General features: G+C 38.1%; 1 protein-coding gene and 4 pseudogenes across 7 annotated transcripts, besides 1 other annotated feature; 2 read left to right on the forward strand and 3 right to left on the reverse strand.

Moving 5' to 3' along the window:
* Positions 309 to 509: a silencer, noted in NCBI's record as "peak4439 fragment used in MPRA reporter construct". NCBI's record gives its function as "represses an SCP1 promoter by STARR-seq MPRAs in K562 erythroleukemia cells {active_cell/tissue: K562}" and the evidence as "EXISTENCE:reporter gene assay evidence [ECO:0000049][PMID:32103011]".
* On the reverse strand, positions 32,484 to 74,415 carry XKR3 (XK related 3). 6 transcript variants are annotated; one of them, NM_001386957.1, is made up of 6 exons: positions 74,357 to 74,415; positions 72,840 to 72,919; positions 58,673 to 59,049; positions 56,743 to 57,087; positions 48,775 to 49,028; positions 32,484 to 33,413 (listed from the first exon to the last, which is right to left on the reverse strand). In NM_001386957.1, the coding sequence occupies exons 4-6, from the start codon at positions 57,075 to 57,077 to the stop codon at positions 32,623 to 32,625; spliced, it is 1,380 nt and encodes a 459-aa protein (NP_001373886.1). In that variant the 5' UTR covers positions 57,078 to 57,087; positions 58,673 to 59,049; positions 72,840 to 72,919; positions 74,357 to 74,415; the 3' UTR covers positions 32,484 to 32,622. The 6 variants fall into 6 exon arrangements, with proteins under 6 accessions (NP_001373886.1, NP_001373885.1, NP_001373884.1 ...); NM_001386956.1 differs by lacking the exons at positions 58,673 to 59,049; positions 72,840 to 72,919 and having other exon boundaries at positions 56,743 to 57,090; NM_001386955.1 differs by lacking the exons at positions 58,673 to 59,049; positions 72,840 to 72,919 and having other exon boundaries at positions 74,295 to 74,415.
* A 2,062-nt stretch (positions 74,416 to 76,477) lies between these two features.
* On the forward strand, positions 76,478 to 78,339 carry HSFY1P1 (HSFY1 pseudogene 1; annotated as a pseudogene). The gene is made up of 2 exons (NR_003607.1): positions 76,478 to 77,064; positions 77,546 to 78,339. The product of NR_003607.1 is annotated as an HSFY1 pseudogene 1 (transcript).
* Positions 78,340 to 86,317: 7,978 nt separating this feature from the next.
* GPM6BP3 (glycoprotein M6B pseudogene 3) lies at positions 86,318 to 86,869 on the forward strand (annotated as a pseudogene).
* Positions 86,870 to 105,941: 19,072 nt separating this feature from the next.
* ZNF402P (zinc finger protein 402, pseudogene) lies at positions 105,942 to 109,735 on the reverse strand (annotated as a pseudogene).
* Positions 125,222 to 125,377, reverse strand: MTND1P17 (MT-ND1 pseudogene 17; annotated as a pseudogene).

The following is a 144,179-nucleotide window of genomic DNA, read 5'->3' on the forward strand; positions in this document are numbered from 1 at the left end:
GCCTTTAAAAAAACATTGTTTTATTGCATATATATGATTGCCCTAAATGGCATATTATTTAGTTTTTTAAGGGTATAATTTATTTACCCATTCTCCTATTAATTTACCCATTCTCCTATCAATGAACATCTGGCTTGTTTCCATATATTTGCTATTATGAATGGCATTACATGAGCATTTTTTTTAATACTTCTGGTACATATGGGCAAGAGTTTCTCCAGGGCCTATAGTAGAGAAATTACTTTGCCGTAACATATGAGAATGCTCAACTTTATAAGATAATCCAAATTGTTTTCTAAAGTGGTTGTTCTCATTTAAACACTCACGTCCTGTATTAGTTTGAGATGATCTTGTTGATCCACAGTCTCTCCCTATTTGGTGATATGGTTTGGCTGTGTCCACACCCAAATCCCAGCTTGAATTCTATCTCCCAGAATACCCACATGTTGTGGGAGGGACCCAGGGTGAGGTAATTGAATGATGGAGGCCAGTCTTTCCTGTGCTATTCTCGTGACAGTGAATAAGTCTCATGAGATCTGATGGGTTTATCAGGGGTTTCTGCTTTGGCTTCCTCCTCATTTTCTCTTGCTGCTGCCATTTAAGAAGTGCCTTTCACCTCCTGCCATGACTCTGAGGCCTCCCCCACCATGTGGGACTGCAAATCCAGTTGCAGTTCTTTTTCTTTACATCTCTTTTTCTTCTCAGACTTGGGTATGTCTTTATCAGCAGTGTGAAAATGGACTAATACAGTAAATGGATACCAGTGGTGTGGGGTGCTGCTGAAAAGATACCCAAAAATGTAGAAGTGACTTTGAAACTTGGTAACAGGCAGAAGTTGGAACAGTTTGGAGGGCTCAGAAAAACACTGGAAAAGGTGGGAAATTTTGGAACTTCCTAGAGACTTGTTGAATGGCTTTGACAAAAATGCTGATAGTGTTTTGAACAATAAGGTCCAGGCTGAGGTGGTCTCAGATGGAGATGAGGAACTTGTTGGGAACTGGGGCAAAGGTGGCTCTCATTATGTTTTAGCAAAGAGAATGGCAGCATTTTGCCCCTGCCCTAGAGATTTGTGGAACTTTGAACTTGAGAGAGATGATTTAGGTTATCTGCTGGAAGAAAATTCTAAGCAGTAAAGCATTCAAGAGGTGACTTGGGTGATGCTAAATGCCTTCAGTTTTGTAAAGGAAGCAGAGCATACAAGTTTGGAAAATTTGCAGCCTGACAATGTGATAGAAAAGAAAATCCCATTTTCTGAGGATAAATTCAAGCAGTCTGCAGAAATTTGCGTAAGTAACGAGAAGCTGAATGTTAATCCCCAAAACAATGGGGAAAATTTCTACAGGACATGTCACAGGTCATCACAGCAGCCCCTCCCATCACACGCCCAGAGGCCTAGGAGGAAAAAATGGCTTTCTGGGCTGGGCCCAGGTTGACTGTGCTGTGTGTAGCCTAGGGCCTTGGTTCTCTGTGTTTCAGCCCCTCCAGCCATGGCTGAAAGGGGCCAATATAGAACTCAGGCCATGGCCTTGAGAGTGCAAGCACCAAACCTTAGCAGCTTCCACGTGGTGTTGAGCCTGCACATGCATAGAAGTCAGGAATTGAGGTTTGGAAACCCCCACCTAGATTTCAGAGGATGTATGAAAATACCTGGATGTCCAAGCAGAAGTTTGCTGCAGGGGTGGGGCTCTGATGGAGAACCTCTGCTAGGGCTGTGCAGAAGGGAAATGTGGGGTTGGAGCCCCTGCACAGAGTCCCTACTGGGGCACTTCCTAGTGGAGCTGTGAGGAGAGGGCCACTCTCCTCCAGGCCCCAGAATGGTAGATTCACTGATGGCTTGCACTGTGAGCCTGGAAAAGCTGCAGTCACTCAACATCAGCCCATGAAAACAGCCAGGAGGTGGGCTATACCCTGCAAAGCCACAGAGGCAGAACTACCCAAGGTGGTGGGAGCCCACCTCTTGCATCAGCATGATCTTGATGTGAAACATGGAGTCAACGGAGATCATTTTGGAGCTTTAAAATTTGACTACCTTGCTGGATTTCAGACTTGCATGGGGCCTGTAACCCCTTTGTTTTGGCCAATTTCTCCCATTTGGAACAGCTGCATTTACTCAATTACCTGTACCCCCACTGTATCTAGGAAGTAACTAGCTTGATTTGGATTTTACAGGGTCATAGGCAGAAGAGACTTGCCTTGTCTCAGATGAGACTTTGGACAGTGGACATTTGGGTTAATGCTGAAATGAGTTAAGACTTTGGGGGACTGTTGGGAAGGCATAATAGGTTTTGAAATGTGAGGACATGAGGTTTGGAGAGGACATGAGATTTGGAGGGGCCAGGAGTGGAAAAATATGGTTTGACTATGTCCCTACCCACATCTCAACTTGAATTGTATTGCTCAGAATTCCCACTTGTTCGGGGAGGGAACCAGGGGGAGGTAGTTGAATCTTTGGGGCTGGTCTTTCCAATGCTATTCTTGTGATAGTGGATAAATCTCACAAGATCTGATGGGATTATTAGGGGTTTCGTCTTTTGCTTCTTTTGCCTCCTTCTCATATTCTCTTGCCACTGCCATGTAAGAAGTGCTGTTCACTGACAGCCATAACTCTGAGGCCTCCTCAACCATGTGAAAACCTAAATCCAATTAAGCCTCTTTTTCTTCCCTGTCTCAGGTATGTCTTTATCAGCAGTATGAATGTGGACTAATACATTTGGTATTGTCAAACTTCTTAATAATTGTGGGGAGAATAGATGTGTAGTATCTTGTGCATTTTCCTGATTACTAATGAGGTTGAGAAATTTTTTTACATTTTGCGGGCTTTCTCTTTTGTGAAATCCCTATTGATGTCTTTTCCCAATTTTCTGTTGGGTTGCTATTTTTAAAATTAATTCATAGGAGCTCCTTATACTTAGTTGATCTGGTTGTAATCTTTCATAGGTTTTAGGTACTGCAAATATCTTCTAATTTACAGTTTATCTTTTCACTTTGTTACTTTTATTTTTTAATTTCTATTTTTTTTTTTTTTGAGACAGAGTCTAGCTCTGTTATTCAGGCTGGAGTGCCGTGGCTCACTGCAACCTCCACCTCCTGGGTTCAGATGATTCTCGTGCCTCAGCTTCCCAAGTAGCTGGGATTACAAGTGTCTGCCACTAATGTCAAGCTAATTTCTTGTATTTTTAGTAGAGATGGGGTTTCACCATGTTGGCCAGCCTGGTCTCAAACTCCTGACCTCAGGTGATGTACTATTGGGATTACAGGCTTGAGACACTGTGCCCAGCCTATCTTTCCACTTTTTGATGTAAAAAGTTCTTAATTTTGTGATAGTCAAAATGTCTAATCTTTTTTAATGGTTAAATGGCTTTTTGTGTCTCATTCACTTACATTTTCTACTAAAAGTTTTAAAGTTTTGTTTCTGACATGTAAGTCTTTGGTCCTCTGGAATTTAATGTTTGTATATAGAGTGAAGCAGGAATATAATTTCATTTTGTTTCCTATATCAATAACCATTATTTTTCTATTCTATTTATTGAAATGTCCTTTCTTTCCTTGTTGATCTGCCATGTCACCTACATCACATATCAAAGATTAAATTTGTGGAGATTTGTTTGGGAATTCTCTATTCTGTTTCATTAGTCAGTTTATCAGTGAAGACCACTATTTATTTATTTATTTGTAGAGAGAGACAGGGTCTCACTTTGTTGCCCAGGCTTGAGGACTGATGCAATTGTAGCTCACTGCAGACTTGAACTCCTGGGCTCAAGAACTCCTCCTACCTCAGCCTCCCAAGTAACTGGGACTCTAAGGCATGCACCACCTCATCCAGCTAATTTAAAAAAAAATTATTATTTTTTGTAATGATGGGGATCTTGCTATGCTGCCCAGGCTGGTCTCAAACTTTTGAGCTCAAGCAATCCTCCCACCTCAAGCTCCCAAAGTGCTGGGATCACAGGAGTGAGCCACCACACCTGGCTCCATTTTCCATATTTTAAGACCATTTTTTAAAAGCTGCTCAAGACTGCTTTTTTCTCTTGGTGCTACTTGCAACTCCCTTACTTAGCTTTGGAAATACTCTTAATGAAGAAAATCTAAAGAGTTGAAAAATAAAATATTATTTCTTTTCTTCCAATTGCAAAAGAGCAGACAGCCTCCTGAATTATAAAGTTAGTTTTGATAAATTGGTGAACTGAGAGCATACACAGTATTATTAATTCTGTTCTAATTTCTGCTTCACTGTGGAGTGTCTTCACATAGTCTCAAAAGATTATTGCTATGAAATATTCTTATACATGTAACACATAACCTCTATAATTCTGCAGTTGTACTTGGCTGTCTTACCTAATACTCAGTTGCTTTGCTTCATAATATTTAAATTGGCATCTTTATTTTCCAAAATGCATAAATACTAGTATAGATTTTTAGTTAAGCCAGAAGAAAGTAGACTTTATTTACTAACATAACTTATATGTAAAGGTTTAATAAATCTCCCTGCTTCTTTAGCATCATAACAACCACTGAAAATAATATTTCTATAGCAGTTGGGGGTAAATGGGCAATGACTTTTGTGGCCAGAGGTGAATGGCCCAGGGGCTCCTGCACTTCAGGTCCCACTGAGCCTGCCACACAGCTGAGGGCATCGGTATTTCCACACACCTACAGTGCACGCTGTCCCAGAACACAGATCAAATGCTCTCCTTTATTCAAATGGGGAGTTGAGAGTATTGTCATTGTAATTAAATTAATAAATACATATTTATACACTGTTAAAATCTGGTTGGATTTGTGTCCCTTCACAAAACAAATTGCTTAAATGAAACCACAGATTTAACATAAATGAGTACATTTGCTTCTACGAGATGCTCTTTTAAATGGAATTAGAATCTAATTTGAAATGTCAATTAAAAGTTTAAATATTCAACTCAATTACATTTAGATTTTTGTTTTGTTTTGTTTTGAGATGGAGTTTAGCTCTTGTCACCCAGGCTGGAATGCAATGGCGCAATCTCAGATCACTGCAAGCACCTTCTCCCAGGTTCAAGCAATTCTCTTGCCTCAACCTACTGAGTAGCTGGGATTACAGGTGCCTGCCACCATGCCTGGCTAATTTTTGTATTTTCAGTAGAGATGGGGTTTCACCATGTTGGCCAGGCTGGTCTTGAACTCCTGAGCTCATGTGATCCACCCATCTTGGCCTCCCAAAGTGCTGGGATTACAGGTGTGAGCCACTGCGCTCGACCTTTTTAGATTATTTTACTTTATTTTAGTTACTTATTTTTATGACTTTATTGTTATAAAAATGCTAGCTTTTTAAAAAAATCAATCAATATAACAAAGAACATAGAAGATGATCAACAAGCATTCCCACCTCCATGATCTGGAAATAACTGTCATTAATCCAAAAGCTTACACATGGTGGATCCCTTCACACCAGTTCCCAGTACAAAGTAACTCCTTGCTTGTAGAAAACATTATTATTATCATTAGTATTTTCGAGACGGAATTTGAGTCTTGTAGCCCAGGCTGGAGAGCAATGGTCCAATCTCAGCTCACTGCAACCTCTGCCTCCCAGGATCAAAGTATTCTCCTGCCTCAGCCTCCCAAGCAGCTGGGATTACAGGCATGCACCACCATGGCCTGCTAATTTTTTGTATTTTTAGTAGAGACAGGGTTTCACCATGTTGGCCAGGCTGGTCTTGAACTCCTGACCCTCAGGTGATCCACTTGCCTCAACCTTCCAAAGTGTTGGGATTACAGGCATGAACCACCACACCTGGACCAGAAAACACTATTCAATAGCAAACAGTAGCAGTATGCTTGGCGGTTTTAGGATTGATTATTTTCAAATCTCTAGAAAAGTTCAATGCATTACCTTAGGCTATAATCCCAGGGCAGAGTCTCATCTGTTAGTAGGGGGCTGGTCTAAGGGTCCTTCCAGCTCTCAGATTAATGGTTTCCCATGTTGAACTGCTCCCTGCCACCCACCCATCCTTGGTTTTGTTTGTTTGTTTGTTTTTACAGAGACAAGGTCTCACTATATTGCCCAGGCTGGTCTTCAGCTCCTGGCCTCAAGCGATCCTCCCGCCTTGGCCTCCCAAAGTGTTGGAGTTACAGACGTGAGCCTCTGTGCTCAGCCCATCCTTGGCTGTTCAAATGTGGAGGTAAATTGTAGATGCCAAGTTTACCTCCAGGTCAGAAGGGGCAGATGCCCCAGGGCAGAATCATAACCCTAACCAGGCCTCCCACTGCATGAAGCCCTTATTTTCTGAAGCTTAAACCTGGACAAAGGTCTGACCAGTAGCACTGTGTTCATGAATGTCAGCTCAAAAATTTAAAACTGGGACTATCCAGAAGAACCTGGTAGATGCAGGTGCAGTCTGCAGTCCAATGGTCAGCCATGAAAGAACAGGCTACCTGTTCTTTCTCTTTACCATGGAGGCCTTGATGTAAAAATCGATGATGCTTTCTTGCTTCTGGTGTGCTTCCCTTTCTTCTTCATTTTCCATAAGTAGTTTCCTCCATCCCACCTCCCAACAGGCCACAGTCAATTCAGGACATTTTAACCATGAAAATGAGTCTACATAACATGAATTTAGAGGCCAGGCAGGGTGGCTCATGTCTCTGGGAGGCTGAAGTGGGAGAATGGCTTGAGCTTAGGAGTTTGAGACCAGCCTGGGCAACATGGTGAAACCCTGTCTCTAACCAAAAATAAATGAATAAAAAAAAATAAGTCATGTATGGTGGTGCATGCTACTAGTCCAGCTACTCAGGAAGCTGAGGTGGGAGGATTGCTTGAGTCAAGGAGGTCAAGTCTGAAGTGGGCCAAGATCATGCCACTGCAATTCAGCCTGGGCAACAGAGTGAGACCTTACCTCAAGAAAAAAAAAAAAAAGATTTAAAGGACAGACTGACTCTCTTATTACAAGCCAATGCTCATTTGCCGTTCCATAAATCCTAGGGCACCTCTTAAGAATTATGCTAAATCTACTCTACCCGTGCTCTATAAATGGATTCACTATTGTAGACGCCACTAAGAACATTCATGATTCACCAGAGGAGGTAAAAATAGCAGCATTAATGGGAGTTTGGAAGAAGTTGATTCTAACCCTCATAAATGACTTTGAGGGGTTCAAGACTTTAGCAGAGGAAGTAACCACAGATATGGTGAAGACAGCAAGAGAACTAGTATTAAAAGTGGAGCATGAAGATGTGAGTGAATTGCTGCAATCTTTTTTTTTTTTTTTTTTTTTTTGAGATAGACTTTTGCTCTTGTTGCCCAGGCTGGAGTGCAATGGTGTGATCTCAGCTCACAGCAACCTCCACCTCCTGGGTTCAAGCGATTCTCCTGCCTCAGCCTCCCGAGTAGCTGGTATTGTAGGCATGTGCCACAACACCCAGCTAATTTTGTATTTTTAGTAGAGACGGAGTTTCACCATATTGGTCAGGCTGGTCTCGAGCTCCCAACGTCAGATGATCCACCCGCCTCAGCCTACAAAAGTGCTGGGATTACAGGCATGAGCCACCGCACCGGCCAGATTGCTGCAATCTTAACGGATGAGGAGTTGCTTATTATGAATGAGCAAAGAAAGTGGTTTCTTGGGATGGAATCTACTCCTGGTGAAGATGCCGTGAACATTGTGGAAAGAACAACAAAGGACTTAGAATATGCCACGAACTTAGTTGATAGAGGAGTGGCAGGGTTTGAGAGGATTGGTTCCAGTTTTGATATAAATTCTACTGTGGGTAAAATGCTACCAAACTGTACAGCATGCTACAGTGAAATCTTTTGTGAAAGCAAGAGTCAGTCAACGCGGCAAACTTCATTGTCATGTTACTTTAAGAAATCGCCACACCCTCTCCAGCCCTCAGCAACCATTACCCTGATCAGTCAGTAGCTATCAACACTGAGACAAGACCATCCACCAGCAAAATGATTATGACTTGCTGAAGGCCCAGATGATGGTTAGCATTTTTTGGCAATCAAGTATTTTCAAAGTAACGTACATACATTATATTTTAAACATAATGCTATTGCACACTAATTGACTACAGTAGTTTAAACACAACTTTCTTTTTTGAGATGGAGTCTCACTCTGTTGCCCAGGTTGGAGTGCAGTGGTGTGATCTTGTCTCACTGCAAACTCTGCTTCCCAGGTTCAAACAATTCTCCTGCCTCAGCCTCTTGAGTAGCTAGGAATACAGGCGCTCACCACCATTTTTGTATTTTCACAGGGTTTCCCCATGTTGGCCAGGCTGATCTCAAACTTCTGGCCTCTGGTGATCCACTCGCCTCGGCCTCCCAATGTGCTGGGATTACAGGCGTGAGCCACCATGCCCGGCAACATAACTTTTATATGCACCAGAAAGCAAAAAATTTCTTGTGACTTGCTCTATTGTGATATTCGCCTTATTGTGGTGACCTAGAACCAAACCTGCAATATCTCCAAGGTGTGCCTGTACCCCTGAAAGCAGAGCTGGAGTAAAGACTTGGGTGTGGATGGTTTATTTGGGAAGTGATTCCAAGAAGCAAGAGTGAGATGTGGGAAGAGTGAGCCAGGCAAGAAAAAAAAAGCCAAAATAATGAAATGCCATTGAGGCTGCTCCCATGGACTTTTTTTATGCGGGACCTACCGAGAGGCTCTGGAAAGTTATCCAGGACTGTCCACCTGAAACGTGAGCCTCGAGCATTTGCCCACCTGTCCCACACGGGTTGAGGTCTTCCCCTGAGGCTGTTAACCTGCAAGTGTTTCTGGGCTGTATTTGTGCTTAGGCAAAATCCTACAATAGTGGAGATGTCCCGGGGCGGAAAGTGTAGCTTGAGTTTGCTGGCAGCACAAGGGAAGCCTGTGCTTCCATGGAACTCCCCACGGTGGCTGAGACTGAATGAAAGGTGCGCTGAGAAGACCTGACGCAGTCGTCATTGCACGGAGGAATCGCAGCCATCGATCTTGGCAAGAGGACCCCCGCCCTGAATCCTGCGCTTGAGAGGGTGCCTCTCTGGCCCTCCACTGACTGTAACCCGGCCCACCCAGAGCTCTCACCCTCTGTTCTAGGGCACACGCTGGGCACTCAGGCCCCTGGCCAAATGTACCTGAGCCTGCATGGCCTCTTCCCTGGGTCCATTTCAAAGTGAAAACTGTGCTTGTTGAAATGGTGCCCAAGGCTCTGCTGTCTGAAGGGGTGAGAATTGTGGATGGAGCTTGTATGGGGCCTAGGGAGTCCCCCACACAGGGGTACGCAAGGCTTCTCAAGTAAGGACAGGGCTAGCTACGATGAAAGAAAAAAGTTTAGCCTGGGGCTGAAGATCAGCTCTCCCTTTGCTACCACATTCTCTGGCAGAGCACCAAGGAATCAGAGAATTCTACACTCGACTTCGACCTTGTGGGTTATTACGGTGGTATATTTATTGAAGTAGAAGAATAGAACATATTTAGCTATTTTTTAACTTCATTTATAATTCGTAATTATTTAGACATAATGCAAATATGGGCTGGAATTCATGTTCTGATTTTTGTGGCCTTGAGCTAAGGAAAAGGGACCCAGGGAAATGTGGCTTTATACGCTTAGATGACTTCATGGAATCCCCAACTTCATTAGCTTCTATGATGACTCAACATTGTTACTAAAATTCACTTTGTATTATCTTTAAAAACCAAGGGATATTATGTAGCTCAGCGGTTAGAAGGCACTTGACTCAGAATATCTATGAACCAAAGGATATAAATGACTAAGAGCAGGAGGATCATTACCTGAAGGGGTGGAGGGTTGATCTCAGGATATGACCTGTGAGATCCTTCCTGCTGGCTCAGTGCTGACTGAACGTGGGGCAGGAGAGTCCCAGGAGCAACACATATCTGGGATAGGAGGGAATGTGGGGAGGAAGGAAAGAGAAATAGGCCCTTTTTGTTTTTATTGATACAATTATAATTATTTCTAGGGTACATGTGATATTTTGATACATGCATACAATGTGTAGTGATCAAATCAGGATAATTTGCATATCCATCACCTCAACCATTTATCATTTATTTGTGTTGAGAACATTCCACATCTTTCCTCTAGTCATTTTGAAATATATGTTATTGTTAATGATCGTCACCCTACTGTGCTATTGAACACTAGAAATTCTTCTGTTCATTCCATCTAACTGTATTTTTGTGCCCATTAACCAACTTCTGGGATGGGTAAAAGAGTGAGTGGATGAAAAGGGCCCTTTTTAAGGAAAAGTAAATTTTACGAGAAGGGAAGACATTTTAGGAGGAAAAATAAAATGGTGGACCATGGGCTTAGTGTGGGGACTGCAGAAATCGAATGGCAAAGAGAAAAAACCAACTTAGCGATGTGAAAATACATCTCAATGTCATTCCTTTCACAGGTCCAATGTCTGATATTCTTTTGGGAAGCTGGATAGGAGGTAGGAATCTTCCTTTGAGTCATATATTTTTATGATTATGATTGTTATTGAACGATAGCTGACAATTATTGAGAGCAATTATTGAGGACAATTATTGAGCTTTGACAAGCTCTTTTCAAAGGCCTTTACATATATTTTCTCCATTTCTAACTGTTAGATATTCTTATTATTCCCATTTTGTAGATGAGGGATGCACAGGCATAAATCCTATGTGGAGGCAGAGAGCAGCTAAGTAACCTGACCATGGCCCAACAGCAAACAAATGATGGGGCCACATGCAAATCCAGGCAGAACCCTTCTATTATATGAAGCTCAATGTTTTCTTGTTTCCATCTTGTTATGAAAACACCTATTTGCAAAGGGGTTTTGAAGCTACTTTAAAGCATTTTGTGGCTGTGTGTGGTGGCTGACACCTGTAATCCCAGCATTTTGGGAGACCAAGGTGGGTAGATTGCCTGAGCTCATGAGTTTGAGACCAGCCTGGCCAACATGGTGAAACCCTGTGTCTACTAAAAATACAAAAAAATTAGCATGTTGGTGTGCACCTGTAATCCCAGCTACTCTGGAGACTGAGGCAGGAGAATCGCTTGAACCCAGGAGACAAAGGTTGCAGTAAGCTGAGATCGCACCACTGCACTCCAGCCTTGGCAACAGAGTGAGACACTGTCTCTAAATAAATAAATAAATAAATAAGATTGAATTTTGAGCTCCTGACCATGTCCCTAGATTGTACTCATACATATTTTGATGTCTAATAAGATTTATTCTTAGTGCATTTTTTAAGTTAAAGTATTTACTGAGCATCTATTGTATATCATGAGCTGAGATAGGCATCAGCGGTGCAGGGAACATATGGCACAGTCTCTGCCCTCAAGTAAATTTCACTCACCACACATATTTATTAGGACTGATACATGTGTGAATATAAGATAGTATGATAGGCATTGCAACAAATAATTATTTACTGTAAACCTATTTTATAAGATTTTAAACTTAAAGTACTTTCATGCTATTTCCAAAAAAAGTATTGCATAACTTTAAATGGATTCTCAGTTTGAAATCATCATACAAACTGCAGTAGCATCTGCTGGTGAAATACTGCTTTGTATCTATTAGAATAGTCCAAACAACTGGGAGAGAACTGCATTATTAGAGCTGTAAAAGTTATCGTCTAGAAATCTCAGTAAAGAAGAGGAAGTTCTATGGTAGATGAATAAGATGACACCTAAACTGTTGTCTTAAGCTACTGAAGTTCTGTGGATATCTCACAGCACAAAGTTCAAGTGTATGCCCACAACTCCTCATGCCACAAGATGTGACACCTTTCCAAACTCTTTTTGCAAAAGTTTCCAGTTATGTCTCTTATTAGAGTACTTTTTATACCCACGTATTCCAGATTTTGTAGTGCACGCAAAGAAAAGTTGGGAAGGGGCTTCCATTTGTTGATGCCAGCTACTCGTTCTATGGACCAGGCCCTTGCCCATGCATCAGGGTTGGTTCTTTTGTCCCCACATCAGCCATAGCCCATAGGCATTAACCTCCATTGTACAGACGAGGAAATTGAAACTCTAAGAGAATATGCAATCAACCCAGAGTCAGGCAGCTTGTGTATGTAAGGGTTGGAATGAAAATCCGTGTGAGTCCCAAGTCCCCTTCTACCATATGGTTTCCATTTCATTTTGCAATCACCTTGGCTGGGATATGTCTGCCCTAAAAGATAGTAAGTAGGAATACTTGTCTCTATACCTTAACCTAACATCCATGGGCTTGCTTTTTGTATTTGGAGGTGCCATAATATTATAATGATAATTTGATTTTATTTGAACAGTGAATATTATACTACTCAGTCTAGACATTTATGACATCCCAGTCTAAACTGGATGATAGCAATGAAGCTTCTTCAAGGAGACAAGTATGAGTAATAAGGTAGAAATAAGTTGAATTTCTATGGAGTTGCTACTTCTGAATTTAAAACTAGTTGAGGTTAAGTAGACATTCAAAAAGATCGCTATAATCTTCACTTGAATAATATAAACATTTCTTATTTTTTATATATTTATTTATGGAACATAGATGTAATTTTAAAACAGAATTTTTGCAAACTGTATTAAAATATATTAAAAACTTAATACATTATGACCCAATAGAGTTTTTCAAAGTAACTCAGTGTTAGTTTAAAATGTGAAATTCAATCAGTATAATTCACCATAGAATACAGTGTGTATGTCAGTATAATATATATCAAAATTGGAAAGAAGTAACTTTATCCTTGTTTTTTAATAAGATGAAATTACAATCTTAAGGAATTTCAACTTTCATTTTAGATTCTGGAGGGTACCTGTGCAGGTTTATTACATGGGTATATTGCGTGATGCTGAGATTTGGGGTATGAATGAAGGTGTGAGTGCCTGTCTTGAACTTGCACCCAGAGCAACCTCCGCTCATCAGCAGAGGGTAAACTAACTTGAATTACACTTGAATTTTTTAGGAGAGCAGGTCACAAAGGGCAAATTGTGGTCCAGAGACAAAAGTGCTCGAAGGTCTAAAACGAGCCTGCCATATCACTGAGGGTACAGGTCTTCACACAAATATATTTCAGAAAGGGGTCAAACCCTTGTTTAAAGATAAATGTAAGCTGGGTGTGGAGGCACACGTCTATAATTCCAGCTACTCAGGAGGCTGAGGCAGGTGGATCCCTTGAGTTCAGGAGTTTTAGACCAGTCTGGACAACATAGGAAGATCCCATTTCAATTTTTAAAAATCAGAAAAAAAATAGATAAACTTAAGCATATTAAAATTTAAAAGAGTTTATTTGAGCAAACAGAGATTCATGGATCAGGCAGCTCCAAACTGAAAGTGGCTGGAGGATCTACTGGAGGTGTTTGTAGGGAAGGCTTTCATAGGGTGAATACAGAAGTAGAGTAGAGAAATTATTTGATTGGCAAAAAATTGGGCAGTTGCATTATTTGAACTATCCTGGTGGTAGGTCTCTCATTACACAGCTAACACTCAGCAGGCCACTTTTTGATGGGCTAAGCTTTTTACAGGTTGTTGACGGGTTCCTTTTGTCTATGTAGGAACCCAGGCCATGGGAGCTATCTCAGCCTAATGCTCTCCCATTAAGTTATTTTACACCTTCTCTCTGTATCAGGGTAAGCAGGGGTCTTCCCCACGAGGGTTCTTACCACCCTGTTTCCCTCAGCAAAATGAAACTGTCCCTTTTGCCTCTGTAGGCAATCTTCTGAACAAGGCTTTCCTAATATTCTTATGTCATCTTATTTTAACTTATCCTCTTCTCTGTACCTTGTTTACATGCTTCTGGAACACTTGTGTGTCTTGTACCCATCCCCTGCATTATTTAGTCAATCCTAAAAGAAGACCTCTAGGATGGATTGGTAGAGAACTGCTGGCATATTGAGCCCTCTCTCTTTGTATCTGGAACTTTCATAATTACCTTAGTTCTCCATGCCAATTTTGCAATTATCTTTGTTCTCCACTTCAAAATACATTTATCTCTAACAGAAGCTAAGTACATAAAAGGGACCTTGTCCAGTGGTACTTATGAGGCAGGAGATGTGATATATTTAAAATTATAAACTAAAAGCTTTCTGACACCAAAAGCATAAGTAACAAAACAAAAAATAAGTAAATTGGACATCATCAAAATTTAAAACTTTTGTGCAATCAGAGGACAACCGGCAGAATGGAAGAAAATATTTTAAATAATATCTTTGATAAGGGATCAATATCCAGAATATATAAAGAACTCCTACAACTCAGCAATAAAGAAACAACCCAATTAAAAAATAGGCAAAGGACTTACATAGAAATTTTCCCAAAAAAGATATACAACTTGCCATCAAGCCCATGAAAGACGCTCAACATCACTGATTACTAAGGAAAAGCAAATCAAAACCATAATAAGATACCACTTCATACCCATTAAGATGGCAATCATCAAAAAACCAGGGAATAATAAGTGTTGGTGAGGATGTAGCCAAATTGAAACTCTTGTGAATTGCCAGTGGATTCTACAGTGGTATAGTCATGGTGGAAAAGAGTACAGCGGTTCCTAAATTAAAAAAAAAAAAATGGAACATAGGCTGGGCTCAGTGGCTCATGCTTGTAATCCCAGCACTTTAGGACACCAAGGTGGCCAGATCACGAGGTCAGGAGTTCAAGACCAGCCTGACCAACATGGTGAAACCCCATCTCAACTAAAAATACAAAAATTAGCTGGGCATGGTGCTGTGTGCCTATAATCCCAGATACTCAGGAGGCTGAGGCAGCAGAACCCCTTGAACCTGGGAGGTGGGGGTCGCAGTGAGCCAAGATCACACCACTGCACTCCAGCCTGGGTGACAGAGCCAGACTCCATCTCAAATAAATAAATAAATAAATAAATAAATAAATAAAAATGAAACATAGAATTACCATATGAGTCAGCAAGTCCACTTCTGGGTTTAAACCCACAAGACTTGAAAGCAGGGACTTCAACAGATATTTGCAAATTCATGTGCATAGTAACATTATTCATGATAGCCAAAAGGTGGAAGCATTCATTGACAGAGGAATGGATAAACAAAATGTGGTACAGATATACAGTGGAATATTACTTAGCCTTAAAAAGGGACATTCTGATGCATGTTACAACATGGATGGACTTTGACATAATGCTAAGTGAAAGAAGCTGGATACAAAAAACTAATACTGCCTGATTCCACTTATATGAGATATCTAGCATGTAATATTCATAGAAACCAAAAGTAGAATGATGCTTCCCAGTTACTGGGAGAAGAGATTAAGGAAGGGCTATTGCTTAAAGAATGCAGAGTTTCAGTCTGGGAAATCAAAAAAGAAAAACTTCTAGAGATGATGGATGGTGGTGATGGTTGTACAATCAGGTGACTGTATTTAGTGACACTGAACTATGCACTTAAAAATGGTTAAAATGGGGGGGAGGTGGTGGTGGAGCCAAGATGGCCGAATAGGAACAGCTCCGGTCTACAGCTCCCAGCGTGGGCGATGCAGAAGATGGATGATTTCTGCATTTCCATCTGAGGTACCGGGTTCATCTCACTAGGGAGTGCCAGACACTGGGTGCAGGACAGTGGGTGCAGCGCACAATGTGTAAGCTGAAGCAGGGTGAGGTATTGCCTTACTCGGGAAGCACAAGGGGTCAGGGAGTTCCCTTTCCTAGTCAAAGAAAGGGGTGACAGATGGCACCTGGAAAATTGGGTCACTCCCACCCTAATACGGCGCTTTTCCAACAGGCTTAAAAAATGGCACACCAGGAGATTATATCCCACACATGGCTCAGAGGGTCCTATGCCCACGGAGTCTCACTGATTGCTAGCACAGCAGTCTGAGATCAAACTGCAAGGTGGCAGCGAGGATGGGGGAGGGGCGCCTGCCATTGCCCAGGCTTGCGTAGGTAAACAAAGCAGCCGGGAAGCTTGCACTGGGTGGAGCCCACCACAGCTCAAGGAGGCCTGCCTGCCTCTACAGGCTCCACCTCTTGGGGCAGGGCACAGACAAACAAAAAGACAGCAGTAACCTCTGCAGACTTAAATGTCCCTCCCTGTCTGACAGCTTTGAAGAGAGTAGTGGTTCTCCCAGCATGCAGCTAGAGATCTGAGAACGGGCAGACTGACTCCTCAAGTGGGTCCCTGACCCCCGAGCAGCCTAACTGGAAGGCACCCCCCAGTAGGGGCAGACTGACACTTCACATGGCTGGGTACTCCTCTGAGACAAAACTTCCAGAGGAACGATCAGGCAGCAGCATTTGTGGTTCACGAAAATCCACTGTTCTGCAGCCACCGCTGCTGATACCCAGGCAAACAGGGTCTGGAGTGGACCTCTAGCAAACTCTAACAGACCTGCAGCTGAGGTCTGGTCCCACTTGAGGAGCCAATGCGATCAACTGGAAGAAAGGGTATCAGTGATGGAAGATGAAATGAATGAAATGAAGTGAGAAGGGAAATTTAGAGAAAAAAGAATAAAAAGAATAAAAAGAAATGAACAAAGCCTCCAAGAAATATGGGACTATGTGAAATATGGGACTATCTACATCTGATTGGTGTAACTGAAAGTGACAGGGAGAACAGAACCAAGTTGGAAAACACTCTGCAGGATATTATCCAGGAGAACTTCCCCAATCTAGCAAGACAGGCCAACATTCAGATTCAAGAAATACAGAGAATGCCAGAAAGATACTCCTCGAGAAGAGCAACTCCAAGACACATAATTGTCAGATTCACCAAAGTTGAAATGAAGGAAAAAATGTTAAGGGCAGCCAAAGAGAAAGGTCGGGTTACCCACAAAGGGAAGCCCATCAGACTAACAGCGGATCTCTTGGCAGAAACCCTACAAGCCAGAAGAGAGTGGGGGACAATATTCAACATTCTTAAAGAAAACAATTTTCAACCCAGAATTTCATATCCAGCCAAACTAAGCTTCATAAGTGAAGGAGAAATAAAATACTTTACAGACAAGCAAATGCTGAGAGATTTTGTCAACACCAGGCCTGCCCTAAAAGAGTTCCTGAAGGGAGCGCTAAACATGGAAAGGAACAAGTGGTAACAGCCACTGCAAAAACATGCCAAAATGTAAAGACCATTGAGGCTAGGAAGAAACTGCATCAACTAACGAGCAAAACAACCAGCTAACATCATAATGACAGGATCAAATTCACACATAACAATATTAACTTTAAATGTAAATGGGCTAAATGCTCCAATTAAAAGACACAGACTGGCAAATTGGATAAGGAGTCAAGACCCATCAGTGTGCTGTATTCAGGAAACCCATCTCAAGTGCAGAGACACACATAGGCTCAAAATAAAGGGATGGAGGAAGATCTACCAAGCAAATGGAAAACAAAAAAAGGCAGGGGTTGCAATCCTACTCTCTGATAGAACAGATTTTAAACCAACAAAGATCAAAAGAGACAAAGAAGGCCATTACATAATGGTAAAGGGATCAATTCAACAAGAAGAGCTAACTATCCTAAATATATATGCACCCAATACAGGAGAACCCAGATTCATAAAGCAAGTCCTGAGTGACCTACAAAGAGACTTAGACTCCCACACAATAATAATGGGAGACTTTAACACCCCACTGTCAACATTAGATAGATCAATGAGACAGAAAGTTAATAAGGATACCCAGGAATTGAACTCAGCTCTGCACCAAGCGGAACTAATAGACATCTACAGAACTCTCCACCCCAAATCAACAGAATATACATTTTTTTCAGCACCACACCACACCTATTCCAAAATTGACCACATACTTGGAAGTAAAGCTCTCCTCAGCAAATGTAAAAGAACAGAAATTATAATAAACTGTCTCTCAGACCACAGTGCAATCAAACTAGAACTCAGGATTAAGAAACTCACTCAAAACCGCTCAACTACATGGAAACTGAACAATGTGCTCCTGAATGACTACTGGGTACACAACGAAAAGAAGGCAGAAATAAAGATGTTCTTTGAAACCAATGAGAACAAAGACACAACATACCAGAATCTCTGGGACACATTCAAAGCAGTGTGTAGAGGGAAATTTAGAGCACCAAATGCTCACAAGAGAGAGCAGGAAAGATCCAAAATTGGCACCATAACATCACAATTAAAAGAACTAGAAAAGCAAGAGTAAACACATTCAAAAGCTAGCAGAAGGCAAGAAATAACTAAAATCAGAGCAGAACTGAAGGAAATAGAGACACAAAAAACCCTTCAAAAAATCAATGAATCCAGGAGCTGGTTTTTTAAAAAGATCAACAAAATTGATAGACCGCTAGCAAGACTAATAAAGAAGAAAAGAGAGAAGAATCAAATAGATGCAATAAAAAATGATAAAGGGGATATCACCACCGATCCCACAGAAATACAAAGTACCATCAGAGAATACTACAAACACCTTTACGCAAATAAACTAGAAAATCTAGAAGAAATGGATAAATTCCTCGACACATACACCCTCCCAAGACTAAACCAGGAAGAAGTTGAATCTCTGAATACACCAATAACAAGCTCTGAAATTGTGGCAATAATCAATAGGTTACCAACCAAAAAGAGTCCAGGACCAGATGGATACACAGCCGAATTCTACCAGAGGTACAAGGAGGAACTGGTACCATTCCTTCTGAAACTATTTCAATCAATAGAAATAGAGGGAATCCTCCCTAACTCATTTTATGAGGCCAGCATCATTCTGATACCAAAGCCTGGCAGAGACACAACCAAAAAAGAGAATTTTAGGCCAATATCCTTCATGAACATTGATGCAAAAATCCTCAATAAAATACTGGCAAACCGAATCCAGCAGCACATCAAAAAGCTTATCCACCATGATCAAGTGGGCTTCACCCCTGGGATGCAAGGCTGGTTCAATATACGCAAATCAATAACTATAATCCAGCATATAAACAGAACCAAAGACAAAAACCACATGATTATCTCAATACATGCAGAAAAGGCCTTTGACAAAATTCAACAACCCTTCATGCTAAAAACTCTCAATAAATTAGGTATTGATGGGATGTATCTCAAAATAATAAGAGCTATCTATGACAAACCCACAGCCAAGATCATAATGAATGGGCAAAAACTAGAAGCATTCCCTTTGAAAACTGGCACAAGACAGGGATGCCCTCTCTCACCACTCCTATTCAACGTAGTGTTGGAAGTTCTGGCCAGGGCAATTAGGCAGGAGAAGGAAATAAAGGGTATTCAATTAGAAAAAGAGGAAGTCAAATTGTCCCTGTTTGCAGATGACATGACTGTATATCTAGAAAACCCCATTGTCTCAGCCCAAAATCTCCTCAAGCTGATAAGCAACTTCAGCAAAGTCTCAGGATACAAAATCAATGTGCAAAAATTGCAAGCATTCTTGTATACCAATAACAGATAAACAGAGAGCCAAATCATGAGTGAACTCCCATTCACAATTACTTCAAAGAGAATAAAATACCTAGGAATCCAACTTACAAGGGATGTGAAGGACCTCTTCAAGGAGAACTACAAACCACTGCTCAATGAAATAAAAGAGGATACAAACAAATGGAAGAACATTCCATGCTCATGGGTTGGAAGAATCAATATCGTGAAAATGGCCATACTGCCCAAGGTAATTTATAGATTCAATGCCATCCCCATCAAGCTACCAATGACTTTCTTCACAGAATTGGAAAAAACTACCTTAAAGTTCATATGGAACCAAAAAAGAGCCCGCATCGCCATGTCAATCCTAAGCCAAAAGAACAAAGCTGGAGGCATTACGCTACCTGACTTCAAACTATACTACAAGGCTACAGTAACCAAAACAGCATGGTACTGGTACCAAAACGGAGACATAGATCAATGGAACAGAACAGAGCCCTCAGAAATAATACCACACATCTACAACTATGTGATCTTTGACAAACCTGACAAAAACAAGCAATGGGGAAAGGATTCCCTATTTAATAAATGGTGCTGGGAAAACTGGCTAGCCATATGTAGAAAGTTGAAACTGGATCCCTTCCTTACACCTTATATACAAAAATTAATTCAAGATGGATTAAAGACTTACATGTTAGACCTAAAACTATAAAAACCCTAGAAGAAAATCTAGGCAATACCATTCAGGACACAGGCATGGGCAAGGACTTCATGTCTAAAACACCAAAAGCAATGGCAACAAAAGGCAAACTTGACAAATGGGATCTAATTAAACTAAAGAGCTTCTGCACAGCAAAAGAAACTACCATCAGAGTGAACAGGCAACCTACAAAATGGGAGAAAATTTTTGCAACCTACTCATCTGACAAAGGGCTAATATCCAGAATCTACAAAGAACTCAAACAAATTTACAAGAAAAAAACAAACAATCCCATCAAAAAGTGGGCAAAGGACATGAACAGACAGACACTTCTCAAAAGAAGACATTTATGTAGCCAAAAAACACATGAAAAAATGCTCATCATCACTGGCCATCAGAGAAATGCAAATCAAAACCACAATGAGATACCATCTCACACCAGTTAGAATGGCAATCATTAAAAAGTCAGGAAACAACAGGTGCTGGAGAGGATGTGGAGAAATAGGAACATTTTTACACTGTTGGTGGGACTGTAAACTAGTTCAACCATTGTGGAAGTCAGTGTGGCGATTCCTCAGGGATCTAGAACTAGAAATACCATTTGACCCAGCCATCCCATTAGTGGGTATATACACAAAGGACTATAAATCACACTGCTATAAAGACACATGCACATGTATGTTTATTGCGGCAGTATTCACAATAGCAAAGACTTGGAAACAACCCAGATGTCCAACAACGATAGTCTGGGTTAAGAAAATGTGGCCCATATACACCATGGAATACTATGCAGCCATAAAAAATGATGAGTTCATGTCCTTTGTAGGGACATGGATGAAACTGGAAATCATCATTCTCAGCAAACTGTCGCAAGGACAAAAAACCAAACACCACATGTTCTCACTCATAGGTGGGAATTGAACAATGAGAACACAGGGACACAGGAAGGGGAACATCACACACCGGGGACTGTTGTGGGGTGGGGGGAGGGGGGAGGGATAACATTAGGAGGTATACCTAATGCTAAATGACGAGTTAATGGGTGCAGCATACCAACATGGCACATGGATACATATGTAACAAACCTGCACATTGTGCACATGTACCCTAAAACTTAAAGTATAATAATAATAAAAAAAATAAAAATAAAATGTTGATACCTAGTTATCCAGCTTCAGCTTACAAGGTTTGGGGAAAATTGGGCAGTTTTAGTTTTCAGTGATGCTAAACCATGAAAAGGGGGACACAATGTTGAAATTTTAGTTTACAGAGTTGTAGCTATATATTGAATAAAACAAGAACTGAAAAATGTAGACTAATAAAATTTGTAAAACATCTCACGTGGGTGTCCTCTAATTTTCCATTGAAACAAAATTCTCTCTGTGGTACTTCTCTTTACTCTTGTTCAGAAAATCAGTCTGGCCTTACTAGTTTTGGCATTATTTACCTGAGTGCAATAAGAATGGTCACTGACCACAAACACCTTTCTTTATTTCTTCATTTATTCATTATACACTTTTTAAATGAAAGACAGTGTCTGGCTCACTGCATTCTCAACCTCCTGGGCTCAAGTGGTCCTCCCACCTCAGCCTCCTGAGTAACTGAGACCATAGGAGCACACCATCATGGCTGGTTAATTTTGTGTTTTGTTTTGTTTGTTTGTTTGTATCTGGATATGGGGTTGCACCATGTTGTCTAGGCTAGTCGTGAATTCCTGGGCTCAAGTGCCTCTCCCACCTCAGCCTGTGAGAGTGCTGCGATTACAGGTGTGACCCACCTTCCTGGCCACAGAGGCCTTTCCAGTTTCATTTTTGAAAATTTCTGTAACTAGTCTCAGATTATATTTTTTGAAGCCTTGGGACTAGAAGCCAAGCCAGGAACTTGCCACCGACTTCCCTATCAGAACCTGTAGATTTGGTTGAATTCCACTCCTCTCAAAGTCTTCAAATATGGTGAGGTTCCAGAGCTTGCCCAGAAGTGACCTTTCTTATCTTGTAGGCTAGGAACTCTGTAACCAATTACCAGGTTGGTTTTTCCATGAAGGCTTTATAAGTATTGCCCCCACGGTCAACTTTAGTTCTTAATGCTACCTGGTTATATCTGATTCTATGGAAATCATTCTTAAACATATTTGATATTTCAGACAAGACTTGGTTATAAAACCACTTTCCACTTATGTTCTATGCAAATGCATTTTTACTAAACTGCAGAAATTTCTCTATTGTCATAAAAATCTTTATAAAATCTTAAATGTCCAGTGAGTATATCACAGCTCAATTACTACATTAGGAAATCCAATAAGTATACAAATCAAGTGTATTCCCTTTTTTCGTGTTTTTTGTTTGTTTGTTTGTTTGTTTGTTTGTTTTTTCTGACAGAGTCACCCTCTGTCATCCAGGCTGGATTGCAGTGGTGTGAGCTCAGCTCACTGCAGCCTCTGCCACCTGGGATCAAAAAATTGTCCTGCCTCAACCACCTGTGTAGCTAGGATTACAGGTGTGCACCACATTTCCTGGCTGACTTTTGTATTTCTAGTAAGGATGGCATTTCAACATCTTGGCCATGCTGGTCTGGTCTCCTGACTTCAGATGATCCACCTGCCTTGGTTTCCCAAAGTGCAGGGATTACAGGCGTTAGCCACCATGCCTGGCCCGCAAATGTATTCTTGCAGTTAATAATAACAATAACTTGTAATCTGTGGCTGTGTGCAATAAACTATTTTAAACTAATCTCATTTACTAAACATTTTCATGAGTCATGTGAACTTGATTGTCTATTTCTAGGATTTTTAGGAGTATGTAATTCACAATAATGCTCATTTATCTCTTAGCCAATTTGGATAGCACCCTTTTAAGTGATATTAAAAATTAACTTGGTACTAACATCCAGAGGTAGAAATATATCACACACAGTTCATCTATATGCTAAAAATATAGATAAAGGCAAGCAGATTTTATAGCCCTGACAAAATTTACCCATGAATAAAGCAATAGAGTAATATAAAACTCACTGGCTTATATCCATTTTATATTTTATCTAAATTGTGCTTCTAGCAAATGAGACAAGATTACCGATTCTATAGGAGACCTAATACCTAGCTGGAATTACAGGTGTGCACCACTATGCCAAGCTAAATTTTTGTATTCTTAGCAGAGACAGGGTTTCAGCATGTTGTCCAGGCTGGTCTTGAACTCCCGACTGCAAGTGATCCACCCACCTCAACCTCCCAAAGTGCTGGGATTACAGGCGTGAGCCACCATACCTAGCCCTAATAACCTGTTTTAGAGCTCACTCTAAAAATCACATTTGATTTTTTTGTTGTTTGATCTGTTTTGCTGGTGAGAGTCTCTTGAATTTTTCACTTCAGCCAATGTGTTTCTTAGTTCCAGGATTTTTTAAATTATTTCATTTTTAAAAATTTCTCTCAGAAGTTTATTAGTTCCTTTTCTGTCATTTTAGAGATCTGAATTTCCTGAAAACCGCCATTTTGAATTCTTGATTAGAGAACTCACTGATAGCCATCACATTATTTAGCACTGGTCAATGGTTTAGTGCTTTGTCCATTTGGGAAGATTATGATTCCTTGTTCGGTATTATTTCTAGTGGTTATACATCTATATCTTTTTATTGAAGGACTAGTTATTCAGTTCATTCTTTTCTCTGTATTATTTTGTGTTTTACTGAATATATTTGCGTTGAGGTTTTTTTAGACACACCTATGGTGGGTTTTTGTTTGCTTGCTTTCAGCTACGTCAGTTCCTTTGTTTTGACAGTAGATGGTGCCTTAAGCCAAGGTTTGCCTCAGCTCTAGCAAGCTTAGGATTGCTGCCAGTCCCCTATCAGAGAGATCCTGAAGGGGCTATGCTAACAGTGAGGGAAGGCTGGCTATAAGTTTGTGCCTAGGGAAATTATGAAATATACCTCCTACCTCATGGTACTGCTGCACAGGCACTCTGGTTTGGCATCTCCTATGGCTAAGATATCAAGGCTGGAGGTGGTAGTCCTGCCTTTCTGCCTTGTCCCTGGTTGTCCTCAGGAATTCTTCTTCTTTCAGGCATTCACAAGGCTTCCTGTGGGTTAAGACAGGAACAGGTTTCCTGCCAGGAAATCAAAAGTGGCTTGTGTTGTCCACTTCAACTTTATTTAATCCAGTGTAGTAAGCATGAGACAGAGGATTTTTTTTTTTTTTTACACTTCGTTGCCAGCAGACTAGGGGAAGAGTGTCATGAATATAAAAGCCAAACTTTCTTATCATCTGCCTGGTTTCTTCACTTCTCTGTCACCCTAGGAGCTGCCTCATCCTCATATTTGAGCTCTGAGTTATTGCTGGTGATAACCTATGCAATGTATATCGGTTTTTGGTTTCCTGTATGTGTTCTTGGGGGGAGGGGGAGCTAGGGTTGGTGGGGAAACATGCCAGCTTCCTTTACTATGTCATTTTTTTGTAAAAGTACTCTTCTCTAGTTTGCACTTTTTCTACTTCCTTGTGTGTGAATTGATAATTTTACATTTCTTCTTTATGTGTCTATGTTTGCAACTATATATTTCTCAGTATTGATTTTGCTGCATCCCAGAAGTTTCAATATGCTTTAATTTTCCATTTATCTGCAAGGATTCTTTAATTTCTTGCAGATTCTTCAATTAGCCATAGGTTGTTGAAGAGTGTATTGTTTAGTTTCCAAATATTATACATTTTTCAGTTTTTAGAAAATGGGGCTCAGGCGGTCACAGTGGCTCGTGCGTGTAATCCCAGCACTTTGGGAGGCTGAGGGGGATGGATCACTTGAGGTCAGGAGTTCAAGACCAGACTGATCAATATGGTGAAACTCCATCTCTACTAAAATTATAAAAATTAGCCAGGTGTGGTGGTGGGCACCTGTAGTCTCAGCTACTTGGGAGGCTGAGGCAGTAGAATCACTTGAACATGGAAGGCAGAGGTTGCAGTGAGCTGACATTGTGCCACTGCAGTCCAGCCTGCGTGACAGAGCAAAACTCCGTCTCAAAAAAAAAGAGGGGGGGCAGTCTCTAGTTTTATTCCACTGTGGTTGGAAAAAGCATTATGTGTGATTTCAATAGTTTTAAATATGAGACTTGCTTTGTGGCCTACCGTGAAGACTATTCTGGACCTATAAACCCTTTAGAAGAATATTTAATCCACTTGTGGAGTGGAGTGTTTTGTATATGTCTAATAGCCTCATTTGGTTTATAATGCTGTTTAAGACATTTGTTTTCTTATTGAACCTCTGTTTGGTTGTTTCATCCACTGTTGAAAGTGGGATGTTGAAATCACCAACTATTATTGCAGAACTGTCCACCTCTTCAAATCTGTTTGTCTTTGTTTCATATATCCTGCGGATCTTTTATTAGGTAAATATGTAAGGATAATATCTTTTTGATGAATTAAACATTCTTGATATTTGCATAGTACCTCTAGCTCTATTTTGGTTACTGTTTGAATTAATTTTCCCGTCCCTTTTAAAACATGTAAAAAGTCATTCTGTCAATCTTTGACTTTTAACTGGAGTTTAATTTATCTGCATTTAAGGTAATTACTGATAAGAAAGATTTTGCTATTTTTGTCCTTGTTTTCTACAAATTTGTTGTTGTTGTGGTTGTTATTCAATTCCTCCAAAAACTGCTCATTTTTACATTTGATTGTTTTTCTAGGGTACCATTTTGACTGTCTCATTTCTCTTTAGTATATTTTAACAGTTATTTTCTTAGTGGTCATTAAGGGTATTATAACTAATATCTTAAATTTATAATAATATAGTGTGAATTATAACAACTGTTTACATTATATAAAAATATTTTCCCATACTGCTGTCCCTCCATTCCTACGTTTTGTCAAAAATTGCTTCTTATTCAATATGTGCTAACAGCACAGATATATAATTCTTGTCTTATTATATGTCATTTCTTTATTTTATTATTTTATTTTACTTTACTGAGACATGGTTTCAATCATGCAGGCTAAACATGGTTCACTACAGCCTTGAGCTCCTGGCCTCAAGGGATCCTCCCACTTCCACCTCCCTTGTAGCTGGGGCTAGAGGTTCATGCCACCATACCTGGCTAATTTTATTTTCTGTAGAGACAGGGTCACACTTTGTTGCCCCGGCTGGTCTCAAACTCCTGGGCTCAACCAAACCTCCCACCTTGGTTGGGATTACAGATGTGAAATACTGTGCCTTACCACTTTTTAAATCTAGTAGAAAAATAAAGTCACAGAAACCCCCAAATACAATGGTATTGGCTTTTCTATTTCCTGGTGTAATTACTTTATTGATGTTATTTATTTATTTATTTGCACATGGGTTACTGTGTATTGTTCTTACATTCCTTACTTCATCATATTTTGTAAGGCCAATCTAATAGTGATGTACTCTCTTTAATTGTTTGCTTGGAAATGCCTTACTCATAAATTGAGAAATTGAGTTCGGTTTTGCCAGATATTGAGTTTATGACTGATTTATGTTTTCTTTCAGCCCTCTAAATATGTCACCCCAGTGACTTCTTTCCTCCATAAATTTTAATGAGAAATTGGCTGTTAATGTCATTGAGGATAACTTGCATGTGATCAGTTACTTCTGTCTTGCTTCTTTTAAAGTTCTCTATTAATTTATCTTTTGTCAATTTCAGTGTATGTGTTCCAGTGTAGATATCTTTGAGGTTATTCTTCTAGGAGTATTTTTTTTCTTCTGGGATTCTTGAATAAGTAAATTTGTATCTATCAGCACATTTGGGAAGTTTCAGCCATTGCTTCTTCAAATTATTTTTTTTATCTCTGTGTCTCCTTTTCCTGTGGGGCTCCCATTATGAATATGTTGATATACTTGATGTTGTTCCATGGCTACCTTAGTTTTATTCATTTTTCTTGTTTTTCTCTTCTTGTACCTTCCTTAGACTGAATAGCAAACAATCCGTCTTCAAGTTCCTTGATTATCCTTCCTGCATGCTCATGCATACTCTTCAGTCTTTCTAGTTACAGGGTATGAATTTCATTTTTAAAAATAATTTGTAGGTCTTTATTGGTATTTTCCATTTTTGAAACACTGTTGTCCTGGCTTCTCTTAGGTATTTGAGAACATTGAAGTCAAGTAAATTAAAATATTTGCCTAGTAAATACCACGGCTGGGATTCCTGAAGTACAGTTTCTTTTCATTATTTTCCCGTTGAGGGTGCCATTTTTTTGTCCTTTTGAATGCCTTGTATTTTATTGTTGAACAGTGAACACTTTAGAAATCATTCAGCATATCCAGAAAACATATTCCTGCCCTCCACAATTGCTTAGTTTTGGGGGTCATTTACTTGTTTTGCAACCCTCTAAAGCTATTTTTGTATCCTGTATTCTTTGTCATGTATGGACACTTAACCTGTGTTCTGTCACTCTGTTTGCCATCTACAGTTTTTGACAAATTTTTAGAAAACACTCCAAGCAAAGAAAAGGAAAAGGAGAAAAGAAAGAAAAGAAAAACTGCCCAGACTTTGCAGATTGACTCTTTGAGGAACTCCAGTGTTTAGCCCAAAGTCAGGGAAAAGTGAAAGCTTCAGGAGCTTCTCTGTGCATACATCCAATACTGGAAATATTTATAACCTTCTAAATATACCAGTAGGAGGCTGGGCATGGTGGTTCATACCTGTAATGCCAGCACTTTGGGAGGCTGAGGTGAACAAGTCACTTGAGCCCAGAAGTTTGAGACCAGTTTTGACAACATGGCAAGATCTCATCTCTATAAAACATACGAAAATAAGCTGTGTGTGGTGACCCATGCCTGCACTGTGGGAGGCTGAGGTGGGAGGATCACAGAATCCAGAAAGGTTGAGCTGCTGAGGAAACTGAGGTGGGAAAATCACTTGAGCCCAGGGAGGTCGAGGCTGTAGTGAGCCAGGATCATGCCTCATGACTCCAACCTGGGCCACAGGGCAAGGCTCTGTCTCTATTTAAAAACAAAACCAAAGCAAACAACAACAACAAACTGTGAGAGTTTTTCAAAGCTGATTTTCCACAGCAATTTCCTTCCCCAACCTCTTCCTTCCAGGCATTTTCTTTGTGTACTTCTTGACCTGAGTGCCAGGTGGCTCTCACTAGTATATTTCCCTTCCACAAAGGCCTCCTGGGAGTTGACTTCTTACCCCAAGAAAGCTATGAGGTGGGCTAAAGAATCTGAGCTAATAATCTTCAAGATAACTTCAGAGAGTTCAAATCATACAATCATTATTATTATTACTATTATTATTATTATTTGAGACAGAGTCTCAATCTGTTGCACAGGCTGGAGTGCAGTGACAGAATCTCGGTTCAGTGCAAACTCCACCTCCCGGGTTCAAGTGATTCTCCTGCCTCAGCCTCCCCAGTAGCTGGGACTACAGGCTTCTGCTGCCAGGCCCAGCTAATTATTGTAGTTTTAGTAGAGACAGGGTTTCGCCATGACAACCACAATTCTTTGAGATAAGCTCCATATTTTTCCCACATGCATCAAAAGCTGCACCTAGAACTTCGTCTTCTTCACTGTTGCCATGAAGTCATGGAGTGGGTGATAATGGACAGTTAAAATACCACATACTGGCTGGGCATAATGGCTCACGCCTGTCATCCCAGCACTTTGGGAGGCCGAGGCAGGTGTATCACCAGGTAAGGAGGCTGAGACTATCCTGGCTAACACGGTGAAACCCTGTCTCTACTAAAAATACAAAAAATTAGCCAGGCATTGTGGCACGCACCTGTAGTCCAGCTATTCGGGAGGCTGAGGCAGGAGAATCGCTTGAACCCAGGAGGCAGAGGTTGTAGTAAGCCGAGATTGCACCACTACACTCCAGCCTGGGTGACAGAGGGAGAGTCTGTCTCAGAAAAAAAGAAAGAAGACGACGAAGAAAAAAAAAGACACACACTGTCTTGCCTAAACTCAGGGGTAAGGTCTTCTTTAACCACTCCCGTGAGTTATGTTATTAGACTCCAGAGCTCCAAGAGTCAAGTCTGAGGTTTTTTTCTCTGCCTAATACCCCTTAACTTTTAACCCAATTAAATGTAATGACAGCATAAAATATAAACTTGCTTAAATTTACCTTGCTTTTTAATGTTTAGGCGGCGTTCAGCCTGTTTAGTAAGATTTCATACAAGGCTGCGTCCATCATTATTATGAGAGCCATTCTCTCTTTCATTTAATAACGAATAGTTGGCTGGTCACAGTGGCTCATGCTTGTAATCCCAGCCCTTTGGGAGGCTGAGGCGGGTGGATCACAAGGATGAAGACCATCCTTGCTAATACAGTGAAGCCTTGTCTCTACCAAAAATACAAAAAATCAGCCGAGCGTGGTGGCGCATGCCTGCAATCCCAGCTACTCAGGAGGCTGAGGCAGGAGAATGGCTTGAACCGGGGAAGCTGGGAGGCAGAGGTTGCGGTGAGCCTAGATCACACCATTGCATTATAGCCTGGACATCAAGAGTGAAACTCCTTCTCAAAAAAAAAAAAAAAGAAAAGAAAAGAAAAGAAAAAATAATGATACAGGGAGATAATAAATAAGTAAATAAGTGTTTTACGAAGCTGTAAAATCTAAAGTAAAGGTAAAGATGGTCATAGATAGGAGCAGGAAAAATTACACAAATCCACATGAGCTTAATTTTTGGTGGTGATTTCTCATCAGAAAAAAAAACATAAAAGAAAGTATGAATAAGAAAATTGTCCACATTGCTTTGGTAGAAAAAAGTAGGAGGAAAAACAAAAACAACAAAATAATGAGAATTATACAATATTAAGCTTTAGTGTTCTTCATTTATCATGGTGATTGTTTCCCCAAGAAATAACAGAAGCAAAATAGTCAAAATAGAAGGACACATAGGCATATATTACTGTCTACGTATATCAAGCCAAGTTTAATTTTAATTCATTCTTTCAGAAATTTTATTTTAAATTAACAATTGTAAAGATTTATGGGACACAAAGTGATTTTATAATACATGTATACAATGCAAAATAAGTTGGGCTAGTTAACATATACATCACCTCACACACTTATCATTTCGTTGTGGTGAGAATATTTAAACTCTACTTTTCCAACTTTTTTTTTCAGATGGAGTTTCGCTTTTGTCGCCCAGGCTGGAGTGCAGTGGCACAAGCTTGGCTCACTGCAACCTCCACTGTCCGGGTTCAAGTGATTCTTCTGCCTCAGCTTCCTGAGTAGCTGTGACTATAGGTGTGTGCCACCAAACCTGGCTAGTTCTTGTATTTTCCGTAGAGACGGTGTTTCACCATGCTGGCCAGGCTGGTCTTGAACCCCTGACCTCTAGTGATCTGCCTGCCATGGCCGCCCAAAGTCCTGGGATTACAGGCATGAGGCACCATGCCTGCCTTTTTCAGCAATTTTGAAGTGTACATTTTTTAACTGTGATCACCATTCTGTGCAACAGATCACCAGAACTACTTCCGGCCTCACAGAAATTTTTTACCCTTTGACAAATGTCATCCCTTCCGTATGTATTCCTATCACTACCCCACACTCCAATCTCTGACTACTTTCTGTGTATTTGTATAAAGAGTCACGATCTTGCTGTGTTGCCCAGGCTGGAGTGAAGCGGCACAACTATGGCTCACTGTGGCCTCAAACACCTGAACTCAAGTGATCCAACCGCCTCATCCTCCCAAAGTGCTGGAGATAACAGACATGAGTCACCACACTTAGCATATTCACTATTTTTATGAGTTCAACGTTTTTAGATTTTACATGTAATTGTGACCATGCTATATTTGTTTTTCTGTGCCTGTCTTATTTCACTGAGCATGTTTTCCAATTCCATTCATTTTATCATAAATAAATAACAGCACTTTCTCTTTTTTTAAGGCTGTATAGTATATTCCATTGTGTATATGTGCCACGCTTTATCTGCTGATCTGTTGATGAGCACTTGGGTTGTTTCCTTATCTTGGCTATTGTGAATAATGCTGACATGAATATAGGTATGCAAATATCTCTCTGAAATACGAATTTATATCATTTGAGTACATATTCAGAAGTAGAGTAGCTGGACCATGTTGTAATTCTATTTTTAATTTAATTTTTGAAACCTCAGTTCTATCACCCCAGAAGCACAGGCTACAAAAGCACAAGAAAAACAGCAATTGGATTGCATCACATCAAACTAGAAAGTTTCTGCACAGCAAAGGAAACAATTAGCAGAGAGGGTGAAGGGACAACCCCTACACTGGGAGAAAATGTCTGCAAATCATATATATGATAAATGGTGAATAATAAATACATACAAGAAACTCACACCACTTAACAACAACAAATCAAGTAAGCCTATTAAAAATGGGCAAAGGACCTGAATTTACATTTCTCAAAAAAAGACAAAAATGGTCAAGTCTATGTTTAACTATGTTTAATTTTATTTATTCATTTATTTTATTTATTTATTTTGAGATGGAGCCTCACTCTGTCACCCACGCTGGAGTGCAGTGGCGCGATCTCACCTCCCCACAACCTGTGCCTCCCAGGTTCCAGCGATTCTCCTGCCTCAGCCTCCTGAGTAGCTGGGACTATAGATGCATGCCAACACGCCCAGCTAATTTTTATTGTATTTTTAGTAGAGACGGGGTTTCTTCATGTTAGTGAGGATGGTCTCCATCTCCTGACCTCATGACCTGCCCATCTTGGCCTTCCAAAGTGCTGGGATTACAGGCGTGAGCCATCAAGCCCGGCCTTATTTATTTATTTATTTATTTATTTATTTATTTATTTATTTATTTTTTTGGAGACAGAGTCTCACTTTGTCACCCAGGCTGGAGTGCAGTGGTGCGATCTTGGCTCACTGAAACCTCCATCACCTAGGTTCAAGCAATTCTCCTGCCTCAGCCTCCCTAGTAGCTGGAATTACAGGTGTGTGCTACTGTGCCTGGCCAATTTTTGAACAACTGTATATTTAATGATGCTTCACCACCAATCATCAGGGAAATGGTAATTAAAACCAACAATGCACCTTCTCTCAAAATGTTAGAACAGCTATTATCATGAAGATGAAAGATGACAAGTGTTATTGAGAATGTAGAGCAAAGAGAATCCTTGTGCACTGTTGGTAGGAATGTAAATTCGTATTTCAAATTATTAACATGATTATTTATTTTTAATTGAAAAGTTTTTGTGCCTTGAGATGCATTAATATGAGTTGCTTTCTGTTAGTCAAAGTTCAATGAGAAATGCCTTAGTTACCCTAAATTAAGATAAATAGGAGCAGTCTCATAAGACTTGCCTTTCAGATTCTCCTTAAGTACAGAATAAAACCTGTGGTAAATACTCTTTCTGAAGAAAACATGTTCACTGATAATGTATACGCTACAAAAACTTGTTAAAGGCATTCCAAAAACGTACTAGGTGAAAAATGCATTACGGTTATTTTTCCTGCTCAGTTTTTGGATCCAGATGGATTTTTTATTTTGTTTTATTTAATGAATTGTATAATTATAGTTAAGAAAACAAAAATTACTAAGGCACGTTCACAGGAGAACATAAATGAATTTTATTAGAAACCACTTCCAAGATTTTGCTGTGTATATTTTTTAAATTTAAGAGCCTCTTAACAAGTCACATTCAGCATCTTTACTCATTGTTCTGTGAAAGTATATATGTATATTTTATGAACATGTCATACTTTTTCTGATTGAAAAATATCCAACCCTATTGCAGGAGTGACAGTAATTCCTCAGCTGCTTATTTTTATTCTTTTCAGTTTTCTCGATGTTTACATAATAGTACGGTGCTTCTGGCTGATTTTCAGTACGTCCTGGCAACACTTTGCCTGACTGCCATGGGTACAAATACTGATAGAAGAGGAGCATAAAGCCAGTGGCCAATAGGTAGCTTATGATGAGCTGCACGGCAATTAATGAGTCACAACAATTCAGCAAAGTTTTCCCTCCAAAGAACCTAAATACCAATATCATTATCACATTTTCTAAAAACTGAAAGCTGTAGTGTAGGATTCTATGGCCCCACCTCTGTCTCCCGTCAATTATTTTGTCATCTGACAACTGCAGTTTCACTGCTGACCAGCAGGAGAAGTTGATGGCAGCATATAGCAGTGTGATCAAGAAAAGCATCAGTACTGTACCCACCATATTGGAATTATTTTCTTTGTTGCCAGGAAGATGAGCTCCACTTTTCCAAAACTCCAGCCACGGTGCCAACAATGATACAAAATATATGATTAACAAAACGGGTAGGCTCTTCAGTTTCAGAGATGCAATGAAAAATGCCAGAGTCACTACACGTGAGATAACCTCCAAAAAACGCCACATCACGACACAGAAGAATTCTATCGGCGGTAGCTTAATGGTAGTATCATCATTGCTGATCTGGATGGCCAGTATATTGCAGCGAATGGCCCCATAAGTAACTGATAACAGGGAAAATGTCATCAGCAATGCTATTAAAGACAAACATGAAAATGTTAGAGAATATTTTTCATTAGTAATGACCACTTTCTTTTTTAAACTTGCCATTTTAAGATATATTCTTCCTCACCCACCTCCTTTAGAAAATCATTTACTTATAAAAAGAAAGGTTTGTTAATCTTCCATTTTCAGGGATACAGTAAGTATAGGCATGCAAAACATATATTACACCTTGGAAAAACAAATAATAAGCAAATACATACATATCTACATTTATACATGTATATACACATTCCCTCAAAGAGAAGACTGGCACAGATAAAATGGAAGAGACACATTCAGATCTGATGCTATAAGGTGTGACAGCACATATAAAGCAGTCTCAATTAAAAAAAAATACCTGAATTAGACACTGAAAAGACAGTTCCATTCTTTATAGAAAGTTAAGAGTGTTAACTAGGAAGTTAGCATGTGAAATAGGAGACTAATGTAATATAGACTGTGTTTTAGACTATGGTGGTAACAGAAAAGAAGAAATAAGCTGTGGAGTTAAAGTAAATCCTGGAAGTGGAGCTGACAGATTCTGCTGAGTGATGGAATACAAGGTACTAGAGAAGCAGAAAAAAATAAAAAGCTACAGAAATTAAGAAGTATGTGTGGCCGGGCGCGGTGGCTCACGCCTGTAATCCCAGCACTTTAGGAGGCCGAGGCGGGCGGATCACGAGGTCAGGAGATTGAGACCATCCTGGCTAACACGGTGAAACCCAGTCTCTACTAAAAATACAAAAAATTAGCCGGGCGTAGTGGTGGGAGCTTGTAGTCCCAGCTACTCGGGAGGCTGAGGAAGGAGAACGGCATGAACCCGGGAGGCGGAGCTTGCAGTGAGCTGAGATCGTGCCACTGCACTCCAGCCTGGGCGACAGAGCGAGACTCCATCTCAAAAAAACAAACAAAAAAAAAGAAGTGTGTGTGTGCATGTGTGTGATTGTATGTATCCATGCAACTTTATGAGAAACTTTTTCATAAGCAAAATTATTTTAATTTCAACATTGTTCTCTCAACAATTAGACAAATAAGCACATGGAAGAAAACCAAAATTATGAAGTAGTTGAATAATTGGTTTAAGCACTTTTGTACTACATTCAGTTGAAAGAGAAAAAATTCATTTTACATATACATGCAGGTTAAAAAAAAATACACTCTTCAGCTGGGCATAGTGGCTCACACCTGTAATCCCAGCACTTTGGGATGCTGAGGTGGGTGTATCAAGAGGTCAGGAGATCAAGACCATTCTGGGTGACACAGTGAAACCCCATCTCTACTGAAAATACAAAAAATTAGCCGGGCATAGACCCAGATACTCGAGAGGCTGAGGCAGGGCAATTACTTGAACCCAGGAGGCAGAGGTTGCAGTGAACCAGGATAGCGCCACTGGACTCCAGCCTGGGCGACAGAGCGAGACTCCATCTCAAAAAACAAACAAACAAATAAACACTAACAAAAAACACTCTTCATACACAATGAACTTAAGCCAGAAAACAAAAAAAGGCCAAATAGCAAAATAGTCATTCCTCGTCTAAATTTATTATTCACTTTCTAACACCATTTAGAAAATGAATATTAACACTCCATTTATTCCTTAAGGAATACTCAAAGTGAAACTCTAAAACATTAGCATTGTAACTGCATTTATGAGAAATGAGACTGAATATAATAAATGACCTAAAAATTAAATGTTCGAAAGTAAAATTTGGCCAGGTATGGTGACTCATACCTGTAATCCTACCTTTAGGAGGCTGAGGTGAATGGATCACTAGAGCCCAGGAGTTCAAGATCAACCTGGGCAACATGGTGAAAACCTGTATCTACAAAACGCGTGCACACACACACACACACAAATACACAAATTTAGCCAGGCATGGTGGCACATGCCTGTAGTCCCAGCTATTCAGGAGGCTGCAGTGGGAGGATTGCTTGAGCCCAGGAAGAAAACATAGGACTTTCACTTGGGTCTTTATTTTTCTGTGCCTTCACCCCAGCACTTTGGGAGGATGATATCAAGGGGCAAACTTCTAGACACATCCCGACAACAGATGAGAAACTGTGGGCTCAGCAGGATGGAGTCGAGTTCCAGTCAACATTCCTACTGGTTGACTGAATAAACCTCAGAGGGAAGACCATGGCAGCTGCATGCCTTGAGTGCATCCAGTGCTCTACTGTGGGCTACAGGTGCAACCTGGCACTGAGTCAGCTTTGGTGGTCAAATTACTTCAGCCATCAAAGTCTAGGCATTAGGATTCCCCCTACTTCTACCAGGGCTGAAGCTATCATAGACTTAAAGACCTTAATTTCCTTCTTCTTCTTGCCCTGAATCTCTGGACAGGCTTACTGTAGAAAGAAGCTTCCAAACAGAGCCCAGACATGAACACTGAATCAGGCACCTATATCATTGTGCAGATAACAATGCATAGTCACAAAGATCAGGATCAATGACGAGAACATCATGGCACCAAGTGGACAAAATAAGGTGCCAGTTGTGAGTGACCCGAAAGAGATGGGCATGGACACATAGCCTGACAAAAAATTCAAATACTTATTTTAAGACAATGTAGTGGACTTAAGGAAAACACAAACAATTCAGAAATTTATCAGAGAACCTTAGCAAGGAGATTGAAATAATGGGAGGAAAAAACTAATAAAAAAGTTGAAGATAAAAACACAATAAAATAAAAAAAATACAGTTGAGAGTATTGACAGAAGTGGCCAAGCAGAAAAACTCAAGGACAGATCAATTAAAAATATACAGTCAGAAGAAAAAAAAAAGAAATCTAGAAAGTTCATAGGATTTATGTGATAACATCCAAAGAACAAATGTATTAGTCACTGGTGTTCAAGGAAAAGCTGGGTGCAATGGCTCACACCTGTAATCGCAGCTATTTGGGAGGCGGAGGCGGGTGGATCACATGTGGTCAGGAGTTTCAGAGCAGAGTGCCCAACATGGTGAAACTGTGTCTCTACTAAAAATACAAAAATTAGTCAGGTGTGGTTGGTGGACGCCTGTAATCCCAGCCACTCAAGAGGCTGAGGCAGGATAATCACGGAACCCAGGACACGGAGGTTGCATTGAGCCAAGATCACGCCATTGCACTCCAGCCTAGGCAACAAGAGCAAAACTCCGTCTCAAATTAAAAAAAAAAAAAATAAGCGTATTGTAGGAAAAAAAAGTAAAAAGTCTATTTAGAGAAATAACAACAAAAAATTTTCCAAATCTAAATAAAAATATAAATATTCAGGTAAAGGAATATTGAAGTCTTCCAATAAGATTAAATCCAAATAATATCGCCATGGCTTAATATAATCAAACCAACAAATATCAAAGACAAAGACAGCATACAGAATTAAGCAGGATAAAAAAGAAAATATCATATCAGGAATATACATATATATTTATATGCATATATATAATGTAAATATTAATAGATGCAAAGGGAGAAAAAAACTACAAGGTACTAATAGAAAACTTCAGCACCTTACTTTCAGAAATGAATAGATCATGCAGACAGAAAATCAGTAAGTAAACATCAGATTAAAATGCACTGTAGGGCAAATGGACAAAACAGTTACAGAACTATCCATCCAAGAGTTATAGAATACACATTCTTTACTGCATACATGGAACATTTTCCTGGATATATCATACATTAGGCCAAAAAACACATCTTGATGAATTCGAAGAGATCAAAGTCATACAGGGTATCTCTTCTAATATCACTAATTCATAAGTACATGAAAATTAAATTACATACTCCTGAACAACCAGTGAGTCAATGAAGACATTACACAGAAAATACCATATTTCTTGAGACAAAAATAGAAACAGAACACATCAAAACCTACTGGATATGACCAAAGCAGTTTTAAAGGGAAAGTTATGGCAATAAATGTCTTCATCAAAAAGAAGATACGAAATACACCAAACCAAAGAATTAGAAAAACAAAAAGCTAAAATCAAAAGTAAAAAAAGTCACTAATAAATATAATCAGAGACAAAAAAGGAGATGTCATAACTGACACCCAGAAACAAATTAATGGTAAGAAATCAAATCAGCAATAAAAAGTTACCCATTAAAGAAAAGCCCAGGACCTGATAGATTAACTGCTGCATTCTACCTACCACTAAAAAATAACTACTATCAATTCTTTTTAACCTAGTGGAAAAAAATAAAAAAAAGAAGATATGTGAACTGTTCCAGTTCATTCTGTGGGGCCAGCAATATGCTCAATACAAAACCAGACAAGGATACAACAAAGAAGAGAAAACTACAGGCTAATATACCTGATTAACATAATGTAAAAATCCTCAACAGAATACTGGGAAACTGAGTTATAATGCACATTTAGAAAATCATTCATGATTTTCCATGATCAAGTGAGATTACAGGAATACAGGAATGGTTTAATACACAAGAATCATTAAGTGTCATACATTACATCAACAAAATAAATAACAAAATCTAGGTGGTCATTTCAATAAATAAAAAAGCCATTTGACAAAATTCAACATCTTTTTATAATAAAATCTCTCAACAAATTATGCATAGAACAATTGTAACTCAACACAACAAATGACATAAACGAGAATAACCAAATAATGCTCTACATGACAAACCCATAGCTAACATCACACTCAGTGGGAGTTCAAAGTTGAAAGCTTCTCTCTGAAGATCTGAAAGGAGACTAAGAAGTTCACTTTAACTGCTTATATTAACATAATCCTGAAAGTCTTTAGCCAGAGCAACTGGACAAGAGAAAGAAAAGGTACCCAAATTGGAAAGAAAGAAGTAAAATTTTCCATATTTCCTAATGATATTATATGGAAATCCCTAAACACACCACTAAAAAGCAGTTAGAACTATTTCAGAAAATCAGTCAAGTTTCAGTTTACAAAATCAACATATAAATTAAGTAGCATTTTCATATACTAATACGAAAATGTCTACAAAAAAAACCTCAAGAAAATAATCCCATTTACAATAGCTATGGGAAAACAAATGAATGAACAAAAAACCTTTAGAGTAAATTTTACCAAGGAGGTAGAAAATAATCTGCATTCTGAAAATTATGAAGTATTAATAAAAAATTAAAATAACATAAATCAATGGAAAGATATCTATGCTAATTGATTGGAAAAAAGTAATGTGGTTAAAATGTTTATAGGACCCAAATAGGTCCACAGATTCAATGCAATCTCTATCAAAACACCAATGGCATTTTTCACAGAAATAGAAAGAAATTCAAAATTAATATGAAACCGCAGAAAAAAAACCTGAATAGCCAAAGCAATCCTGAAGATGGCCATAGGTTTGGGGAGTGAACCCATAAAGCTGGAGGCATCACAATGCTATAAACCAATGCAACTGAGTATAGTGAGCACAAATAAATCCACACACGGATAGCCAACTGATATTCTACAGAGATGCCAAGAACACAAAATGAGGAAAGTCAGTCTCTTCAATAAGTGGTGCTGGGAAAACAAGAGAGCTACATGCAGAAAAACAAAATCAGAACCCTATCTCTTACTACATACAAAAAATAACTCAAATACACTAAAAAGCCTATAGTGCAGTGGCGTGTACCTATAGTTCCAGCTACTCTGGGGTCTGAGTCAGGAGGATCACCTGAACCTAGGAGTGCAAGGCTGTAGCATGCCACACTCATGCCACTGCACTAACCCTAGGCAATACAGTGAGACCTCATCTGTAAAAATACATTTTTAAAAACGTTTAAAAATAAATATGTAATGAAAACCCTAAACTGTCAAACCTAATAAAACACAGGGCAAACTTAATGACCTTGGTCTGGGCAAGGATTTTTTTTTTTTTTTTGGATAAGACCTCAAAACCACAAGCAACAAAACCACCAACAGACAAATGAGGTTTCATCCTACTAGAAAGCTTCCACGCAGAAAAAAAAAAAAAAAATCAGAGTGATAGAATGAGAGCAAATATTTGCAAATTATACATCAGACAAGGGGTTAATTAAAATATACAAGGAACTTAAAAATATTCAAAAGCAAAACAAACAAATACCACGTGTTCTCACTTATAACTGGGAACTAAATTATGATTACACATGGACAAATAGAGGGAAACAACACGCACTGTGGCCCATTAGAGGCTACAGAGTGGGAGGAAGGAGAACATCAGTGAAAACAACTAATGGACACTAGGCTTAATACCTGGGTGATGAAATAATTTGTACAACAAACCCCTATCATACAAGTTTACTTATATAACAAACCTGCATATGTAGCCCTAAAACTAAAATAGAAGTTAAATTTTAAAAATTAGAAAGAAAAAAATAAACAATTCTCCGTAAAGAAAATAGGTCTCTTAATAGGCCTTTCTCAAAAGGCATTTTTCAAAAGAAGACATGTAAATCAAAACCTGTATGAGACTTCACCTCATCCTGGTTGGAACAGCCATTATTTAAAGAATAAAAAGAAAAAAGAAACGTTGAAAAAAAAAAAAGAATATGGAGGAACGAAAACTCTTGCACATTATGGGTGATAATGCAAATCACTAAACCCATTTTACTCCATGAACAGTTTGGAGCTTCCTCAAAAATTAGAAATTAGTACTAATGCATTATCCAGAAATTCCACTTTTGAGAATGTATCAAAAGGAATTGAATCCAGTATGTTGAAGAGATATATACACTCTCATGTTTATTTCAGCATTATTCACAGTAGCCAAGATATAGAATCACCTCAAGTGTCCATCAGTGAATGAATACATAAAGAAAATGTGGTACATATACACAATGGAAGAGTATTCAGCTATAAAAAAGAATGAAATTCTCATCTGCAGCAACAGGGATGAACCTGGAAGACATTACGTTGAGTGAAAAAAAATGGTCTCACTTTTATGAGAAAACTTAAAAAAAAAAAGACTCTGTGGATATAGAGAGTGAAACAATGGTTACCAGAGACTAGAGTGGTTATAGGAAAAGAAAGAATGAGGAGAATTTTATCAAAAGATTTATAATTACAGTCAGATAGGAGTAATAAATTTAAAGAGATCTATTGTATAGCAGGGTCACTACAGTTAGTGAAGGTATATTGTTGAAATATGTACACAGAATGGATATTAATTGCTCTTACCAAAATAAAAAAAAAAACAGATAACTACGTGAGAAAATGCATTTGTTAATTCTCTGGATTTAACTATTCCATGTTATATATATACTTCAAACATCATCTTGTACACAATAAAAACATACAATGTAACCTGTCGATGTAAAAAAAAAATAGAGAAAGAAAGGAGGCAGGGGGGAGAGAGAGAGGGAGAGAGGGAGAAAGAGGGAGAGAGAGGGAGAGAGAGGGAGAGAGGGAGAGAGAGGGAGAGAGAGAGAGAGAGAGAGAGAGAGAGAGAGAAAGAGAGAGAGAGAGAGAGAGACTGACTCTGAGACTAAAGGGGAAAAACAGCCACACCATAAAATTGTATTACACTGACCACTGGTACCATTTTCTTTTTGTTTTTTTTTTTTGTTTGTTTTTTGCTTTTGTTGTTGTTGTTGGAGGGGATGGAGGTTTGCTCTTGTTCCCCAGGCTGGAGTGCAATGGCACTATCTCGGCTCATTGCATCCTCCGTCTGCTGGGTTCAAGCCATTCTCTTGCCTCAGCCTACCGAATAGTTGAGATTACAGGTACCCGCTACCATGTCCAGCTAATTATTGTATTTTTAGTAGAGACAGACAGGACTTCACCATGTTGGCCAAGCTAGTCTTGAAACCCTAACCTCATGTGATCCACCCACCTTGGCCTCCTAAAATGCTAGGATTACAGGTGTGAGCCACCATGCCCGGCCTACACTGACACAATTTTCATATGTTTATAAATAGGTGTCCGTCTACATTTTGTCAGTTAATAGAAAGCAAATAATTATGAACCTTGTTAAAAAAATTAGTGGTAATAGGAAAAGTGAACACACAAATACACGCAGTCTACAGATCTGTGCGTACAATGAAAACTGCATCTAATGCCATGAAGCTAGTAGAACTTATTTGTAAAAAAATTTCCAACTATAGATCCTATCCCATGGGATATGGTTGTGGTTGTATAGTTATAGGTTTATTCAGCCATCATTTGTTTTACTGCTGAAGGTCTCATATAATTCAATAATTTTGGACACATGTAAACGTGTACCTAACTGCTTCTCATTTGGTTTGAATGCCCACTTGTCAAATATCTATTGATTTGGCAAACAACTTCTTAGTCTTAGTTTGTTGTTCACATATATGCTAAAAACTTCCCTTGTTACGAAAGAATTTCAAATGACATCTGATGTCAAATGACATCTTTGTAATAAAATACTGTATATTTCATGTCTTTTAGTGATGTTTTGTTCAAGTCTATATTTATCAACTCCGAAAATAAAAAATGATTACCTTCCTTTTACATGTTGCAACCAGCACTTCCCTCTTAAACGCCAAATAAAAATGTTTTGATTTTATTTTACCTTTGCAGATAATCAACATGCGTCTGGTTCAACTAGTTATCTTCCTATTCACGTATACTTGAATGGCATATATCTAAATGTCTACATTCCTGCTGACTATTTTTTATTTTTTATTTTATTTTATTTATTTTTTGAGGCAGAGTTTTGCTCTTGTTTCCCAGGCTGGAGTGCAATGGGGCCATCTTGGCTCACCGCAACCTCTGCCTCCCGGTTTCAAGCGATTCTCCTGCCTCAGCCTCCCCAGTAGCTGGGATTACAGGCATGCTCCACCACGCCCGGTTAATTCTGTATTTTTAGTAGAGGCAAGGTTTCTCCATGTTGGCCAGGCTGGTCTCTAACTCCTGACCTCAGGTGATCTGTCCGCCTCGGCCTCCCAAAGGGCTGGGATTACAGGCGTGAGCCACTGCCCCTGGCCCTCGTGACTATTTTTTGAATTTGACATGATAGGGTAATGAAAAGGTGCAAAGACAGTGCAGACATGTTCAATGTACACTTACATATTCCCCCAAAGGCTGCATTTTAAATAATTTTGCGTAATTCCAGTACACGGGTTAAGAGAAAACTGACATTGGTTCAGTGTGTGTGTTGGGGGTTCTACTTCATGTTATTTAGGTGTAGATGCAGGTAACTGCCACTACAATCATGTTACTGAAGAGAGCAGAAATCACCTGGTGACCATAAAACAGACCACCCAGAGACAAAACTTCTTATCTGAGGAATTTAAATGGGAGCAAAGACCACCTGGTGACCATCAAATAGGCTGTCAAAGAGGCAAAACTCCTTGCCTGGGAATTTAGAATCAAATTTTCTGAATATCTAAAGTCAGCATGTCGTTTTGGGTCTCTTTCAACATTTACTGCAAGTTACTAAAATTTCAAATCAACCCAAGGAAGCCAAGCAATGCAACAAAGAAATTCAAGAGCTGAAAGATGAAATAGCCACTTAAAGAAAGACCAAAACTTGACTTCTTCAGCTGAAAACTTCACAATAAGAACATTATAATACAAATGGAAGTGTTAAGAGGGGAATAGACCAAGCTGAGGAAAGAATTTCAGAGCTCCAAGACTGGTTCTTCAAATCAACTTGGTCAAACAATAATGAAGCAAAAATAATTCAAAATGAATAAAACATCCAAGAAATATGGGGTTACGTAAAGCAACCAAATCTGTGACTTGACTCACCAGCATTCCAGAGAGAAAAGGAGGAAGAATAAGCAACTTGAAAAATAAATTTGAGGAGACAGTCATGAAAGTCTTCCTCATCACACTAGAGAGGTCAACATCCAAATCCAAATAAAATAGAGAACCCCAGCCAGATGCTATGTAAGATGACCATTCCCAAGGCACATAGTCATCAGATTCACCAAGGTCACTGCAAAAAGAAACAAACAAACAAACAAAAGAAAGGAAACAAACACGAAAATATAAATGCAGCTAGAGAGAAGTGGCAGGTCACTTATAGAGAGAACACCATCAGGATGGCAGCAGACCTCTTAGCAGAAACCAGAGACTGGTGGCCTATTTTCAACATTAAAAAAAAAAATCCAAGAATTTTATATCCCACCAAACTAAGATTCATAAGGAAAAAAGAAATACAATTATTCTCAGACAAACAAATGCTAAGGGCATACACTTTAAATAGATTAGGCTTTCAAGACATCCTCAAGGGAATGCCAAACGTGCATTTGAAAGAATGGTATCTGCTCTCACAAAAGCACACTTAAGCGCAAGCCCACATGCACTTTAAAGCAGCTACACAACGAAGTCTACCTAACAACCAGCTAACAACATAACAGGATCACAATCACATATCAATACTAACCTTGAATGACACACAGTGGTAGGCTGAATAAAAAGACAAACCCAACCATCTGTGGTCTTCAAGGCACTCATCTCACATCCAATGACACCTGTACCCTCAAAGTAAAGGAGCGGGTAAGATCCATCATGCTAATGGAAAACAAAGAGAGCAGGAAAACAGATGTGAAACCAGTGAAAATTGAGAAGGACAATGAAGGTCATTACATAATAATAATGGGTACAATCAAACACTGTCCTAAATACACATACATACAAAAATGGAGCACCGATTTGTAGAACAAGTTCTTGACTAAAAAAGAAACTCTGGACTTAAACTCAACACTTGACCAAATGGAACTAACACACATCTACAGAATGAACATGCCACCCAACAAATGAAGAATTGTCATTCTTCTCATCTGCACAGAATATAGCCTAAGATGGACTCTGAGCAATTTACTAAGGCAAGCCTCATTAAATTCAAAAGAAACAAATCACACAAAGCACACACTCTTGGTCCACGGTGCAATAAAAATAGAAATCAATACCAAGAAGATCTCTCAAAATACAAAAATACAGGGAAATCAAACAACTTACAACAGAATAACTCCCAGGTGAATATAAAAATTAAGGCAGAAATTAAAATAATTATTTGAAATAAATGAAAATAGGAAAAACTTTCCCAAATCTTTGGGATGCAGTCAAAGCAGAGTTAATTGGAAAGTTTATAGCCCTAAAATGCCTTCATCAAGAAGTTAGAAAAATCTCAAATTAACAATTTAACTTTGCACCTAAAAGAACTGGGAGGGAGGGGGAACCAACACCAAATCTAGCAGAAGAAAATAACTAAAGCTAGAGAAGTTAATGAAACTGAGATGCAAAATAAATATAAAAGATCACTTAAACCAAACCAAGAGTTGGCCTTTGAAAATAAAATAAATAAATAAATGGATAGTGTGCTACCTAAATTAACAAAGACAAAAAAAAAAGGCTGCGTATGATGACTCACCTCTGTAATCCCAGTACTTTCAGAGGTTGACATGGGAGGATTACTTGAGGTCAAGAGTTTGAGACCAGCTTGGCCAACATGGTAAAACCCTGTCTCTACTAAAAATAGAAAAATTAACCAGGCATGGTGGTACATGCCTGTAATCCCAGCTACTCAGGGGGCTGAGGCATGAGAATTGCTTGAACCTGGGAGGTGGAAGTGTCAGTGATGCAAGATCATGTCACTGAACTGCAGCCTTGGTGACAGAAAAAAACTCAGTCTCAAAAAAAAAGGGACCAGAAAATCCAAAGAAGCACAATCAAAACAATATAGGCTATATATGACTGATCCCACAGAAATACAAAAGATCCTCAGAGACAACTATGAACAACTCTATGAACACAAATTAGAAAATCCAGAGGCAACAGATAAATTCTTGGAAGCACACAATCTCCCAAGACTAAATCAAGAAGAGATTGAAACTGAATAGGCCAATATCTATGCCTTAAATTGTTTAGGTAATAAAGAACCTACCAATATTTTAAAAAAAAATCCCTGGAGCAGATGAATTCATAGCCAAATTTTTCCTGATGTACAAAGAATTCATAACAACGCTATTATAATTCAAACAAATGGTGGAGGGGCCTTTTTCCCATCTCATTCAATGAGCCCAGATTCTATGAGCCCAGCATCAGCCTGATACCAAAACCTGGCAGAGACACAAGAAAACTTCTGGCCAATATCCCTCATGAACACAGATGCAAAAATCCTTAACAAAATCTCAGCAAACTGGATCTCACAGTGCATCAAAAAGCTAGTACACCACAATCACAGTAGGCTTTCTTCCTGGAATGCAAAGCTGGCTCAACATGTCCAAATCAATAAATGTGATCACCACATAAACAGAATCAAAAGTAAAAACCAAAACAGAAAAAGGGATTGATAAAATCAAACATCTCTTCATGATAAACTCAACACATTAAGCATCAAAAGAATGTACTTGAAATAATAAGAGTCTTCTATAATGAACCCATAGCCAACATCATACTGAATGGGCAGAAGCGCAAATTATTTAATGCTATCCCTGTCAAACTGCCAACGTCATTCTTCACAAAATTAGAAAAAATTCTATTCTAAATTTCATGTGGAACAGCAACAACAAGAAGCCCAATTAGTCAAAGCAATCATAAGCAAAAATAACAAACCCAGTGATGTTACACTACCTGACTTCAAACTACACTTAAAAGCTGCAGTAGCAAAAACAGCTTAGCACTGGGGCAAAAATAGACACAGAGACCAAGAAAACAGGTCAGGGAACCCAGGTATAAAGCCACACACCTACAACCATCTGATCTTTGACAAGGCCAATGAAACAGGCAATGGGAAAAGGATTCCCTTTTAAATAAATGAATCTAGGATAACTGGCTAGCCATATGTAGAAGAATTAAACTGAACTCCTACCTTTCACCATATACAAAAATTAACTCAAAATGGATGAAATGTTTAAATGTAAGACCTCAAACTATAAAAATTGTGGAAAATAACCTAGGAAGCATTATTTTAAACACTGATAGTGGCAAAAAATTTTTAGCTAAGTCCCCAAATGCAATTTTGCATAAAACACAAAAATAGAAAATTGGGACCTAATTAAACTAAAGGTTTTCCGCACAGCAAAAGAAACTGTAAACAGAGCAAACAGACAACCTACACAATGGGAGAAGATATTTGCAAACGATGCATCCAGCAAAGGCTTAAGATCCAGAATCTATAGGGAACTTAAATCAACAAGCACAAAACAAATAACTCTGTTAAAAAATAGGTAAAAGTGGCCAGGCGCAGTGGCTCGCGCCTGTAATCCCAGCACTTTGGGAGGCTGAGGCGGGCAGATCACGAGGTCAGGAGATCAAGACCATCCTGGCTAACATGGTGAAACCCCGTCTCTACTAAAAATACAAAAAAATTAGCTGGGCATGGTGGTGGGCACCTGTGGTCCCAGCTGCTTGGGAGGGTGAGGCAGAAGAATGGTGTCAACCCAGGAGGCGGAACTTGCAGTGAGCCGAGATTGCACCACTGCACTCCAGCCTGGGCGACAGAGTGAGACTCTGTCTCAAAAAAAAAAAAAAAAATAGGTAAAAGAAAATGAACAGATACTTCTCAAAAGAAGACATACAAGTGTCCAACAAGCATATGAAAAACTGCTCAGCATAAGTCCATGTGCAGTGGCTCACCCCTATAATCCCAGCACTTTGGGAGGCTGAGGTGGGTGGATAACCTGAGGTCAGGAGTTCAAGACCAGCCTGGCCAATATAGCAAAACCTTGTCTCTACAAGGTTTTACAATGTCAAAATTAGCTGGGCATGTTGGCACATGCCTGTAATCACAGGTACCTGGGAGGCTGAGGCAGGAGAATCACTTGAATCTGGGAGGTGGAGGTTGCAGTGGGTCAAAATCATGCCAGGGCACTCCAGCCTTGGCAACAAGAGTGAAACTCCATCTCAAAAAAAAAAAAACAACAACAACAAAAACCCCCACAATTTCAGCATCAGTAATCATCAGAGAAATGCAAATCGAAACCACAATGAGATAGTATCTCACACCAGCAAAAATGGCTACTATTAAAATGTCAGAAACCAACACATGTTGGGTGAGGATGCTTTTGAGAAAGGGGAATGCTTACACACTGCTGATAGAAGTATAAGTTAGATCAGCCATTGTGGAAAGCACTCTGGAAGTTTCTCAAAGAATTTAATACAGAGCTACCATTTCAACCCAGCAATCCCATTAGTGGGTATGTACCCAAAGGAATATAAATCATTCTAGGTCCAAGACACATACAGTCATATGTTCATTGCTGCACTATTCACCATAGCAAAGACATGGGATCAACTCAGGTGCCCATCAATGGTACACTGGATAAGGAAAATAACTGATTAATTTCTTTCGTATGGTTGCATAGTATTCCATGTATGTGTATGTGGAATACTGTGCTGTCATATAAAATAAATAAATCATGTCGTTTGCATCAACATAAATGCAGGTGGAGGCCATTATCCTAAGCAAATCAATGCAGGAATAGAAAACCAAATAGATTTATTACTCATAAGCAGAAGCTGAACATTCAGCACACCTGAACTTAAATATGGAAATAACAAACATTGTCAACCACTATTGGGTGGAGGGAAGAACAGCGTGGCCTAAGAAAAACTCCCTACTGTGTACTATGCTTACTACCTGGGTGATGGGATCCATACTCCAAACCTCAGTATCTCACAATATTCCCATGTAACAAGCCTGTACGTATACTGTACATATACTCCCTGTATCTAAGGTAAAAATTTAAAATAAAATATACAGAACTATTTGCCTGGTGACTTTTATACAATTTTATAGTCTTAGGCACATTCTCACTTTCATGCAGTTTCGACTTCTATTAAAAGCAATGCTGTTTGGCTGGGCGCGGTGGCTCATGCCAGTAATCCCAGTACTTTGGGAGGCCAAGGCAGGTGGATCACGAGGTCAGGAGATCGAGACCATCCTGGCTAACACAGTGAAACCCGATCTCTACTAAAAATATGAAAAAATTAGTCGGGCATGGTGGCGGGCACCTGTAGTCCCAGCTACTCAGGAGGCTGAGTCAGAAGAATGGCGTGAACCTGGGAGGCGGAGCTTGCAGTGGGCCGAGATCGGGCCACTGAACTCCAGCCTGGGCGACAAAGTGAGACTATGTCTCAAAAAAAAAAAAAAAAAAAAAGCAATGCTGTTTATACAAGGTAGATTATAACAAAAATATGTTTTAGATAAAAACTTATTCCTCTGCTTCATCTCTAAATATTATATCAAGCTTAATTTAACTCTTCAGGGTCAATAAAATAAATTGCTGCTAACTTTTAATTATATTAAATTTCTATGGATTCCAGCAGCATCTTTTTATAATCTGCTAATCAAATAAATTCATAGAAACTCAATCTTATAAAAAATTTAGTGCAACTGTAATTTGGGATTACATATTTCAACTTCTCAATTTCTATTATATTAGTACACTTTATTGACCTTTGTGTGTCTTTCAGCATCAAGTAACTCAACTTACCTCTATTCAAAGGCCATTCTCGTATAGTGAGACTGATATACATCTGCAAAATTAATTGTGGAACAGAACCGAGAAAAGCCTGAATCACTGACATGTACTTGAAAGCCTTCTGCTGCATGAAATTATCCCGGATTGAGAATGCAATCTCCCTTTCCAGCATCGTGTTTCTCTTTGTGATGCTAACTTGAGTCTCTTCCTTCTCCTGTTTAAGATTTTTCAACCATTTGTGGTAATTTCTAATGGTGTGCAAACACCTGTTAACATGAAGTAACATCCAAGATTAACATTTATTGGTGACAGACATCTAGAAATATTTGAAAGTTTATCAGGAGAGGAACTCTTAATTTTGAAATTATACTATCAAATGGCAAATATTAACTTAATCACACTGGATAAAAAATAAGTTTCTAACAGTTTCTAATATTATTATTTATGGTAGTTCTTCCCCTCATTTTCAACTTCAAATAATACATAACTGCAGTCTGATAAACAAAAATTCAAACAGCAGATGAAAAGTAAAAATTTCCTCATTCATACACAATTCAATTCACTTTCTCAAGGTCAGTTTGATTAAATAATATCACAATGTTTTTCTAATGCGTTAATATTCTGACACATACAAAAGCTATTTCTCCAGAAACATACTATTCTGACAACTTTTTAAAGACATCAATGTTTTTAGGTGTTCTTCCCATGATACAAATGTCAACTGCCTCAAAGGAAGGACCCCAGATTTTCATTGGAACATATTTTGACTTATGATTTTTCTCTAGTGATGAAATTTAGCTCATTTAGCATTATTTTAAGACAGCAGTCTAAAAAAACTCAATGAATGCTTAAAACAGCCACAGGTAAGTGATAAAAACATACACAGATATGATCTATAGTGGAGTTTAACTTCAAAGTAGTCCTCAAAGAACTTTCACAAATAAAAATCTATGGGAAATAAGCAGATCTTTATAAAAAATCACAAAACATGAATAAAAGCAAGATACCATGAATAAGAAGCACAAGATGACCCCAACGTATTTCCTATGTAAAATTTACCAAACCAAAAAATATTTACTTTTTGAAGAAATAATGGAGTACTTCAGAAGTATGAAAAAATAATGCTTCTCAATGATGAGCAAGTATTAAAAAGAACCAACAGAATCTCTAGAAAACAAAATATAAAAAACACTGGGTAAATTAAATAGTTGAAAGCTAATTCGATAATTGAAAAATAAATAACTTTAACAAAATTACAAAAAAATGTAGCAAAGAGAGAAAGGAGCATCTAATATATGATGGAGATTATAGGGCATTTAAGAAAAGAGTGACAAAGCCTACACTTCTGATCAGAATTTTAAAAGAATACAGGAAGTGGCAGTATTTTTAAAATAATGACTAGAAAAAGAGTTTCAAATTGTTACAATCATGAATTCTCAGATTAAGGAAGTCTTATATATCCTAGGCAGAAAAGATTTATAAAGAATAAAATTAAATAAGTGTGGCCAGGTTCACTGGCTCATGCCTGGAATCCAGCACTTTGGGAGGTCAAGAAGGGGCGGATCCCTTGAGCTCAGGAGTTGGAGACCATTCTGGGCTACATGGTGAAACGCTATCTCACCTAAAAATACAAAAATTAGCCTGGTGTGGTGGTGCATGCCTGTAGGTAGTCCCAGTTATTGCTGAGGCAGGAGTATCGCTTGAGCCTGGGTGGCAGAAATTGCAGTGAGCTGAGATTACACCACTGCTCTCCAACCTGCACAACACGGCAAGATGCCATTTCAAAAAAATAAATATATAAGTAAGTGTAAGTTTTAAAATAACGCAATGCGGGCAAATAGACTAAACGTACATGTTCAGAACTACAAGTTGTCAGGTGTTAAAGAGTTATAATTAAAGCATAAGAACAAGAAATAAAAGCTATCAGCAAAAAAAAAAAAAGCAAACAACAGAAAAGGCAGAAAAGGCTGTTTGTGCTTTTATAAAATCAGAAGAAACATTTCAATGCAAAAAAAGTGTCATCAGCATAATAAAGGTCAGTGCAAAATATTATTTTGTCAGAAAACTGTATTAATTTTAAGCTTCTATACACCCAATAACTTGCAAAAATGAACAAATCCAGCACAAATCTGAAAGAAAAGTATGTGACTAAATGGTCTGGAGCCCATTTTCTCTAATACAAACTGCAATTTTCCAAAAAGGAGACATTGTTAAAATTTATAAAAAATCATTAATGTAAGTAACACCATTCTTTAAACAAACAGAATATTTTCAATATCTCCAAAGTCTCCTCTGTCATTGTCTACTATTGTACCTCTCTCTCACCACATAATCCAATGGCCATAATATATCATTTCATTAGACCCTATTAACTAGCTCTTCTTTAGCAATTATGAAATGTATGATAAATTAAATAGAAAATCATATCACTATACCCTTTAGATACTTTTGACCTTTAAGTACACACTATCATTTATTATCTCTATCTTCTGACCAAATAGAAAACAGTTTTTCTCCCATCCCTTGTCTTTCATTATCTTATATGAAGAATTTTATCAGGGTTTGGGGAAGGAAAAATTTATAGATACTTGATTGAATTGTCTTAGCTTCAAAAAGGAAAAAGAAAGAAGGTAAGGAGTAAAGGAAAGAAAGAAGATAACTGAGAACATTTAGAGGTAGAATGTCTAATATTTAATCCTAACAGATAATTCATGTAAACCATCCCAGTCTTTCTTTTTTTTTTCTTTTTTTGAGACAGAGTTTGCTCTGTTGCCAGGCTGGAGTACAGTGGCGTGATATTGGCTCACTGCAACCTCTCCTTCCCAGGTTCATGTGATTCTCCTGCCTCAGCCTCCCAAGTATCTGGAACTACAGGTGGGCGCCACCAAACCCAGCTAATTTTTGGGTTTGTAGTAGAGACAGGGTTTCACCATGTTGGCCCGGATGGTCTCGATCTCTTGACCTTGTGATCTGCCTGCCTGGGACTCCCAAAGTGCTGGGATTACAGTCATGAGCCACTGCACCCAGCAGTCATCCCAGTCTTCCTACAAACTCATTAACTGACACCAAATGTGATGCTTGTGAAAAACAAAACAAGGTTTTTCCTTCATCCTTTTCTTTTTATTTTTTTGACATTAAAATAAGACATTAAGACAGCTTTGCAGAAATAAAATAGTCACACAAGTTAAAAAGTTGGCCATGAAAGTAAGACTTTCTAAAACCTTGTGGAGATCGTGGAGAGGATGTTAAGCTGTAAAGTTATGTTAATCAGGGACTTCCATGTCAATCCATCTTAAGGTTGGTAGTGTCCTCAATTGACATATATATATATATACACACACAATTTTCCTTAGTTACAGTAGACCAGAATTTAACAATCATTATGTTTTCATAAATTACCTTTCCACTTTTGCATATACTTGTTTTGTTGTCTTAAGGCATAACTATAATAAAATCTATTAAAAATGCTATAGCCTGTCAAAAATGAGAAAAAAACTAGAAGAAACTGCAGACCAATATCCTTTATGAACCACAGACAAAAAAGTCCTCAACACCACACTAGAAAGCCACACTCAGCGACATATAAAAAATGATAATACACAACAACCAAATAGGATTTATTTCCACAACAAGAAGAGATTTGTCAGAGGCATGTGAACTAGAGCAACTCCATCTTAAACAGGAGCTAGGAAAAATGAATGTGAAACACACTGGGCTGCATTCCCAGATATTTAAAGCATTCTAAGTTACAGGATAAAAAGGAGGTTTTATAATGGCTGCCCTTAGAGAATACATGGCAAATGTGTTCTAAAATGTGTGTAATAAAAACTACAGGTCATAATGAACTTCCTAATAAAACAGGTTGCAGCAAAGGAGCCAGTCAAAATGCACGAAAACCAAAATGGCCACAAGAGTGACCTCTGGTCGTCCTCACTGCTGCGCTCCCACCAGTGCCATGACAGTTTACAAATGCCATGGCAACATCAGGAAGTTACCCTATAAGGGCTAAAAAGGGGAGGCATGAATAATCCACCCCTTGTTTAGCATACCATCAAGAAAGAACCATAAAAATGGGCAACCAGCAGCCTTTGGGCATGCTCTCTCTATGGAGTAGCCATTCTTTTATTCCTTTACATTCTTAATAAACTTGCTTTCACTTCACATTGTGGACTTGCCCTGAATTTTTTCTTGCACAAGATCCAAGAACCCTCTCTTGGGGTCTGGATCAGGACCACTTTCCCATAACAGATTCAACATATAAAAATCAGTGAAATACATCATGTTAACAGAATAATGAACAAAAATCACAGGATCATCTCAACAGGCAGAAAAAATCATTTTGCAAAATCCAACACATCTCAAAATAAAAACACTCAACAAACAGTACTTTCTCAGACTAGGAAAAGCCATCAATTAAGAAAAAAAAAGCTAGTACAATATTTCATGCCAAAAATGAGGACTAAGCTCTCATTTTGTAATCTTGCCCAAATCCCTATATAAGGGGTCTGGGTACTAATGCCCTACAAACCATAAATTCTCATCAGATGGATTCTAATTAACCCTATATAATGTGACTTACTTTCCAGTCTGACTCTGGCATAACAAAACAAAATAAAGAAGAAAGTAAAAATATTTTACCCCAAAACATGTTTTTTTTCCCCTCATGTTTTGAAATGGCCCTACAAAGCTGTCCTATGTGGGGGAAAATTTGGATCTGCATGGAATCTCTATTAATTTCCCCAGATCTTTTACTTCCAGGCCCTCCCAAATCTGAAGAGATTAACTGAAAGTCTAGCACTTTTAAAAGGTGTGAATAGAACACATTTGTCATGTATTCTCTAAGGGCAGACATTATAAGACTTCAAAAGAACCTTGGTCTCCACAATATTTTATCTTAACCTGTTTCCTTTCTATCATCCCAGCTGTTTAGATAAACTCACCCAGTTGTCAACCAGAAAATGTTTAAATTTACCTATAGCCTGGAGTCCACCCAACCACCCCACTGTTTTGAGCTGTCAAGCCTTTCTGGAACAAACCAATGTATTTATTAGTTTATTTGATTGATGTCTCATGCCTCCCTAAAATGTATAAAACCACGCTGTACCCTGACCACATTGGGCACATGTACTCAGGACTTCCTGGGAACAGTATCATAGCCCACGGTCACTCACATTTAGCTCAGAATAAATCCCTTCAAAATATTTTACAGAGTTTAACTCTTTTCATCGACCAAAGACTGAAAACTTTCTCCCTTATGTCAAAAATAAGTGAAACATGTAAACTCATTTTCAATATAGTACTAGAGGTTCTAACCAAAATAATTAGTTGTTGGGTTACCAGGTAAGATGTGAAAGGCAAACAGATTAAAAAAAGGAGATGTGAAACTACCTCTATTCAAGATGACATAATTTGTATACAGAAAATCTGGAGGAATCCACACAAAAAAACATTAAAGCTAGTAAATAGTCTCAGCATAGTTTCAGTACACAACATCTGTATGCAAAAATGATTTGTATTTCTACATACTAGCAATGAACGATTGAGAATGATGCTTTAAAAACCTTATTTATAATAACCTAAAAAAGAAAATATTCAGAAATAACTTTGACAAGTAAGTGTAAGACCTGTACATTTAAAACTACCAAACATCAACAAAAGAAGTTAAAGACCTAAGTAAATGTAAATACATCACAGGACCGTGAGTTGAAAGACTTCATATTATTAAGATGACAATACTCCCCAAACTTATCTACAGATTCAATTCATTCCATATCAAAATTCATTGCCTTTATTGTTGTTATTATTATTCACAATATTTGGCAGAAACAATCAACTGATCAGTTGGGAAATGCAAAGGACTCCACACAGCCAAACAATTTTGCAAAAATAATATTATCAACTTAATTAATTTGTTAATTAATACGTTCTACTTAAAAACTTATTACAAAACATTATTCATCAAACTGGTAATAAGAATTAATACATAGATCAATGGGATAGATAAGACACTCCAAAATATACACTCATATTTACCGTCAGCTGATTTTCAACAAGGCTGCCAGGTCCATTCAAAAATCAAATAGAAACCAAAATCACAATGAAATTTTATTCATTCGCATTAGGAGCTATGATTTAAAGAGACAGTAGGAGTGGAGAAGGATGTGCAGAAATAAGAACCCCTAATTATTGCTAGAGGGAGCTAAGGGTGAGGAAGTACAGTTACTTTGGTAAACAGCCTGAGAGTTTCTCAAATGTCAGTCTGACAGTCTGGCAATTCCTCACTAGAGGTCAGGAGTTGGAGACCAGCTTGGCCAACCTGGTGAAACACTACCTCTAATAAAAGTATAAAAGTCAGTTGAGCATGGTTGTGGGCACCTATAATTCCAGCTACTTGGAAGGCTGAGACAGGAGAATCTCTTGAGCTTTGTAGGCAGAGGTTGCAGTGAGCCAAGATTGTGTCAATGCACTCCAGCCTCGGTGAAAAAGAATGATAGTTCATCTCAAAAAAAAAAAGAAAAAAGTCAATTAATCAATACTTTCTTATTTAGCTCGTGAAAAACCTTTGTAACATTTGACATCACATCTGGTAATAATTCAAGACTCCCTTTATATATTTATATTTTTAAATTTACATGTTTATATAATTCATATATAAACATGTATTTCCATTTTATAATGCAGATCACATTTTGTGATGGAATATAGTTAAGGTTTTTTTTTTTTTTTTTTGACAGAGTTTTGCTCTGTTGCCTAGGCGCAACTTCTGCCTCCCAGTTTCAAAAGATTCTCTGGCTTCAGCCTCCCAAATAGCTGGGATTACAGGCATGCACCAACACGCCCGGCTATTTTTTTTGGTATTTAGCAGAGACGGTTTTTCACCATGTTGATCAGGCTGGACTCTACTCCTGACCTCAAATGATCCGCCTGCATTGGCCTCCCAAAGAGCTGGAATTACAGGGATGAGCCACCACACCCAACCTACAGTTAAGTTTTAAATCAATAACAAAACAGTTAACAATAATAAAAAGTAAAATGAAAATATACTTTGCATTGTATTAACCTAAAATGTAAATCCATGATGCAAGAATCCTAAAAAATATAAAAACTTCAATAAAGAAAACACACCAAAAAAAACCACTTAAGATACATCAATCTTAAATAAATATTAATTCCTATGTGGTCCATAAATATGAAGAATTGTTCTTTCAAAGCACGTTAGTCTTTCCCAAAGTTAATCTATAAGTTTAATTGGATAAAATAAAATTTATCAACATCTAGCTCTGAAATTCACACAGAAAAATAAACTTGAGTTTACCTAAAACATTCAGTGAAAAGAAAGTTATAAAAGAATTTACCTGCCAAATTTTATGTTTATTCACATATATAGTAACTAAGAATTTAGAACTATGAGTAAGACAGATTAACATAACAAAATTTACAGTACTCATGCAAATCAGTGTAGTAACAGACAGAAGTGATATGGAAATGAATTGCTAAGCTATGTTTTGATATTCCAAGTCACAGCTACAAATTCCAGGATGTCTGGAAAATTACCACTAAAAAGTTAAATTCGCTTCAGTTGACAAATAAAATTTATGAGATTATTTTCAAGTCTTTCTCTCTTCTCACTCACTCTACTCTCATTCCTTAATTTAAGGTTATAGTTCTAGGCCTCATAACTATTTAAAATGCCCATTAGGCCGAATGAGAAAAATAGTAAAGACTGGAATACAACACATACATAGAAAGAAGAAATGACTGACTCATTCCCATTTGCATTTTTAAAAAACTATCATTACCTTATAACTGATGACAATTAAATAGGAACAGTTACGAAAGTGTGAAAACTAAATAAATCTAAAGAGGGAAATATTTCAATTCCGTAAACGATAATTATGGCATCCTTAATCTTTTTAGCCATCTATTTATATTCAATTTACTTGTTGGAGGCAGTGAATGAGAAATATTTGTGTCACTTACCTCACAATAGGTCCTAAAAGAAGAATGTGCCAAAAAAGTAATGCAGCCTTATTTCTCCTCAAGTCTTTGTTGAAAAACATCAGGATAATTTGATCCAAAATTGCCCCCACAATAATAAAGCTGATGGTAAATGACATCCAGAATGTGTCATTAGCTTTTCGATAAATTTCAAACATGTATAAACCAAAGGCAACCTCACCACAGTAGAGAACAGTTGAGAAGATAATGCTAAAAGGAAAGCTTAGATGGAGTCTCTGGCCAAGGACTATTTCTTCTTTCGAAGATGAAACTCCTCCTGTGCTTTCTTCATCCATCTCTTCAAACACTGTCTCCATTCTCAGGGTGCTGCTAATTCAAAGTCGTCTTGTCAGTGAATCCAGTAGAGTTCAGTATTAAATTTAAACAGAAGTAAACAAGATTCTCTATAATTCACTATTCATAGAAAATGTTAACAGGTAGATATGGATCACTAATCAGAATAGAAAAATCCATGTCTGGTTTAGGGAATATTGAACTATGATGTCTAATTTGACATACTATTTCTTCAGAAAACATTGTTTTAAAGAAGTAGACGATCAAACTTCTATAAGGCATCAACTACCTCTTAGCACTGAGATGATAGTCCTATCTCCAAGTAGTATGAAAGAAATGTTCATTACTCATAAGTTTTCTTTTTGTGCTTTTCAGCCAATGTCTGCAGCTGACATCCACTAAAATAAAACGGCACAATCTAAGCCAAGTCTAACCATGATGACACTAAGAAAACTATCCCCAGATATTCCTGATTAGTAAAGGAATACAGAATAGTGAGGCCTTTAAGTTCCACTTATTGCTAGATGTTGGTTATTTGCATTTAAAATACTGTTTCTTGACTGAACTTAACTCTATGAAGTTATTAATCTAGTAAAGTTTCAATTTAAATAGATGTAAAATCCAGACTGCATGGCAATAGTAGGTTTAAACTCTCTTTTGTTGGGGGGAAAAACAGCTCATTTTAGGTTCTCTGTAGACAAACCGCCAGAAAAATTACTGACATACTGTGAACATCAATTAGTCACTATGTGTGGGAAGCAATATAAAACAAAATGAATAAGAAGGAAAATAAAAGGCAACAGTACTTTTAAATCAAGTAAATATTAAAATGAAATTGTTTTAGAGAAATATTTTTCTGACTAAAAATGCTGTTAATATATTGAAAGCACAAAAAATGAGTAAGCATCTAATGCAAATTTCCAGAAAGAAAGATAATATTTCCCCAGAAGACGTTGGTGGTTTTTAAAAACATATTAATGGGAAAAGTAAAAGTAGTAGTTAAAAAAAGTGGGAGGGAAGAAGCAGGAAGTTATCTATTTTATTTGACAAGTTGTTCATTTCTTGAACTGTCTTTGCATTGCTTTGTCATAATTTATCATAAATATTCCTCAAATTCTTTAAATTTTATGCTGCAGAATATTAAATTCCTCAACTTCTTTTGTTTTTCTGATCTAAATCACACCTTTATCTATATGCACTTATTTATTCAAAGACAAAACCTTCATCCCATTTTAAAATATGTCCTCCTGGACCCAATCCATCAATATGATTGATCTTTTTCTCTTTTGTGTAATTTATTTTATTCTCCTCTTCGGTGCTCTGATTTCCTTATCACACGTGTATTAAAAAAACCATATTTTACAATTCAAAACAAAAACTGTCTCTCATGGTGCTGAACTTTTTCTCTGCTTTTAATTGCCACAGAGAATTTCTATTAGTTATTTCCTTTCCATCACTTCTTATTATTTCTCAGGTTTTATCCCACAACAGTGAAGTCACAGTGGTTTCTCAAAAGTCATCAGTGACACCCTAATTGCTAAATGTAATATGTTACCTTAAACTTCAGTTGAATATTTTTGCCATTGATAATATGCTCTCATTTGAACATTCCACTTACCTTAACCAGTCAGGCTTTCATCCCCAACGGTCCACCAAAAGTACTATATTTAACTTTCTTTTTGCCAAATATAATAGTTTTTTTTTAAATTCCTATCATTGTTTATTGAGACACGGTCTGGTTCTGTTGTCCAGGCTGGAGTGTAGTGGTGCGATCAAGGACTCACTGCAGCCTCAACCTCCCAAGCTCAAGCGATCTTTCCACTTCCACCTTCCGGGTGATTGTGACTGCAGGCCACCAGGCCTAGCTAACTTTGGTATTTTTGTAGAGACAGGGTCTCTTCATATTGCCCAGGCTGGTCTCGAGCTCCTGGGCTCAAGCCTTCTGCCCGCCTCAGGCTCCCAAACTGCTGGCATTGGAGGTGCAAGCCACCACACCTGGCCAATTATAAAAGTTATTTTTTAGTCTCCCTCTTACTTGAATTATTCCTGATGCATTTACTCTCAATCTCCTGGTTATCTTTTCCTGTACAATGGATTTCTGAATGGTACTGAGTCCCATATTTATATCTCCAGCCAGTCTCTTACCAATGCCCCAAACTTATAGGAGTCTGTTGTACATATTCGAGTTTAATAGGCAATTTGAACTCAAGGCTACAGACTGAATTCTGATCCACTTTCCAAACAACTTTCCCCATATGTTTCCCATTTCACCTGATAATAATTACGTCCTGCTGCTAAGGCACATAAGGTCATCCTTAATGCTTTTCTTTTCATTGCATCATTTCTATTAATCATCAAATTCTGCATGTTTTACTTTTAAGACACATGCAGAATCTAGCCACTTTTCCCTATTCCTCCTGCTATCACCCAGATGCAGGCCATCCACATTTCTCAGGCGATTAACTCAGCCTCTTTAGTGATCCCCTACCTTCCTCGATTACCTCTTATATTATGTGAGTTATATCTCAGATACTGTAAAAGTAACCATTTTAAAGTACACATTTAGTGATTTTTAGGGTATTCCCAAAGTTACAGGAAAGATCAACACTATTTATATATAGAATGTTGCCATTACCTTAAAAAGAAACTACCCATTAGCATTCAATCCCAGCCTCCCCCTTTCCTAAGCTAAAACCATGGTCCTTATAATGTAACAAAAACACATAAGTAATTTTATTCTTATTCACTTTTACATATCTTCTACCATTCTTTTTCTTGGTCAGGGCCCCAATACATACTACAACCTCAGAGGTTCTGCTCTCCTTGCCATTTCAAAAAATTTGCTCAAATCTCCTTTGAGTTTATATTATGCACCTGCATATACATGAACCCACGAGCCTTATGCTTCTTACTTAAAAGTCACTAGTTGTTGTCACTGCTTCCTACTAAAGCCAAAATGTAAGTTCTATCAGTACATGGATATTTGTCTTTTCTCAGGTGAACTGTGGAAAACAATACGTGATATATTTTCAGTTCACTTTGATCTTTTTTTTCTTTTTCACTTTCTTCTTTTTTTTTTTTTTTTTAATAGGAAGTAACAAAGTCTTGCTCTGTTGCTCAGGCAGAAGTGGCAGGATCTCGGCTCACCACACAACCTCTGCCTCTTGGGTTCAGGCGATTTCCTGCCTCAGCCTCTCAGTAGCTGGGACCACAGGTGCCCACCACCCGACCTGACTACTTTTTTTTGGTAATTTTAGTAGAGATGGGGTTTTGCCATGTTGGCCAGGCTGGTCTCGAACTCCTGAGCTCAGGTGGTCCACCCACCTTGGCCCCACCAAAGTGTTTGGATTCACCCTGAGTCCACCGTGGCTGGCCTGATCTTTATTCTAAAAGGTTCACAGACTTAATTTCTGTAACAGGCTTACTATTCGGTCTTCTTATTAAACTAAGGAGACTAAAGCAAGAAAAGATTAAGTAATTTGACTTGATTCTTTATCCTGGTGGTTTTGTTATCAAAATAGAAAACTCTGTTTGCTTATATGTATGTATAACATGAACTAAAATGTAAGTTATATTCTTCACGTGTACGCTGAACAATTTATAATTTAATGTTGGTACTGCCAACTCCTTTCTAGATTCTGAACTTCACTTTCTTATTAAAAAAATGATTTAATATGGCCGGGCACGGTGGCTCACGCCTGAAATCCCAACACTTTAGGAGGCTGAGGCAGCAGGATCACGAGGTCAGGAGATGGAGACCATCCTGGCTAACATGGTGAAACCCTGTTTCTACTAAAAATACAAAAAAATTATCCCAGCATGGTGGCGGGCACCTGTAGTTCCAACTACTCAGGAGGCTGAGGCAGGAGAATGGTGTGAACCCGGGAGGCAGAGCTGGCAGTGAGCTGAGATCACACCACTGCACTCCAGCCTGGGCGACAGAGCAAGACTCTGTCTCAAAAAACAAAACAAACAAAAAACAACAAACAAAGACAAAACAAAAAAAGGTTTAATATTTAGGGGCATATTTACAGGCACTTGTTATAAGTGAAAAATTATCCAACTACATGGCCACTTCCTCCAGTTTTTCCTACATAGACTGGAGAAAGCATGCTTTCATACTCAATGCCAAATTTGAGTTTAGCTCTCACTGTTTTCCAGTTGTTCACTTCCCTGCCCCTTTATGTCACTGGGGCACATTCAGTACTTTTGTTTGTGTGTTTAACCCGCATATACATTCCTGTTAAGGCTGGTAGTGCACACAACTTTAACCAAGATTTAAACACTTTTTGGATTGAGAGATAACTCACATAGTATAACATTAGCCATTTTAAAGTACACACTTGCTGGGCGCGGTGGCTCACGTCTGTAGTCCCAGCACTTTGGGAGGCTGAGGCAGGCAGATCACGAGGTCTGCAGTTTGAGACCAGCCTGACCAACATGGTGAAACCCCGTCTGTACTAAAAATAAAAAAATTAGCTGGGCATGGTAATGTGCACCTGTAATCCCAGCTACTCAGGAGGCTGAGATAGGAGAATCACTTGAACCCTAAAGGCAGAGGTTGCAGTGAGCTGAGATTGCACCACTGCACTCCAGGCAGGGAGACAGAGTGTGAATCCGTCTAAAAAATAATAATAATAAAATAAAGTACACACTCGGTGATTTTCAAGGTATTCACAAAGTTGTACAAACATCACCACTACTTACATACAGAAGATTTTCATCACCTTAATGAGAAACTCTGTACCATTAGCATTCTATACCAGCTTCCCCCTTTCCTAGAGCCCTTGGTATCCAATAAGCCATTTTCTGTCTCTGTGGATTTGCCTATTACAGACACTTAATATAAACAGACTCATACAATATGAGGCTGTTCGTGACTTACAGCCTTTTGTTGTAGATTATCTTCATGGAGCTGTGTATAACAATCACTGTAGAAGATAAAGATAATGGGCCGGGCGCGGTGGCTCACGCCTGTAATCCCAGCACTTTGGGAGGCCGAGGCGGGTGGATCACGAGGTCAGGAGATAGAGATCATCCTGGTTAACACGGTGAAACCCCGTCTCTACTAAAAATACAAAAAATTAGCCTGGCGTGGTGGCAGGTGCCTGTAGTCCCAGCTACTCGGGAGGCTGAGGCAGGAGTATGGCGTGAACCTGGGAGACGGAGCTTGCAGTGAGCCAAGATTGCACCACTGCACTCCAGCCTGGGCGGCAGAGGAAGACTCTGGCTCAAAAAAAACAAAAAACAAAAAACAAACAAACAAAAAAAAACAAGAAGAAGATAAAGATAATGCCTCTTTCTAAGGCATAAGTTAAGCAGGTTTGCTGTTACCTCCCTTTAAAAGGCTGGGGGTTCCTAAACTCGAGATTTCTATAACTGGCTTGCCATTCTGTCCGATTTTTAAGCCGAGCATACTGAGGCAAGAAAGTTTAAGTAATTTGTCCAAATTCTTTATCTTGGTGGTTTTATTATAGAATATGTGGATTTGCACCAATTATATCAGATATATGGTGAGTGAATGTATGATGCAAACCCACTGCAAGGGTAACATCAACCTAGGCCCACCTCCACATCTGGAAACATTTATATTGTGAATAATGCTACTAGTAACATTCATATACAAATGTTCACAATTATATCTTAATTTTAGGAACATATGGTGAATGTATGTCCAATCTTTTGAGAAACTACCAGACTGTTTTCTAAAGAAGCAACCTCACTTTATGTTCCCACTAGCAATTGGATGAGGTTCCCAATTTTTCCATATATTCACCAACATCTGTTATTTCTTTCTGATTACACTCCATTCTATTCAATATATCTCACTGTGGTTTGAGATTCATTGTATCTCATTGTGGTTTGATTTTCATTTTTCTGATAGCTAATTATCATTTCCTATGCTTAGCTCTAGATATGATGTGACAATATTTTTCTCCCATAGTGTCATTTTACTTCATAATCTCTTTGAAGCACAGAAGTTTAATTTCAATGAAGTTCAATTTAGTTGATGTTTATTATTTGTGTTTTTGGTTACATATTGAAGAAACGTTTGCGTAATCTAAGGTCACAAAGATTAACGTCTACCTTTTTCTAGAGTTTTATTTTATTGTGTTCAGCTCCTGAATTTAGGTTTTTGATACATTTTGAGATAACTGTGGTAAAAGACAGGGTTCCAACTTCACATGAATATCTAGTTGTCTCAGCTCCATTTCTTGAGATTTTGACTATGTTTCCTCATTTACTTATCTTGGTACCTTTGTTGGAAATCAATTGCACACAGGTGGGAAGGCTTCTTTCTGAACTCTCAATTCTATTTCATTGGTGTATTGTGTCAGTACCACACTATCTTTACTGCAGCTTTGTGGTAAATTTTGAATGGAAAGTGTATTGTTTTGGCTATTCTGCATCCTATGAAAGTCCATAAGAATAGTAGAATTGCCATAGCTATTTTTATAAAGAAGCCACCTGGGATTTGGTAGAGACTTAATTGAAACTGTAGGTCAATTTTGCGGTGTTGTCACTTAATGTTATCTTCCAATCCATGAATATTGGATATCTTTCCATTTATTTCAATTTTCTTTAATGTCTTTCAACAATATTTTAGAGTTATTAGATTATAATGTTTGCACATTTGTTAAATTCATTCCTAAGTATTTTATTCTCTTATCTTTGTGAAATGTTTTTCTTAATCTCATTTTATTTTTGGATTGCTCTTTGTTACTGTGTAGGTATATAATTGACTTTTGTATACTGATCTTGTTATCTGCAATTCTGCTGGACTTAATTATTAGTTCTGATTTATCAGAATTTTTTGTATACAAGATCATGTCATCTGCAAACAGAGGTAGATTCACTTTTTTCCTTTCCAATTTAGATGGCTTTTTTTTTTTAATTTTCTTGCCCAATTGCCCCTCATCAAAATCAAACTCCCAGTAAAATGTCAAAGAGAAGTGGCAGCAGTGGACATCCTAGCCTTATTCTGGATCATGAGGAAAATGCATTCAGGTTTTTGCATTAAGTTTCATGTTAGATTTGGGGTTTGTGTAGATGCCTTTTTTCAGGCTGAGGTATTTTCTTTCTATTCCCACCTAGTTGAGTGCTTTTATCGTAGAAAGGTGTTGGATTTTATAAAATATTTTACCACATCTGTTGAGATTGTCATATGGTTTGGGTTCCTTAATTGTATCAGCATTGCATAGCTGATTCTTGAATATTAAGCTAACCTTGCATTCCTGAGATAAATCCTACTTGGTTATGAAATGCACCTCTTCTCATATATTGCTGGATTTGAATTGCTAGTATTTCCTTGGGAATTTTTGTCTGTATTCATGAAATATATTTGTCTGTAACATTCTTTTCTTCTACAATCTTTCTCTAGTTTTGTTATCAGAGTACTACTTGCCTCATAGAATGAGCTGGAAAGTCTGTTAATTTTATATTGGTTACCTTTAACCATAAAATCAGATCTATATGAAATTATCTATCTAAAACTTGTTGAGATCACATTTTTGAACCAAGTAAATCATCATTAAAAAAGAATGTTTTCTTGGTAAGTAGAAGGTATATAGTGGTTAAGACACATATTTACTTTTTAAGAGTGAAGGTAGCAACATTTATATACATATAAAAGGATTGTTAATTGTTAATTGCAAAGTATTCCTATTAACAACTAAATGTCTGTATACTCATCAGTCTAGATGATTGATATATTAATCACCTCTCACTACAATTGTGATTTGTCAATATAAATAAATATCCATCAAATTTAATTCTGGCGTATATTGTGACAATGCTACTGAGGCATTTAAATTTGTGACTGTTATATATCTTTAAAATTTTTTCACATTTTGATATTTCATATTTTGCCTGTCACCTCTTCTGTTATCTATTATTGTCCCTCCTTATTGCTTGCATTTTTTCTAAAATTCTCTTCTGTCTTATACAATTGTAGTGGCCTATCTTTTTAAATAAATATTTGTTAATTTTCTCTACACCTTTGTTTTAATATTTCAGTGTGATTATTCCCAAGTAAAAGCATATTTTCTCAATCCAGTGTTAGAGTATTTAATATTTTAACACATAATTTGGAAGCATTTACATCTAATATGATTACTCTCTTATCTACATAATATCTGATTAGATATCTTTTTATTTACCCAAGATTTTCTGTCTCTGCCTTTGCCGCCTCTCTTTCAGCCTGTTGTTCAATCCCTCTCCCTACCCTGAACCTTTTTTTCTAATTGTATTATTTTTCTTGCAGAAATTTATTTTTTCCTGCTTTTGACATTAATTACCATATTTTTACACTTTCTGTAGTTATTCATTTTTTTGAAAAAATATTCATTTTTCCTGGTTTTGACATTAACTACCATATTTCTACACTTTCTGTAGCTAATCAAAAGGGCCCAGTTAGTTGATATTTTTTTCCTAAAAATGTAAAATGTATTTCTAGCCCCCACAAAAAAAAACCCACACAAATTCCTACGTACCATTTTAATTTTGATATTTGTTTTTGTCCCTGCTAAAAAATAAAAATAATAGGTTTTATACTTCTTTTCCTTTGGCTTTCACTAAGTCTTTAATATTTGCTTAATCTTTGTGAGTTGAAAAATGTATTTTTATTAAATGACAACTTATGTGGAATAATATCCAGTGTAGAATTTATTTTCATATTCTGCCTTTTGGCCCTTCTATACATGTTTTCCTTCTGGTGTATCTTGTAATTTAATATGAAAGTTGTCTACTCTGAGCTCAATTTTTATTAACTTATCTTTCATGTATGGTCATCAGATATAACATGGAATTCCCAGTTGCATTTTCATTTTAAATAAACAATAAATAGCATTTTAGTATAATTATATTCTCAATATTGCAAGGAAGAGACTCATACCAAAAATAAATTATATGTTGTTTGTCAGCAAACTATCAAATTTCAAAATGAAATGTGACATTTACATTTATGTATTTTCCCCCACAACTGGCAAACTTACTTTCAGATCCACTTAGAAAATTACTTATTCTTACTATATTTGTGCTGAATCTACTATACAAGAAACAAAGAAACAAAAATTTGTTTGACTTTTTACTATATGGTTCATTTTTCAATGAGATATAATTCTCTATTTAAAAAATTTATTTTTGTCCTCCTACTCACCTGTTTTGCCTTTAGATTCCATTTATTCATCTCAGAGAACACCAAAACCTACTTATTATGAAGAATCTTTAAATTCAACTTTTTATCCTTGAGTGTTCCCCTTAGTGTGTCTTTTTTGGCTGTTTCTTAGGGCATCGAACGTCCACCAATCAGTTTCTGCTTTTGAGGTAGTTATATCTTGTACGTAATATAAAAAATCTGACCTCAGTCTTGAATATCACATAGGATGGAGGTTGAGATATGAACTTTCCCCTCATGGCTTTGAATAAAAACCTCATTCTGTGTTAGATCCTAGTATCTGTGGTCAATGGCTTTCTATATTGGCTCAAATATTCCAGCTAAATGTCTAAACAACACTTTCTTTAACAAATTATTTAGGCAGGAAGCCAAACCCCACTGGACTCAGAAATGGTCTCTTCCCTGGGAATATATCCACATTTACTCCTCAGTTGACTATTTCAATGAACTATCCAGTTTATCCCAAATTAGTGATATTGGAGTTCAAATCTCACAGATGTTTTCTTTCTTGACAGCCATTTTTATTTTTTTAAAAAGAATATTATATTACACTTTTAATCTTTGGTTTTCATAATATTTGGTTTTGCAACTGCTCACATTGCCCCAGAGAACTAGAAACAAGTGCTTGATTTCAATTGAATTATTTGTTACTTAACAAATAAAACCTATGAAAAGCCATTATTACTATATCCCTTCTGCAGTTGAAAAAGAACATATTTTTGATAATATTTTCTGGAAGCACTGCCAACTTTATTTTTTTTCCAAAGTGTATGGCAGGTATTTCATCTGTTCTTCATTGACCTATATTATTTATATGCTATAAATCATTGGCTTTTTCACATATATTATAAAACTTCTTCGAGATTAATTTTGGTGAAAAGTTTATTCTATAAAATCACTTTATTATAGGTAAATCATATCATTTCATTCTCTGCAATCATACCTCCCCATGTTTTGCTTTATGAGATTTGGTTTGCTTTGTACTTTAAAGCCTTCCTCAAACTTTGACTTCCTAGGACTTCCAGGTACAATGCAACACCCCAGTGTTTCCTCTGAACAACTAAAACACCACGGACATAATGACAAGAAACAAAGACAGACTCTGAAAGGTCTTGTCTAGGGATTTCAGGACTTGAAGAGTGATACTATGGTAAAGATACTGGGTTTTCTTATTGCCTTCCATGTATCCCACATAATGGACTATAGAAGTTTCCAATTCTGAATCTCCAATAGGCACAGACAAAAAGAGCTTCAAGAAAATCCTGTTCTCTCGCAGCCCAAGGACCAGGAGAGGATAACCTAACTACAAACAACTACACAAAACCGTTCTATGGAGAATAACCAAACTACTCCAGACGAACACCACAGAAAAAAAACTACTACTTCAGTTTCTCTGCAGCCATGTACAGAGACAAGCTTCTCCCAGGTCAGTGATGCTCTGATTCCCTCTAAAGTCAGAGGAGGCAGCTAATCTTCTATTTCCCAACCAGCTAAAACAGAGGACAGCATTCCAATTCCAATTCCCTAACCAGTGTCAGCAGAGTCCAATAGCAAGCTGAGCACCCAGGTCCACCCAACAACAATAGTGGTTAAAGAGCCAGATCTAAGTAGAGATGATTGCACTGTGCTTCTTGACTGCTCTTTCCACTACCCTACCCTATTCTGTCAGTGGGCTCCACTGGGGAGTTAAGCATCTACCACCACCCAACCCCCTATCCTCTGAACAGTTGAAATGAATCTAAACTAGTCAGCAATCTGCTATTTCCCTATGCTACAGGTCAGGAGGACCCCAAATTTGCAACAGAATCATCCACAACTGCTCCAAAAAATGTGATATGCTCTGATATACATTAAAAAAAAACAGGTATGGGCTGGCTCTGTATGCTGAAACATATAAAACACTGGTGAAAGAAATCAAAGTAGTAATAAAGAAGGATACATTGTGTTAATGTATTGGAAGACTCAATATGTTGTGTTAATCTTCCCCAGCTTGATCTATATATTTGATGCAATTCCTATCAAAATCTCAAAAAGGATTTTTTGAGATAAAGCAAACTTACATCCTTGGATAGCTAAGACAATTTTGAAAAAGAAGTATATAATGGGAGGAATCTGTCAACAATGTTTTAAAGACTTATTACACAGCCAAAGTAATCATGACAGTGTGGTATTTGCCTAGGGATAGATTCATAAAAAATGTAGAAAAGGAAGCCCAGAAATAGAGTCACACTGATTTGAATATGATGCAATATCTCACAAAGCTGGCAAACACAAATCAGTGGAGGAAAAATAACCTTTTAACAAATTGTGCTAGGGCAAGTGGACATCCATAGGTTAAGGAAAAATAGCCTTAACATAAAACTCACCCTACAGAAATTAATGCAAAATGGTTCATGAACTTCAATGCAATCTGAAATTCTAACACTTTTTAGGAAACTTTAAAAAATAATAAAGAAAATTCAACCCTCTTAGGCGTGGCAAAGAGTTATTGGATTTGATACCAAAAATACAAGCCATGAAAAAAATCTGATAAATTAGATCAAATCAAAACTTAAAACTTCTGCTCTGTGAAATAACTTATGAAGAGACTAGAAAGCCAATGTGCAGATGGAAGAAAGCATATATGAAATGTGTACCCAATTACTATACCTAGGTAAAAATTAATTAGCTAATGAACAAAGGGTACAAAGACATTTCATTAAGAAGGATATAAGCATGGGAAATAAATGCACAAAAAGTCACTGAACATTACTAGCTACATCACTGCATCTATTAAAACACCTACAATTTTAACAAGTAATGACAACACCAAATGCTGGTGAAGATGTAGAAATAACAAGCCACTCATGCGTTGTTTGGTGGCATGTAAAATGGTAGGGTCAGTCCAAAACTGTTTGCCATGCAGCTGTCAGACAACCTTGCAACTCAGTGCAGTTATCCTACAGAAAATAAAACTTACGCAAAAAAACTGTACATGAAGGTATAAGGCAACTCAACTAAGAACATCCCTTGTGTTCTTCAATTGTGAATGTTCAAACAAGCTGTGGTACATTTATACCATGGGTTGCTACTCAGCAATAAAAATGAAATAGACTATTAGCAGGTATAATTGGAAGAATCCCAGGGAGTTAAACTGAGTGAGGAGTCTTGGCAGGGAAGTGTTCCTCCTGTTTCTGCCACACTATGCAACACAGGGAGATGGAAACAGATCTACTGACAAGTAAAATGACATGAATGTTCATACTCCTTTTGCTGGATTCCTTCATATTTAACATGGACCTGGGTGCTGCAGCTTCTCAACTGGTCTCTGGAGCTCTCACAAAGGTATTGTGGTCCAAATATTGTTATTAATTCACTGACTCTGTGAAGGCATGAAGGCCTGACACTTCCTAGTACGCCATCTTGTTGACATACATAGTCTCCATCTCCAGTACACAATACAGAGACCATTCTTTCATTCAATCACTTACTATGCTTACTTAACAAAAAAACAGTTGCATAATATCTAAGAAATGACAGAGTAATCAGGAAATAATTGTGATGACAGGTAAATAATATATTCATTTTTTAAAAAAGATTTGATGTTACCCCTGAAATGTCATGCACAGTTATAGATGAGAAAGCAAACCTAACAGATGCTAGAAATAGGATGACTGTTTCACGATCTCTTGTAAGTTATAACTCCTTCATGAATACCCCTCTTTTGTGATAGAATACCCTTTTTCCCATTTGAAAACTAAAACACAAACTATTATCATCCATAAAACAATTATGACTAAGACAAACAAGATATATGACTGACATAGATTTCAAGTAAATGGAAATATTATACAAAGATGTTAGAGTTAAGTCTTCAACTCTGATGTTATCTGATGCTCAAATTTAAGACTAATAATATTAAGCAATATCTTCATGTTTAAGAGTCACAAATCAGACTTTCAACCCACAATTTAAAAATAAAATGTAATTTTCTATGATAGCATTGACCTTAACTGAAAAAATGTATATATCAAAGCTGTTAAGCAACTTTACTTGCTTTCCTTCTAGAAAGCTCTATTATGACAGTACAGCCAAACTTAAGAAAAATATCAATAGAAAGAATACTTAAAATAATTCTAACAGATTATCTTAAGAGTACTATAGAAGATAAACAAAGCATCTCAAAAATCAGGAGCCTAATTATAAGGAGTATTTTTATTGGTTACTGTGTTTCAAGTACCTGGAAACAGCTGCAACTTTGTACACAAAGTGAATTTGCTTTCCAGGTATATTGGCAATAAACAGGTACAACTGATGAGAATTTTTTTTTTCATTTGTTGAACAGTAATACTCAGCAAGATTTCGAAGGTAAAAAAATAAACACAGCAGAATTTTTTTTTACCTTATTTTTTCTCGCTTCCTTGATGCTAATACAAGAGACAGTGGGAGGGAGTTTCACTGATACGTTCTGCATCAGAATTTAGAATTTCAAAAGATTTTGTTACAAGAATAATCAGAAGAATTAGATTCTAACTCTGTAGGCAGCAGGTATCTAGGAAACCTCGTGCTTCAATTTCATATAAATTGAATTTACACTACATCTTTAAATTTTTTGGACTTCAATATGATTATTTTATGTGAATTTCAGTTCAAACAAACTATGCTATAGCTGTTACATGGAGTTACAGTTTAGTTTTATAACATACTCGTTCTGGGCATTTATTTTTATTATTTTTTGCCACCTAATAAGAAATTTTAAAATCACTATTAAAAACTTTAATAAATACATGACATTCTTACTGTATCTACAAATTAATTTATCAAATGGCTGTGATAGGTGCCACAAAGATATAATAGATCTTATAAAATGACAAAAACTGAAAATGGCAATTTTGTATGTTAATTTTAGACTTTTTTCTTTAATCAAATCTTTGAAAAATGCAATTGACTGTTGAAATAATAAAATATTGTGGTTATATAATTTTAAAAATGCATGTAGCACAGAGGCTGAGAGGGGATAATGGTACATGTTATTTTAGTGTTTTAACATTGTCCATAGAGAAGTGTAATACCTCTTCAAGGTAGGTTGTGGTAAATTTGAGATGTACACTACAAACCTCAAAGCAAGAACTAAAGTAACAGTAACAGCTAAGAAACCAACAAAGGCCATAATAGGAAATTAAAAAAATAAATAAATAATAGAAAAGAAGACAGATAAGAGAAAATGGAACAAGTAACACATGGAGAAAACAGAAAGCTACATCAATCAGCACATTAACTGTAAATGGCTTATATACCACAACTAAAAGGTAAAGCCTATAAGAGAAATAAAAATAGTAAAATCCAGTTATATGTTGTCTCCTGGAAACCCATACTTGACATAAAGACACAATTACTACGGAAGAGATGGAATAAAGCTGTGCACTACTAACCCTAGTGATAAGACTGCTGGAATGGCTATATTAATATCAGACAAAGTAGAGCAAAAAAAATGGAAAATATCAACTGATGCTCAAGTTGTTCTGGTTAGCAGTACAAACTCTGGAACCAGACTTTCTGAGTTACAATACTGTCACTTCTATTTTTTTCTTTTAACTATAAAATAAATGTCCACATTGCTAACAAGCATATTAACTAGCTTATTATGCTTGCTTCCTTTGCTTTTGGTTGTGGTGGGTATTTATTTGTTTATTTTTTAAGACATGATCTGCCCTTGTCACCCAGGTTGGAGTGCAGTGGCGTGACCTAGACTCACTGAAGCCTCAACCTCCAGGACTCAAATGATCCTCCTGCCTTAGCCTCCCAAGTAGCTGGGACCACAGGTGCATGCCACCATGTACACTAATTTTTGTGTTTTTTGAGGAGATGGGGTTTGACCATCTTCCTGGTCTCAAACTCATGAGCTAAAGTGATCCACCTGCCTCAGCCTTCCAGTGTTGGGATTACAAGCATGAGCTACCACACTGCCAGAATCCTGTCATTTCCTTGAATTGCAAAATTAAAACCTCATAAGCTACAGTTTCCACATCTGTACAATGATAACATCATTAGAATCTTCCTGGGGAGATAGCAGTGTAGAGAAAATAATACATCGGCAGCAGGAAGAAGAGTTCGTGGTACACAGTGAAGTTTGGAAAGGTGTTCCTATTGACATCATTATAATCATGACCACCATCATCATTTCTTAGAAACACAGAATTGACAGGACTCACTGATTAAGAGTATTTGACAGTGAAATATGAGAGAAGAGATTGCCTTGGTCAATTCTTGAGTATCCATCTGGTAGAGCTTGGAAAAGTGGTGGAAGCAGAATTTTTGGGAAAAACATTTAAAATAAACTTAAACACCTTACTTTTGATCTGCGTGATGTACAGAACTGGTGATGAACAGGGCAACCTTGTCACTTTAAAATATATCTGATTGCCAATTTGCAGCATCACAAGACTAGTAAACATTTACTGTGAAACATTCAGAAAATACAAATTACCAAAAGAATAGAGTTTACCTATTGCTTAGTTTTCTCCAGCAATGGAGAGATCAATAATAATAAATCTGACACCAATTCAAAATATGAAACTTTAGGGTACTCAAGTACTAAAAGGTTTTTTTTTTTTAATGTAAACAAACTCACAGGTAACAGTGTCCAAAGTAGAACATTAGAAATGAGAGATTCTTGATGTAACAACAGGTCCAGGTGATGATAATTCAAGGCTGCTGAAACAAGTGAATGAAATCTTGAAGGGATCTTAATGATGAGAACTAATTCTTGCTTGTTGGAGTGATGAGACAAATGGTCCAAAAATTAAAAAACAAAACAAAACAACAACAACAACAAAATAATTTGTTGCTTGCAAATAGGCCCTAGAAGCAATATGAAACAGTCTTCAAATGAATAGATGAGAAAAATCGCATCTGACCTAATTAATTCAATGTCACAAAAAGAGAGACAATGTGTTATTTAAAGGGATGAGACAGAAAAAACACTCTTGTAAATAAAGAGAGAAGAGTACAATGAAGTACCCATTTCCACCTACGAGGAACGGGCATGTAAGAAAATACGGGAATCATGTGCAGATGATATAATTACTTATCTAGAGGCACCATAAAAATGTTTTTCCCCAAATAATGTCCATTAGGGATAAAATTTTAAGAAAGAAAGGATGTTACTTTTAAAGACAATTGTTAAATACCTAGTAAATAGAGTAAGTGAGTAAGAAAAGCAGAAAGAAAATAAGTTGCAGCTACCAGATACCCACAAAAAGAAAGAAAAGGGAAAAAGAAGGAATGGAGGGAGAGAGCACAAATGGAAAGAAAAAGGGTGGGAAGGAGGAGGGAGAGTAGAGAGAGAAATTACAGAAGTAGGCGAGGGGTATAAAGGAAAGCATGGAAAGACAACTGCAGAGACATCAGAGTTTCTGGGCCTCAGGATAGGGGAAAAATACATCCAACATTATAAGAAATATATCCCACTCTCTCCCCAGCAATCCATACATCGAATATGATATTAATGCAGATTGCACCTTTCTGGCTGCCCCAACCACTTCCTTCTCCTTTGGACTCACAGAAGGACCTCTATAATTTATTTCTGGAAAACACTTATGAAAATATGCACATATGAAAAGGGCCACAGAGTTTAGAAATGGGTCTTCCAGAGTCTAAAATTCAAGGTAGAAAGTGAAAGTGAAGTCACTGAACAATGGAATTTAGGCATGTGTTTGTGATTAAGTGAACTTGTTTCTTGTACTCACATAGCCAGTGCATCACTGCATCTGAATAACAAAAAATATGGTAGATTTCTGCCCCTTTGAGATTTCACTTAAATACGAAGCACTTTCTCCTTCTGATGTTTAAAAACATGCTGAAATTTGTAATATATTAGTAACAACCACTGTCCCACCCAAATGCTAAGCAGCTGCTTCTCTTCTCTGAAAATCAGAATCAAGAGAGGGAGTTTCTAGGCTCAAGACTCGGGAAAAGCCACCCCTGATATCCAGAGATTTATGTTAAGATCCCCAGCTGAGACAGGCAGAGGTCAAGGTAGGCTGAAGAAGCTGATCTGAGATGGTCGAGGGCTGCTCCTACTTACCTTGCCTATTTGCCACCCTCACAGTTTTGAAACTCGTTCAAAAAGTAAATGCTTTTGTTCACCTCTTTAACAGCACCATTTCTGGTCTCGTTTTCAACACTACGTCCTTTGCTTTGCAGGTAAAATTGCTTATTTTCTTGCCTTTTTATGACTAAAGTAGGCTTGCAGTTTGGAGTCAGGTGACTGCACTAGCTGAGTCATCTTCCCTTGAAAACACCAAGGCATTCTTCCTCCCTACAGAGTCACACATCTTAGTTCCCCAAAACGCTCAGCCACAATTTGACTTCGATTGTCCTACATTTAAGGTGATATTTTTCTGATTCTCCCATTAACTCCCTCTTCTCTTCGCACCCATGGCCCATCTTTTGCTGCTGTCTAGTAGCCATTCATCCCCTCCCATCACAAAAGAAGTCTGTACTTCCTTCAGACAGAGCAACAAGAAAATTCCCCAGAAAGCAAACAATTAAACAAATTTTAATTTTGCCTTTTTTAAATGAAAATTCTGTCAAAATTGATGAACCACATCTGGTAGGAGCACCTGTTTTATTTTCACAAAGAGTTTTCTGATCTGGACATTTTTGTTACTTACTGCTAATATGGAAAATTTTGAACTAAACAAAATACACCCCCAAAACTTAAACTATGTTAAACCAAGACAAGCTTCTAACAATGACACCTCTTTCCAGTATGAGAGAACTGCCTCCTACAGTATAAGAAATATCAAAATCATTATTTTTTTATTCCACACATATTCAACACTTAAAGCCAAGGCATTAGAATTTTAATATACCACCTCTCAAGCATGAACATATAAAAATTCTTACTGTAAATGGGGCATGATTATTTTTCAAAGAGAAGAAATATTTTATTCAATTCTAAGATTAATTCACAAATTTGACTCCTGTTTTATAATGATAACTTTACGTTGCAGGACACAGAGATTATTCCTTAAGAAATATTTTTTAAATAGATATTTGGCTCTTGGAACCAAATAATAAAATTTTCTGCTTAGACATACATACAAATTTACTTTACTTAAAACACTTTCTTGTTATTATTACATTTTTAAATCTCCCACTCTTTGGGATCTCCTTATAAGTAGGTCACTTGCTTTTAAAATCTTACATAATTAACATGTCAGATATTTACAGACATACCAAATGAAAGTATTATTTATTCTATGATATGAATAAAAAATGTTTTGAATAGATACATACATGAATAACTTTTTATTCTGAAATCTAATCAGTTTTATTCATATTTGATTTTATTTTAATTTTTTAAGGTATGTTTCACATAATACAAAATTACATTATTCAAAATTATATTATTAAAACATTTCTATCATCAAACAGGAAACCCCATTATCTACTTAACAGTTCTTTCTATTCCCCAGCCCCTGACAACCATTAACCTACCTTTTGTCTATATGGCCATGTCTTTTTACCATATATGTTTTACACTGCATCAGTTTTCAATCCAACATGCCAAGCTGAGAGAGTTTTTAAAATATTTATTTTTATTTTTTTGCACCGTCCAATTACCAGGCCCTATGCTCCTCGCACCAATCTAGTAAGACTGTGTGTGTCAAGGAGAAAATTATGTTTATTTCAGGGATTGAGGATATTAATTAATTTATTTATTTATTTATTTATTTATTTATTTATTATTTTCTTAAGACAGAGTCTTGCTCTGTTGCCCAGGCTGGAGTGCAGTGGCACAATCTCAGCTCACTGCAGCTTCCGCCTCCTGGGTTCAAACGATTCTTCTGCCTCAGCCTCCCGAGACCTGGGACTACAGGCACATGGACCACACCTGGCTAATTTTTGTATTTTTAGTAGAGACAGGGTGTCACCATGGTGGTCAGGCTGGTCTCGAACTCATGACCTCATGATCCGCCTGTCCCGGCCTCCCAAAGCGCTGGGATTGCAGGCATGAGCCACCATGCCTGGCCCTCCTTATTAATTTAAAAGATTCTGCAGGCATGAAACTTTTGCAGAATAAACTGTGTAAGTAATCATTCTATATTTTATTTTTACCAGATACATTTCTGAGACTGGAAAGTAAACAGTCTTGGCCAAATTTTTATGTTTGTTGCTAGGTGACCAAAGTCCTCTTGTGATGCCATTGCTACTCAGGTTGGAAACCACTGTGGTGATCTCAATTACTTTACCTGAGTAGACTACTGAAGCAGCATTTGAAGCTGCAGTCTTGAAACACATGCAGGCTGGAAAAGTCGCTAAAGAATTACTTATTTGAGATGGCACATGTTTCTGCAGAAACTCAAGATGTTTCTCCTAAAGATGAATCAACTGGTTCAAAAGCCTCCTCTGGGTCTCCATTGTGTGAACACATAATCCCTGGGGATTCAGACTTAAGGTCAATGACTGAATCAATGATTTTCAGGTTTTGCCACAAGGATCCTTGATAAAAAGGCCACATTATACTTTATGTCTCTGAGCCAGATAAAGATAATGATTTTCCTTCTCTGACCTTTCCCAGTAAACTTTGGAAAATAGCTGAAAGTGACCAATTCAAGTCTAATTCATAGGATAAGAATGAAACTTGCATAGTGACTAATGAAGAACTCTTCAAGAAAGAAAATTTGGAAATAAAGGCTCCTTACAGAATATTTCAAACTGACAGTATGAAAATCTTAATTTGACAGCTCAACCTTTATGGATTTAGTAAAATTCAACAGAATTTTCACAGATCTGCTTTTCTAGCCAACTTTCTGGCAGAAGAAAAAGAAATTTCTGTTTTAAGCAAGGTATTCAAAATATTTCAGTTACCACTTTGAGTATATATGTAATTTCATTTTATATATCAGTAACTATGTTAATACATGCAGTAAGATCAGATTTTAAAAATTATATCAAATATTAAGGTAAAAATTACTTAATTTTTTTGAAATTATTGAGTGCAGGTTGAGCATTAAACTTTCAGGTTTTAAGAAATGTTGCTAACAACATTCAGTCTTACCAGTGAACTCCAAATAAAGATACCAAAGCCACTTAGTGAAATGTTACTATTAAATGTATAACATGTTTTCACCAGAGGGCTTCAAAACTTGAGTGTTTTTTTTTCTCAACAAGCATGTTCTTAAAAATAGTAAACAATGTTCATTCATTATTTGATGATATTAACTTTGTGTGATAAAACAGAAATCTGAGATTGTATGGGTTATGTTTGTTATTGTTACTTGCCTCTTGGTTTAAAATGGCACTGAATTACCTTCTCCTTGGTTTTAGTTAAAGTTGTATTATCATCCGAATTTCAAACGTGGCTGTCCCCAACTTTTAATAAGAACGAAAAGAAGAATTAAGATTAAAAACACTTCTCTTGTATCTACTTCACTGAATATTTCAAGAAACACTTTAGAGCAGGGGCTAACACAGATAAACATAATTCTGTCTTAGCTGCTGAAACTAGTGAAGAAAGTTCATTTTCAACATCTACAAATTTAAATATGACTCTAACAAGGAAATCTTCTGTCAGCCAGGGCATTGCTGGTTCACCTGACCCAATTAGAAGTGGTTTCCCTCCTCTTCCATTTCAACCTCAGTTGGACAATCAGAACAAATTACAACAAATCAACATGCTATTTTAAATCAATTGACAAATATTCATATGCACTCTCATAGCACCGACATGTAAGCAAATGGCCACGTTGTGAATTTTGTTACAACCACAGCTTCTCAATACTACATCATATCTCCCTCCTTTGGGGCTGATAGTGAAACCACCTACTTTTTCCCACCAGATATCCTGAGGTATTAGCCAATGAGGCTCCTCATTCTAACCTGCTACCAGCAGGCAACCTGTGGTTGTAAATGACTGCGACAGCTGATACATCAGTTGCCTTTCGTTACAGGCCAGCTCTTCAACCATCTTTACTGGAAAAATATCACCCTAGTTACAACTGATCTTCCACCAAAAGAGTACCAGATTATGCATGACAACAGAGACTGAAATTTATGTTGACAAGAACATTAAAAATTCCTGCAATAATCTTACTGAACAATAAAATTACATGTTGACCTTTATGGTTGCTTTTCCTTTATTTCTAAAAATACAGTTAGGAGTAAAATGGGGCTTTGTTTTAGTGGCAGGCTACTGTACCGCATTTAAAAAAAAATATGTGCTTTTTTATCATTTGATGGGAAATTTGACATGGCCCTTTGTAAGCTAGTTTATTTAATTATCTAAAGAGGAAGAAATAATAGAGTGTTTTAGTCCATTTGCTGCTGCGACAACACAATACCACTGACTGGGTAATTTGTAAGGTGACTTATTTTGCTCATTATTCTGAAGGCTGGAAAGTCCAAGGGGCTGCATCTGGTGAGATCTTCTTTCTATGTTGCAACATGGCAGGAGGCCATCCTACGGTAAAGGACATGTGATAAACAGAAAATCAGGGCCAAACTCATCCTTGGTTCCAAAGCCCACTCACACAATAACTAGCCTGTTCGCCAGATAATGCTATCAATCCCGCCATGAGGGTGCACACTCACGATTTTATGGTTTCTAAGTCCACAGTCAACGTTGGCTAATTCACATACATATGTTTATATATCAAAACCATGGCAGCAGGCAAGGGAAAAAGAAGGAATTGGAGTTAGAAAAGAGTAATAACTGACTTCTCAAGTAGTCTGGCATAAATCAAATGAGGGCCTAAATTACAATGGCACAAAAAGAATAGATATGCACACACACACGCACACACAGAAAATCTAGAGAAACATTAACACACACTATATACTTCAGTATTTTCTCACTTTTTCTCAGTTATTTTAAACTTGGATTTTAGTTGGCAAAGATTTTCTTCATTACAATTCATACCTAGCGAGCTCAGTAACCATGATCACAATTATTTGTGTCCTCACTTGCGCAATAAACTTCACATATTTTACTCATGGATTGTATCACTGTAGGCACATGGTAGAATTTTATAGCTGGCATTATCAATAGACCTTTTTGATCTTCCATCAAAGCTTGTGGCTTTAATTACTTCCTGTAAGAGTCCACCTTTCATGTTTTCTAATGCACATTTTCCTTCTTTTCTTTTGAGACAGAGTCTTGCTGTGTTGCCCAGGTTGGAGTGCAGTGGCATAATCTCAGCTCACTGCATCCTCAACCTCTGAGTTCAAGCAATTCTGTGCCTTAACCTCCTGAGTAGGTAGGATTAGATGTGCACCCACACCGTGCAAAATTTTGTATGTTTAGTAGAGATGGGGTTTCACCATGTTAGCCAGGCTGGTCTTGAACTCCTCACCTCAGGTGACCCACCCACCTCAGCCTCCAAAAGTGCTGGGATTACAGGCTTGAGCCATGACACCCGGCCTCTAAATGCACATTTTCATCACACTGGTTTCATGCTCCATCCAAAATCTGATTTAAATTCTTTTGTTGGCATTTAATACTTTCTAGATTCTGAGCCTATATCCCCAGCATAACTGAACAAATCCCTTCAAGACCTGATATTTGTCTGCCTTGCAGCTTCATGTGTTTCTGTTTCATCACCGTCCTATTTGAAGCAACATTCAGGCAACTCCACTTTCAGCCATGCCTTTTATCATCTGGTAACTTTGCCCCCATTTCTTTCCTGGAGATAAAAACTCTCTCCCTCTTTGCCTACTTAAGACTCCTATAGCACAGACATCACTTCTTCCAGGAGGTGCTTCTTATCTATCAGATTAGTTTTCTCGTCTGTCTTGGACACTCAGTACTGATGTAACACAGTACCTGATGTATGTATGTATGTGTATTAGTCAATGATGACTGTGGACTTAAAACCATAAAATCTATCTTTATTGTCAAAAACAAACATTCCTGGTGTTGCGGCATTACACTTTACTCTTCGTTCTTCACCAGAACTTTTCTTTAGAGGTTAGGTCACAGTAGTGTTCATTAGAGAGGCAATAATTTTGACTTACTAAAACTACTATCACTGTTTATCACTTCAACTATCACACTTTCTTTTTAGGTCTAGTTCTGATTTTCCCCTGCTTCTTCTAAAATTTCTTTTTCATCTTCTGCTTTGACTCGCAGTCTTTGCCTGAAATAACTAGGTGGGTGCTTACTACTCCTTCCTTTATTTGCAGCAGAGATTCCCAGCTGTTGTGCCGAAATGGATTACACTGAGAATCCCAGCTGCGCAGCTTTTCAGAAGCAGCATTCATGGTGGATTTGGTGTACTATACAACTTCTGGTGTCACAAGCTAAGGCCTGACATGATTTATCACTCAGTTTTCTGGGAAAGCTGGGGTTGGAATGGGGTTGGAATTGGGTACGAATTTGGACAGCCAGATTCCTCAGGCTGGAAACCTACTGCCGCCATCCTACCATACACATATATTTTCAAGTTATGCCTAAGTAGAAAAAGTTCAGAATCAATTATGTACACGGGGAATACTGATTCTTTATCCTGGCATACCATGACACAAGACAATGGTCATTTCACCTATGTCCACAGGGTATTAAGATATATACCACATTTTAGTTCTCAAAACTGTATTTTCAGAGGGTACTGTGATATACACGGTTAAATGCTGAACATGAAGAATGGTAAAAAGAAAAAAAACTGGGACAAACACGGTGGCTCACAACCGTAATCCCAGCACTTTATGAGGCCGAGGCGGGTAGATCGCCTGAGGTCAGGAGTTTGAGACCAGCCATGTCAACATGGTGAAACCCCATCTCTTCTAAAAATACAAAAATTAGCCAAGCATAATGGTGGGCACCTTTAATTCAAGCTAGTCAGGAGACTGAAGCCAGAGAATGGCTTGAACCCAGGAGGCAGAGGTTGCAGTAAGCCAAGACAGAAATTTCCCCTAAAAGCCCAATTTTTATAGCCAAAGGCTAGGAAAGGAACATTTTACTAAGACAAAGATAATTTTTATAATAACCATCCTACTTTAGCCAAACTACACAGCACAAAACAAAGGAAAATAAAAAACCTAGCCAGGACAACAAAGTCCAAGTCAGAACATCCATTGTACCAGGCAGTAATGAAACATCCCAATCCCCTGCTGGAGTGGAATTAGAGAAGGTAGAGTAAAGAGCTAGAGTTTTCAACCCTGCCATGTAGTAACAAGACACCCTTCCCCTCCTAGACAGGGAGGTACAAGTAAGGCCTAGGGTGAAGCTAGAATCTGGGTATTTATTTGTCAGTAATGAGGAGCCCTGCCTTTTGTGTCAAAGAGAAAAAGGGAAATTGGAATTGTGCCCCTACTTGACAAGCATACCCTTTCCTCTGTTAGGTTGGTTTCAGACAAAGCCAGCTACACTGAAAAATAGAATGTCATAATAAGATCCAGAGTCTCCTAGTAGTCTCCCAAATGTTTAACTTGGAAATAAAAATCTCTCATCTTGGCAAGAAAGAGGAAGCCCTGCACATCAATGAAATAACATGATAAATATAAACACAGAAATTTCAGTGCTATTGTTACAGGATCCCTGAGATGTTGATTTTTCTGGCAGGAAACCTCTGTGGCCATTGCGCCTTTGCCTAAGTTCTTGTCCTGCATGCAGGAAGAATGAGGTACACAGACAAGCAGAGGGTGAAGAAGAAGAGTTCTATTTAGTGTTAAAAGAGCTCAGAGGAGTGGGTAGCTCGTCTCTATAGGCAGCTCCTCCCATGGAGCATTCAGTTCTCAGCAGAGAGGAGGCCCTGGAGAGGGTGTCTTCTCCCTGCAGGCAAGTTCTTTAAATGTCTCTGCAGGTCTCTGAAGCTCTCTGCCACAGCTGCTGCTCTCAGCAGAGAAGGTACTGCTCTCTGCGGCTGGTCCTCCCATTGTCCCCAGCTATCAGCAGGAAAAGTACTCTTTTCTGTAGCAGATTGGCTTTTTAGTCTCTTCCTAAGTTCTTTCACAAAGCGAAGTTTTTAATTTAGATTTGATCCAGTTTACCAGTTTTCCTTTTATGTCTTATACCTTTGGTATAAAATGTAATAACTCTTTGCTACACCTGAGAGGCTTGAATTTTCTTTATGATTTTTTTCTAAAATGTTTCATAAAAAGTGTTATAATTTTATATTACATTCAAGTTCATAAGCATTTTGAGTTAATTTCTGTAGTGTGAGGTTTATGTTAAGGCTTTTTTTCTTTAGCCTATTGATGTTCACTTGCCCTAGCACCATTTGTTGAAAGGCTATTTTTCCTCCACTGATTTATGTTTGCCAGCTTTGTGATGTATCAATTGGTAATAGCCATACCAGTGTGGCTCTATTTCTAGGCCTTCCCTTTGGATCCATTTTTATATGAATCTATCCCTATGCCAATACCACACTGTCATGATTACTTTAGCTGTGTGTAAGTCCTTGAAATACTGATGGATTCCTCCCACTCTATATTTCTTTTTCAAAATTGTCTTAGCTATCCAAGGATGTAAGTTTGCTTTGTCTGCAAAAATTCTTGCTGAGATTTTTATAGGAATTGCATCAAATATATAGACCAAGCTAGGGAAAACTAACACAACATATTCAGTCTTCCCATCCATGAACATAGTGTATCTCCCTTTATTTCTGCTTTGATTTCTTTCACCAGTGTTTTATATGTTTCAGCATACAGATCCCATATCTGTTTTGTTTTGTTTTAATGTACAACAAAGCATTTCATGTTCTTTGGAGCAGTTGTAGATGGTACTGTTGCTAAATTGGGGTACTGCTGACCTGTGGCATGGGGAAATAGCAGATTGCTGACTAGTTTAGGTTCACTTCAACTGTTCAGTGCCTAGGAGGTTGGGTGGTGGTACATGCTTAACTCCCCCACTGGAGCCTGGTGACCGGATAACACAAGATAGTGGGGAGGGCAGGTAAGAAGCACAGTGCAATGAACCCTACTTAGATCTGGCTCTTTAAAAACTGTTGTCGTTGGGTTGACCTGGATGCTCAGCTTGCTACTGGACTCTGCTGACACTGGTTAGGGAACTGGACTGTTGCCCTCTGTTCATGCCAAGTGGGTAATAAAAGATTAGATGCCTACTCTGCCTTTAGAGGGAATCAGAGCATCACTGATCTGGGAGAAGCTTGTCTCTCTACATGGCTCCACAGAAACCGCTGTAGTAGTTTTTTCTGTGGTGTTTGTCTGGAATAGCTTGGTTGTCTGGAATAGCTTGGTTATTCCCGTAGAAGGGTTTTGAGTTGTTGTGTGTGGTTAGGTCATCCTCTCCTGTTCCTTTGGCTGGGAGAGAACAGGATTTCCTTGAAGTCTGTGCCTAATGGAGATTCTGTATTGGAAGCTTCTATAGTCCATCACCTGGGATACACTGAAGGCAATAAGAAAATCCAGCAAATTTACCATAATATCACTGTTCAATTCCTGAAGACCCTAGACAAGCTGTCTTCCTCTTTGTACCTTTCAGAGTCTGTCTTTGTTTCTTGTTGTTATGTCTGTGGTGTTTTAGCTGTTACAAGGAAACACTGGGGTACTGCATTGTAAGTGGAAGTCCTAGGAAGGCGTTTAAAGTACCATGCAAACCAAATCCCATAAAGCAAAATGTGGGAAGATATGATTACAGAGAATAAAATGATATATCTACAGTGAAGTGATTTTATAAAATAAAGTCTTCACTAAAATTAAAAAATCTCAAAGAAGTCTTTATAATATATGTGAAAAAGCCAATGATTTTTAGCACATAAATAATATAGGTCAGTGAAGACCCGATGAAATACCTGCCATACACTTGGGAGAAAAAGAGTGTCAGCACTGCTTCCAGAAAATATAACCAAAAATGTGTTCTTTTCAACTGCAGTAGAGATATAGTAATAACACCTTTCTCACAGGTTTTATTTGTTAAGTAACACATGATTTAATAGAAACCAAGCACTCATTTCTAGGTCTCTGTTGCAAAGTGAACAATTGCAAAAGCAACTCTTATGAAAGCCAGAGATTACGAAAGAAAATTCTTTTTTAAAAAATCAAACTGGGTATCAAGAAAGAAAACAGCTCTGAGGTTTGGACTCCAATACTATTAATTTGAGATTAAACTTGGCAGTTCATTGAAATAGTTAATTGAGAAGTAAATTTGGATATATTCCCAAGAAAGAGACCATTTCTGTGTCCAATGGGGCTGGGCTCCCTGCCTAAATAATTGGTGAAAGAAAGTGTTGTTCAGACATTTAGCTGAAATATTTGTGTCAATTGGAAAGTCATTGCCCATGGATACTAGGATCTAACACAGAAAGAAGTTTTCATTCAAAGCCATGAGAAGAAAGATTCATATCACAACCTCTGACCTGTGTGATATTCAAGACTGAGGTTAGATTTTTCATATTACCTGTATTATATAACTACCTGAAAAGCAGAAACTGGTATAACATACTAGATTGAACAATTAAGTTCTTAAAAACCTGGAAAGATTAACATAAAACTGCCCCCACCCAAGAATAAATTTACATTTAAGAACTTAAGATTGCTTTACCACCTCAAAGGCAACATTACTAATTCATGGATGGACATTCCATGCCCTAAGAGATAGCCAAGGAAGACACACTTAAGGGTCACACTCAAGGATAAAAAGTGGAGTCAAAAAAAGTCATCATAATTAGTAGTTTAGGGGTTCTCTGAGACCAATAAATGGGATCTAAAGGCAAAACAGGTGGGTAGGAGGACAAAAATACATTTTTTAAATAGACAATTATACGTCATTGAAAAATGAACCATATACTAAAGGAACTCAATTTTTGCTTGTTTGTTTCTTATATAGTAGATTCAGCACAAATATAGAAAGAACGAGTAATTTCCTAAGTAGATCTGAAAGTAAGTTTGCCAGGTGTAGGGGGAAAATTCAAGAATTTAAATATCACATTTCAATTTGAAATTTGATAATTTGTTGACAAAAAACAAAGAATTTATTTTGAGTATAAACCTGTCCCATGCAATATTTAGAATAGTGCTAAATTACTAGAATATTGAAAATTATATTAAAGGCTATTTGTTGCTTATTTAAAATGATAATGTCACTGGTAATCCTGTATTATATCTGGTGACCATACATAAAAGAGAAGTTAGGAAAGATGAACTCGACACTTTTATATATTCATAAGAAACAATAGAAGACAAAAATGTATAAAAAGGGTAACATGCAAATTATGAAAATAATCTCTACCCAGGATATTATTCCACATAAATTATCATTTAATAACATTTAATAACATTTTTCAACTCACGAAGATTATGCCAATATTAAAGACTTATGAAAAGGCCATGGAAAACAAGTATAAAAGTTTTTTTTTTTAGCAAACAGAAAAATAAATCTCAAAATGAAAGAGGTATGCAAGAATTTTTTCTAAGAGGGCTAGAAATATGTTTTAGCTTGTTTAAAAAAAGTCAACTAACTGGGTCCTTCTGATTAACTACAGAAAGTAGAGAAATATGGTGATTAATGTCAAAAGCAGGAAAAGAAATAAATATGAGTAAGAAAAGTAAATCAATAAAATTAGAAAAACAGGTGGCAGGTGGGGAGACAGAGAGAAAAACAAAAGCAGATAGACAGGAGGCAAAGGCAGAAACAAAAAAATCTAGGGTAAATAAAAAACTGTCTAAGCAGGTATAAGTTATGTAGATAAAAGAGTAACCATATTAGATGTAAACTGTTTAAACTTATGTTTAAACATTAGATTGGTAAAAATTTTCTTCTGCCTAGGAATAATCACACTGAAATATTGAAAATAAAGGTTTAGAGAAAACTAACAAGTATTTATCAAAAAAGTTAGGCCACTCATATTATATTAGGCAAAAGAGAATTTTAGAAAAAATGCAAGGAATAAAGAGGGACAATTATAGATAACAGGTGACAGACAAAATATGAAATATCAAAATATGAAAAAAATTTAAAGATAATATAATAGTCACAAATTTAAATGCCTCAGTATCATTGTCTCAATATATGCCTGAGGTAAATTTGATGGACATCCATTTATGTAGACAAGTCCCAATTGTAGTGAGAGGTGTTTAATGTATCAGTCATCTAGACTGACGAGTATACAGACATTATTTAGTGGTTAATTAAAATACTTTGCAATGTTTGTGTACTAACTTTTCATCAGCCATTTAATGTGAAGCTAACTAGTATAGCATGCTTTAATGATTTGACAGCTCTGCTAGGAGAGCAAGTATTAACACAGAGTAGCCCTCATCCTCTTTAAAGTCAAGTCCATCTAATATAACTAGCACCTCGCTTTGCCTTCTCATATGCTCACTAGCCATCATGCTTACCCTTCCCTTCAAGATCCACTTTCTCATGATACAGTTTTCTAACTGGGCTTACTTGGATGCTAGCAAAATGCAGGCTTACCAGGATATCAAAGCAAAGAAAGAACAGGAACTGCAAGATATCCAGTCTCAGTACAAATAATAACTTAATTTTTACACACAAATATTTGCCACAGTGTTTCAGCCAATGCATTTACAGCTCTGACACATCATCAGACAACTGCTCTGCAGTACAGATGCCTATCCCACCAAACTAACGTAGACGTTCAAACACCTCGCTTTATGTCTCAAGCTGCTGGGCTTTTTCTTTAGAGCAAATACTGGCAGTTTCATGTTAGTCATTTTAAAAGGCAACACTTTGACAAAATAATTGTTCATACCTTGGAAATTTGTGGAAGGTTCATATTTATTGCTAGAGGATTTCTACCAAGACACTCTATGGAATATGTTATACTCCTTGAATAGGTACCTGTGACATGCCAGCATCAAAAGATGAGACCATAAATTCACATATATGCCATCTATCCTAAAATAAGTATTATCTACATAGAAAATAAAATGAAATTGGTGTGAAGTTCCAATTCTGACAGCTGACATTTGTTAAACTTTGGCTCAAAGATAATGTGATTCTCATACTGACTTTACAAATTATCTTTTCTTCCCAAGTCCAGGGCCAATTAACTTCCTGAGCCAGTAAGAAAATATTTTTCAATAATGCTAATATTAGCTACAATTCTGCTGACTCGACTACTAAAGAACTTGATTATGACTCATTGACAAGCTTTCCAGAAACAATTTTATAATCTATTACTAAAGAATCTGGATTCTGACTCATTGAAAAATCTTCCAAGTGCAATTTTATAATAGGTCTTATTTCAACAAAATACTGATCCAGTTTTCATTATCCTTCGGAAATACACGTCAGCTCTGTCTTAAGGAGTATTTGTTTTAAATTTCTAAGAATTTATATTATAACCAGAGACCCAAATATCTTTCACAGAATTTTGTCCATAAATGTTTTTCTTAATTAAGAAGTGTTACCTTATTAAAATGAGCACCATTTTAAACCATTTTTCAGTGGTCTGGGTAAACAGTTTCATACCAACTCTCTAAAACCTAATTTCAAACTGACCACAGACTTCTAATCTTTTATTTTTATAGATTTGAAGACATAATTTAAATTAGGGTTGGTATTTCTTTTTGTCTTATCTAAATCTTAGTTTCCTGGAATAATAAAGTTTGATGTTCAGCAAGAAAACTGCTTGACTTCAAGCCATTTTCAAAAGAAACTTTACTTCTTCATTATTGTGTTCCAGACATTAAGTGACTATAGGTACTGGGTATTAGTGTTGATCTTTCAGAGTGTATCTAACTTAGATTTAACAACAAATTGGTAAAGGCTGTTATGGTTCATTTTTCTATATTTAGAAATAACTCTGGAATCACAACTCCAATTGAAGGGCTAAAACTTAAGCTGAATACATGCAGAGACAGTTTTTGTGATCTACATGCCTAAGCTCTTTATGAACTGTCTCCATCTCAGTCACCTTTACCAACATGGGCCTAAAGAAATTAGGATGCTATGTTTGCATTTTCTTTGAATAAAATTTCAATATCTCAGTTTCTCTAGACTTCAGCTTCTTCACTTCATGCAAAACAGAAATAACATGATATGACCAAATGTTATCGCTGGGCTATTATGAGTGGCTTAAAATTATAAAAGTTTTACAGACAGACCAATAGGATAGAGAGTTGAGAAGTAGACCCCAAGAGATGACAAACACGTGACTTATATAGCCCTGTTCCCATGCTGTTAATTGGTATCATTCATCAATCACAGCATTCTTCTTCAAAGACAAGATACAGCCTCAGAAATCCTTCTCAGCACAGCACTCCAGGAAGCCACTACCAACAGAACAAAGGTGGCATCATAGATAAATCCTATCTAGCCTTAACTGTCCTGGTACATATAAAAACTGTATAGGAGTGGCCGGGCGCGGTGGCTCACGGCTGTAATCCCAGCACTTTGGGAGGCCAAGGTGGGTGGATCACGAGGTCAGGAGATCGAGACCATCCTGGCTAACATGGTGAAACCCCGTCTCTACTAAAAATACAAAAAATTAGCCAGGCGTGGTGGCGGGCACCTGTAGTCCCAGCTACTCGGGAGGCTGACGCAGGAGAATGGCGTGAACCCGGGAGGCAGAGCTTGCAGTGAGCCGAGATTGCGCCACTGCACTCCAGCCTGGGCGACAGAGTGAGACTGTCTCAAAAAAAACAAAACAAAACAAAAAACAAAAAACACAACTGGATAGGAGAAATCAAAGGATTATTTAATGATGCTACAATAATTTGTTTAACTATTTGGGATATGTTCCTAAAATCAAGAAATACTTCTATGCTTACAGCACCTCCCACTCTAACATCTAGCAAATCTATTAGACAAACAAAAAAAGCAAGATCAGTGTGGCAGACTGGGAACAGAAAACCCGTACTGAATGTGTATTCTTTTATAAATACAAACCATATTCTAATAATCTATTCTAATTTTCCCTAGGTAGCCAGACTAAGGTAGAAAGGTGTATCTGGGCCAGGCATGGCGGCTCACGCCTGTAATCCCAGCACTTTGGGAGGCCGAGATGGGCAGATCACGAGGTCAGGAGGTGGAGACCATCCTGCCTAACATGGTAAAAACCCCGTCTCTACTAAAAATACAAAAAAAACAAAAACAAAACAAAACAAAAAAAATCAGCCAGGCGTGGTGGCGGCACCTTACCAGCTACTCGGGAGGCTGAGGCAGGAGAATGGTGTGAACCCAGGAGGCGGAGCTTGCAGTGAGCCGAGATCGCGCCACTGCGCTCCAGCCTGGGTGACAGTGCGAGACTCCAGCTCAAAAAAAAAAAAAAAAAAAAAAAAAGGTGTATCTGAAGAGTTATGCCAACAGGACACCCCAATTCTCAGAGTTCCACATATAAATATATTGCCTAATCTACCTTCTTTTACCCTAGAGGCTTAATCCCTCCATCTTCTAGACTCTGATGAGTTGCCAGCTGTAATTCAGAGGGACCATCACCAACATCTTACAGACAGAGTCCTTGTTCTCACTGCCTGACAAAAAGAGCAGGCAAAATCCATAAGAAGCATGTGGAACCTCAAATTGCAAGTATGAATGTATTTTCAACATTAAATATGGTATTAAGTAATAAAAGCAACTCTTGGGGGGAAAAACTTGTTTCTAGACTCATCGCCTCAGTATAACCTTACAAAGAATAAAGATAAATGACATTTATTACTGTCATTGCAGATTACTATTTACTAAGTATCCTACTTTAAATAAATAAACCAAAAGTCCTCTGCTTTTAATGTTTAGGTGTAGAAGAAAAATGAATTGTGTTACCACTGGAGAACAGGATTAGAATAGGAAGGGGTAGAGTTTGTAATAATAAGCATGTATTACTTTTCTTCCTGACATAGAAGGTTCCACTCCACTTCTACCTTCAATGAGCTTATAAATCAATTTAAGAAATTAATAGAAAACCAAAGAAGTTATGGGTTGCATAGGATGCCTAAGTAGATTAGAAAAATGAATAAACTGTCACTTCAAAAACCATTAGGAGGGCCACGACACAAACGGACGTGGGATTCTTTATACTGTGGCTAAAAAAATAGTTAATAGCTCTTAGTTCCATTCTTTTTCCTCCTAAAGTTCCTGAATGTGGAGACTAAATGCTGCTGCAGAAGTTAGGCTTCACACAGTTTGAAACTGATCACTTTTTACATGCATGTATAATCTCAGGGTTGTTATTACACTTAACTGGTGATGACGAGAATACTGATAATAATGATGGCAAAGAAAAATAAGGGCCAAGTGCAGTGACTCGCACCTGTAATCCCTGCACTTTGGGAGGCCAAGGCAGGCGGATCACCTGAGGTCAGGAGTTCGAGACCAGCCTGACCAACACGGAGAAACCCTGTCTCTATTAAAACTACAACATTAGCCGGGTGTGGCAGTGCATGCTTGTAATCCCAGCTACTCGGGAGGCTGAGACAGGAGAATTGCTTGAACCCGGGAGGCGGAGGTTGCAGTCAGCTGAGATTGCACCATTGCACTCCAGCCTGGGCAACAAGAGTGAAACTCTGTCTCAAAAAAAAAAAAAAAAGAAAAAAAAAGGAAAAGAAATAAAATAAAATAACATTTTTAAAACTTGTTCTACTTGACATTTTAATAGGATAACTTTCAGCTTTCCCTATAGAATGCAATAAGTTATGCTTATTCACTGCTACACAGAATTAGGTTGTTAAAGTCCTTTTCGGCATATAGCTATTTGAGTATAGCTGTGAAAATTAATGTAATATAATGTAAAAAATAAGCAAAACTGTTAAAACCAGTGATTTGCTTAGAAATATTTTTTTCCAAAAAAACTAAAAAAAAAAAAATTTTTTTTTTTTTTTTTTTTGAGAGAGAGTCTCGCTCTGTCACCCAGGCTGGAGTGCAGTGGCGCGATCTTGGCTCACTGCAAGCTCTGCCTCCTGGGTTCACGCCATTCTCCTGCCTCAGACTCCCGAGTAGCTGGGACTACAGGCACTCGCCACCAGGCTCGGCTAATTTTTTTTGGATTTTTAGTAGACACGGTGTTTCACCATGTTAGCCAGGATGGTCTCGATCTCCTGATCCATCTGTCTCAGCCTCCCAAAGTGCTGGGATTACAGGTGTGAGCCACCATGCCCAGCCAAAACTGAAAAAATTTTTGAGTGCAGTGGCATGATCATGGCTCACTGCAACATCAAATTCCTGGGCTCAAGCAATCCTCCTTCCTCAGCCTCCCATGTAGCTGGAACTACAGGTGTGTGCCATCACACATGGCTAATTAAAAAAAAAAATTTTTTTTTAGATATGGGGTCTTGCTATGTTGCCTAGGCTGGTCCCAAACTCCTGGCCTCAAGTGATCCTCCCACTTCAGCCTCCTGAGTAGCTGGGGTTACAGGCACAAGCCACTGCACGCAGCACAGAACTGCTATGATCTGCACTAATTAGAAGACAGTATATTTATTATGTTGTTTACTTAAAAAGACAACAGTCTATGGTTTAGGAATTTCTAGTAAGATCATATGTAATAGTTTTAATAATTAGTTTATAATTTAAATTGATATCACTAACAGAAACATATAGCATCATGATTCAAGGCATTATTTAATACTGAGCTATGAATAAAGTATTTTGATGGAAAAATAATATCTCAAGCCAGCATCCCACAGAAATCACAAGGGACTACACAATTTCTAGATGATCAGGACACAGAAGAAGTGTCATAGAAATTTAGGCTTTTCCTTTTACTATGGTAAATTAAGAAACATGCTATTACTACTTGTTTGGATAAGAAAAATTGGAAGTTACTACTTGAATTTCAAATAATTTCCATGGCAGGGCTTTACCAGTAGAGTACTACTGAATAGTGGTGATGGAAAACAATAATCTGGAAGTAATAATTTGAGTCTCTGATGGAGCCCAAGAAGCAGAAGGCATAAAACACACAGAGGTTACACTTAGAAAGCACTTTATAGTTAAACAGATCATTTTTGCACATAGTGTCTCTTTGTTCCTTACAAAATCCTTCATGGTTAAGATGGCTATTTATAAGGATCCTCATTTTACAAATGAAAAAACTAAGCCTGAAGCATTAAGAAACACAAATAGTGGCAGAACTGGAGCTTAAACCCAAGTCTTTTAGGTCCAATCTGCTTTATATTACTTTACTTTCCTCCTCTCTATTCATAAACTAATGTGAAAGAGAAAATGCAAACATTTTCCTAGACAAAGCGAAACATGTCCTCATATCTTACTTAAAAAAGAAGGAAAAGGAGTAGGAGGAAGAAGGAAGGAGAGAGAAGGGAGAAGGGGAAGAGGGGAGAAAAGCAAAGAGAGAGGAAAAAGGGGAAAGAGGAAAGAAGAGAAGAACATGGAGAAGGGAAGAGAAAGAAGTGGTTACTTCGAGACATTTCTCATTCCAAGAAACTGCCATGGGAAAGTCAATAAGCTTATAAACATCTGAACAAAACTTGAGAGGAACCCTAAACAATTTTGAAGAAATCTAATGGAAGAGTTCTGAAAGTTTGCCTACCAAAACAATCCTGACGAGAGAGACAAAAACTGCATATATTAGAGCTGATGCTAGTTGCCATCAGGCACCATGATGTGTCTGTCAATTCTATTCTCTTGTAACAACCAATAACCCTGCATTGTTATAACACACAATATTTACTATATTCATCTGCCCCATAGAAAACTTGTCCTGTTCAATGAATGAACAAAAAGTCAAACAGTGAGGAATTTCAAGAGAAAGCTACTATATTAAAAATATTCTCAACTTGAAATCAATATTATAAAGTCTCATAAATGTCTCCAAATTCATGAAAAAGAAAAAGCTAGAAAGTCAGCTTCAAATAAAGACCCTGCACAAAGCCTCCCATTCACAATTGTTACAAAGAGAATAAAATACCTAGGAATACAGCTAATGAGGGGTGTGAAGAACCTCTTCAAATAGAACTACAAGCCACCGCTCAAGGGAATAAGAGAGGACACAAACAAAGGAGAAGGCCAGGGCATTGACCATGATCACCACGAAAGGTGTGGTGCCTGGTGGCTCTGCTGAGAGCATGCTCTCTGTGTGCCAGTGACCTCTGTAGGCAGAGGGAGGAGGGCTTGCCCTGGCACCAAGATCATTAAATGCACCATCACAGGCATGACAGGGTGAATCGTGTCATCTCATGGGAAGCATACCTCAGTTCCCCTCACTCTTCTGAGGACAGATACTGGGTCCATCCCTGGACCTGAGTTGCTCAGCAGTGGGGCTGAGATGAGCTCTGGAACCTAGCCCAGCCCTGCATTCATCCCCCAGACCGCTCGGCCAGCCACAACCCCATGTACCAGAAGCAGCATCTGTTCAACAGCAACCTCCACTGGGACTCCAGGGCCTTCCGCAGACTCAGCCACCTGGTGCGAGAGACTCACCTCAACTTCTCAAGGTAACACAGCTGAGCTCCCTGGAGTTTGGGAGGTGGGAGGGAAAGGGGTGAGGTTCCTCCGTGCAACTCACAGCCTCTCCCTCGACGGGCCAATAGGAGAACACAGGAGACTGCAGACCATGCAGGTGACCAGGCCAGAGCCCAGGGGCAGGAGAGGCCTCCTGTTTACGGGGCAGAGGGGAGCTTGGCAGGCGGGGCCTCCTGGTGCCCAGCAGGGGTCATGGCAGCTTCCCTGGACCACGTTGTTCCATATGCGGGGAGACATTGAGAGTTGGCTTGGTGTGAGTAGCCCACTGCAGGTGAACCTTCACATTCTGACTCCTGATCTCTGCTCCTCAGGTTTGCCCACCAGTTCCTAGATCCAGGCACATACATGTTTCAAGACAATGGGCAGCCAGAGAGCCTGGCCGTGGTGCTGGTGAAGGAGGAGGGGGTGGCCTGTAGTCCTGGCCTGTGCCCTGTGCAGCCCTCATCCCCATATCAGCTGGGCAGGCAAAGCATCCTCAGGCACAGGCTGCCAAACCTGGGCCCAGACTGGGCAGTGATCACAGGTACTGATTGACAGGACATAGCAGCCAGGACTTGAGCAGGCAGGGAGGAGTGCCATGCCACAGGGCCCTGAGTGTCTGTCAGCCCTGTCCGAGTTCCTGGGCCCCTAGTGTGTGTCAGCCCTGTCCGAGGCTCTGGGCGTAGCCACCAAACTCCAGATATGATGACAGTGACAGTGGCATGGTGCAGCTTGTCCTTGACCTGGGACTTCATTTGCAGGCAAAAATTTTCTCCATTTGGGGCCTCCTTTCTCACCTCCCCTTCCCCACTTCTCATGCTCATTTTTCCTGGAAGCTGCCCCAGTGGACAGGGTCCCTGAGTGGAGTCACAGGATCACAGACATCCTAGACTAGCCCCCAGTGTGGGTTTCCCATCTTCCTTCCTTCTTTTCTCCAGAGGTCAGCAATCCGCACTGAGCTCTTCAGGCTGGGGCCTGCCCAGTGGGCAGAGAGGACACAGCCCTCTGACGGCTAAGACTCAGCCCTGGGCACAGGGCAGCAGCTCTTTCTTTCACACACACACACACACACACACACACACGCACACATGCACGCATACATGCATGCATGCACACATACATTCAGAACACAGGTCACATGTGGGGCTGTCCCAGGAGGGTCCTCACACAGAAGGGCACAGGGTAGTGGGGAGGGCCTCCCAGAGGGAGACTAATGGCCCAGAGACAGGAAAGGAGCTGTGAAGAATTCAACCGCAAGGGCAGCAGGGCAGAGGCCAGGGCCACTGAGGCAAATGCAAAACAGCGGTTCTCACGTTCCCAGGCAGCCTGGAGGGGCTCTGAGTGGCCACCATGTAGCCCCATTCCCCTCTCCCGCCCACCTTCCAGGGGTGCTGCTGGCTGTTGGCTTGGCAACTGTGCTGTTGATGGGCCTGGGCCTCCTGCTGAGTCCCTCCCTGCCCCACGCCTGCCCCATGCAGGCTTGGAAGACTCGGTGGAGAAGGCTAGGACAGCCTCAGGTGCCTGCTGAGTATGTGATCCTCAGAGACAGGTGAGTTCCCCCTGCCCTCCACACACCAGGCCCAGCCCTGGCCAGCCCGGGGACTGCTGTGGCAGGTCTGGCCACTCCCCAGGAGCCCGGGCACTGACCAAGCTCCCCCTGTCCCTGTGGACTTGGGACAGATGACCTTTAGAGTTAACCTGTGATGTGGGCTCCACGTGGGGTTCAGCACTGCCGCTCATGTCTAGGCACTGAGGTTGGTTCTTCCTTTCAGCCTCCTGTTCTATGAAGACCTTGGCCCTTGGGGATCTGGGGAAGGAGCTGACTCCAAGAAGGCCATGAGCCGGGGCACAGGTACCATGCTGGTGTGCAGCCAACCCCTCCTCAACAATACTTGTTATTTTCCCTTTACTAGATAGTAGGTATCCTACTGGGGACGTATACATTGATATCTTTTTGTAGTTTTGATTTGCATTCTTCACTAATGATTAGTCATATTGAGCATTATTGAGCATCTTTTTATGTGCTTATTGGCCATTTGTATATCTTCTTTTGAGAAATATCTATTGAAGTTCTTTGTCCAGTTTTGAATTAAGTTGTTTGGTTTTTGTGGTTGTTGTTGTTGACTTTCAAGAGTTCTCTATTTATCACATACATGATTTGACAATATTTTCCGTGGTTCTGTGGGTTGCCTTTTTACTCTGTTTATAGTGGTTTTTGATGCACGAAATGTTTTTTAAGTCATGAAATTCAGTTTGCATATTTTTTCTTTTATTGCCTGTGCCTTTGGTATTGAATTCAAAAATTCGTTGCCAAATCCAATACTGTGATGTTTTTGTCCTGTGTTTTCTTCTAAGAATGTTATTGTTTTAGGTCATACATTTAGGTCTTTGATCCATTTTAGTTAATTTTTTTGTATGGTGTTAGGAAAGAATCCAACTTCATTCTTTCGCATGTGGATATCTAGTTCTCTCAGCACAATTTATTGAAAAGACTGTCCTTCTTCCCCCTGAAGGGTCTTGGGTTCCTTGTCAAAAGTGATTTGACTGTATCTGGAACAGATTATTTCTGGACTCTCAATCCTTTTACCAGTTATAGGTCTATTCAGATTTTCTATTTCTTCATGATTTAGTCATGGTGGGTTTCGTGTTTCCAGGAACTTGTCCATTTCATCTAGGTTGTCTTAATTCGTTGGCATACAATTGTTCATAGTACTCTTATAGTCCTATTTTATTTTTGTAGACTTGTCCGCATTTTCACTTCTGATTTTAGTAATTTGAATCTCCTTCTTTTTTTCTTAGTTCATCTAGCTAAAAATATGTCAATTTTGTTCATCTCTCCCAAGAAACAACTTTTGATTTTCTCTATTTTTTTCTATTTTTTGTGTTTATCTCTGCTCTAATCTTTGTTATTTCCTTCCTTCTGCTAGCTTTGAGTTAAGTTTGTTCCTCTTTTTCTAGTTGCTTAAGTTGTAAAGTTAGGTTGTTCATAGAGAGATTTTTTTGTTTTTTGATACAAATATTTATAGGTACACATTTTACCCCTTGGGTTGGTAGGTGGTGCTTTTTTATGTTCATTCATCTCATTATTTTCTAATTTCCCCTATGATTGCTTCTTTGATCCATTGGTTGTTTAAAAATGTGTTGTTTAATTTCCAAAAGTTCTTGGATTTTTTTAGTTTTTCTTCAATTACTAATTTCTAGCTTTATCCCACTGTGGTTAAAGAAGATACTTTTTATGATATCCATCTTTTTAAATTTATTGAGACTTAATTTGTGGCCTAACATATGCTCTATCCTGGAAAACATCCCATAAGCACTTTAGAAAAATATGCATGCTGTTTTTGTTGGGTAATGTTTTCTATATGTCTGTTAGATCTAGTTGGTTTATCGTGTGTTTAAGTCCCCTATTTCCTTACTTATATGCTGTCTGGTTGTTCTATTATTAAGAAGTGGGTATATATACACCATGGAATACCATGCAGTCATAAAAAAGAATGAATTCATGTCCTTTGCAGGGACATGGATGAAGCTGGAAGCCATCATTCTCAGCAAACTAACACAGGCACAGAAGACCAAACACCACATGTTTTCACTTAAAAGTGGGAATTGAACAATGAGAACACATGGACACAGGGAGGGGAACATCACACACCAGGGCCCATTAGGGGGTGGGGGGACAAGGGGAGGAAGAGCATTAGGACAAATACCTAATGCCTGCGGGGCTTAAAACCTAGATGATGAGTTGATAGGTGAAGCAAACCACCGTGGCACATGTATACCTATGTAACAAGCCTGCACATTCTACACATGTATCCCAGAAATTAAAGTAAAATTAAATACATAAATAAATAAGTGGATATTGCAGTCTCCAACCATTATTGTAGAACTATTTCTCCCTTCAATTCTGACAGTTTTTACGTTGCATATTTTAGTGGTCTGTCATTCAGTGTGTCATGCATATCTTGACATATCAAGCATATCCTTGCTGCATTGAACCTTTTATTAGTATTAATATATAGTGTACTTCTTTGTCTCTTGTAAACTTTTTTTATTTAAAGTTTATTTTGTGTGATACTAATATAACTATCCCTGCTCTCTTTTGGTTACTCTTTTCATGGAATATCTTTGTCTGTTCACTTTCAATCTAGTTGTGTCTTTGAATGTAAAGTGAGACTTTGTAGATAGCAAATCTACAAAGCTGATCATGTGTTTCTATGATCATGTGTTGGATCATGTGTTTTTATCCATTCTGCCAATCTCTGTTTTTTTATTGGAGACTTCAATCCATTTATGTAGAATCTTCTAATTCCTCTCTCTCTCTCTCTCTCTCTCCCCTACATTGAATTTGCTGACTTTTGTGCTGCTGTTGAGATAAAATGCACTGCTGATGCATGGTATTGCTAATCCAAAACTACTTGGGTATTTTGTTTTTCTTATACAATTCAGCCAGTTCTAGCTAAAATGCAAAAATTGAAAATTTAACCCTAAACTCATTTGAAACTGAAGGTGAAAAAAATATATGAAAAGAGTTTTGTGGGTTTTTTTAAATCAAATTGCCATGGAAACTGCTTTTTTCAAAACTTTGTTTCATAGCCTTCATTACATTACCCTCTGGGGCAAATGAAATTTAGCCATCTGAACAGGTTCCAGTTTTGTCAGGAATACAATTTGAATCCAGCCATCTTTGGTAAACCAGTGAGTTTATATTACCATCTCATGACAAAATTATAGAATGAAAGCTATAAGATATTTATGTGTGTGTATGTGTTTAGATGTGTTTATGTAGGTGTACATGTATTTTTCATGTTTTGTCTATATGGTATCAAATTGACTTATAAATAAACATGCATACATTAGGAAGTACAAATATTTTCCAAGTTCACATGACTTAAATCTTTAATAAGTAAGCTGGTTTTAGAATTATTAATAAAATATACATAGAAATGTTTTCAGAAATGTCAGCACACATTTTTGCCTGCATTTACTGATCTAAAAGTCTTATAGTTGTTTCTGCTAGATATTTTAAAGTGTCAGGGGGCTGGGCGCGGTGGCTCACGCCTGTAATCCCACCACTTTGGGAGGCCGAGGCGGGCGGATCACGAGGTCAGGAGATCGAGACCATCCTGGCTAACACGGTGAAACCCCGTCTCTACTAAAAATACAAAAAAATTAGCCGGGCGTGATGGCGGGCGCCTGTAGTCCCAGCTACGCGGGAGGCTGAGGCAGGAGAATGGCGTGAACCCGGGAGGCGGAGCTTGCAGTGAGCTGAGATTGCGCCACTGCACTCCAGCCTGGGCGACAGAGCAAGACTCCGTCTCAAAAAAAAAAAAAAAAAGTGTCGGGGTTTGGTATGAAGGCTATAAAACTATAAATCAAGCCAAAAACAGAATGATCTTTGTGTGTTTTTTGATAAGTAAGGCTGATTTAATGTTGTTTTCACGAAAACAGACCTATCTTATGAGTTAGAGGCAAAATACCCATATATGTAACTTTCAGGTTCTTATTTAAATGAACATTTGATATTCATAGGCTATAAAAGTTGTTAACAACAAAATAACTTGAAATACTTATCAGCTTTGTCTAATATCTCAGTTTGCATAAGTAATCTTGTTATACTGTTAAAAGTAAGTAAATTAGGCAAATGTAAATAAAAAATGCTTATAAATAAACCTTTTATGTAATTTGAAATCTTAAACTTATGATAAATTAAATAATAGAAACTCATTAAGTGTCATTTTCAATTAAGAAAATATTGTAAGAAAACGTTTAAAAAATGATGAAATGGCTCTTTTCTATAAAATACTGATATGTGGCAGACAAGTCAAGATCTTGCTTACTAAGTTTACACCAAAATTTAAGGTTACTAAGAGTTAAAATTTCTAACTAACATATAATTTTGTATATAAAGTATGCCAAAAAATAAGTTGTATTTTTGATAAGAAAAAATACAAGAAAGGCATGAAATGTGTTCTTATTGAGAAAAGAAAATTTTGTCTAATTCAGAGGTTATTTAAAGGTTATTTATGAAATAAGACAGAAAGAAACAAGTAATTGGAAGAGAAAGTGAAAGAAGTTATGGATATGGAAATGTACTTTTTTGTAAAAAAACAAAAAGAGGTTAAAAAGAAAAGAGAATAATTTTGTATAAGAAAGAATCTTGTATAGTAAATTTTTTCCTACAGTGAAATGACTGGGTATTTAAGAAAAAGGAAATATAAGAAAGAGCAAAAAGTCCCAGGATGTCTTAAGTAGTCTGTGTAAGTCACAATAAGATATTTGAAAAGACATTTATTAAAGGAAGTTTGTATGTGATTAAGTTTGCTGTAACACAAATATTTATCTTTCTAAATATGGAGTTTTGATATTAAAAATACACTAATGCAAAACTAAAAATTGGTCCCCTATGTTAGAATAAGATTTCATGAAAGTATTTATTTGTTATTAATAAAATTACAAGAGGTTTTATCTGTTTCTTTTTGAAATTTCTCAAATTTATGTCCCAGAAGTTCAAATTCTGCTCTATCTCACTAAATGTGATTTGCAGTTTATATGTCATTGCCTTCTGTTCTTTATTCCCTTAAAAGGTAAATCTTTTTGCTTACCTGGGATGATAACTCTCTTCTTCAATCTTTTTATTAACTCCCGTAACTATTTTCTTCCACTCTACCTCTGATGTTGTGGCTGGACACTAAAATGCTTATCTTGAAGGTCTAGAATAGCAGTGTTTTCCTCTAGAATAATTTGATTCTGTACTCTTGGCTTTTCTTCAATAGAGGGGAATTCTCATGCTGTTACTGACAGCCATGTGTTTCTGTGCTCAAGGTATGAGTTTTCCTGTTTACATTCCTTTATACAATCGTGTACACATATAATCATGGACACACTGTTCTTACATCTGATTAAGGTCCACTACCCTTTTTATCAGGCTTGACTTCCAGGCTATCTAAATGGGCTTCCCATAAGGAGAATTAGTCATACTTGTGTTGCTCCATTTTGCATTGCTATAAAGAAATACCTGAGACTGGGTAAATTATAAAGACATTTATTTTGGCTCACAGTTCTGCAGACTGTACAAGAAGAACAGTGCCAGCATCTGATTCTGGTGAGGGCCTCAGGAAGATTACAATTACATTTATGGTGGAAGGTGAATGAGGAGCAGGCATGTCACATGGCAAGAGAGGGAGCAAGAGAGAGGAGGAGGTGCCAAGCTCCTTTAAACAACCAGCTCTTGCATAAACTACCAGAGCAAGAACTCACTCATTGCCATGGGGATGGCAATGAGTCATTCATAAAGTATCTGCCTCTATGGCCCAAACACCTCCCACTAGGCCATCTCCAACACTGAAGGTAACATTTCAACATGAGATTTGGAGGGGACACACATCCAAACTAAATTAACACTATAGGAGGTTTTGTGGGGATTTTTGTTTATTTGTTTGTTTACCTTTATAGTAGCTGGTCTAAAAAGCAAAGATTTTATGTTTTATTAAAACAATTTCTGCATTATTCTTATTAGGTTTCATATTACTTAGGAAAACTGAAATTTAAAAGGGTTAAGGATTTTACATTCATAAAAATTTCTGTATTTCTTTCAAAGTATTTTGATTACCACTCTACGTATATGAATAACTTTTATTTTCCAGTGACCTATGGTTTTATTTTGATCTAGTTTTTTGAAACTTTTGACGTCTTTGTCATGTTCCCCCAGGATGAAAATCGTAAATTAAGTCTTTTTGTATTAAATAATTAAACTTATTTGGTAGATTCTTTGTAAAGTATTATCAAATGATAATTGATATTAGATCTTTCTGTTACAATTATGGGTACATTATTGACATAAATGTTCCAAAACTTATATAAATTTACAAAAAGCTAATTTGTTATCAGTCATAATTTTGATTACTATGTTAAATCTTAAGTTATATTTGTATGGGTATGTTATTCATGTGAATATTCTAAAGACGATATAACATTTATGAAAGCCTGATGTCTCTAACATGACACTGTCATAATGATTCTGGTTGTTATCTTAAAATGCTGCAAATAATAGAAATAACAAAATTTCCTTGTCTATTGGGAACTTTCATCAAATCTTAGCCATAGCTACACCGAATTTTGGTCATCCAGTGTTATTATTCTCAATTCTTCTCTACAAACATTTGCAATCAGCTCTAGTCAAAAATTGCTGCCATGTGTGGTGGCTAACACCTATAATCCCAGCACTTTGCGGGGCCAAGGTGGGAGGATCACTTGAACCCAGGAGTTTGAGACCAGCCTGGGCAATATACCAAGACCCTGACTCTACAAAAATAAAATAAAATAACATAAAATTAATTGGGTCTAGTGGCACAAACTTGTAGTCCCAGCTACTTGGGAGGCTGAGGTGGGAGGATTTGCTTGAGCCTAGGAATTCAAGGCTGCAATGAGCCATAATCACACTACTGCACACCAGCCTGGGTTGCAGAACAAGATCCTGTCTCAAAAAAAAAAACAAGAAAGAAAGAAAACTGCTTTTTTATGAAAAAGATTCTAATAAGTACGGGCACAAAAGGAGGAAAAAGCTAATACAATTAATGAAAGAATATACAAATGTATGTTCTAGTTTTTTTGAATATTTATCATGGTTTTTTGCCAATGTGTCACTCCTTTGATGATATTATGTGTAAAACTTGTAGTATTCTTGTAATAGTCTTCTTGAAGTGTTGTGATAGGTGAAGAAAACTGCAATGTCAGAAAAAAAAAACTGAATCATACTAATTAGAAAAATAGATGAGTGAGGCAGAAAACTAACAAGGAAATGCTGACTTAAATTCAACACTTCACCAATTGGACCTAATAAAAATTGACAAAATGTTCCACCCAACAACCACATAAGATACATTCTTTTCATTTGCACATGGCATATACTCTAAGATCAACCACATATTTGGCCATAAAGCAAGTCTCAATAACTTTTTTTAATGAAGAAACAACACCAAGCATATTTTTGGGCCACGAAGAATAAAAATAGAAGGCAATATCAAGAAGATACTTCAAAATCACACAATAAAATGGAAAACTAAAGAACTTGTTTCTTAATAACTTTTGAGTTAACAAAATTAAAGCAGAAATCAAATAATTATTTAAAGTAAATGAAAACAGAGACACAATTTACCAAAATCTCTGGAATGTAGAAAAAGCAATATTAAGAAGAAAGTTTATAGTGCTTAAATGGTTTGCCTACCTCAAAAAGCTAGAAAGATACCAAATTATCAATCTAACATCACACCTAAAGGACCTAAAAAAACAAGAACAAACTAATACAAAGCTACCAGAATAAAATAAATAACAAAAATCACAGCAGAAATAAAATTGAGACCCAAAAAGCCATATAAAAGATTAATGAAATTGAAAGTTGGTTCTTTCAAAGAATACGTGAGATTGATAGAATGCTAGGTAAACTAACAAAGAAAGAAGATTCAAATAAATACAATCAGAACTGATACCCACGGTAATACAAAAGAGCCTCAGAGACCATTATGAACACCTCTGTGCACACAAACTAGAAATCTAGAGGAAATGAATAAATTCCTAGAAACACAAAACCTTCCAAGGAAGAATTAGGAAGAAATTGAGATCCTGAACAGACCAATAGCAAGTTTGAAAAATATAAACCAGTAATAAAAAACCTACTAACCAAGAAATGTCCTAGACCAATTAGTTCACAGCCAAATTCTGCCAGACGTGCAAAGAAGAGCTGGTGCCAATCCCACTGAAACATTCCCCAAAAAATGAGGAGAAGGAACTCCTCCCTAACTCATTCTATAAAACCAGCATCATCCTGATACCAAAATCTGACACAAGCACAACAAAAAAAGGAAACTACAGGCCAATATTCCTGATGAACAGACACAAAAATCCTCAACAAAATACTAGCAAACTGAATCCAGCGACACATCAAAAAGTTAATTCACCATGATTGAATAGGCTTTATTCATGGGAGGCAAGGTTGGTTCAACATATGCAAATAAATAAATGTGATTCAACAAATAAACAAAATTTACAAAAAACACAAACACAAGTAAAAACTTCATGATCATCAATAGATGCAGAAAAAGTTTTAAATGAAACCCAACATCTCCTCATGATAAAAAACCCTCAACAAATTAGACATCAAAGGAGTATACCTCAAAATAATGAGTTATCTATGACAAATTCACAGCCAAGCTCATACTGAACTGGCAAAAGCTGGATTCATTCCCCTTAAGAATCAGAACAAGACAAGGTTGCCCATTCTCACTATTCTGGCTCAACATAGTACTGGTAGTCATAGCATAGCAGTTATGCAAGAGAAAGAAAAAGAGGAAATTCAAATAGGAAAAGAATAAGTCAAATTATCTCTCTTCATAGATGATATTACTCAATACCTAGAAAAACTTAAAAGACTACCAAAAATTCCAACAACTAATACATAACTTCAGTAAAATTTCAGAATATATAATCAATGTACAAAAGTCAGTAGCAGTTGTATACACCAAAAACGTCCAAGCTGAGAGCCAAATCAAGAATGCTATCCCATTTATAATGACCACACAAAAAAAATACCTAGGAATATATCTAACCAAGGAGGTGAAAGAACTCCACAAGAATAACAAAAATTTCTGCTGAATAAAATCACAGATGACACAAACAAATGGAAAAACATTCCATGTTCGTGGATGGGAAGAATGAGTATCATTAAAATGGCCATACCACCCAAAGCAATCTCTAGATTTAACACTATTCCTATTAAATTACCAATGTTGTTTTTCACAGAATTAGGAAAAAAAACTACTCTAAAATCCATATGGAATGAAAAAATGAGCAGGAATCACCAAAGCAATCCTAAGCCAAAAAAAAAAAAAAGAAAAAGAAAAAAGAAGCCAGAGACATCACACTATCCAACTTTAAACTATATTGCAAGGCTACATAACCAAAACACTACAGTACTGGTACAAAAACAGATACATAGACCAGTGGGACAGAATAGAGAACCTAGAAATAAAGTCACACACCTACAACCAAGTGAACATCCATGAAGCTGACAAAAATAAGCAATAGGGAAAGAACTCTCTATTCAATAAATAGTGCTGGGATAACTGCCTATCCATAGGCAGAATGAAACTGGCTACTGTTCACTGCTCTGTGTCTTCTGTTCCTAGAAGCCCAGTCTCTATGGCCCTGTGACCAGCAGGTATTGGGAGATCCATAGCTAAGACACCAGAGCCTGCTGCAAGCCTAGAAATGGAACGGTTGACATTCAGGGATGTAGCCATAGAATTCTCTCCAGAGGGGTGGCAATGCCTGGGCACTGCACAGCAGAATTTGTATTAAAATCTGATGTTAGAGAACTACAGAAACCTGGTCTCTCTGGCTTTGTGTTCTCATTTCACCCAAGATTATTGACCAGAGCAGGGCATAAAAGATTCATTCCAAAAAGTAGTACTAAGTAGATATGGAAAATATAGACATAAGAATTTACAATTAATGAAAGGCTGTAAGAGTGTGGATGAGGGTAAGATGCAGAAAGGAGGTTATAATGAACTTAGCCAATGATTTTCAACTACATAGAACAAAAAATTTTTTCAAATGTCCCACGTTTATTTACATATGAAATGTGTTTCATACAGTTATGATGGATGGAGTGTATAACACCTGACAGCAGCAAGACCTTTCGAGGAACTGAACATTGACTACAGTATATCATGCAAGTACCTACATATATACACAAAAGAATTCCTTTTCTTAAAAAAAAAAGTACAAAACATGTTCAGGGATAAATACAAGATATAAGATGCAAAAGAAAACACAAGACGAAACCAAAAAATATAACTCTCTCAGAGAACTATAAACAGAAGGGACAGAAGAGTACCTCTACTGCATTTTAGTAAAGCAGAACTACCAACATTAAATATACCTCTTGAAATGGCTGAACTAATCCCATGTGGCTCAGTGCTTAAGGTAACGGCCAATTGCGATACACAGCCGGCTGCATTGATAAGTCGGTGGTTGACGTCGTGCATCCCAACTCTAAGCACCAGAACGTTTGGCAGTAACACCCAGAACAGGAAACGCCAACTCTTTTGAAAACAAAGGATTAAGTCAGCTGATTTTTTTTTCTATCAAGAGCCAGAGAAATACTTGATATTCTTAGTTGTGTTTCTGTAATAGTTAATAAATTACATGACAAAAACCTGACTATGTAGATCTATTGGTCTAACTACGTATTTGTAACTTTTATAGTAGTCCAGCCGTTTTGTTACTTTCCCTCCTTGTGCTCCTAAAGCCAGCCTTGCAGATCTGCCCAGAAAACCAGTCCCATTCTTTTTTTCTTTAGAATAACCTTCCCCATTCCTCAAAATGGAATTGAGGAAATCAGCATTCCTTATTAGATTCCTGGCTTCAGTTTTTATCCACGGCTGGGAAAGGAGCGACCTGCAAGGCTGCTTTAAACACCCTTCGGCGTGGCCTGAAGACAAAGGCGCGCCCACGCTGGAGTGCAGTTGTCTCAAACGTGCACTCACTCCCTCGGGGCAGGCACATCCAGAAGGTGCTAAGACATTTAGAAGTTCCTAGTGTTTTTGAGACCCACAATTACTTCCAATTTATGTAGTGAATTTTAAAAATTAAAAACACTAAAAAAGGCATTATTTTAGCCTGTAATTAGTTAAGCCATTCAAATTTGAAACATACAAAATGATTTATTTGAATTCAGGAACTGCCCCTGTTCCTAAGAACTCTGTTTTAAAGAAACAGGACAAAAAGAAAAATTCTAACCCAAAACAACTCAAAACGTTTTCCACTGAATACTGATACAAACATGTAACAAAGAGTATAAAAAGTTATTCACTTAAATATATACAAACTCTTTTAAACTCAAATTCTGTTTTAATACTTAATGAGGATATATATGACAAGATGAAGAAGGAAGGCACATTGAAAGAGAATATATAGCAACAGCCTAGACAGTACTGTTAACTCTATTATACTGCAAACTTAGTGTAACAAAAGTGTCTTTTTTATCCCAATGTGGACAGGGATTTTCCTCATGGAGCGTCTGTGACTATTTCTCGTCTGAGCTCATCCTTTTGGATTTGATGAAGGCCATACCATGTGTCTGCATGTGAGTGTTTAAGGCAGCTTTAGTTTCAAAAGTTTTTGCACACACTTTGCACTTTCTGTCTGACATGACGCCATTGGGAGATTCGTCCTCGTGGCTGGGTTTGTTCTCCTGTTGGTTATCTTCCCCAGCCCCATTTTGCTTGGGCACTGGCTGAGGTTCCTTTAACTTGTGTACAACAAAGAGGTGCCTGGACAGAGAGACGTGAGACATGTAGCAGAGGCCACACTCCCAGCACTGGTAGGAAGAACCATCCTATTTGTGCTGAGGGATGTGTTCGTGGAACTGCAGCAGGTTTTCGGTGGTGAAGCAACACAAGGCACACTTGTGAACCTTAAAAACATTGATTTTCAGCTTTTTCAGTGGTTGAGTTATTGCTCCTCTGGGAGGCCTGTACTCCAGAACCGGTTCTTTCAACTTCCACTTGGGACTGCGGACCTTGGCGTCTACTTTTATTTCTGTTTCCTCCTCATTGGTGGTGTCTGTCATTTCTTTCAGGTCAAGGTCTTTGATGCCATGCATCAGCTGGACATGCTTCTCCAGCATCAACCCTTTGGTAAAAGTACCTCTGGAGTCTGGGCAGTGTGAGCAGGCATACACTTTCCTGATGCCTTTGTGCTTGATCCGGTTGTGCCAGCACAGTCTGTGGGATGAGCTGAAAGGCTTGTCACACTGGCGGCAGGGGTGTTTCTTCATTTGCTTCCCATGCTCCTTCCTCAGGTGGGATATGTACACATCTCTCTGCATGAACAGGTGGTCACACTCCCAACACGTCCACCCAGGACTGGCCACTTTCTTGGTTTCCATTGATTTTTTTTCAAAGGAGATGGAGATTTCTTTTCCGGTTTCTCTTTCCCACTCATGGATTTGCTGTCCTCTTTTTTCTGATATGCTGAATTATAAGTTGCAGGCTTAAAGCTCAAAAGCAAGTTTACACCCAAGTTGGCCCTTCAATACTTTTCAATGTCCCATGCATAGACTTGATATGGTCCATCATAAGTTGCTTCTGTACGTATAAAAGAGAACAGTCCAGACACTTGAAAACAGATATTTTCTGGTTTTCAATATGTTAGTCAAAGTGGCGATACAGCAAGGCTTGCAGGGTGAACACAGTGTTGCACATGGAACACTTATATATTATTTTTGGTTCTCCTATCTTGATGCCAGGATGCTGTGTTAAGTGCTTGGGGCGGACTTAAACACCATTGGACAAATAGGACACTTGTAGAAGACTTCACAGTGAGAACCTTGAATGCGAGACTTCAGAGCAGCCACATCAGAGTTCACAACATTGCAATGTACACGTCAAAAACCAACTCTCCTTGTGTAGTGTAGACAGTTCTTGGTGACATGGGTCTGGAAGTGCACCAACCTGCAGATGGCCCTGCACTCAGGGCAGGTGTAGGGAGATTTGTGCTGATGGATTCTCTGCACTGGTTAGGAAGCAGCATCTGGCAGATAGTACAAGTCTTTTGTCCACTCATATCTGCAGCCTGCTGGAAATGTGTAGCCAGGGATCTCTTGTCCTGGAAGATTTCATTACACTTCAAACATTTTAGATTATGTCTACACAGTTTGGAGGGGTCTTCATCTAGGGGCATGGCTGTGGTGCTGGGAGTGCTTGAAGGAGCCGATATGACTGTCCCAGTTATGCCAGACTGAATTTTTGTGACAGTGTGTATGCCAGTTCCCACAGGGCTCTGAAGAGTGGAAGATGAAGAAGAACTATTGCTCGATGGAGAAACTATGATATGACCTGCTGAGACTGGCTTTAAAATTGAGTAGGAACATTGCATTACCACCCCCTTCTCCTTATGCCCACGGGCTTGGGAAAGGAGGTTGCATTTGTTGTAAACAATGAGGTTCTTTGTACAATGGTTGCACGTTACTTCGATGCACATGCTCCATCTGTTGTAGTGCTGGGTCAGACTCTTCAAGTGCAAAGGAGTCCCTACACTCCAAGCACTTGTACCCATGCATCAGTAATGTGATCCCTGCATTGGCAGGAGGACTGAGGTTTAGGATGTAAACAGGGACTGGATTGACACTGCTCAGCACCTTGTTGAAAGTTTCCACCACAGAATTCTGCAAGGACGACACCACCTGGACTCGAGACACCTTTTTGGGGGGTTGTGAGGCTGCTGCATTGATTAGTGCCTTCTTTATTTGTTGCTGAGTTTTGGTTAGCACTTGGTGGAGTTCAGAGGTGGCCTGGGCACCCTAAGCCAGAAGGTTAAGGTTGGCAAGGTGCACAGTCTTTGGCACAAGTTTGGCATTGGCCAGGCTGGATGCTGGCATCATGACAGCTTGCTCCTGTATAGCATTGGCAGCTTTAATGATGATGCTGCTGGCACTCTGGACAGAGGCAGCAGGTATGACCGTGGCTTTCACCGTGGTGTTGTTAGCAAGCTTCAAATTAATGACTTGGGATCCTGCTGTCTTCACAGCAGACACTGGGAGGAAAGCAGTAGCCACAGGCTTGATTGTGACCTGTTTAGGGGTGGGCTCTGCAGGGAAAACTGCATTGGTCACCACTGCAGACTGGAGAGGCACCCTGGGGGGAGAGGAAAGGGCAGCGGCTGATGCTGGAGATGACAGAAGGGATGTCACAGAGGCCATCACAGACACCATCTGCTCGGAAGGTTTCTTCCCAGAGTCAAGATCCACTTCTGGAAATACCCTGGTCTCTGTTCTCTTGATTTCCCCAGAAGATGTCTTAATGGTTTTTATGCGGACTTTGGGGATTGCTGTTGTGGATCCTGCAGGAGAGGACGGGGTTCCCTTGCTGCTGTTGTCACTTGAGATGTTTCTGGGACTGTCTGGTTGCTTTAGGGATGGTTTTTTTGTCCCATCGATGAGATTCTGGGATTCAGGAGACTTGGTGGCGGCTCTCGGACTGTCGTTTACTTCTTTTGGTGACGGGGAGGATTCCCTCGAATTGGCCACTTGTTCTTTGGAGGAGTCTGAAGCCGCCTTTTTAGTTCTGAGAGCTGCAATGGCAGCAATGCAGGATGAGAAGTTGGAGGACAACTTTGTCTTGATGGTGCAATGCCGAGGAGGCCAAGAATTTCATACACGGTCAAACAAACTTCATAAGCAAAGGAGAAGATACTTTTCAGACAAGCAAATGTTAAGGGAATTTATCACCACCAGACCTGCCTTAAAAGAGGTCTCTAAGGGAGTGTTAAATATAGAAACAAGCCAGGCGCAGTGGCTCACGCCTGTAATCCCAGCACTTCAGGAGGCTGAGGCAGGTGGATCACTTGAGCCCAGGAGTTCAAAACCAGACTGGGCAACATGGTGAAACCCCGTCTCTACAAAAAATATAAAAATTAGCTAGGAATGGTGTTATGCGCCTGTGGTCCCACCCACTCAGGAGACCAAGGCAGGAGGATGGCTTGAGTCCAGGAAGCAGAGGTTGCAATCAGCCCACATCATACCACTGTACTCTGCCTGGGCAGCAGAGTGAGATCCTGTCTCAAAATAAAATAAAATAAATATGAGAACAAAAGACCATTACCAACCACCATAAAAACACACTTAAGTACATAGACCATTAACACTATAAAGCAACTACAAAATCAAATCTAGTCTGCATAATAACCAGCTGAAAAAAATATAAGGACAGGATCAATTCTGTACATAGAATTTTTAACTTTGAAAGTAAATGGGCTAAATGCCCCAATTGAAATGCACAGAGTGGCACATTGAATAAAGAAGCAAGACCCACTTGGGTGCAGTGGCTCATGTCTGTAATCCCAGCACTTTGTGAGACCAAGGTGGGCAGATCGCTTAAGCCCAGGTGTTCGAGACCAGCCTGGGCAACATGGGAAAACCTCATCTCTATAAAAAATGTAAAATTAGTCAGACATGGTGGCATGCGCTTGTAGTCCCAGCTACTCCAGAATTTGAAGTGTAACGATCACCTGAACTCAAGAGGTTGAGGCTGCAGGAAGCCATAATTGTGCCACTGCATTCCAGCATGGGTGAAAGAGACAGATCAGTCTCAAAAAATTAAAACAAACAAACAAACAAGACCCAACTGTATGCCATCTTCAAGAGACCCATCTCACAAATGCAATGACACAGATAGGCTCAAAGTAATAGGATGGAGGAAAACTTACCAAGCAAACAGAAAATAAAAACAAAACAAACAAAAAAATAGCAGGGGCTGTTATTCTAATTTCAAACAAAACAGACTTTAAGTCAACAACAATCAAAAAACTACAAAGAAGGGCATTACATAAGGGTAAAGTGTTCAATTCAACAAGAAGACTTAACTCTTCTAAATATATATGCATCCAACACAAGAATTATGTGTGTACCCAGGGAGCACCAGGGAGCACCCAGATTCATAAAAACAAATTCTTAGAGACCTGTGAGGAGACTTAAATTCCCACACAATCATAGTGGGAGACTTCAACACTCCACTGACAGTATTAGACAGATCATCGAGGCAGAAAACTAAAAAATATATGTGGGACCTGAACTCAACACTTGACCAAATGGAACTAACAGACATCTACAAAATTCTCCACCCCAAAACAACAGAATATATATTCTTCTCATCACCACATGGTGCATACTCTAAAACCGACCACATAATCAGACAAAAAACAATTCTCAACAAATTTTTAAAAATTGAAATCATACCAATTATGCTCTCAAACCACAGCACAATAAAAATAGAAGGGAATACGAAGAAGATTGCTCAAAACCATAAAATTACATGGAAATTGAACAACCTGCTCTTGAATGACTGCTAGGTAAATAATGAAATTAAGGCAGAAATAAGCTTCAAAACCAAAGAAAAAAAGATAAGATATACCAGAATCTCTGTGACACAGCTAAAGCAGTGTTAAGGGGAAAGTTTATAGCATTAAAAGCTCACATCAAAAAGTTAGAAAGATCTCCAATTAACAACATAGCATCACACCTAGAAGAAGAACTAGGAAAACAAGATCAAACCAACCATAAAACTAGAAGAAGGCAAGAAATAACCAAAATCAGAGCTGAACTGAAATAAAGTGAGGCATGAAAAAACATACAGAAGATCAATAAACCACAAGTTTTTTAAAGACTAAATAAGATAGATAGAACACTAACTAGACAAACAGCAGAAGAAAGAGAGAATATCCAAATAAACACAATCAAAATTGACAAAGGAAACATTATCAATGACCCTACAGAAATACAAAAGACTCTGAGACCATTATGAACACCTCTAGACACACAAACTAGAAAACCTACAAAATGTGGAAAAATTCCTGAAAACACAGCTGCCCAAAATTGAACCAGGAAGAAACTGAAACCCTGAACAGACTAATAATGAGTTCTGAAATTGAATCAGTAATAAAATAGTTTCCATCTAATTTTATGATTTTGAGCAAGAAAAAGCCCAGGATCAGATGAATTCACAGCCAAATTCTACCAGACGTATAAAGAAGAGCTGCTGCTATCCCTACTTGAAACTATTCCAAACAATTGAGGAGCAGAGACTCCTCACTAACTCATTCTATGAGGCAAGCATCATTCTGATACCAAAGCCTGGCAGAGACACAACAAAGAAAAAACTACAGGCCAATATCCTTGATGAACACAGATGCAAAAATCCTTAACAAAATACTAGCAAACTGAATCTACCAGCACATCAAAAAGCTAATCCACCTTAATCAAGCAGGGTTTATCCCTGGGATAAACAAGCAAGGTTGGTTCAACATATGCAAATCAATAAATGTGACTTATCACATAAACAGAACTAAAAACAAAAACCACATGATCATCTCAATAGATACAGAAAAGACTTTTGATAAAATTCAACATCCCTTTATGTTAAAAACCCTTAATAAACTAGGTATTGAAGGAACATACCTCAAAATAATAAGAGCCATTTATGACAAACCCACAGCCAACATCACACTGAACAGGCAGAAGCTGGGTTCATTCCACTTGAGAACTGGAACAAGACAAGGATACCCACTGCCATCACTCCTATTCAACACAGTACTAGAAATCCTAGCCAGAGCAATCAGGCAAGAGAAAGAAGTTAAAGCATCCAAATAGGAAGACAGGAAGTCAAACTATCTCTGTTTGCAGATAACATGATTTTATACCTAGAAAACCCCATAGTCTCTGCCTAAAAGCTCCTAGATCTAATAAACAACTTCAGCAAAGTTTCAGGATACAACATCAAGGTACATAAATCAGCAGTATTTCTATACACCAACAATATCCAAGCTGAGTGCCAAATCAAGAATGCAATTTAATTCACAATAGACACATACACACACAAAAATACCAAGGAATAAAGGGAACCAGGGAGGTGAAAGATCTCTACAACAAGAAAACAATAATTACAAAGCACTGCTGAAAGAAATCAGAGCTGACCCAAACAAATGGAAAAACATTCCATGCTCAAGAATAGGAAGAATCAATATTGTTAAAATTGCCATATACTATCAAAAGCAATCCCCAGATTCAGTGTTATTCCTATCAAACTACCAATGTCATTTTTCACAGAATTAGAAAAAAAAACCTATTCTAAAATTTATAAAGAACTCAGAAAGAGCACAAATCACCAAAGCAATCCTAAGCAAAAAGAACAAAGCAGGAGGCATCACACTACCTCACTTCAAACTATACTATAAGGCTACAGTAACCAAAACAGCATGGTGTTTGTACAAAAACAGACACATAGACCATTAGAACAGGATAAAGAACCCAGAAATAAAGCCACACATCTACAGCTAACTGATCTTTGACAAAGGTGACAAAAATAAGCAATAGGAAAAGGACTTCCTATTCAATAAATGATTCTAGGATAACTGGCTATGTAGATGCCAGAATGAAACTGGACCCCTACTTATCACCATATACAAAAAGTAACTCAAGAGGGATTAAAGACTTAAATGTAAGACCTCGAACTATAAAAACTCCCGGCACTTTGGGAGACCAAGGCAGGTGGATCGCCTGAGCTCAGGAGTTCAAGACCAGCCTGGGCAACATGGTGAAACTCCGTGTTTACCAAAAAAAATACGAAGAATTAGCTGGGCGTTGTGGCACATGTGCCTGTGGTCCCAGCTATTCAGAAGGCTGAGGTGGGAAGATTGTTTGAGCCTGGGAGGTGGAGATTGCAGTGAGTCAAAATCTCACCACTGCACTCCAGCCTAAGGGACAGAATGAGACCCCACTCAAAAAAGAAAAAAAAATTCTGGAACTAGAGAGTGTTAAGAATGTCCTAAATGTCAGTGAATGATACACTTTAAAGAGCTTAATCTTACATAAATTTTTCCTCAATTTAGAAACTTTTTCAAATTCTTGAAAAAAAAAACTATGCAACATTTAAATATATACATAAACATAAATATATACTATAAACATTTATAGCATACATATGTAATCTCTCTGCCATTTTGGGCTACCTTACAAATAAGGCAGAAGCAAACACATAAAAATTAAATATACATATATATATACATATACACACACACATAAATATGCATATTTATAAATTTAGAAATAGAGAACATAGCTGACTATTCAAGGAAATATATATTTATGAGCATATAAATATATAGGTAACATACATAAATATATTTAATATAGAAATTTACACATATGTATGTAGCACTCTGCCACTCTGGCATACTTCGCTCATACAGGTGTCCTAAAGCAGCCTCCATACTTATTTTAAGTTTGGCCTAATGAGTTCTGTATACATAGCTAGTTGTAACCTAACTTAATGTGTAAAAATAACTGTAACTTAACCCAAGACTATAGTCTTATAACATGTAACTATGTCTTAGCCAATGAAAACAGCTGAGCCTTCAGCCAATCAGAGGCTGAAAGCTGCCAAAACATGACTATATGAGGTAAATGCCAACAGCAGCCAATCAGGCTGTTTCTGTGCACTTCTTTTTCTCTAGCTGTAAATGTAACCTGCACAAATGGTGGCATGGAGTGTTCTGAGCCATTTTTGGTGCAAACTGCTGCCTGATTCCTAAACGGTTTCTTTGCTCAAATAAACTCTGCTAAATTTAGCATATGTAAAGGTTTTTTTTAACAGATTAGTGTAGGAAATGCAATCTGAAGTAGAACGTCCATCAAACCCCAGAAGCATGGAGTGCCCAAGCACAGCGACCCACCAGGTCCATTGTGCACACAGATCTCTCACAGCAGCAGGGGTCCTGGGCAAGTTCTCTCTCAAATTTTGAAGCTCCAAGGATTTGTGTTTTGAGCTATGCATTTGTTTACCTTTGTAAGGGTTTTTATTTTTATTTTTTTATCCAGACTGGGTTTCGAAGTTGATTCTGAAATAATAAATAAAAGCTAAGTTTCATTTATTTATTTTATTTTATTTATTTAGTTTAAAGTAAATTTGTTGTAATTTTGTCTTTTGAGAGTTCTGGCAAGCTGGATGGGATCCACCTCCCAAGACCCCTTGAGGAATTCAGGAAAGACACTGCTGGCCCCTTTGCCCTCCTTCTGAGGTTGTACATTCCTCTTAGGCCAGACTCTGCTGTTTTTGCATTGAACCTTGATCCTTTTGGGTTTCGAATCCAGGGTTTTGTGCTATGAGAGGGCAAATAACCTTGGGGTGGGTGCCAGTGGCCAGTTTGTGCTGTGAGATGACATATGGCCTTTTGAGGTTTGGGTAGCTGATGAGTCATTGGTAAAAACTTGACTCAGTCCAGCATCAAATTGGATTTGATTGGTGAACTGTATTGGATCGACGTAAGAGGTCACTCAGTCTGATGATCAGATGGCAACTGGACTGGGTTCAGTAGATAGATAAGTTTGGCCTCCCTAAAGATAACCTAGAATTACAGTGGTGACAGTGGGGAAACACTTACAAAGGTAAACAGGTGCATGTCCTCCCAGTTACAACAACTGCAGGGATTGGGAGTACTTCTACTTGTGCATGCAAACTAAACACCCCTGTGCCCTAAGATGTCTGCCTTTTTTGCAAATAGCCAGGCCACTGGAAAAAGAATAGTCCACTTTTACAGCAGCCATCTCACGGGTCATCCCTTTGGCCTGGACTCTTTCCCCCCTAAGGGAAGCCCCCAAAGGCGTCGCTCTTGGGACAACTATGAACTAATCTAATTAGCCCTCCCTGTTCTTTCTCTCTCTCTCTCTTTGATCCTGCTTCTCCCATGGGAACCCCTCAGTTGACTGAAACCACTCTTTTCAAACGCTTGCTGCCACTTCTTTCTTATTGTCATGAACTTTGCTATGTCCCCAAAGTCTTACTAAGGGAAAATAAGCCTTTCTGACTTAATTTCCTGGTTGAGAAGAGAAGGGTGGCCAGTAGCCAGGCTAGTGATAGAATTAATTAAATATGCTACCGAATTGATTAATTCCTACAGTGTTAAAAGAGAAGCACTAACAACGCCAGTGACCATGTAACACGGATTTAAGCTACAAGTCATAGAACTGTGATGAGAAGCCTCAGCGCTGTAAAACAGAGGGTGGAGGAAAGCTTTTCCTCTCTCAAATGAGCTTTGCCGGGTATACTTCTTGAAGAATAGGAAGTTGAAGTGTTCAGGACTTTTATGTCTATTCTACTTTGGCTTAGTTTACATAATTCTTAGTTTATTAGCCTAGAAATGGCCAAGAAAACTTAAGGCTCAATAATTAGTTATAAATATGAAATATCCCCAATTTTTCAGATAAAAACAACTTATAAATGTATTTGTCTGTAAAAATTGTCTATATTTTTACAGAACATCTATTTCTTTCTTTTTTAAATTTTTATATATATATTTTTTTTTATTATACTTTAAGTTCTAGGGTACACATGCACAATGTGCAGGTTTGTTGCATATGTATACATGTGCCATGTTGGTGTTCTGCACCCATTAACTCATCATTCATATTAGGCATATCTCCAAAATCGATCGCTCCCCCCTCCCCCCACCCCACAACTGGCCCCGGTGTGTGATGTTCCTCTTCCTGAGTCCAAGTGTTCTCATTGTTCAATTCCCACCTACGAGTGAGAACATGTGGTGTTTGGTTTTTTGTCCTTGCGGTAGTTTGCTGAGAATGATGGTTTCCAGCTTCATCCATGTCCCTACAAAGGACATGAACTCATCATTTTTTATGGATGCATAGTATTCCATGGTGTATATGTGCCACATTTTCTTCATCCAGTCTATCATTTTTGGACATTTGGGTTGGTTCCAAGTCTTTGCTATTGTGAATAGTGCCACAATAAACATACGTGTGCATGTGTCTTTATAGCAGCATGATTTATAGTCCTTTGGGTATATACCCAGTAGTGGGATGGCTGGGTCAAATGGTATTTCTAGTTCTAGATCCCTGAGGAATCGCCACACTGACTTCCACAATGGTTGAACTAGTTTACAGTCCCACCAACAGTGTGAAAGTGTTCCTATTTCTCCACATCCTCTCCAGCACCTGTTGTTTCCTGACTTTTTAATGATCGCCATTCTAACTGGTGTGAGATGGTATCTCATTGTGGTTTTGATTTGCATTTCTCTGATGGGTCTATTTCTTTAAAACAAAGGGAGGGGAGTCTCTCATTTACATTAGTTTTTTTCATAGCCTTTTGGACTTTGCAATTTCTATGTTTTGGAACCTATTTCTTACAGTTTTTCTATGCTAAACTCTGTCCTGGTCAGTTCCAGAGTGTATGAAGAACCAAATGGTGTAATTGTATGCCACCTGGCTGTAGTGGAACAAGTTTGACTCTTAAGTATGCAGGCTCTAATTTTCCTGTCTGGTTTCGGTAAGTATTCCTTACATAGGTTTTTTCTTTGAAAATCTGGGTTTGAGAGGTTGATGAATGAAAATTAATCCTTTCACTTTGTTGTATATAGGTTTGCAATAATTAGGTCAGAGTGGAGTTTTAAGGTCACGAAGGGGGCTGATGACTTACAACTAATGGGCTCTGATTGGGCAACTACTCATCTGAGTTCCTTCCATTTGACCTAATTAAGCTTGTGAAATATACACTAAGCCATGAGCTCATCTTTAAAAAGTTTTATTAAAAGATTTTCAGCTGTTCCAAATGGGACTTATTAGTGGAATGTGTTTTAAAGGATCATATCAGATGAATGAAAGGTATTTGATCCTTTCTTTCCTTAATAATAAAATGATGGTTTGGAAAAATAGGCTACAGTCTAACCACAGTGCTATTATTAGGCTTTCTTGTTAAACATAGGTCTAAGCCTAAGTATGTCAATACAACCAATACTTACTGTTTCATTTCTAGTAATGAAAAAAAAAAGAAGTCTTTCTGGCATAAGGATGATTTTCATCTGGTTATTTTGAAACATTTTTGTAAAATAAGTTTACATCTATAAAGAACATTTTTATTTGTAAGGAGGGGTATGTCTCTGTGCACTGGAAGAGAGGGAGGACTAAATCACTGGGAAGTCTTATGATAAAGAAGCCATTGGCTTAAATCTGCAAAGCAAGCCATCCCTTGGTTTAAGGTGTTTTTCCTGGCCATCCTGTCTTGACTAGAACTTTACCTACACCTTCCTTTTTAGTTTAGGCAATTATAGTATCTAAACCTGAAGTCTCAGCTCTGTGTCTTTGAGATATAAATGTTCTACCATGTCTTCTCTGGAACCTGATAACTATCTATCTCTTTAAAATGCAAGTCTAGGGAGATGACTCATCAGAAAAAGAAGAAAAAAGAGGTATTTGGAAATTGTGCAAATTAAAGCAGCCCCTGATGCCAAAGTCTACACATTCCTGAGTGAGTCAGTTCTGGCCAGTTCTAGCTGGATCAAGAGAGCTCTGCTGGGCAGGCCTGAAGAGCAGCTGGATGGCAGACACCTGAGGAGCCAGGTGCCTGAAACTTCCTCCACCTTCTTGAGGAGCACCAAAGCCCAGGTGCTGGCTGGACAACCCCTTCTGGCTGCCTAAGCAGGTGGCAGAAGAAGGAAACAAGGTCAGAGGCAGAGTATTGAACCCTGCCTCCCAGGTGGGTGGAAGATGCCTGTCGCCAAACTAGGGCCCAGCTTGCCGGGTGAGGTGGGTGAACTGGTGATCCCCTGAGAGAGTGGACGTCAGAACTTCATGGTCCCAGACTTCACCTTGGCCAGCGAAGGAGAGAGAGTGTTAATGTTAACTGCAGGAGGCCCACTCTAGCCTTAAATTCTGTAATTCAAACCATTCCCTTGGAGACAAAACAAACATGACAAGGAATTCTGAGGTCAGGGGACAAGAATAGCAAGTTCCCTAGTGGGAGACTGAGGAGGCAGTGTCCTTTCTGCCCTTGGTCTACTGGCTAAGAACCTTCCTCAGCCTGACCTTTCCACGTTGCACTTTCAGCTCTGTTTGCAATTTTCCTCCTTTAGTGCTGAGGGAATCCCAGTGTTCGATTCTGAAATCTATACGTTCCTAATGGGTGGTTAAAAAAAACCTCAGCAAGAGAAGCAGAAAATGTTTCCTCTTCCTGAAAACTGTAGAAAGGCAGGCACCATTCTGGGTGGGACATGGTCCTTGCAAAAGTCTTTATTTATTTTTTTTCTTTTGAGATGAAGTTTTGCTCTTGTTGCCCAGACTGGAGTGCAGTGGTGTGATCTCTGCTCACTGCAACCTCTGCCTCCTGGGTTCAAGCAATTCTCCTACCTCAGCCTCCCAAGTAGCTGGAATTACAGGCACCTGCCACCACACCTGGCTAATTTTTTGTATTTGTAGTAGAGATGGAGTTTTGCCATGTTGGCCATGTTGGTCTCCAACTCCTGACCTCAAGTGAGCCACCCACTTCTGCCTCCCAAAGTGCTGGGATTATAGGCATGAGTCACTGTGCCCGGCCAAGATTCTGTTTTGATAGAACACTTGTGTCTCTCTCACCTTGTATTTAGGAAAGTTAGAAAGTAAAGGATAATGTATATAGAAAGCTTTTTGAAGACTCTTAAGAAGTTCATAAATATGGGGCACTATGACTATGCATATGAAAATATTTCCTGTCAGTTGGCAGTTACCACCTCTTATAGTGGCATGGAACCTCTTGAGTTAAACCAAGGCTCAGTGAGATTTGGTGATTTAGGTAGTGTCATTTTATGAACAAGGAGGACCCTACTCAGGTCTTTTATTTTATTATACTTCTCTTTGACATTCACTCCAGTTAAAGAACTCTTTCAAAAGACCTCATGACTGGTCTCACAGAGATTCAAAGGTGTTTGAGTCCTTCCTTATTATGCCCTTGGAAGATGCTTTGAGGACCCCAGTGATGAATCCCAAGTACTCTGTCTCCATTATCCCTGGTATAGGGCACCTCATCACTCTGGTGTTATCCCTGAAGGGCCTTCATAATAATGTGCTTAAAGAGTCCCCTATTATGTCCTTCAGGATGGAGCTTGACTTGCCCAAATTGCTATGTACATGTTAAAGAGAGGCTGGAACTGAAGTTGGTCATTTCTCACTGGATCAGTCAACAAGATTTGAGTACTTTCTGTGTGCTCTGCATCATTCTGAGTACTCTGGGGGACAGAATAAGGCATGGCTCCTGCCTTCAAGGAGTATGGAATTTAATAGAAGATGACAACATACATGATCATAAATCTATCTACATGAGAGTGCCTAATTGTGAGATTCCTAATAAACGGCAAGATATGTTCTGAAAATGTGAAACATAAATGAGGTTGAAGAAATTGTGAAAAGTTTAGCAGAGGAGGAATAATTCATCAGGTTCTTTAAATACAAGTAAAGGGGAAAGGAAGGACCATTTTTAAGTTTAGATATTCCAAGGGTTAGTGGTGAGGTTGATTATGGTATGTCTTCTCGTTGATGAGGGAGGAGACTGGCGAATAGTGGAAAATAAAGTTAAATAGCTAGGGTGGGGCCAAATTATGGGTTTTAATAAAAGCCAGGCATTGAAATTTAGATTGGGGTGGTAGAAAAAGGAAGGCTTTAAAAGTTTTTGAGCCAATGAATGACATCATACAAGTTCTATATAAACAGCAGTGATTTCAGGATGGGAGAGAATGGCATCAGGAAGACCCACTTGAATGCTGGTAAGTAATGTTACTAACAGTGCCATTAGTAACATTAATGTTACTAGGGCCTGGACTGATATGCTGATGGAAGTGAGAATGAAGAATAAGATGGGATGAAAGAGATTTTGACAAGAGTTTTTTAATGAACCTGAAACGGGAAAGGGCGAGAGTAACTAACCTGCTTGCCATGGACAGCAACGGGGTTGCTAGAAGATTAGCTGTGCGGAAAAAGTTATGCATTTACCTTTGGGCATAATGAAATGCAATTGACTCTCCATATTCATGGGTTCTGCATCCACTGATTCAAACAACTGTGGAACAAAATTGTCAGAAAAAATAATACAATGATAAAAAATGATACAAATAAAAAACAACATGGTATACCAACTATTTACATAGCATTTACATCGTATTAAGTGTTATTAAGTAATCTAGAGATGATTTAAAGTATATAGGAGGATGTGTGTAGGTTACATGCAAATACTACACTATTTTATACCAGTAACTTGAGCATCTATGGATTTTGGTATACAAGGGGGATCCTGGAACCAATTCCCCATGCATATCAAAGGATGACTGTATGAGTTATCTGTAAAATGGTTTGGTTGAAATGTTTAGAAAACAGCTAGAAATACAAGACTGGCTGTTGGATGAAAAAAACATAGGACTAGGAAATTCAGGTATGCTAGTCTATTTGAGTATTGCTTAAAGCCATGGGAAAAGAGCTTCTGTGAGTTCCAAGGCAGATACAAGGACTGGCATTCATGCACAGCTTCTAACAGATAAATCTGAAGAGTTCTTAGTATGCATGTTGACTGAAATTACTTTAGAAGTAATTTTTCTCCTGGTGATAAAAGGCATGTAAGGCTATTTTAGGAAATTGAAAAATGCAAAAAGGTATAAAGAAAAAGAAAAGATAATCATTAATAGTACGTTAGCAAACAAGATTTGACTAAAGATATGACTTTCCTCCCGCTTGTTTTCTTATGCATATAAAGGGATAGGAAATATGTATGTATGTATGTGTGTGTATAGGATCATGCACTATATATAGCTTGCTTCTTTTTCCATCATGATAATTTTCCCATGTCATGAATTACGGCTTGCAAGTGCTTATTCTTAAAGGGCTGCATTATTTTTCATTATTTGGATTTATTGTTATTTAATTGGAGCTCTATTATTGAACATTTAGATTGCTTCCAAAATTTTTTGCTCTTGTTAATATATTGTAATAAACTTCTGTGAAACACATACTCTTCACCTGCTACTTACATATGACTTCTGTAAGCAGAGACCTCTGTATCCCCAGGACCTAGAAGGTTACCTGGACATAGTAGTTGCTTAATTAAAAAAAATTATTGATTGAATGAAAGAAGACTATTAAATGTTCAGTTCTTCTTTTTTTATTCCGATTCCCTGTGTATCCAGGGGCCTCTTATTTGGCTGCATGTATGAGTTTGGCTGTAGTGAAAGTATATGACCATAAACAGGCATTCCTATTTCTGTCACAGTTATATTTGTCATTCTGTACTAATACATCTATATCCTGATTTCTATTGAAGCATGGTTATTTTTGTTTGCTTCTAAGCAATGTAGCTACCCTATTGATGATGATAAAAATAAATTTCTGAGCCTATAAGACTGAGGATTGGGCCTAGGTTTTGGTAAATTGGCAAGATAATGGATGCTACCCTGTCAAGAGCCCTCTGAAGAGAAAAGTCTGCCAACCTTCACCAGGTAGAAACTCCTGGCAGTGCCACATTTTCCAGTTTGATGCCCTGTGATACCCTGAAAAGACAGATGTTTTACTCTTTTCAAATAATATTTTAACATGTTTTAAGACGCAAAGGCATTGTGTCGGACTTTTTTCTTAAGAATATATTTCATTACCACTCAGAAGTTAGCTTCCAAAAGAAATAAGTGTGTGCAAATGTTTATGATAGTGGTGTAGAGAAGTTTTTAAAATAAATGTGCATCTTTTATGGTAATAAAAGCACATTATGAAGAATTTTTTAGGTCCAGTTCACAGATTCCTTGTGCCTGGGGAAAACTTTATTAGAAAATTAGATAATTTCTAATTTGATTAGGGGAAGTCTAATGGAAAAACTTTTTAACTGAGCGGTCCAATTCAAAACATGAATATCTGTGCTGGAAGCTTCTATTGAACTTTACTTAAGTCACATCTAAGACCCTCTGCCTGTCAGTCCACCATTACCCTAACAGTGGTAGAAATTCTTTATATGACACCCAGATCTTTTTTTGTTGCACTTTTAAGCTGTGTAGGAAACACACTGCCCACATGTTCATACAACACAGAGTGATTATCCACTTAGTTCCTAAAAAGTTGTATTTGGTTATGGGGTTTGATCCCACTTGTCCAGGGTTTAGGTCAGCTACTGAAGATTAGGATATCTGGGTACCTCTTACTGGAGAATCCATTCCTGTTTTCATTTCATTCCTGGGGGCAATATTCAATCTGGTGTGGCCCTCTGTATTATAAAATGTTTCCCAGATTGTGTTTATCTGAAATACAAATCCAAGAAGAAGCATGGTGTTAATTGCCGTGTAAAAAAAATTCCAGAGTCAAGAGCTTGAGAAGTTCTATTCCTTCCTTCATAGGTTCAGTTGTTTAACCCAGCATTTTTCAAACATATTTTACTCCTAGAACCTGTTTTTCCTCAGACATATTTCAGAAAAAAGCGTTTTGTAGAACACATTTGGACAAATGATACTTTATATCATTGCTTTGTTTTTTAAATTTTAGTTTGACTCAATTTTACAGTTTCAGGATTTTGTTTCTGTTTCACGTTTTAAGCTTTTCTTTTATAAATAGTTACTTTCCTAGTCTGAAATCTATACATTGTTTCAGTAATGAATTCATTATGTAAATTTGCCCATCATTCATCTAAAGGGAATAAACGTTAAATTGTTTTTTTAAATTTTGACTTGTGTCACATATGAGAATATAAAGTATATCTGTACAATAAAGGAAAATGAAACATCAAAGTATCTACCTCAGGTTAAGAAGCAGAACTTGGCCGGGCATGGTGGCTCACACCTGTAATCCCAGCACTTTGGGAGGCAGAAGTGGGAATATCACTTGAAGCCAGGAGTTGGAGACCAGCTTGTTCAATAAAGGAAGACCTCATCTCTAACAACAACCACAGCAGCAAAAAATTAGCCAGGCACGGTGGCACATGCTTATAGTCCCAGCTACTGGTGTAGCCTCGAACTCCTGGTCTCAAGCCATCTTCCCACCTCAGCCTCATGTTCTAGTGAACTTTGTTATGCAGTGTCTCCTATTCTACATGTGCAGGAGTATTTTTACAGTATGTACCTGGAGTGGAATTGCTTGGTCATTGGGCATGTGTGTGTTCAGCTCTATTGAGTGGCATCAAACTGTTCTCCAAAGCAGTTGTACCAATCTACACCCTCACCAGCAGTGAATAGTCTTCCCATTGTTCTTCCTCAATGAAACTAGATATTCACAGCCTTTTAGGTTTTTCCTAGAGTATGAAGTGGTATCTCTTTGGGGTTTTAATGTTTATTTCCCTGATTAGAATTGTAGTCGAGCATCTTTTATTATGTTTATGGGCCATTTATGTTTTCTCTTCTGTGAAATTCCTATTCGGGTTTTTTGCTCATTTTAAATGTTGTTGTTTGTGTTTTTCTTATATAGGAATTCTTCATGCATTCAAGATGCACGTATGTTGTTCAGAATAGTACCTGAGACATAGAAACAACTTTGTAAGAGTAGCTATCATTATATTACCATTGTATTTAATCCTTTGTTTTTATGTGTTAACAATTATCTTCTGCTAGTTTGTGGCTTATTTTTCATTCTGTGATGCTAATTTTTTAACCTAGTATTCTATTATTTTAAAAATACACAATCTTGAGTAGTCTATATATTCATAACCATGACATATTCATGTTGCGTATGTTCTGTGTCATAACCCAGAACTTTCTTTTTTTTTTTTTTTTTTGAGATGGAGTTTTGCTTTTGTCACCCAGGCTGCAGTGCAATGGCGTGATCTTGGCTCACTGCAACCTTTGCCTCCTGGGTTCAAGTGATTCTCCTGCCTCAGCCTCCCGAGTAGCTGGGATTACAGGCACCTGCCACCATGCCCAGCTAATTTTTGTATTTTTAGTAATGACGTTGTTTCTCCATGTTGGCCAGGCTGGTCTCGAAATCCTGACCTCAGGTTATCCACCACCTTGGCCTCCCAAAGTGTTGAGATTACAGGCATGAGCAGCTGCACCCGGCCAACTTTCAGTCTTAAGTACCATTTTTTGCTGCTGTTTCTTTTTTTGAACCCCAGGAAAAAATTAACTCATTACCCCTATTCAAACTGCTACAATTTTATTTTCAGTGTTGTCGCCTGGTTGTAGATGCATTGTGATTATTTCGAAGACAAAACATTTTTGGCATTGTGAGATATATATGTATATATGTATGTATATATATGTATATAATATATATTGTATAAATATTTATTTATATTTTAAATGTCATATAAAAATTTTATATATATATATATATATATATAAAGGCCACTTATCCCTAATATAGGGACTCGATTAGTTTCTGCTAGTGTGGAGACAAGTCATATCATGGCTAGGGGTCATGATGGTAGGAGCAGTCAGAGGATTTCTTGCATTGTGATGAGTGCATATAAGTTAAATGAGCCACTTATCAGTAGATTTGATAGCAGGATAACAGTTATATCACTGATACCTAGGCAGTACATGACACTCGGTAAAGAATAGATTAATCCTCATGCTCTTCATCTTCCTCCTAATCTCTTTACCTGTGCTGCCCTCCAGCTTTCAAAGTGCTCTGAGTCACCACTTACACTGTGTTCCTTAGCTGCCCCTTCAGTGGGCCAGTGTTTCTGTGCCCCAGTGTTCCTGAGAGTTAGAACACAGAAAACAGAGCAAGCTCTTGTCCACATCACAGAACATCTTTGTCTCCCTGTGGATCCCACACATTTGTTCATTAGAGCTCAGGAATTGCCAGAGACTGGCTTTTCTGGCAATGGACACTAGATTCTTCAGAGGAATATTGGTTGAAATCTTCCTGCTGTGACAGTTCCCTGCATGCAGGGCAGGAATATGTGCTTCTTCCCAGCAAAGGCAGAGGCAGGGCCTACAGAAACTGTGCCCGCAGCCTATAGTGATGGGGTCTATGAGGTAATTCAGGCAGATGAGGCAGGCGAGTTCTTTCTGGAAGGCTTGTGGGAAGTCTAAGTCCATTTTTCTGAGGGAAGGAAATCAGAAGAATTTATTCTTATGCCATAGAGAGACAAAGATCTACGCAAAGTTTGAATCAGGTTTTGAGTAGGATCTGCTCACAGGTTTAAATCTATAGCAGGATATGATTTTATTTTGCACATAACAAAAATGAAAAACTGAGGCACAGAATTCAAGCTTTGCAGAAAAATGTGTTGGCTCCCTAACCAACACACACACACATCTACTTTCCCAAATTCTTTCCTCCTGTATGAAAAAAACTTAAGGCTGGGCTCAGTGGCTCATGCTTGTAATCCAGCACTTTGGGAGGCTGAGGCAGCAGGATTGCTTGATCCAAGGAGTCCAAGACCAGCCTGGGCAAGATGATGAGACCCTGTCTCTACAAAAAGAAAAGGAGGAAAAAATTAGCTGAGCATGCCAATAGTCCCAGCTACTAGGGAGGCTGAGGTGAGAGGATTGCTTGAGCCCAGAAGGTCAAGGCGGCAGTGAGCCATAATCCAGCCACTACACTCTAGCCTGAATGACAGAGCAAGACTCTGTCTCAAAAATGAACAAAGAAAGAAAAGAAAGAAAGAGAGAGAGAGAGAGGGAGGGAAGGAGGAAGGAAGGAAGGAAGGAAGGAAGGAAGGAAGGAAGGAAGAAAAGGAAGGAAGGAAGTTTACAGAGTTTTTTGAGGTGTTAGTGTTCCCTAAATTGTATGGTCTTCAGAGGTTTACCCTCCTATAGCTTCAAGGGGTGAGTCCTGACTGGTAGGAAAATCAATCACACTCTTACTTGCCAGTGATTCATTTAGGGAAGACAGCTAACTAAGCTCTTCCACTTTGATTATTTCATTTAATTGTAACAACCATCTTATCATGACTTCTTCAAAATTACCCTGCCAGTAAGTGTTGGAGGACTCCCCAGAAGCAGAAACCACCATGCTTCCTGTATAGCCTACGGAACCGTGAGCCAACTAAAGGTGTTTCTCAGGTATTTCTTTATATCTTTGGCCAAAATTAAAGAGTTAGGCTTTACTCTCCAAGATACTGCAACAGATAAAAACGAGCCACCACTGTTTTCTAATGTTGTTTTCTTGTTAATTCAATCAACAAGTATTTTCTGGTAAGTTTAGTGTTCCAGAGACTGTTAACCTGGTGATGCACCGGTTAATGAAACATCCTTAAGAGAAATAAAAGTTGAAAAATAAGCCAGATGATAAAATGCAGTAGTGTACACAATGCCACTTATCCGCATGTCTTCTGTCTGTCACCCATGATCCGGAAAATGTCTTTAGTATAAGCCATTGATAAAGATGCCTGAAAAATGTATGTATAGAAGACATAGTCACAAAATTACTTTTTTCCTTTGATATCCCTTGTTACCTCAAACAGAATTTACCACTCCAATTCGATTTCTGAATACATGGGAGTTAATAGAATACTCCTAATCCATTTATAGGATCTGCACTAAGTACAAAAATTAAAGACATCTGAAAACTATTTGGTGAGTCCTTATAATCCATATCAATAATTATGGAATATATTAAGTAATAGACCAAAAATTAATCATCATATTAACCAAAAACACATAGCAAGACAAGATAACTAAATATTTTCATTTGGAAATTGGGAAATTTAGTCAATTTTAAAACTCAGCAAATGAGATCATTTCACAGAAGCAACCTAGGTTTGCTGGTAAATTAAAATTATGACATTTTGTTTTGGTTTGGGAGGGTAGTTCCTCTTCTGTAAATTGTGTACTCACATAAGAAATATATCTATGTTCTCACGGACACTTACTGTAGAGGTAATAATATGAAGTTAGCTCAGGGATCAGGGCCTCACAGTGCAGTGCTGGTAGCTTTTTTTTTTTTTTTTTTTTTTTTTTTTTTTTGCCCTGCACCTTGAGTAAAAGTTTCCTGAGGCCTCCCCGGAAGCAGAAACCACCATGCTTCCTGTATAGCCTATGGAACCGTGAGCCAACTAAAGGTACTTCTCATGTATTTCTTTATAGCAATGCAAGAACATACTAATACAGCTAAGCAGAGGCCATCAGGACCAGCAACAGTCTGAGCTGGATGAGAGACAAAGCTAAACTTTGAGCAGCAGCAGGAGCTGCCAGGGAGACAGAAAGGAAGGACAGACTCCTAAATTCCAGGATGTCTCCTTTAAGTCTGTAAGAAGCTCAGCCACCGTCTCCTTACCTGACTCCTTTGGGAAAGAGTTTCCCTAGGTTAAGCCATACAGGGATAGGGTAGGAGATGCCATTTGGATCTAGGAGCAGAGGGCAGAGACTCAGCAGGAAGAGTGTCTCTTTGAGAAGGAGACACAGTGGAACAGCTGTGTAGGTTCACAGGGCCAGCTGTGGGTAGAGTTGAGTGTACATTTTTAGAAGCCACAATTCCCAAAAATCTCCTGACTATAACATCAGTGCACGGAGCCAGTCAAATGGAGGAGGAGTGGGTCCAGGCAATTCAGGAAGAAGGAAAGTAACAAATGAGTGGTTGCAGGAGGACACCCTTTCTGTCGAGGTCACTAAACAAAACATTGTCTCCTCCCCTTAACTTCGGAAACAAGCAATGGAGGGTAAAAGTGTTGCCTGGGCCCTGGGGGCAAAGGCAGTAGATAACTTCTCTGTCGTGTTCTCCAGAAGGGCCCATTCCAGCCTCACAGGCCGAGAAGTCTGTTCGGTTCCCAAGTACTAGAGATGCTGCTATAAGGGACTCCCGAATTTCCTTCCTGAACCAGAGGCTGCCCAGCCTTTTCTTCCTGTTTTATTTTTTCCCAGGAAGAAACTTGCCTGTACAATTACAAGGTTCTACGGTTCTAAATTCCATTCTAGTCTTCCACATCATTTTGAAGGTATAATATTATTTGTCAAAGTGGGATGATAGAAGATATGTGTGGACTTAAAATTAAATTGTTGACAAGGAAAAAAACTAAAATAAGAAAATAAGAGAGAAAAAATATATGCATGTACAGTGGTTAGCTAGAAATATGCCTTTTAAATATTTGGCATGTGGTATGTGGGCCTCAATGTGTACTATTGCACTAGCTTCCCAAATATTAAAGGATGTCTTTTAAAAGAAAAACCTCTTGCTAAAAGGTTAACAGTTAAAATAACCAGAGTGGCACAGGTACCAGTCATTAAGTGAAACCTTTCATCTTCCCAGAATAGTACCTGTTCCCAAGCCAGCTTCTTTGAAAATCACTTTTCTCTCCTTTACTATTTAGTTTACAGATTGTATAGTAACAATATAGAAACCACAATAGTAGCAAAAAAAATAAAGAATATTTTTAAATGAAAACTCACATCCTAACTCTAACAAAACATGAAAATTAAACCTGAATGCCTCCCATTCCTGATATATTTTTCACCTAAATATTCAGCTCTGGGATTGCATTGTTTTTGGATTGAGTGGAAATTATTGCCTGGTCTTGAAATCTTCCACAATGTGTGTGTGTGTGCGTGTGTGCATGTGTGCGTGTGTGTGTATGTGTGTATGTGTGGTGAATATATTTCTTTTTGTTCAGAGGAAACATTTTTTCAATATGTATATTTATTTTAGGCAGATTATGCTAGTAATTTTCTACAAATGTGCTTTTTAAAAAATAACCTTTAATTTAAAAAAAATTATTCTTTCTCAGTGGCCCACAATTGTTAAAAATGCTACTAATGGAGCTGGGTATGGTGACACACATCTGTCATCCCAGCTACTTGGGAGACTGAGGCAGGGATATTGCTTAAACTTGGGAATGTGAAACCAGCCTGGGCAACATAGTGAGATCCCAATCTCAAAACTCAATCATTAAAAAATAAAATAAAATAAAACACTACTAATAGCTTTTTAAAAAATAGTTCTTAACCAATTTTCCTAGCACCTTCCTTTCCTCAGTGAAGTATAGAAATATGTGGTCAGGCACTGTGGCTCACACCTATAATCCCAATAATTTGGGAAGCCAAGGCATGAGGATCAGTTCATTCCAGGAGTTCAAGACTAGCCAGGGTGACATAATGAGACTTGGTCTCTAACAAAAATTTTTTTTTCTTTAATTACCAGGGCATGATGGTGCATGCTTGTAGCCCAGCTACTTGGAGGCTGAGGTAGGAGAATCACTTGAGCCCAGGAGGTCAAGGCTGCAGTGAGCCATGGTTGCACCACTGCACTCCATACCTGGGTGACAGAGTGAGACACAGTATCAAAAACAAACAAACAACAACAAAAAGTATTTGTTTTAGAAAAAACATTTGGTGAGGTTTGGGCTTAAAAATATATTATTCTAAAATATTCATAAATATTCTCTAGTAATGATAAGATTAAAGTGACAAAGACAAACTTTTTTCCTGTGCAGGTCCATCTCTCGCCTTCCCGTAATTTGTCTGTCCCATCCAGCTTCCAAAGGAAATTATTTACAAAATACTGTCTGCATCCTGGGTCTATATATCTATCGCCTATGAGGAGAGCGTTTAAGATCTGAGCCATCTTCAAGTCTTATACTTTGTGTATAGCTCTCATGGTTTTGCAGGTGAAGTAAGTTTGTATACCCTTTCTTTTATGAATCTGTGTCTGGTCAGTTCATTTCGGGTAATCTTCAGAGGGTGAAAGGGGAAGCTTTGCACTTCACTCCTACTGTGACAACTAACTACCTTCTTACTTATTCAATGTTTTAGTCTATATCAACACTTTCATATACATTTACTTTTAAACACAATTTTGCATCATTACACTTAATATTTTATTTACCTTTTAAAAAGGAAATTAAAAATAAAATTAAAAATTATAAAATTTTACATAATAAAAATAAAATAAATGATTTATATACAAATTAATCTGACCTGTGAAAAACACTATCCAGAGGCCAGGCACGGTGGCTAACGCTTGTAATCCCAGCACTTTGGGAGGCCGAGGCGGGTGGATCACGAGGTCAGGCGATCTAGGCCACGATGAAACCCCTCTCTACCAAAAATACCAAAAATTAGCCGGGAGTAGTGGCGGGCGCCTGTAGTCCCAGCCACTGGGAGAGGCTGAGGCAGGAGAATGGCGTGAACCCGGGAGGCGGAGATTGCAGTGAGCCGAGATCTTGCCACTGCAATCCAGCCTGGGTGACAGAGCCAGACTCTGTCAAAAAAAAAAAAAAAAAAAAAGAAAGAAAGAAAAAGAAAAACACTATCGAGAGAATAAAAAGACAAATCACAGACTGGGAGTAAAAATTTACAAAACTATATCTGGTGAAGATACATTTGTCATCCAAAACATACAAAGAACTCTCAGGACTCAATAATAGGAAAACAAATAGTCTAACACAAATGTAGAGATCTGAACAGACATTTCACCATAGAATACAGATGGATGATACGTAAGCACATTGAAAGATGTTCAACATCATTCTTCATTAGGGAAATGTAAATTAAAACCACAATGAGATACTGCTACATGCCTATTAGAATAGCTAAAATTTAAAAGACTGACCATACTAAACACTGGTGAGAACACAAAGGAACAGGAATGCTCATACACTGCTGCTGGAAATACAGCCACTTTGTCAGTTTCTTTAAAAGTTAAACTGGCCGGGCGCGGTGGCTCACGCCTGTAATCCCAGCACTTTGGGAGGCCAAGGCGGGTGGATCACGAGGTCGGGAGATCGAGACCATCCTAGCTAACACGGTGAAACCCCGTCTCTACTAAAAATACAAAAAATTAGCCGGGCGTGGTGGCGAGCGCCTGTAGTCCCAGCTGCTCCGGAGGCTGAGGCAGGAGAATGGTGTGAACCCGGGAGGCGGAGCTTGCAGGGAGCCGAGATCGCGCCACTGCACTCCAGCCTGGGCGACAGAGCTAGACTCCGTCTCAAAAAAAAAAAAAAAGTGAAACATATCACACCACCTAGTCATTCAAATCCTGCTTATTTGCCCAAGACAAATGAAAGCTTATGTCCAAACGATTGGACAAACATTCGTAGCAACTTTATTTGAAATAGCAAAAACAACTGGAAGCAAACCAAATGTCCATCAAGAGGTCCATCAATAGATACACTAACTGTAGAATATCCATACAATAAAACTTTTTTTTTAAACTACGGGGCAAAAAACAAAAAACCAAAGATAGAATCTAACTTCTTGGTAAATACATTCACTATTAGGGTTTTTATAACAGAGAAGTCATTCTTTATTAACACTCTTTTGACTATGAAAATATTTTGACATCAAAAATCTGCAAAATATGAAGAAACAAAGGACACACAGCTTTTTCTATTTTCTATTTTTATTTTATTTTTATTTTTTTGAGAAGGAGTCTCTTTCTGTCACCCAGGCTAGAGTGCAGTGGCGCGATCTCGGCTCACTGCAAGCTGCGCCTCCCGGTTCGCGCCATTCTCCTGCCTCAGTCTCCCGAGTAGCTGGGACTACAGGCGCCCGCCACCAAGCCCGGCTAATTTTTTGTATTTTTAGTAGAGACGGGGTTTCACCATTAGCCAGGATGGTCTCAATCTCCTGACCTCGTGATCTGCCCGCCTGGGCTTCTCAAAGTGCTGGGATTACAGGCGTGAGCCACCGCCCCCGGCCCCAGGACACACAGCTTTAAAATTTCTCCTTGGTCTCACCCAGTGCCAACCACCTAAAACCTCTCATTTTCCCCCAGACATTTCTTCTGCCTCCAGGATGGAGGTAGAGAATCTTGGCCTTGGGCCACGCACTGGGGAGCATGCTGGGCTGCCGTGGTCAGTGACGGACTCAGGTTCTCACCAGGATCCCCAAAATAGGCCCCTGAAAAAAATGTTACCATCAGGGTGCGCTCCCTGATTCTTGTGTCTGCTGGAAGGAGGAAATCAAGCCAGGAACATTGTCAGGATAGAGATGAAAATGGGGCTTACTTTTCTGTCTCTTGTGATGTCAGACAAGCCTTTCAGCTCTGTCTCCTCAGCCCTCATGGAATTGTTTCGTGTGGACGCACCGAGATTCTGAACTGGGTCCCCTTTCCCTCTGCCCTTCTCTGGGGCCAGATTCTGAGCTCTCCATTCCAATTTTTCCCCCAATTTGCCCTTGCACTTATTTATCTGGATTACTGTCTGCCTGTCCCAAAGAATAAAAGCTTTATCACAGTGGGGACTTTGTTTAAAAAAAAATAATAACGGCTATATTTTTAGGATCCATGACACTGTCCAGCATATCGGTGGTATCTGATAAAAAATGTTTGTTGACTGAATGAACAAATATATTACTCACAATTCACATTATCCTGAACTGGCTAGAAAATTAAATATCTGATATCAGTATTGGCAACATTATGAAGTAAATATAATTCTGATACAGTGCTCGTGAAAGTCTAATATGAAATGCTCATTTTAGAAAACATTTTCTTGTAGATTTGAAAATGTTTCATCTCCATGAACTAGTTGTATATCTGCAAGTTGTGTATCTTTGGGTTAGGCAGAATAATTGCCCCCCACCAAAGACAGCCAAATCCCAGTCTTCAGATAAGGTGAACATTTACGTTAGCATGTTCAAAGGGACTTGGCAGATGTGATTACCATTAAGGGCATTGAAATGGGGAAATTACCTTGAATTACCTTGGTGAGTCCAATCTAATCTCATAATTCCTTGAGAGCAGAGAATATTTTCTGGATGCTGAGATTCAGACAGATGGCAGTATGAGAAAGGTGTGGCCTGCTATTACTGGCTTTTAAAACAGTGGTAGGGGGCCACAAGCCAAGGAAAGCCAGTGACCTTTAGAAGCTGAGAATGACCCAAAGTTTACAACCAGGAAGAAACTGAGGATCTATAACCACAAGGAACTGAATTCTGCCAACAACCCAGATGCTCTTTTAGAGCCTTCAGAAAGAAATGCAGCCTGCCAACATCTTGATGTTAGTTCAGTGAGAGCCATGCCAGATTTCCAACCAAAACAATTCTAAGACAATAAGTTTGTGTGTGTTTTTTAAAACTGACTCAAATCTTACAAAAATGTGTTCTTTTAAGCCACTGAATTTGTGGTAAATTGTTACAGCAGGAATAGAAAACTGATACAACCCTAGAGAAAGTCTTGTACATGTGCTCTATAAACACACAGCAGAATTTTTTTTAACTTTTTATTGAGTTAAAAAATATATATATAATTTACCATCTGTACATTTTTAGAGGACAGTTTAGTGGTGATAAATACATTTATATTTTCTTCTCTTAATCTCCTCTTCCCACTCCCCTTGCTGGCCTCTAGCAACCATCAATTTACTTTCTATCTTCATGAGATCCACTTTTTTACTGCCCACATATGAATGACAACATGTGATATTTGCCTTTCTGTGCTTGGCTCATTCCACTTATCATAATGGCCTATGTTCATTACGTTAAGCCAAATGGCCAGCGCCACCTATGTTGCTGTGAATGACAGAATTTCATTCTTTGTATCTGAGTAGTATTCCATTATGTATATATATGACTTTTAAAATCTATTGTTGATGAGCACTTACACTGATTCCATATTTTGTCTACTGTGAATAGTGCTGCAGTACACATCGGCATGTAGATATGTCTTTGATACATTAATTTCCTTTATTTTGGATATATATCCAGTAAAGAAATTGCTGGACCACATGGTAGTTCTATTTTTACTTTTTGAGGAACCTCCATACTGTTCTCCATAGTGGCTTTATTAATGTAGATTCCCACCAACAGTGTACTAGTATTTCCCTTTCTCCACATCCTTGCCAGCATCTGTTATTGCCTGTCCTTTTGAAACAAGTCATTTCAACCAAGGTGAGATGATATTGCATTGTGATTTTGATTTGCATTTCTTTGACGATTAGTGATATTGAACATTTTTTCATCTTCCTATTGGCCATTTGTATGTCTTCTTTTGAGAAAATATCTGTTCAGATCTTTTGCCCATTTTTAAATTGTATTTATTTATATAATTTTAACTATTATTTTTTTAGAAGCAAGGTCTTGCTTTGTCACCCAAGCTAAAGGGCAGTAGCATAATCATAGCTCACTGTAACCTCAAACTCCTGGGATTAAGAAATCCTCCTGACCGGGCGCGGTGGCTCATGCCTGTAATCCCAGCACTTTGGGAGGCCGAGGCGGGCGGATCACGAGGTCAGGAGATCGGGACCATCCTGGCTAACACGGTGAAACCCCGTCTCTACTAAAAATACAAAAAATTAGCCGGGCTTGGTGCCGGGCGCCTGTAGTCCCAGCTACTCAGGAGGCTGAGGCAGGAGAATGCCATGAACCCCGGGGGAGCAGAGCCTGCAGTGAGCCGAGATCGCGCCACTGCACTCCAACCTGGGCGACAGCGAGACTCCATCTCAAAAAAAAAAAAAAGAAAAGAAAAGAAAAAAGAAATCCTCCTACCTCAGCCTCTTCAGTAGCCCATTTTTCAATCAGATTTTTTGTTTGTTTATTATTGAGTTGTTTGAGCTCCTTATATATTCTACTTGTTAATCCTTTATCAGATAGATAGTTTGAAAATATTTTGTCCCATTCTGTGGTTGGCTCTTCACTTTGTTGATTGTTTCCTTTGCTTGAGGCTTTTTAGTTTGATATAATCCCATTGTCTATTTTTGCTTTTGTTGCCTGTGCTTCCGAGGTCTTACGCAAAAAAAATCTTTGCCCAGACTAATGTCCTGGAGCATTTCTCCTATGCTTTCTTTTTTTTCTTTTTTTTTTTTTTTCACGCCATTCTCTTGCCTCAGCCTCCCGAGTAGCTGGGACTACAGGCGCCCACCATCATGCCCCGCTAATTTTTTTTTTTTGTATTTTTAGTAGAGACAGAGTTTCACCGTGTTAGCCAGGGTGGTCTCGATCTCCTGAACTTGTGATCCGCCCGCCTTGACCTCCCAAAGTGCTGAGATTACAGACGTGAGCCACCGCGCCCGGCCTTTCCTATGCTTTTTTTTTTTTTACTAGCTTCATAGTTTCAGGTTTCAGATTCAAGTCTTTAATCCATTTTTATTTGATTTGATTTTTGTGTATGGTAAGATGGGTTTAATTTTATCCTTCTGCATATAGTTATTCAGTTTTCCCAGGATCATTTATTGAAAAGACTGTTGTTTTCCCAGTGTATGTTCTTGATGCCTTTGTCAGAGATGAGTTGTTTGTAAATGTGTAGATTTGTCTGCGATCTCTATTCTGTTCCACTGTCCTATGTGTCTGTTTTTATGCCAGTAGAAATATATTGGCAATAATTAGTACAGAAAAGCTGAAACAATGAAATGACAAAAGTGAAGTATACTGATATAATTCATTATGCTCACTAAATACAATAGCATACAGCTAGGAAAACAATGTAGTGCACACGGTATTAAAATACAACACAATTCAATATACACAGTGCTCACAGTGGCCATCGTTAGAGTGTTGAAGAAGGGGATGCAGTCAGCAAAAGTTGTACAGGTGACTTCAAAAGTAATCATAAGCACTTATGATTACTTTTGGCTTAATTTCTTAAACCAAGACTGGAGACACAGGTGTTCATTATGTGCTTATTATATATATAAAATAAATATTTTATAAATATATTGTTTCTATTCAGTATTTAATAAAGTAAATCAATAGAAAAGGTTAAAAAGCAATGCACACATATTTCAAATATTTTTTGCTCCAAATTATAGAAACATTGCATAGTTATTGCCCTGGGCCTGGCAAGGTGACTCACACCTCTCATCCTAGCACCTTAGGAGACTGAGGCAGGAGGATAGCTTCAGCCCCAGAGGTCAAGGCTGCAGTGAGCCTTAATTGCACGACTGCACTCCAGCCTAGGTGACAGAGCAAGACGCTGTCTGAAGATAAAAATAAAAATAAGTTACTAAATAAATATATGTTTATATATTAACTGATTTTATTAACTATATATATATATATATATATATATATATATAGTTGTTGTCTTGGTCTATAGGCAATCTTACAGTGCTTAAGACTTTGATACTGAGAACAGATCTCCTAGGTATATGCTGTGTTTCTGGGGTGACATGATGCTCTCATCTGGCCTCCATGAGCCTAATTCTATCTTACATTTACCCCACTCTTCAACAACAACTTGGGGATGTGTCCCTAAACATTCCTAGGTGAACCCAAACCTGTGGCCCTCAACACATTTCTAGGTAAAGCAAGCTCCTGACATATCTGTGGACATCCTCTCATTGGAAGAAGGGGGAAGAGACCATCTCAAAATAATTCATTTAATATAGCTTTTCAGCATTAATTTTATTTTGATAAAGAGACACACAGTAAATAAAATTTCTAAAAAACTATAAACTTTCAAGCATTCTCACGCTAAATCTAGCCCTGCTCACATGCCAGGGAAATATAAAGGTAATCTGTTTCTTAACCTGACCAGGATGCTACAGTAATTAAAAATAAACTCAATCCCTGGATCCCTACCAAAGGGTCATTTCATACGGATCAAAGTTCTGGTAAAATGGTAAAATTATTTGTCTGGAAATAGACTAATTCTCCAAAATATAATTGAAATAATAGCCTCTGGAAAGGGCCAAATACGACTCTTAATGATACAACAGCTAAATATAGGTCTGATGCTCATTCCGTGTGGACAATAGCAGCCATTCCCACAAATGGCTGATTTGTGGGAAGTAAACACTACTTTTGCAGAATCTTACATGATTTCAGTAGAAGGGCAAGGACATTTCAGTTGGGAACAGATTGCTCCATGGTAATGTGATCACTATGTACCCAACAATGGCTCTTTCTTCCTAGCGTCAATGCAGATGTTATTTTCACCTTAACTATTATCATTGCTGTTTCTAACCACATAAAAGTGTATCCTTTATATATCTGAAGTAAATTCATACTAGTGATGTAACATCTCCAGCCATATAAGTGTAAAAACAGAAACCGTATGATGTGTTTACTTACTGTTTTATACTCCTAACGCATGAAGAGAAGATCCTTTTATTCATTGCCTATACTTTTATTTCTAAACTTTCTGTAACACTTTATCTTATATCCAGCATAGAATTGAGATTTGCTCTTTGATTTAATCTGACAATATTTTTTCCTCTAGTAAGAGTCAAGCCCACTTACTTTTAATGATAAATTGTGTTTGGTTATATTTTGAATACTGTATATGATGCTATGATTTATATGCGCATATCTGTCTTTTGCTGTCTTGTTTTTATTGCTTTTGTTTTGATGTTGGATATTTGGAAGAGTTAAACTTTTATTCTGATGGCTACCTTATGTAATTTCATAAAATCATCTTTTTCTTTAGACAGTAGCTAATGTCTCTAAACTAAGAACAATGGTATTAGCTGTATTCTCTTTCTTGTCCTCCCTATGTGATTTTTCATCCCACAATTTGATTTAATCATATTAACTTTGTTTCCCCTGGTGCCATTAAGTATGCTTACATTTCTATAAACAATATCCTTTGACTCCCAGGCATTACAGATGAGCAGTCAGTAAAATCATTCTGAGGAATACTTTCTCTTTCCTTTTCTTCCATTTTTCTTAGTTGTATCATTTCTATATTGCCAGAGCACCTACAGTTGCATTTCTTTCTGTCAGCTTTATCCAACATTTGTTTTTGTCTTTTATTTGAAGTTAAATATATTCCTTGCTCACTACAGCACTGGGGGAAGGAAGGTTTCTGTTGTCATTGTTGCGCTTGTACAGTTGTTTATTTAAAAACATTGGCGAAAACAAAAATTGTATGTAGATGGAATGGAGATAAGACAGAAAATGAGAGAGACTGATGATGAGTGTGCTTATTCTAGACTGGGAGGCGTGCTACACTGAGCAGTGTCTCCCAGGCTGCAGGAAAGGATGGTTGATTGTGAGCAGGTGGACTTTCCACTGGAGGAGAGAAGTCGTGCGCTCAACAACCTGTGCAGAACCAGAAACTGGTAATGCTTCAAATCAACTTACAGACCTGGAGGTAGAAATTTAAGAAAACTCGTTTAGCACCTAGTTTCCTAGAAAATATTAGCTACTATTTGCTGAGCATCTGTCAAGTCTGTCTGTAGCATGGAAGATCTGAGTACAGGGGAAACTGGATTAGTAACAGTGGGTCAGAAAATTATATAATATTCAACCAAAATTCCTGCTTTACATACACAGCACCTGGTATTTCCAGAACTAGAAGGTAAAGAAATTATTTGTGCTTGAACTTGCAGAAAACTGCCTTTTCCCTTCTTCTCTTGCATCTTAACCTGGAGCTTCCCTTTTCTTGAGCCTCAGTGTGCTTCCCAACTCAATTTATAATTGACTTCCTGCAGTTTCTCCTTAGGACAGGGCTTTGTTTTGGGGGTGGTTAATTTGTAGGGTTCATAGGAAACAGACCACTCACAGCACCTGCTTTTTGCCATCCTCACTCTCAGCTATGAGCTGAGGCCCAGGAAGCTTTCTGCCAGCCTCAGCTGCTGTTCTCAGATTAATCTGCTGAGTTCTTTTTGCCTAGTAAGAATCTCTGAATTTAGGAATATAGATGTTAGCGCTTGCATTTCTAGGTTTTCCAGTTCCCAGGGCCATTAAACATTTTTTCCCTTTCCTTTCCTTCTTCCAAAAACATTGGTGATTCCCCTGGGTCCCTGTGGTTTAACCTCACAAATGGTCCATGATGACACCCTGTTACATTGTTTTGTCATAGTTAATACCTTGTTATCCCATTTGCTCAGTCAGTTTTTGTGAGAGATTCAGGGATATTAATAAAACTGTGCTGCTACTGCTACTAACATCTTGCGTAAAAGCCCTATTAATTAAAATGTTTATTTTGCATGTGATTTGAACTTGTAATTTGTATTCAAAGTTTTTCAACAGAGATCCAGAAAAGACCCTCCTTATATTTTTTTTGTGCATTGCAACACTTTTTAGTGAAAAAAAAAACATGAGAACAACACAAGTGATTTTAAAAGAATAAACCTACAATCCATTAATTATAAAATGAAATACTATGCAGGTGTTAAGAATGAGGGACTCAATAAGAACTTGTGTGGGGTAACTATAAACTTTTAAAAAATAAATTTAATGCTCATGTGACCATATTATCGTTAAAAAAAATACAAGCATACTTGCACACACCTTCAAGCAAAATGGGTACACGCATTTAAAAATATTTAAATTAAGTAAATGGCCCAATAATTTAACTTTGTACAATTCTATGTTCTCTGATTATTTTATATGCTAGAAACAGGCATTGCTGTTTTGCCTATTTCATTTGAAATAATTGTAGTCACATGAGGTTTAAGTTATAATACAGAGAGGTCACATATGCCTATTTTCTAATTGGATACCTTATTTATTACTATTGAGTTTTGAGAATTGTTTACATATGCTACATGTAAGTTCTTTGTCAGATATATGGTACGCAAATTATTTCTCCCAGTCTGTAATTCATTTTTTCAACCTCTTTACAGGGTCTTTCGAAGTAAAAAAAAAAAAAAAAAAGTATTTATTTATTTTAATGAAGTCCAGTTTTATCACTTTTTCCTTTTGTAGATTTTGTTTTTGATATGAAGCCTAAAAATTCTTTGCGTAGCCCAAGGTCTCAAGAGTTTTCTTCTATTTTAAAAAGTTTAATGAATTTATTTATTTATTAATTATTTTTGAGACGAGGTTTTGCCCAAGCTGTAGTGCAGTGGTGTCATCATTGCTCACTGCAGCCACTAACTGCTGGATTGAAGTGATCCTTCCACCTCAGCCACTTGAGTAGTAGCTGGGATTACAGGCACGAGCTACCATACACAACTTTAAGTTTTATAATATTACATTTTACATTTAAGCCTGTGATTTATGTGAGCTAAATTTTATATAAAGTATAAATTTAGGTCAGTCTTAGTTTTTGTACCTGTGAATGTCCAATTGCTCTAGCACCATTTGTTGAAAAAGATATCCTTCCTTTAAACTGATTTTGCATCCTTGTTAAAAAAAAAAATCAGTTGAATGTAGTGTGGTCTGCCACCTTTTAATAAGATAAAAACATTGACACTCACCAGATATCGAAGTTTAGAAATTTTTTTAAAGCTAAACTTCTGAAAATAGAATAAAAACACCTTCACATGTCAAATTAGTCACTTTGTATAGGACTAATTCATTTAAATATATTAAAATACAAAATAATTCAAACCACTAAAGTGATAATACAAGACTATAAATTAAAGGCTAATTATTAAGTCAAATTGCTGTATTCTACGTGTTAGAGTGAGTTCAAAAGATCCATTGTATTACTGAATAGGCAAAAGTTTTAATTTCAGAGGATGAAACTGATATATTACTGCCACCTTGTGGATATTCTGTTATTACAGGCTATTATAAAAAGCAATGCGGGTATGTAATCTGTTCTAACAAGAAGCATTTCCTTTTTTTGTCGTTTTTATTATTGTTATTATTACATTTTAAGTTCTGAGATACATGTACAGAACGTGGAGGTTTGTTACATAGGTATACACATGCCATGGTGGTTTACTGCACCCATCAACCCATCATCTACATTAGGTATTTCTCCTAATGCTATCCCTCCCCCAGCCTCCCACCCCCTTGACAGGCCCCGGTATGTGATGTTCCCCTCCCTGTGTCCATGTGTTCTCATTGTTCAACTCAAAAGAAAAACAGAAGCATTTTCTGCTTTCCCAATTTCTTAAATACAATGCAACTTTATGTTTAATTTAACTAACTTAATTTTTTGAGACAAGGTCTAGCTCTGTTGCCCAGGCTGGAGTGGCGTGGCGTGAATATGGTTCAGTGAAACCTCCACCTCCCTGGCTCAAGTGATCCTCCTTCCTCAGCCTCTCGAGTAGCTAGGACCACAGGCACGCACCACCATGGCCAGCTAATTTCTTTTTTATTTTTTGTAGAGATGAGGTCTCACTTTGTTGTCCACGCTGGTCTCAAACTCCTGGGCTCAAAGGATCCTCTTGCCATGGCCTCCCACAGCGCTGGGATTTATAGGTGTGTGCCATGGCACCAGGCCTAAGCAACTGTAGAGAAGCCTTTTTTTCTTTCATAAAAACAGTTGTAGATATTTTCCTTATGGAATTTATTTGTGGTGAAATATTTTAATAGACAGTTTAATTTGTTAAATAATTTGTCTCCGATAATAATAATTGATTAATATTAAAACTACAAAACAAGTAGGGTCTTCTTTTTCTATGAAAAATGAAAGTTGATTTTGACATTTATGTAAACATTTTAAATATTCAAAGTATATAAATGTGAAGTCCTATCAAGAGTAATTAAACAAGAGAAAGAAATAAAGGGCATTCAAATCGGAAAGGAGAACATCAAATTTTTCCTATTTGCAGATGACATGATCTTATATATAGGAAAACCTGAAGACTCTACCAGAAAACTTTTAGAACAAACAAATTCAGTGAAGTTGCAAGACACAAAACTAATACACAAAGATTGGTTGCATTTATATATATGAACAACAAACTCGCTGAAAAAGAAATTAAGAAGGCAAACCCATTTACAATAGTTACCAAAAAAAAAAACCCAGACATAAATGTAACCAAGGAGGTAAAATGAAAACTACAAAACACTAATGAAAGAAATTGAAGAGGATACAAACAAATGAAAAGACATTCACACTCATGGATCAGAAATATGAATGTTGTTAAAGTGACAGTACTACTCAAAAGCAACCTACAGATTCAATGCAATCTCTATCAAAATACCTATGAACATTCTTCACAAAATTAAAAAAAAATCCAAAGAGATTTTATGGAATCAAAAAATATCCTGAATAGCCAAAGCCATCCTAAGCAAAAAGAACAAAACTGGATGTATCATGCTACCAGACCTCAGAATATACTACAAAACTGTAGTAACCAAAACATCACGGTATTGGCATAAAAACAGACACATAGACCTATGGAATAGAATAAAGAACCCAGAAAATCCACATATCTCAGCCAACGGATTTTTTACAAAGGCGCCAAGAACACTCATTGGGGAACGGGTAGTCTCTTCAATAAATGGTGCTGGAAAAACTGGATATCCATATGCAGAAGAATGAAACTAGACCCCTGCCTCTCACCCTATACAAAAATCAACTCAAGTATCTCAAATACCCAAATATAAGACCCCAAATGGTAAAGCTACTAGAAGAAAACATAGGGGAGATCCTTCAGGACATTGCTCTGGGAAAATATTTTATGAATAAGGCATCAAAAGCACAGGCAACAAAAGAAAAAATAAACAAATGGGATCACATCAAGCTAAAAATCTTCTGCACAGCAAAGGAAATAATAAAGTGAGTGAAAAGACAACCTACAGAATGGGAGAAAATATAAACTACTCATCTGGCAGGAAATTAATATCAAGAATATACAAGGAATTCAAACATATCAACAGCAAAGAAGCACAACAATCTAATTAAATATAAACAAATGCTCTGAACAGACATTTCTCAAAAGAAGACATACAAATGACCAACAAATAAATGAAAAAATGTGCAACATCACTAATCAGCAAGGAAATGCTAATCAAAGCCACAGTGAGGCATCATCTTACTCCAGTTAGGATGGCTATTATAGAAGAGACAAAAATAACAAATGCTGACAAAGACGTGAAGAAAAGGGACTTTTTTTTTGACAGAGTCTCACTCTCCGTCCAGGCTGGAGTGCAGTGGTGGTGTAATATGGCTCCCTCTGCTCCTAGGGTTCAAATAGTTCTCCTCCCTCAGCCTCTTGAGTAGCTGGAGAAAAAGGAACTCTTATGCACTGTTGGTAGGAATGTAAATTAGTGCAGCCAGTATGGAGAACAGTATTGAAACCCCTCAAGCAATCCCACTACTGGGAATTTGTCCAAAGGAAAGAAAAGCATTATATTGCAGAGACATCTGCATCCCCATGTTTATTGCAACAGTGTTCACAATAGCCAAGATATGGAATCAACCTAGGTTTCCAACAACAGATGAATGGATTTTTAAAATGTGGTATATATACACCAAGGAATGCTATTTAGCCATAAAAAAGAATAAATAAAATCCTGTCATTCTCAGCAACATGGATGGAACTGGAGGATATTATGTTAAGCAAAATAAGCCAGGAATAGAAATTTCAACACCACATGTTCTCACTCACGCAGAAGCTAAAAAAAAAGTTGATCTCATAGAAGTAAAAAGTAGAACAGAGGATACTGCAGGCTGAAAAGGGTAGGGAGAAAGGAGGAATAGTAAGAGATTTGTTAATGGATACAAAATTACAGCTAGGTAGGAGTAATAAGTTCTAGTGTTCTATAGTACTGTAGATGGCTATAGTTAACAATACTATATTATGTAGTTTAAAATACCTAGGAGTAGTTTGAATGTTCCCAACACAAAGAAATAATAAATGTTTGAGA

Source organism: Homo sapiens, chromosome 22, assembly GCF_000001405.40.
Source record: "Homo sapiens chromosome 22, GRCh38.p14 Primary Assembly".
Lineage (NCBI taxonomy): Eukaryota > Metazoa > Chordata > Mammalia > Primates > Hominidae > Homo > Homo sapiens.

What these genes read in the sequence shown, in the direction of transcription:
- XKR3 (NM_001386956.1), bottom strand. Translation starts at nt 57,077, where the DNA reads ATGGAGACAGTGTTTGAAGAGATGGATGAAGAAAGCACAGGAGGAGTT. An exon ending in CTTTTAGGACCTATTGTGAG is followed by an intron (nt 49,029 to 56,742) that starts GTAAGTGACACA and finishes TCATGTTAACAG; the next exon opens with GTGTTTGCACACCATTAGAA. An exon ending in AGAATGGCCTTTGAATAGAG is followed by an intron (nt 33,414 to 48,774) that starts GTAAGTTGAGTT and finishes TGTCTTTAATAG; the next exon opens with CATTGCTGATGACATTTTCC.